Source organism: Oryza sativa, chromosome 2 (assembly GCF_034140825.1).
Source record: "Oryza sativa Japonica Group chromosome 2, ASM3414082v1".
Lineage (NCBI taxonomy): Eukaryota > Viridiplantae > Streptophyta > Magnoliopsida > Poales > Poaceae > Oryza > Oryza sativa.
This window is the reverse complement of record NC_089036.1, coordinates 12,601,977-12,719,117: the sequence shown is the minus strand read 5'-3', so window position 1 is coordinate 12,719,117 and position 117,141 is coordinate 12,601,977. Positions and strand designations below refer to the sequence as shown.

General features: G+C 41.3%; 12 protein-coding genes and 1 long non-coding RNA gene across 19 annotated transcripts; 6 read left to right on the top strand and 7 right to left on the bottom strand.

The window, feature by feature from the left end:
- The first annotated feature begins 3,107 nt into the window (after window positions 1–3,107).
- LOC136355022 (ABC transporter G family member 40) lies at window positions 3,108–20,054 on the top strand. 5 transcript variants are annotated; one of them, XM_066307091.1, is made up of 20 exons: window positions 3,108–3,570; window positions 4,063–4,183; window positions 7,648–7,730; window positions 13,814–13,898; window positions 13,995–14,285; window positions 14,362–14,452; window positions 14,530–15,430; window positions 15,531–15,691; window positions 15,816–15,919; window positions 16,033–16,065; window positions 16,250–16,404; window positions 16,562–16,668; window positions 16,866–17,198; window positions 17,301–17,591; window positions 17,738–17,821; window positions 17,979–18,112; window positions 18,258–18,485; window positions 18,571–18,742; window positions 19,289–19,543; window positions 19,639–20,054. In XM_066307091.1, the coding sequence occupies exons 9-20, from the start codon at window positions 15,876–15,878 to the stop codon at window positions 19,906–19,908; spliced, it is 2,106 nt and encodes a 701-aa protein (XP_066163188.1). In that variant the 5' UTR covers window positions 3,108–3,570; window positions 4,063–4,183; window positions 7,648–7,730; window positions 13,814–13,898; window positions 13,995–14,285; window positions 14,362–14,452; window positions 14,530–15,430; window positions 15,531–15,691; window positions 15,816–15,875; the 3' UTR covers window positions 19,909–20,054. The 5 variants fall into 5 exon arrangements, with proteins under 5 accessions (XP_066163188.1, XP_066163187.1, XP_066163185.1 ...); XM_066307090.1 differs by having other exon boundaries at window positions 16,559–16,668; XM_066307088.1 differs by having other exon boundaries at window positions 3,109–3,570; window positions 16,033–16,198; window positions 16,285–16,404.
- Window positions 20,055–26,451: 6,397 nt separating this feature from the next.
- On the top strand, window positions 26,452–27,475 carry LOC4329157 (predicted GPI-anchored protein 58). Its single transcript, XM_015769391.3, has one exon. It carries the CDS (start codon window positions 26,478–26,480, stop codon window positions 27,024–27,026), a length of 549 nt encoding a protein of 182 aa, XP_015624877.1. The 5' UTR covers window positions 26,452–26,477; the 3' UTR covers window positions 27,027–27,475.
- Window positions 27,476–32,249: 4,774 nt separating this feature from the next.
- LOC9268512 (uncharacterized) lies at window positions 32,250–33,865 on the top strand. Its single transcript, XM_015768916.3, has one exon. It carries the CDS (start codon window positions 32,345–32,347, stop codon window positions 33,635–33,637), a length of 1,293 nt encoding a protein of 430 aa, XP_015624402.2. The 5' UTR covers window positions 32,250–32,344; the 3' UTR covers window positions 33,638–33,865.
- Window positions 33,866–35,764: 1,899 nt separating this feature from the next.
- Window positions 35,765–38,283, bottom strand: LOC4329156 (ubiquinol oxidase 2, mitochondrial). The gene is made up of 4 exons (XM_015768313.3): window positions 37,779–38,283; window positions 37,541–37,669; window positions 36,250–36,738; window positions 35,765–36,121 (listed from the first exon to the last, which is right to left on the bottom strand). Exons 1-4 carry the CDS (start codon window positions 38,118–38,120, stop codon window positions 36,062–36,064), a joined length of 1,020 nt encoding a protein of 339 aa, XP_015623799.1. The 5' UTR covers window positions 38,121–38,283; the 3' UTR covers window positions 35,765–36,061.
- Window positions 38,284–50,213: 11,930 nt separating this feature from the next.
- Window positions 50,214–53,637, top strand: LOC4329155 (uncharacterized). Its single transcript, XM_015772260.3, has 2 exons — window positions 50,214–50,492; window positions 53,154–53,637. Exons 1-2 carry the CDS (start codon window positions 50,225–50,227, stop codon window positions 53,435–53,437), a joined length of 552 nt encoding a protein of 183 aa, XP_015627746.1. The 5' UTR covers window positions 50,214–50,224; the 3' UTR covers window positions 53,438–53,637.
- Window positions 53,638–58,261: 4,624 nt separating this feature from the next.
- On the bottom strand, window positions 58,262–63,383 carry LOC112937958 (uncharacterized). 2 transcript variants are annotated; one of them, XM_026023430.2, is made up of 5 exons: window positions 62,777–63,383; window positions 62,441–62,519; window positions 59,238–59,303; window positions 58,719–58,787; window positions 58,262–58,536 (listed from the first exon to the last, which is right to left on the bottom strand). In XM_026023430.2, the coding sequence occupies exons 1-5, from the start codon at window positions 63,295–63,297 to the stop codon at window positions 58,528–58,530; spliced, it is 744 nt and encodes a 247-aa protein (XP_025879215.1). In that variant the 5' UTR covers window positions 63,298–63,383; the 3' UTR covers window positions 58,262–58,527. The 2 variants fall into 2 exon arrangements, with proteins under 2 accessions (XP_025879215.1, XP_025879212.1); XM_026023427.2 differs by having other exon boundaries at window positions 58,719–58,768.
- A 1,840-nt stretch (window positions 63,384–65,223) lies between these two features.
- On the top strand, window positions 65,224–69,923 carry LOC4329153 (putative F-box/LRR-repeat protein 23). Its single transcript, NM_001416576.1, has 2 exons — window positions 65,224–65,671; window positions 68,799–69,923. Exons 1-2 carry the CDS (start codon window positions 65,364–65,366, stop codon window positions 69,481–69,483), a joined length of 993 nt encoding a protein of 330 aa, NP_001403505.1. The 5' UTR covers window positions 65,224–65,363; the 3' UTR covers window positions 69,484–69,923.
- Window positions 69,924–70,481: 558 nt separating this feature from the next.
- Window positions 70,482–74,681, bottom strand: LOC4329152 (coatomer subunit zeta-2-like). Of its 2 annotated transcripts, none has more exons than NM_001416577.1 (7): window positions 74,518–74,681; window positions 74,089–74,206; window positions 73,293–73,452; window positions 72,320–72,467; window positions 72,152–72,229; window positions 70,820–70,904; window positions 70,482–70,741 (listed from the first exon to the last, which is right to left on the bottom strand). In NM_001416577.1, the coding sequence occupies exons 2-7, from the start codon at window positions 74,104–74,106 to the stop codon at window positions 70,682–70,684; spliced, it is 549 nt and encodes a 182-aa protein (NP_001403506.1). In that variant the 5' UTR covers window positions 74,107–74,206; window positions 74,518–74,681; the 3' UTR covers window positions 70,482–70,681. The 2 variants fall into 2 exon arrangements, with proteins under 2 accessions (NP_001403506.1, XP_015623149.1); XM_015767663.3 differs by having other exon boundaries at window positions 74,089–74,137.
- Window positions 74,682–79,591: 4,910 nt separating this feature from the next.
- On the top strand, window positions 79,592–83,242 carry LOC4329151 (F-box protein SKIP19). Its single transcript, XM_015772267.3, has 2 exons — window positions 79,592–79,960; window positions 82,312–83,242. Exons 1-2 carry the CDS (start codon window positions 79,614–79,616, stop codon window positions 82,949–82,951), a joined length of 987 nt encoding a protein of 328 aa, XP_015627753.1. The 5' UTR covers window positions 79,592–79,613; the 3' UTR covers window positions 82,952–83,242.
- Window positions 83,243–87,024: 3,782 nt separating this feature from the next.
- Window positions 87,025–89,054, bottom strand: LOC4329150 (uncharacterized). Its single transcript, XM_066307099.1, has one exon. The coding sequence runs from the start codon at window positions 88,939–88,941 to the stop codon at window positions 87,685–87,687; it is 1,257 nt and encodes a 418-aa protein (XP_066163196.1). The 5' UTR covers window positions 88,942–89,054; the 3' UTR covers window positions 87,025–87,684.
- A 1,494-nt stretch (window positions 89,055–90,548) lies between these two features.
- LOC9269770 (uncharacterized) lies at window positions 90,549–91,970 on the bottom strand. Its single transcript, XM_015768914.2, has one exon. It carries the CDS (start codon window positions 91,924–91,926, stop codon window positions 90,637–90,639), a length of 1,290 nt encoding a protein of 429 aa, XP_015624400.2. The 5' UTR covers window positions 91,927–91,970; the 3' UTR covers window positions 90,549–90,636.
- Window positions 91,971–94,381: 2,411 nt separating this feature from the next.
- LOC9266913 (uncharacterized) lies at window positions 94,382–113,862 on the bottom strand. Its single transcript, XM_026023420.2, is given in 19 exon segments — window positions 94,382–94,753; window positions 94,925–94,963; window positions 95,377–95,829; window positions 96,300–96,358; window positions 96,468–97,275; window positions 98,004–98,516; window positions 99,209–99,258; window positions 99,261–99,348; window positions 103,299–103,574; window positions 103,915–104,475; window positions 104,478–104,660; window positions 107,140–107,228; window positions 107,665–108,037; window positions 110,022–110,207; window positions 110,845–110,907; window positions 110,998–111,069; window positions 111,155–111,557; window positions 113,074–113,555; window positions 113,761–113,862. Coding segments are annotated over 18 exon segments (4,770 nt in total). The 5' UTR covers window positions 113,445–113,555; window positions 113,761–113,862; the 3' UTR covers window positions 94,382–94,570.
- Window positions 113,863–115,815: 1,953 nt separating this feature from the next.
- LOC136355021 (uncharacterized) lies at window positions 115,816–116,762 on the bottom strand. The gene is made up of 2 exons (XR_010739031.1): window positions 116,521–116,762; window positions 115,816–116,378 (listed from the first exon to the last, which is right to left on the bottom strand). It is a non-coding gene; the product is annotated as an uncharacterized lncRNA (long non-coding RNA).
- Between the last annotated feature and the right edge of the window lie 379 nt (window positions 116,763–117,141).

The following is a 117,141-nucleotide window of genomic DNA, read 5'->3' as shown; positions in this document are numbered from 1 at the left end:
GCACCCCACATGGGCCCCACCTGGGCCGGGTCCCAAATGAAGTTACAAGCCCATAGGCCCATTATAGGTGATGCAGCACCTTGTTCCTATGATTCCGGCCACACGAGATGGAATTCAGAGAAGAGGCTGGATCCGTTAGAAAGAGGGCTCCAAGAGCTTTCCATCAAGTACTCACAGGCCGAAAACGGAGGTCGTATGCAGATTCGGTGGCCGTTTGAAGTCAGTAGTGTAGTAGGTGGCCGAATCGGATTCCAGCACTTGGAGTACTTGATCTCGATATCTTCTTGTTCATCCATGATGTGAGCAATGGTTGCATCCGTGTTAGCCATGGTCACATCAGAAGGGTAGTGCGCGCGCGGGGGGGGGGGGGGTGGGGGGGACGGGAATAGGTGAGAACGTGAGAGAGGGAGAGGATAGGATAAAGATAACGAAGTGATAGGCTCAACTCCTACACTCACTAAGAAAAATATGTGGTATCGGACGGTTAAGAAAACTGACACATATATTTGTGTGTATGTGTAGCACTTTATAACGCAACAACCTCATAGACACCAGTTTTATTTTATATATATATATATATATATATATATATATATATATATATATATATATATATATATATATATATATATATATATATATATATATATATATATATATATATATATATATATATATATATATATATATATATATATATATATATATATATATATATATATATATATATATATATATATATATATTGACACACACAGACAAACTATAACGCACCCAATTTTAGTTTTTTTTTTTACAACCAAGTACTGTCTCCGTCCAAAAAAAATCCAATCCTAGCATCCCAAGGTGAAATTAGTGGCGAGTGATAATGACTAAAATGCCCTTAATAAATAAAAAACATAGTAAGAGTAATAGGTAGGGGGTGAAAACGGTACGAAAATTTTCCGTATTCCGGACCTATTTTCGGAAACGGAATCTGTCGGTCAGAATTTTTTCGGAATTTTTCGGAAACGGAAACGGATTCGGAAATACTTTCTCGGACACGGAATCGAAAATGATAAGGGCAGTTTCCGTCAGAACTCGCAATCCGTCGAAAACTTTCTGGAATTTTTTCTCGGAATTTCTAGAAATACCCTGGATTGTTTTTTTAAGCACTGAATAGTTTATACCATGGTGTTTGGCTATTATTTTTTAAATAATATTTGTTATGCAAATCTAAAATTACATAATAATATTTTTTTCATACATTGGGATTTATCAACAGCATTACTAATTTGTTCCATAGATTGTGTTTTGTGATGTACTGTTGATACTTAATAATTGGACTTATATGATTGTGTTTTACGATGAATTGTTGACCGTTGAGACTTGAGAATTAGATTTATCAGTTAGAGGGGTTATTTTTATTCCGATAAATTTTCGTTACCGTATTCGCGCCGGTTCGTTTTCGCTCCGTTTTCGGTTGCGATAATATTCGATTCCGTTTTCGTATCCGGGTTTCCGATTTCGATTTCGATTACGAAAAAAAATATGAAAATAAAAACGATAAAGATGATTTCCGTCAGTTTTCGTACCGTTTTCACCCCTAGATAGGTAAAGGGTATTAAAGAGATAAAACTTCTGCTGAGAGTAGGTAGGATGGTAGAAGTTAGTTTTTGGTGGGACAAAATTTAAACTATAGAAGTTCAGTTTTTTTTAGGGCGAAGGAAAAATATAACACGTACTATATATAAATATATATTTATAGATGTCGGTTCTCTATTTTCCAACATCTACACTTCATTTATTATTCTATTATATAATTATTTTATGTAGTAGTAGTACATGATCGTAGGCCGATCCCAAATTAAATATTAGAATCTATCTGATATATACATGTACGCAATCCATTTAATGTTACCAAGAAAAAAACGGTGTGTACCTCGTACTGTGCCACCGCCCACAACCGTGCCAAGCATACTGGTCCATATACTTATGTAGTACACGCACGTGTTGCTTTGTTTTGCATAACCGGTTGATCTAGCAAGAGGAGAGAGTACACTACAGTACTACACACCGTATCAGAATTTCCAAAATTTTGTGTTTACCAGTGGGTACCTGTGCAAGAGGTACTTCTCGATCGAAAATTTTATTTTTTAAAAAAATTAGCGGAATCTTTTTTAATTAAATTTAGCAAAATTTCTTCAAATTTTCATCCGGAATTTTGGAATTCTGGTCCCCTTCACGCATTCGAAACGGTGGCCCTGCACGGCTGTACCGCATGGCACTTGGGGTGTCTCTGTGCATATAGAATTCCTTATATGCCACTGAAAATTGGTTTGATCCCTTATATACTACTGAAAATTGGCTCTTTCCTTATATGCCATTGATCTAAATTTGCGCAACCTCTCATGCCACTCTCCGTCAGTTGACCGTGTGTTGACCATTAATTTTAAAGAAAAAAAGTCGTATTTACCCTTCTGAGTATAGAGCATGCCTAACAACTCAGACAGGCAAATATGTCTTTTTTACTTGAGAGTTAACGGTCAACACACGGTCAACTGACGGCAGTGGCATGAGAAGGTGCGCAAATTTAGACTTATGGCATATAAGGAAAGAACCAATTTTTAGTGGTATATAAGAGATCCGACCAATTTTTAGTGGCATATAAGGGATTATTGCGTATATCAACGTACTCCTATATAATGTACTGTATATAACAAATGGTACGACGATGGACAGCTGGTCAGCTAGCAGCCAAGCATTGGCTGCGGGGGAAATTATTAGCAGCTGCTAATCACTCACGTATAGTTCGTACTTCATTTCTTCTGTAGATGAAGATAGAGATAAGGAGTAAGTTTTTTAAACAAAACGAGATGGTATTAATGAATGATTGATTGAGTTTTAATTATTATAAACTTGAAAATTAGATTAAAATGATATTTTAGAGCAACTTTCATATAGAAAGTTTTCCATAAAACACACCGTTTAGCAGTTTGAAAAACGTGCCACAAAAATCTTAATCTTCATCCAACTTTTATTGGAGAAAAAAACGGAGCCATAGAGCGGGTGCCCGTGGGATGCTGGCATCTAGGCGTATATATACACATATAGCTTAGCGTATGCTTGAGTTAAGTTGCTGCATGCCAACTGAGTAATCAACCGATCGACCAAGAAAGCCAGCGAGATGAGCCACCGCCACCATGCGGCGCTGGTGGCGTCCGCGAGCGGACGGAGCCCGAGCTGGGGTTCCGCCATCTCGCAGTCGTTCCGGCAGGTGGAGGCGGAGGACCCGTTCCGGCGTGCGCAGTCGATGAGGGGCCACGACGAGGAGGAGGAGGACCTGCGGTGGGCGGCGCTCGAGAAGCTGCCCACCTACGACCGGATGCGACGCGGCGTCGTCCGCAGCGCGCTCCTGCGTGATGGTGATGACGACCACAAGGACGACGACGACGCGGGCACCGGCAAGGCGGTGGAGCTCGTCGACATCGGGAGGCTTGCCACCGGCGACGCCGCCCGCGCCCTCGTGGAACGCCTCTTGCAGGACGACAGCGAGCGGTTCTTGCGCCGGCTAAGGGACCGCATAGACATGTACGTACGTATAGTGGCGGAGCCAGAAAATTTCCACGTCTAGGACTGAGCTAATGAGATCTCAAATATTTTCATAAATTAGTATTTTTCAAGATTATAATGGGATTATGGAGCTAGTCATGTGGCTCAAGCCCTAGCTGCCCCATGCCTGATTCCGCCCCTGCGTACGTTGTTGTACCACATGTCACGCTGTCTTCTACTTAGCTTTTCAGCTCAACTGCTACCTCGTTTTCGGTTAACACATTTTTCTCAAACAGCTAAACGATATATTCTTGAAAAGAAAGTTCTATATAGATATTTCTTTTAAAATTTAAATAAATTTACTTTTTAAGTTTATAGTTAACAATAGTACTTACTTAATCATTCTATAATGGTTCTCTTTGTTTTATGTCTCGCCAAAAGTTTGAGTCCAACTAAGCCCAGTTAAGTCTTTATTTTCTTTGTTCAATTTCTCGCGTTTATTTACATGGTCCTGCTGCTGCATACACGCAGGGTTGGCATTGAACTTCCGAAGATCGAAATTCGGTACGAGGAGCTCTCCGTCCAGGCAGACGCCTTCGTCGCCAGCCGCGCCCTACCCACCCTTTCCAACTCTGCCATCAACTTTCTCCAGGCACGTACTACCTTAGATCAGTCCCAACTCAGTCCTAAAATAACGTCAATATACATAGACAGGAAGTATTATATATATTTGCTCTGATCTATTTTATAGAGAGAAAATATCACCAACAGTTAATGAATAAATTGATCCATTAACATCTAATGATAGAACGCAAAAATTTTAAGTGTATTTTATAATTAATATCATTCCTCAATATAGCAAATCTACACAGTGAGCGATATCGATGGCGTAGAAGTAGGACGATGGTAAAACAGAGAAGTTATGCAAAATACGATAGTATATTATATATAGAATCAAACGAAGTCAAATTATAGAACTAGGCCATAACATTTAACCGAAGCCACTAATGTTTCTTAGCCTGTAATGGTTAGAGATATATTATAGAACTAGTTCATTTCCAATGGTTCATAAAGATTTTAAATGGTTCTTGATTACAAACTATTTGGTCCGTTCAAACGTGGGTTTTTTGTTTGGAATGTTTGTGCTATGCAAAATAGGGCTAGTCTCTAAAATATAATTAATTGAGTATTAATTATAATAAATTTAAAAATTGGTTTATTTATTTTTTAAAAAATAAACTTATATATAAAAAGTTTTTTTGGTTTAGAACGGGTGCTATAGATAAATGAGTTGCAAAAGCTAAACGAGCTACTGAACTAAGCCTTTAGACGAGAGAGTTGCATGGTCCTTTGAGAAAGAACTAGCTAGGTGGCCCGCGCAATTACGCGGCTAGCACCTAAATAAAATTATCTATTTCTTACATATAATTTTACTTAAATTTTGTTTAATAGTTGCCTTGTAGTCTTAGGACTTTGAAACATCAAACCTTATCATCACCGTGTTTTTAATTTTATATTTTTAAAAGTCATGCCAGTCGTTACCCCTTACTTCTTTGTCACACCTTTATTTGCTTTTTTGATCTACCACCATTTCTATCCATAGTCCTTGGAACCTTTAAAAATTGGACATCGTAGTTTTTAGAGTTCATTCTCTTGTTGGGTTTCGTTTTTATAATTTTTAAAAGTGCTACCAAATATACTGCCACTATACTCCTCTAGGGTCCATTCACTGCCTCCTCTATTCATTGTCAATGGGATTTTAAAAATCAAGCATAATTACCGTTTGGGTTTATTTTTTTACATTCTAGAAATCCCGCCAAACCGTCAGCGGTTTCGCTATTATACTTATCTACTGCCCACCCGCTGTCTCCTCTCTTTATTGTGATTGGGATTTTAAAAATCAAACATAATTATCGGTTGGGTTTATTTTTTTACTTTTTAAAAGTTTCATTAAACCGTTAGCGGCTTCGCCACTGTACTCCTCTAGAGCTGCCCGCTGCATCTCCTCTTTATTTTCATTAAGATTTTAAAAACTGAACATGACTATCATTGGTGTTTATTTTTCCTCTACGGCCTACCAGCTGCTTCCCCTCTTTTTTTTTTTTGAGATTTTAAAAATCAAACATGATTAGCATTGGGTTTACATTTTTTACTTTTAGAAGTCTCGCTAACCACCGTGACCATGCTACTTAACTTAGCGATGGCCTGATCTCGGGATGTTCTTGATATTTTTTCACTTCAAAATCCGATTCCACATCTGTATATCAAAGCTGTCCGTTTGATTTTATTTTTCCTATTTGGAATCCATGTGGTATCCATTTTTTTCCCTTTCCCCCATTCGGACAATATCCTAGCCCAAATACAATCAGTACTCAAACATGCATGCCTGCGCGTGACGTAACGTGAGAGATAAGACTGACTCTCCTATTTGTATTAAGTAGAGTTTGTTTCATACTTGGAGAACTTTTTTTCTGATAAATCTACACCCTTTAATCTAATGCATTAAAATCTAATGGTTTAGATATTTCTTCTTTTCTTCGATTAATGTAGGAATTTCTAGCCTCCATAGCAAACATGATGTCTTCTTTTAAGGCTGATTTAATAATATAATAGATAAATTGATGCATAGGGATTGAATTTTCTAAATGAAATTCATTGGGATGGGTTGTGCATGTACAGTGTGGACATTAGTAATGGGTTCTTAGCCTTGTTTATTAGGAATATTTACTGATATACAGGAGGGAGAAGAGAGGATAGATAAACATCATTACTACGGTTACCAATGGCTCAATAACTATTATTAGCCTTTGTAAATGGAAACTTTGATGTATGAGAGGGGAAAAAAGAAAGACTAGTAATAAAATGTATATTTTTATAGATAAATGGTTAGAGTATTTATTGTCTTAACCGTAACGTCATAGTCTCTAAATAAACTAGATAAATACCCCGCTGCGTTGCTACGGAAAATTAAGTTACATAATATGTAAAAAAATATGTAATATGATTATCAAAACTAAAACAAATTGATATTATTTTAAACCTAAAAAATAATTAAGATTGCATGGTTTTATAAGAGAAGAAGAAGAGAAAATTTGAACCATAGATGTATCATCCAAAGGCTAGAAATAATTGATTTGATGTGACTTAATGAGAGTAGAGAGAAATAACATTAACTAAGTGGGGATGAACTATATAAGTATATAAGATGCGTATCACCTAGCCTAAGAGAAAAAAAAGTCACACTCCTATTCATGTCCTGCCATTGCTAACCACCTCTAACTTATAGTTACTCTTTAAAAAAATAAGTAACATAAGAAATTAGTGCTATTTAGTTATAGGTATAAATCTATATATACTACACCCGTAAATTATTGAGTTTGTGTAAAAAAAACACCAATTAACTATGAAACATAAAAGTTTACACCCCCTCTACTATCAAAACCGGCCAAAATACCCCTCTAAGTGCAATACAATCTGGTTTTAATATTAGTTCACAATTTTAAAATCAAAATTTTGATGTTTTACTTATGTACCACCTATACTTAGCAAGATATGGTCCATTATCTATGGAAACATTCATTACAGTTCCTCAAATCTCAAAGCCCCCTAGGTCCATAGTGTTTTTTCAATGATGTGATGCCTACATAGAGTCCACAACTCCACATGGACAAATAGTGATGACTTCAATATAAATAATAAACAAGAACAAAACAAACAAAAAAAAGAGAAGAAAATACTACAATGTGTACATGTCAAGCTCAGTTTCCTCCTTTTTCTTTCATATCCTATACATATATTTTTGAATTGCTAGAATTACTTGTGGCACCACATCATTATAAACCACCCTGGTTTAGGCCTAAGGACGAATCATGAACACTTTGAAGAGTTCAGAGACCAATAGTGATTGGTTTCCTATTTTTCACTTTTTACTTAAAGATTGATTTCATAGTCGAGAGACCAAAATCGAATCAAGACCATATATACATCAGGGACTAAATATGGAATGTTTCCCTTTTTCTAAGTTAAGCCTGATAGTTGAGGGGTATAATATGGGCTTATTTGTTATTTATATGTTCGTGATGAATAGAATGTGAAGTTGTTTTTATTAAATGGCAGGGGCTTATTGGACAATTTGGTTCTTCAAACAAGAAGACCATCAATATACTAAAGCAAGTCAATGGCATCCTCAAGTCATCCAGGTATAGACTCAAGGAAATAAATGTTGTTCAAAACAATAAGATCAAATTTCACATACCATGAGAATACAAGGAGTATACAACATTTGATACCCAAAGTCATTTGACCTAGCTAACACATTTATCGAGCATTAGTAGATCAGGGTGTGCAGTCACCGTCTTATAATTTATATGTATAGATAGCAAAATTACTTTTACTAAAGTTAACAAATAAGATGCGAACTAAAATTTTACCATACTTTCTCTAAAATACTAGTACACCATAGGTAGAGCTTACACAACCCTAAAGAAGTTGTGGACCAATGGTTAAATGGCTAGGTGTAGAATATGTTTTCATTACGAGTAAAGTGTACGGGCGGTTCTTAAACTTGTAGGGTGTGTCATTTAGGTCCCTATACTCTCAAAATGCATATCCAAGTCATAGAACTTGTCATAGTGTGTCATCTAGGTACCAAATCGCCACAACCCCTTCAGGATACTACATGGCGTTGATGTGGCATGCCACATGGACATGACATGGCATTATTTTGACTGACAAATGGGACCCATTTAATTTTTTCCCTTTTTCTGTTTTTCTTCTCTTTTTTCCCCTTTCTTCTCCTTTCTCTATGATCCGTGTTGAAGAAAGGAAAAAAAAGAAGAATGGGAAGAAAATGAAAAAGAAAAGGAAAGGAAGAAAAAAAGAAAAGGACACGTCACGTCCATGTGGCATTGTTACATCAGCGCCATGTAGGATCCTACAGGGGATGTGTCAATTTGGGACTTAGATGATACACTTTGACATGTTCTGGGACCTGAATATGCATTTTGAGAGTTTAGGAATCTATATGACACAACCCTACAAGTTTAAGGACCGCCAATGCATTTTACTCTTTCATTAAAGATCATAGCAAAACCGTCAGTGATATATCAAGAAGGTGACTCATTTTAGGGTGAAACGAGGCCAAACATAATATTTATTCAAGGGAAACCGAACTAAAACCATGGACACAACCAACTCATTAACAAGCTAATCCAAGCATGAAAACATGGGTAGCAATGTTAAAGGGCAATAATACTCTTGCATACAGACACCAACGAACTATCATCATCATCTCAACATCGTACCCATGATCAGACAACTCTGACTTCACTAAGAAGAACTAGGAAACAAAGCATGCCATGGAACCCAACCCACATTCCCAACTCCAGTGGACCTATGCCATCGTTGCAACATGTCACGCTCCGGCGATGCCACAACTCTGACTACATGACCACCAACTTCATTATGATAGGGTTGAGGCAGGACAAAAGAAGCCCAACAAACCATGAAAGCCAATCCCGTGTTCCATCAGATGGGGGAGAGGTTTCATCGTTGCTCCCAATATAATTGACATTGCTAGCAACTTGACAAACACCCAAGTATGATGTATGTGGTTAGGATCACCAAAGAAATGCCTCTAAGGAAGAGTTGTCGACAATATTGACATCACAACTCGATTTGATAAACTATATCTAGGATTTCAACTAGAGGGCCTTTGATAGTGGAGGAGATAGGACACCCACGAAAACGCCTTCAAGATGGAGAATGATGCTTTTTCACACCAATCCTTCACAACTCCATGTTGGAAAAGGCATGAAATAATTGCAAAAAACCTCCAATAGATCTGCTAGGATGCCACAAAGCTCCCCTCGAACTTGATTTGGAGACAGATTTGACATGGAGATGAGTTGCCACTACTGTTAGGGTCTAAGCAGCGTTGGCATTTGCTTCTTTGGATGCAACCTCCACGCAAGCCTCTACCAACACCACCTCCTCCGCGCTACAATGGATGACTACTGCTCCTCCTCTAACACACCTAGCATTTCCCTAGCTCACTCAGGCCATGTGGCAACCGAAGCAAGCTCCAACTCCAACAGGTGACCTCAGGTCCACCATGGGCACCATGTTGCTTGGTCAAAGCCGCATTAGGTCACACGTGCAGATGGCCACAACTCCACTTCCTAGCTGTTGCTCTACACAACTATCTGATCATTTGCCGACGTGCATTTGTGTGCCACAACACCGCGTGGGATGCCACTCGCACGTTACACCCAACATGTGGAGTTAGCTAAGAACGGCTGCAAACAAGGGCAAGGGTGATCCCACCACCACCTTGCTATGGAGTCAACCTAGGAAATCTAGCTCTGTTGGGAAAAGGCTAGATATGAAAGAAATGGAAAGGGCATATCAGGAGAATGGGGAAAGCAAAACCAAGGGGGAGAAGGAATAGGGGAGGTGATCCTAAGGCTACCGATGGCAGTTGTGATGGGTTGGCGATGAGGGCAAGAGGGACGTGAGCAAATCACCTCCCAGGTCACCAAAGGAGACAATGTAGCAGTAACGGGGGCTCAGTTGTCCAACCGCTATCCTCCCTGTTGCCTATGGTTGCGTGTACAATATACTAAAATTTGCACTCATCTATGCAATAGTAGTTGCATCTATATTATAACTATGACCACAAATCATTGTTATCAAACCAACATACCATTCATGCTCTTCCATACCAAGTTACCAACCATGACATACTGTTTTCTTTATAGAAAAATTAATTTCATCCAAGACATATTTACATACCTTTATACCACTGATAATTTATTTTGGATTATCACCTGAACTAGTTCTCTGTTCATTAGAATACCATGGCAGCTAGTTTCCATATTTTTTTTCTCGTTACCTCACTCAACTTTGCTCTCGCATATTCTCCTTTTTTTCGCTCCCTTCCATTTGTCCCTTTGATCCTCTCATCCCTTGTTGAGGAGCGCACCACCAAGTACCACGAAGAGGGGGAGGAGACCGAGGAACCAAGCTTGCCAACAACCTTATGTGCCGCACCTCCACAACACTGTATGGATCCTCCAATGTCCATGCTGCCCCTCCGTAGTACTGCTCGGCTCCTCTGCTCATCCCTACTCATCCACATCGTCTGATAGGCTACTCTTCTGCCCAATCCATCCCTCGTGTCCTATTTCCAACACTGGAATACCTCTGCACACCGCCGTGTTCCACATGCTCGACTCAATGCCTAACCGGACACCTCTGCACAGTTGATTTCAACTGCCTTGTTCACGCCATACCTGTTGTGGCATGGTCAACATTCAGTGAAGGCAATTAAGGAGCTGAGGAAGATATGGACCAATTAATGGCCAGTGGAGAGGGTTGATAGAGTTGAGCTGGACAACAAAGGGTGCTCACCTCGCAAACCAGCTGATGATCGAGATCCAAGATCCGACGTTGAGATGGAATGTGGTGAGTGATTTCTGGGCCTCTTCTTCCAAAGGCCACATGTTGAGAAATTAGAGATGAACAAATTTCTGTAGGGGAAAATTTGGTATTTCACCAAATGAAAATAAATGAAAATCCTTAAGCACAGGAAGAAAAGAACAATAGTGGTGAAATGGAAACCCAAGAAAATTTGAGAATGGAAATCGAAGAAAATTTGAATATCAACATGTACTACCAAATTTCGCTGCAGTAAAACTAAAATGTCCATATTTTGTGGTATTAAACGAATTTCCCATTCTTTTCTTCATATAAACACTTGCTCGCAGCAACATGGTCCTTTCCTTTTTGTTCTTTCCTCTTCTGGGCTGGTGATTAGTGTTAATACCAGAAAAATGTAACTGATTAGTTTTCATGCCAGGGAATCCTAAGCATAACCAATTTTTCTTCCCTAAGATAATGACTAATAATTGTTCTAATATGCCTAGCATTCTGGCAATACAACTACCTGTTTATTGGTACCGCTATTTGAAGCCCGAGGGCGGTACCAGCACCCCATTTCTTCTGAAATCCTAAACCACTACCTGTTTATAGTCACGAGCTATGAATTCCCATTGTGACTATAAATACCTCCCCTGAAGTTGTAAAATCATTAGTTTCCTCATAGTTGTTAATAAATAAAATGCCCATACATGAAGAAATCATGACCGTGAATCATTTCCAAAAGTAGTGACATATGCTTATCTTACTCTTGCATTCACAAACCATTCAGCTTATAGTATTTGCAACTAGAAATATAGAATTTACATACGGGGTCTACAGGCATTTAGCACCTAAATTTTGCAGCATTTACATTTGGTAACACAAAAAACTAAAAAAAAAGAAGGAGTGGTTTGAAGTAAACCATGATTTGGGGATGGGGAGGAGGAAGAGGCCAAGGCACCATCGTAGAAAGGTTCAAGGATTGCCTTTCAATTGACCGTGGTTGAGGCGGAATAGGACACTGATGCAACCATTGATTGAGCTTGAGATGGGGGGAGGGGAAGATTTACTGGATTACTTGTGGACAAATAGTACAAAGTGAAAGCTTTAGTAACAATGCCTAGTCAAAAGTAAAAAAATATGTGCTAATACCTAGTCCAATGTGTTTTGTGCATAACAATAATAAAATCTAGAAAAATGTGCAATCTGCTCGATAAAAGATAGTTGTTGGCTGCTATCGACAGTTCCGCTAGCTGATCTGGAGGGATGGATGACCGCAGCCGTTCAAGATCTTCTGGAGCCACCACCACAATAGACAAGCTAGATCCTCGAGAACTATTAGTGTGCTCCATGGATGGGACCTTCTTTTGTGGCTAGGGATTAGGTGGTGGGGTAGAAGGATGAGGTGAGAGGCGTGTGTGTAGGGGAGGGGAGAGGGGAGCAGTGCACGGGAGAATAAGGGATGAATTGTCATGGCAGGGAAATAGGAGTGCAGATTTAAGGTTTTATTATACTTGTGTGTAATTACAATGTGTTGTGAGGGTCTATCCATAGTTGAGGGTGGCCCATTTACAAATTAAAAGTTTAGGTCCACCTACAGTTGCAAGATCGATTTACCACCTCAATATATTTGTTTATAGATTTAGGGTGGTGGCTACATTCTGCCACCACCATGGGCACTGTATAGTATAATAAGCATATGAGAAAATCCCCTATGTACCCTTGAGAATTCATCCAATCCCTTATGTACCTCTGAATTTTGCCTTATCCCTTATATACCCCTGAGTTTTTATTTTGATCTTCTCTATGCCCATTCCGTTAGTTGACCGTGAGTTGACCATTAAATATTTTTGAAATTGACTATATTACCCCTCTCTTATACTTATGTGCTAGTTTAATGATAAAAACACAATTCTTATATGAAAAAAAATCTATTTGTAAATAAACAAAGGGAATATAATTATTTGACAACAATTTTAAAAATAAATCAAAATTTTTTAAATAAATTATAAATTAAATTTCATGATATTCGTACATTGTTTTCATCAAAATTTGAACCCAACAAATAAATAATTTTGGTTCACAATTTCTAGCTAAAACTCTTATATGGATTTTGTCCAAAAAAAATAAATTTGTTCAAAAGTTTAAATTTTCTTTTAAATAAATAATTATGTCCCATTTGATTTTATCATGAGTTACAATTTTTCATATTGTGAATTATGAAGTAGAGTAGATAGCATGTAACTGTAGCAATGGAAAATGGGCAATATGGTCATTTTAGAAAAATTTAACAGTCAACTCATGGTCAACTAACGGAATAAGGATAGAGGAGATCAACATAAAAGCTCAAGGGCATGTAGGGGATGAGGCAAAATTCAGGGGTATAGAGGAGATTGCGAAACATTTCAGATAGAAACCAATCTTCTTATCTATGCTTTCTATATAAGTGAGACCACAAACAGGCACCACATTTAGCCACATCATCAAAATAGTTTCAACCGTTGGATCGACAAGTCTTTCTAGTATTAGCCATTAGATAAAAGTCCCCTCCACTTCCTCACCAATTAAACAACGCCATGAATCACCACCCCATCTAAATGCTATATATTTAATCAGGTACTCAATTGGACAATAATACAATCAAGATATCATATCATATTTACTATTTCCAACCATCATTCAATCAATTTTACATACATATACTAATAGAAATATATGTATATACAAGAAAGTAGATATTTTCTTGAGAATTGCTTAGTAATTTCCGCAGCAAAGCGCGGGGAATCACCTAGTTGTAAGAAATTTTAATGCCATAATATGATAAGTAGAAAAAAGTGGTTAATCTGACTAGTATTATTTTCAGGATGACTCTCCTTCTTGGACCTCCATCATCAGGAAAAAGCACACTTATGCGAGCGCTCACTGGGAAACTTGATAAAAACCTCAAGGTTCTATTCAAATCCAGTCATCTCATGGAATATTACTATTTTATATTGCTTATGATGCATTACTGCTACCTGCTTATTCATTCTATCACAATCTAGGTATTTGGTAATATCACCTATTGTGGACATAAATTTTCCGAGTTCTATCCAGAGCGGACAAGTGCCTATGTTAGTCAATATGATCTCCATAATGCAGAGATGACCGTAAGAGAGACATTAGATTTCTCTAGGTGGTGCTTAGGTATTGGGTCAAGATACGACATGCTCACGGAAATCTCTAGAAGGGAACGCAATGCAGGCATTAAGCCAGACCCTGAGATCGATGCTTTCATGAAAGCTACTGCAATGCAAGGACAAGAGACTAATATCATAACAGATCTTATTCTCAAGGTGATATTATTGTTATGTTTTTGCATGTAATCTATTAGGGGTGAAATAACAAGAAATGATCATTGAACATTGTTAGGTGCTTGGGCTGGACATTTGCGCTGATACTATTGTTGGTGATGAGATGATTAGAGGAATTTCTGGTGGACAAATGAAGCGTGTGACAACAGGTAGAAACTTGACAGTTATATTAAAAATTAGTCATAGAATGTATATCGTTTACAATTATTACTTTTCTTGGTGGTAGGGGAAATGTTAACAGGACCGGCAAGGGCTTTGCTCATGGATGAGATATCCACTGGCTTGGATAGCTCTAGCACATTTCATATTGTAAAATTTATTAGGCATTTGGTCCATATAATGAATGAAACTGTGATGATCTCTCTCCTCCAACCACCGCCAGAGACATATAATCTCTTTGACGACATAGTTCTACTATCAGAAGGATACATAGTCTATCATGGGCCACGCGAGAATATATTGGAATTTTTTGAAGCTTCTGGCTTTCGATGCCCTCAAAGGAAAGCAGTGGCTGACTTCCTTCAAGAGGTCACTTCCAAGAAAGACCAGCAACAATATTGGTTCCTTGACAAGGAGCCTTATTGTTATGTGTCAGTCCCAGAGTTTGCAGAACGTTTCAAGTCATTTTATATTGGCCAACAAATGATGAAGGAGCAACATATTCCATTTGAAAAATCAAAAATCCATCCTGCTGCACTGACAACAATGAAAAATGCATTATCCAACTGGGAGTCATTGAAGGCTGTGCTTTGTAGAGAGAAGTTGTTGATGAAACGCAACTCTTTTCTTTACATATTCAAGGTCACCCAATTGATCATTCTTGCTTTCTTGTCTATGACCGTGTTTCTTAGAACAAAGATGCCCCATGGGCAATTTTCTGATGGCACTAAATTTCTTGGGGCATTGACATTCAATTTAATAACAGTCATGTTCAATGGCCTTTCTGAGCTAAACTTGACAGTAAAGAAGCTTCCTGTGTTCTACAAGCATAGAGATTTTTTATTCTTCCCTCCATGGACCTTTGGGGTTGCAAATATACTAATAAAGGTTCCTGTATCTCTTGTGGAGGCTACGGTCTGGGTTGTCATCACGTACTATGTGATGGGATTTGCACCAGCAGCAGGAAGGTACTAAAAATCCGTCGACATACCTGACATATTTATTTTGACTTTTAGTGCTATGAATCATTGCAGAATCTTACAAAAGTTATCTATTGATTAATTTTAGGTTCTTTCGTCAGTTTCTAGCTTTCTTCGTTACTCACCTAATGGCAATGGCTCTGTTTCGATTTCTTGGTGCTATCTTGCAAACAATGGTTATAGCAATTAGTTTTGGGATGCTTGTGTTGCTTATTGTCTTCGTCTTTGGAGGATTTGTGATACGTAAAAGTAAGTAAACATCTAGCATATTACATCTGTTTTTATTTCAGTTGTCATGAGAAATCACATAATTGCACTTACATTTAATTTGCAAGAGTGATATTAACCTCCTATTTGATTGCAATGTGGCCAGATGACATTAGACCATGGTGGATCTGGTGTTATTGGGCATCTCCTATGATGTATAGCCAAAATGCAATATCGATCAACGAATTTCTGGCCAGTAGGTGGGCCATTGTAAGTTTTTATCAGTAATTTTTCCTTACATCTATGAAATACATAGTGAGGTAACCACAAACCCTGAAATATGGCAACAATTCAACTAATGTATGAGCTTTTTTTTATTACAGCCAAACAATGACACAACCATTGATGCAAAAACGGTAGGTGAGGCTATTCTAAAGTCAAAAGGCTTGTTCACTGGAGAGTGGGGATTTTGGCTATCCATTGGAGCCCTAGTAGGATTCATTATTTTGTTCAACACCTTATACATCTTGGCACTTACATACTTAAGTCGTAAGCACCACTGTTTTTTCATCATGTTTATTACTTTGTTTATCTATTCAGTTGGGCACTTATACTTCAAAAATTGGCTCTCCTAGCTATTAGAAGTGCAAACGCACTAGTTATTGATGAACACAATGAAACTGAGTTGTACACGGAAACAAGAAATGAAGAGCATAGGTCCCGAACATCCACCACAACATCATCGATACCTACGAGTAAGATCATCTTTATCTATATTAAAATAATACAATTATGCAGAAAAAAATTTCAGTCCAAACTACGTTTGTTGGACCTTTCCCATAATGATGTAACATGCCAAGTTGTTGATAACAAACTTCCAACAATAGTAAATATCAATGTTTGTTTCAGCAGGTGCTAACGGAGAAGGAAATAGGCCAACTCAGTCACAATTTGTCTTACCTTTCCAACCATTGTCACTTTGTTTCAACCATCTAAATTATTATGTGGACATGCCCTCAGTAAGCATACCTTACCCATTTCATATTTCATGTTTGAAATAAATTCTGACTTGTATGACAATTTATAAGTACATATATATATATATATATATATATATATATATATATATATATATATATATATATATATATATATATATATATATATATATATAGTTATAGTTATATAGTTACATGTGCTATCTTTTGTCATTTAGGAAATGAAGCAACAAGGACTCATGGAAAGTCGTCTCCAACTGCTCTCTGATATTAGTGGTGCTTTTAGGCCAGGTCTTCTAACTGCATTAGTTGGTGTCAGTGGAGCTGGAAAGACCACTTTGATGGATGTCTTAGCAGGAAGGAAAACTAGTGGAACAATTGAAGGAAGCATAACCCTTTCTGGTTACTCCAAGAAACAAGAAACGTTTGCTCGCATTAGCGGCTACTGTGAACAAGCTGATATCCATTCACCAAATGTTACTGTATATGAATCCATTCTCTACTCTGCTTGGTTGCGCCTTCCCTCAGATGTTGATAGCAATACAAGAAAGGTTTTTTCTAAGCCACATTTTCACTTAATATGCATTTATATGCAGATTTAAAACTCCCAACATGGTTATTTCTGATCAAATAAACAATTTTAATAAATTTAGATGTTTGTGGAGGAGGTCATGGCCCTTGTAGAGCTTGATGTATTGTGCAATGCTATGGTTGGTCTCCCTGGAGTTAGCGGTTTATCGACTGAACAAAGAAAGCGATTAACAATTGCTGTGGAGCTGGTAGCAAATCCTTCAATCATCTTTATGGATGAGCCTACTTCTGGTCTTGATGCTAGAGCTGCAGCAATTGTCATGCGAACTGTGAGAAATACTGTCAACACTGGGCGTACTGTGGTCTGCACGATCCATCAGCCAAGCATTGATATTTTTGAGTCTTTTGATGAGGTCTCTCTCACATACACATGCAATTGTCTCTATGTTTGGCTACTATGTTAAGTTTGTGCAATTTATGCATGGATATGTGAACTATTCATACATAGCTTTTTGAGTACCACAAATGCTATTAACTTTCAATTGGTTATTTAATCCAGCTTTTGCTTTTGAAAAGAGGAGGTCGGGTTATTTATGCTGGTGAACTTGGTGACCACTCACATAAACTAGTTGAATATTTTGAGGTCAGTTATGTTTTGCTTCTTTCTGAAGTTGAATACACACTCTGATTAATAGTATGATATGTTAGCTATGAAAAGTCAATAAACATGGACATGGTTCAACTCCATTAAGGTGCAACAAATTTTTATATTTATCACAAAAGATACATTTGTTGTGCAGACAATTTTAGGTGTTCCAAGTATTACAGAAGGATATAATCCTGCAACATGGATGCTAGAAGTTAGCTCCACTCTAGAAGAAGCTCGCATGAACGTAGATTTTGCTGAAATTTATGCCAATTCCCTGCTTTATAGGTAAGCATTCTCAATTGTTGAAACTTTGTTTGACAATATTTTGTATTATTGGTTTTTGTTTACATAAAAATGATTATGAGTTCTAAAAAATTGAAGCGGTCATTTGTACGACTCATACTAAATTCACCTTTCCTAAATATGCCAGGAAAAACCAAGAACTTATTGAGGAGTTGAGCATTCCCCCACCAGGCTATCGAGATCTCTTATTTGCTACAAAATATTCTCAAAGTTTCTATATCCAATGTGTTGCGAACTTATGGAAGCAATATAAGTCTTATTGGAAGAATCCATCTTACAATAGCTTGCGTTATCTAACAACGTTTCTCTATGGCCTTTTCTTTGGCACAGTATTTTGGCAAAAAGGAACAAAGTTGTAAGTTCTCTACTTGGAAATATAGTTTGATACCATATTATAGTCTTCGGTGGGCTAAAGTGTGTTTTATATATGTAATGCACAGAGACTCACAGCAAGATTTGTACAATTTACTCGGAGCCACTTATGCTGCAATCTTCTTCATTGGGGCTACTAACTGCATGTCAGTTCAGCCTGTTGTATCAATTGAGAGAGCAGTTTACTATCGTGAAAGCGCAGCAGGAATGTACTCTCCATTGTCCTATGCATTTGCTCAGGTAACATCGCATGCTTGTTTATATTTATCAGCCATTTTGAATGAAATCTGACAATTTTGTTTATATTCAAAACATTCCAAATAAAAAGGGACATCAATGCTGTGGCACTCCAAGATATTGAAAAACTATTAAAATAAAAGGTGATTAGAGAACTAGATATGCTTGCAAATATAAGAGCACAAACGTAAGTTTAAAATAGTATTAGCAAAGAGTAGTCACTTGTGTACTTATTCTAGTTTCTTTTTTTAATCTTAGGTTGATGACATACCATTCTAATCTAGTAAACAATAGTTCTCTTAAATTTGAGGACAACAATCTATTTCACATTCTCTTGGAAAAGTTGTTAACTTTTAGAATGCAGAGAAACAATTGTATCATTTCTAAGTTGTCACTAAATCCATCCATTCTCAAGACTGTGAACGTTTTACTTTTTCCTCTTAATAGAATGCAAAATGCTGTGAATCACACAAACTCAAGAAAGAGTTGCAGCAGAATCAACCATTATTTTTGGTGTGGTGGTTGATTTTATATGGTTGATCTACGCAGGCAAGCGTGGAGTTCATTTACAATATCATACAAGGGATTTTGTACACGGTCATCATCTATGCAATGATCGGATACGATTGGAAAGCTAGCAAATTCTTTTATTTTCTATTCTTCATTGTTTCAAGCTTCAACTACTTCACATTTTTCGGAATGATGTTGGTGGCATGCACCCCATCTGCACTGCTTGCGAACATTCTCATAACCTTTGCACTCCCTCTTTGGAACTTGTTTGCTGGGTTCCTTATTTTTAGGAAGGTAAAGCAAGCAAAGTTTTCTTTTTCGTTGTTATTTTACTTATTTACTATTTAGTGTATCTAGGTTCCTTCATCAACTTGGTGTATGTGTTACAGGCAATACCAATTTGGTGGAGGTGGTACTATTGGGCAAACCCAGTATCCTGGACAATATATGGTGTCATTGCATCACAGTTTGGAGGGAACGGTGGATCGATTTCAGTTCCTGGTGGGAGCCATGTAGCAATGAGCCAAATTTTGGAAGATAATGTTGGCGTCCGACATGACTTCCTAGGATATGTTATACTTGCCCATTTTGGCTTTATGGCCGCCTTTGTTCTCATCTTTGGCTATTCCATAAAATTTCTCAACTTTCAGAAACGTTAGAAAGCAATGGCATAGCACAGACAGATATGGTCTTTTTTCCATCAAAGCCTCCTAGAGCTACGGATGTACTATATGCTACCAATGGGATGTACAAGTTGCTTCACAAACATTTAATATAGTAAGCATACCATCATTACATTGTTGCAGATTTTGATATCTAAATTTTGTTGTTTTATTGATCAGCACAAAAATATGCATCACATTTTGTAATTATTTGGTGAACTGGGACCACCTGCTTCATGGAAGGATCTGCTTTGAGGAAATATGATCCAGTTTTGATGGCAAATTCACCGTAGGCATGTTAGAGAAGACAATGTCTACATTCAGATGAAGTTGCCCTTTCATCTCATCTGCACAAATGACCAGCCACACTGTTAGCTTATAGCCCAATCTCATGATATAACTACATCACTGCACCTTTCTCATACATATAAACTAGATAATGGGAATGGTAACAGTCACCACATAGTAATTAATTTTACCAGATTAAAAGCATTACTCTCGTAGCTTTGATGGTCGTGGAAGCCAACGAATGTGACAATTTGGATGTAGAGTTGGATAGAAGAATAGAGAGGGATGCACATCAAGCCATTGCGATTTGATCTAATGGCTCTCCTAATTTGATCTGATTGTCTCAACTTCAATGCAGTAAATTAATATTAACTACAATACTAAGGATGAATTGTATAGGTTTATCGGATAAATTGTAGGTTTGTTTGATTGCAATAGGTCATTCAGTGTAGAGAGTACAGTTTCTGCATGTCTAGTTACAAACTTTAATACAGTTAGTATCACAATTTAGGTTGTGTTCCTTTGTGAAGGTTTGGAACCCCTATCACGCATAATAGAGTGGCAGATTAGCACATAACTAATTAATTATTAGCTAAAATATTTTGGAAACTAGATTAATATGATTTTTTAAGCAACTTTTGTACATATTTTTTTAAAAAAACACTGTCTAGCCCTTCGGGAAGCATGTGCGTGGAAAACGAAGATGTAAGGTTAGGAAAGTGTAACGTAAAACACATCTTTAGAGAAAATTGTTACGCCCAAAAATTAGCCAATTTTCAAACTATTTTATGTATTAAAATTTAAATCCCTTCCCATGAATCAAGCCAAGGTACACAAAACGACAAGCTAATATTGTTGGTATTTGTTACGATCATAGATAAATATGCAAATGCACGGATACCACTAGGAAGGCAGCGGTTTAAACAATGGGCCATTATATTCACGATCATAATATGATTATTAAAACCATAGTCCAAGTAGGGGTAAGTGATCACGCTTTTAAGGACCGATTCCTTTGGGATTACATCTAAGCATATAACAAGTGCGACCGCATAGGTGAAGTGGGACACCCCAGGCTGAGTAACTAACTAGGCCAGGGAAGCTTTGATGCCAAGGGACAAGTGGATTCGCCAGGGTGGTGTTGTGGAGGTCCCCTTGGCTTCCGGCACAACATGGTCTGGAAACTAAAATGTTGTTGGTTCGTTGGACCCCTCCCGTTGGCATAAGGTGACCCTGAGTCGGCTTTGGAAATGCCTTGTCGTGAAAGCCTCAAAGTCACCAGACGTGGTTATTCTGCATGGGCTAGGTGACCTAGGTTAGTGACATCGTGTAGGTAAAGTGTACCCCCTCTGCAGAGGTTAACAAACTGGTCAAATAGCCGTGCCCACGATCATGGGTGGATATGAGGTGATTCCTTAGCGTAGTTTTCGTTTTACCTTGCTTTGTGAAAAGGTGTTGTGTTTTGGGAAACCTGATGTTTGGAAAAGCAAGTGGCTATCAGGGAGACAACATGATAGGGAGTCCCTAGAAGTGAATGGTTATTTTGGACAACTAAACTCCAAAAGATTGGAAATTTGGTTTGGTTTTGGGAAAACCAACTTTGAGGCCAACTCTAGAAGTTGTGCAAACTTGAAAATCAATTTGTTTACATTTTACCCTGTTGGTTGTGGAAAAGCACACAATTAGATTGTTGAAAACTTGAAAACAAAACCGATTGCAACATAACAGCCTTCCCTTGAATCTTGCTCATACAAAGTACGGGGCATGATGAAAAAAAAAGAGAAGAAAAGAGATAGCCATGCACTCTCAAAATTCCAAAGAGAGAAAATTGGAGGAGGAGGTATACAAAGGAGTTGTTATCTTTTATTTTCCTTTTTCCATCCACAAAATTTTCTATACACATACCCATACACATATCACACACATGCACATTCTTAATCAGAGAGTATGACTTGCTATCTCCTTGGGTCCGGTATTTTGGCTTTGCAATATATGTGATGCAGGTATGCCCCGATTGATCCCTACCGAGCTCCACCTATACAGCCTTTTAGAATAGGGACAAATCGGCAACCATGCCTTGGTGAGGATCCACAAATCAAACCACGTGAGTGATTTGAGAGAGTTATTCGAGGAGTATAGCTACTTTGCAAAAATATATAAAAAACCCAAGAGATTGACAGGAGGATAAAGGAGGACTTGAGTCACGACCGTTCCATTCATCAATTGTCCAAGATGGTAAGTTAGACACTTCAAAAGTTCACACGTACAGGTATGGCTTAGAATAATTTGTATACTTGTATTATATCTTGGGAAATTTTATTCCACATTAATCCTTAACCTTTACTCGGGACGAGTAAAGAGCTAAGTGTGGGGGTTTATTGACGGCTGTTAAGTACCAAATTAACGCCGTCAATAACTGCATAAGACCATAATTGTAAACATCCAACATAGTGGTAGGGCTTATTTCTAACAATTTCCACGAGTGTTGGTGTATATTCATATGCAGGTGACAAACTACTAAGGTTGAGAGGAAATATACATGAAGGAGGATGAGAATCAAACTCGTATCCGAACTTAAGGAGTTTTGGACCCATAAACCCAATTAAACACCTCCAAATGGGCCAAACATTCATACCAATGAATTGAGGGGCCCAAAATGAGTGTCCAGGACGAAAATTGGAGCGAACAGAGCCGTCCCGGGTTCGGCCGAACCCTGGCAGAGGCCGTTCGCCCCAGCCCAAGTCCAGTTCGGTAGCAATCCACCTCCCAATGATGGTTATGGCCGTTTTCACCGGTAGAAACCGTCATAAGCTTGGACACTTGGCAACACAAGAGAGAAGATGCTCTTTGGATGCTTCGAGCATCTCCACACTCCCAAGGCACTTCTCCACCTATAAATACCCCTCTCATCCTCACTTGTAAACACACACCAAAGTATGAGCTGAATTACAAGAGGCTCTAGTGTACTTTATTATATATTATAATAGGGATATAGTAAGGTAGAAGGAATCGGAGAAATCCCGGAGTTGTCGGTAATCTCCTCTTACTTTTGTATCTTGTTAATTACTCTGCTTTAATAGAAATATCATTCTGAATAATTAAGATTTGCTTAGTGAGAATTACTTCTTAGTTAGTTCCTAATTAGCATACGGGATCATTGTTCACTATAGTCTATTTATTTATAGTGAATGCTTTATTGTTTGATCAGCACTAGTGTAGTTATTAATTGCGTAGACGCGGTGTCTGGGTAATTAATCTCCAGTGGTTGCTGCGTATCCCACAGTACGTTTGAGGTGGGTGTAGAGGTGGTGACAGCCCTCAAGAGCACTTAAGTCCTCCCTGTCCGGGTACATAGTAGAGCAACATCTGGGAACAGCGGGTTGCCAGTGCCTGAAGTATTGTGTTAGGATTAAAGTTAAGCTTTCCATAGACACTGTTTCTCATTAGGAAATCCTCTGTCCTCTGCCCACATTAGCTTTGTGTCCTTGAATGAACCGGAGAAAGAGATAATCACACACGTTCCCTTGGATTCGATACTCTTGGAATACTCCGTAGGGGAAGTGCTACATCGGTATATCCGTGCGCTTGCGGATCTTATCTGTGATCGTAAGAAATACCAATAGTGTCGTAGGAAAAACGGCGCGAACCGCTTCTTACGAGACCGTGATCTGAGTACCAGTCCAAGGACATAGCGCTGGTAACCATGCAGACAATTATGAATCATTGCAATCCTTAAATTATATAGAGGACTTATTTACTCAGGACAGCCCGAGAATGCAACCTACGACACGGACGAAACAACACCAACAACAACAGCAGCAGCAACATCAGCGGAACCAATGGACTAACACCCAATACCACAGGCAACGGCTGGGAACCAGGACGAAACCCTAATCTTCTCTTCACTTCATTTTCAGGGTGAAGGAACTATATATATATATATATATATATATATATATATATATATATATATATATACACACACACAGAGAGAGAGCAAGGGTGAGTACTTATGTACTCAGCAAGTCACGGGAACTTAGGTGTTTAATGCAAGCTTGAAAGAGAGGCAAGATTGTTTTGCAAATACTTGATTTGAAACCACTAAGTGATTTTATTCTTTAAGTTTAGGTCGAAAAGAGACTTGCATCTCGATTCGACTTAAGAGAGATGCTTTCAGCAACTCAAATGGCAATGCACCGACTTCTTAGGTCGGATCATTACTTCTCGGCTCACGGAGCCATTTCACTTGATTAAGCGGCTCCCTGAGCCTTTTTTATTTTCTCGGACTCCAGGAGTCCCGCTGCCCCGCAGCACAACAATCTGTTTCCACTCGGGAAGCCTAGTCTATGATGCCCGCATACATCTCGGATCACATCCGTTTCTGACCACGCAAGTCATCCATCTACCACATAGGCTGATTCTGGTAATGATTCCCAATCCACAACAACTTTTCACAAAGCACAGGCAATCAAAACTACGCAATAGGACTGCTACGAAAACCATCTTTCGTGGCGGCCATTTTGGGTCTTCGCTGGCAGAATTTAGAGCCGCCACAAAGCAAAGGCCAGTGAAGATCAACATCTTTGCTAGCGGTTATCAACTATAAGCGAAGAAATATTTTCGCTGGCGGCCGTCTTAAGACAGTCGCCAGCAAAAATATATTTTCATTGGCAGCTGAATAAAGACAGCCGCAGCGAAAATTGTCTTCGCTAGCGGCTGCCTTATGAGGGCAGCCAGTGAAAATAATTTTTGCTGGTGCTTGTGTTATACCAACAGCCAATGAAAATGATTTTCCAGAAAAAAAAATAAATCCCCAGCAGGAGAATGATTTTCTTGAAAATTATTATGCCAACCCAATTAAGAAAAAGCAGCAATGCTTAGGTGTTCTGCGACATTACCAGAAACTGAAACTCCGCTTCTCCCACTGACCATTGCATACCACTAATTAACTGAAGATATCTGTTCTCCTGCATCTTTCCCCTCAAAAAAAAAAAACCAGCTACATAAGAGCAAGTTTAATAGTATAATCAACTACTGGTTCTAATTTAACTATAGCCAATTTAATACTCTCTCCATTTCATAATAATCAGCGCATAACAAAAGTAGAGATATTCCGATTTGATCAGCGTATTAACACTGGTAGCATGTGCATGTTGGATGGATTAAGGGCCTGTTTAGATTTATTTGGAATAGCAAATGGCAAATGGCAAAAGCTTTGGCATTGCAAAAGTATTAGTTGGTGTTTAGATGCATATTAAAGTTTTGACATTCTAGCACTAAAGTGAGAGAGAGAAAGAGAGAGGGAGTGGTCCCAAAGCACTTTTTAGTACAAGTTGCTACTATATACTAGCAAATGCTAAATGACAAATTGTCAACTTTTACTACTAGTGTTTAGATCCAAAATAACAAAAAGTACTATAAAATGGCAAAACTAGAGGATCTAAACAGGGCCTAACTAGTTACTACCACGGAGATCGAGTAGGCCATGCGATTTTCGAGCTGCATGCAGCACGGAACATCCCTTGCATGTGTAATCATGCAGCGGCAGTAATGCCGTTTCGTTTCTCAAAGCCAATTAATATGGAGATTAATTACAAGGATTAAATAGAAAATAGGTAGTGGGCCTCTTCTTGGTCTCGATACCACAACGAAATGATCATTATAGAATAGAGGGAGTAGCTCATTCATACAATAATTATATACTTTCTCCATCTAATTTTGATAGTCATATTTCTAAATTTGAAAATTTTATTTTTGATAGGCATATTTCAATCCAACAACCTATTCTCTTAATGATTTTCTCGAATTTATTGCGTGACTCTCCATTTTTCCACACATGATTGGCTACATAGGTATTGAGAAATGTAAATATTAATGAATCGCTTGGTTACGAGGAATGACTAGTACCATGTTTAAATGGATGATAAGTAGAATTACTTATCCTTTGTCTGTGTGTCAAGATGAACTATGACTATCAAAAGTAGATGGAGGGAGTACTATACTATTAATATCTGGTCCCACCTGTCATTCACACTGCGTCTGGGAGTTCATACTACTGCTGGCTATAAATCTGTACCCCGCTTCTCCTTCTTATTTATCTTCTTAAAATATATTTACAGCTGGCTCTGTTATGTTATTGTACCTTCATGAAAAAAAACGTGTAACCATATCATTTTTTTTTGCTTTCTCGTATCCCGAACGAATCTCTCCGTTACTCTCTTCTTCTCCCCCCAAATCCCCACCAAAAAGTTTGCAGACTCAAAACTTCTCCTTCTCCCATGGCCTCATCAGCATCCTCCGCCACCTCCCTTGCATCCTCGATCACGCCATGTTCTCCGGTGTTTGCAAACCGTGGCGATCCATCGCGCAGCAGCAGCAGCAGCAGCACCCGCCGTGTAACCTCCCATGGCTGCTCATGCCGTCCACCGCCGCGACCTCATTGTTCTGCGTCGTCTCCGAGGACACCCACCGCCCCGGGCTCCTCGGCGACGCGCGCTGCGCGAGATTCTGCGGCTCCTTCCCGGGTGCCTGGCTCGCCGCGGAGCTCCCCGAGTCGCGCGGCCGCGGCCCCGTGCTGCTCGACCTATGCACCGGCGAGTGTGTCGCCCTCCCGAGAGGCTGTGAGGCCGGAGAATCTTCCTCCGCCGATTCTGCTTCGTCACCGTCGACGACATCAGGAAGAGGTCCCCCCTGCCCGCTATGCATGTACTTCCTGGTGCTCGCCCGCAACCTCGTGCTCATGGTCATCAGGTTCGTCTCAACGAGGGAGACGGCGTTTGATGCGCTTCAGGCTGGAGCACGGCGACGGGCAGCAGCCGCCTCACTAGAAGAAGCTCGCAATCGGCGCCCCTGAGCGGCCGGAGGATCTTCCTCAGACGAGGCTGCTACTTCTCCGTCGATTTGTGCAACCCCTGCCCGCTCCACATCTACTTCTGCGACGCCGCCGCGAGCTTCCATGGTGCTTGGTGCGGGGACCTGGCACCTGGCGATGGACTTGGGTTTTTTCCATCGGCTAGAACATGCATAGATGGTCTCTGATCCAAAGATTCCAAGTGATGAGAAAACTCACAGAGCTCTGATCCAAAGATTCCAAGTGATGAGAAAACTCACAGAGCTGCACCTGTATCAGGATATAATTTTGTGGACACGTTCAGTAATCTGTTAATTCAGGGATGGTAACGCTTTTAGATTTCCCAATTTGTTTTGAGTGAGAAATGAAGAATTAATGAATCGTTGTTACTATCTCATGAGATAAATGAAGTATTTGGTACTGATACTTTATCTCTGACAATATTTCAGACTTGCAGTTCGGAGTTATCCTGACCTGAATATGGTGTTTAACTGTTTATTACTGAGGTTGCGGCCTCTTTTACCATTGCTTCCATTGATTTTTGATGCATCTGTTTTGATGTTAATCATTTTAATGTTCTACATGAATTCTGATCTCTGCATTTGTTTAATGACTGAATGATGCAAGTTTTCCTAGTTCCATTTCTGACAACTGATTGAGCTTATGAGTTATGGCAGCTGCTCTCTTGTTGATATCCCCCCCCCCCCCCCCTCTCTTTTCTGAAAGATTATTTCGAATGTTCTCACGAAATTGAAGTATGAACCTGGTTGGAATTTTCAGTGGTAAAGCAAAATATAATTCAACTGTTTAGTTTTGTGCAGAACATCGATGGATTTGGTTCTCCATGGGCCATGGCAACTTCAGTTTCTTACATTTGTTTTCCCTAGTTTGTCAAGTAGTACAACTGTTACATGTCATTATGTTTTTGAATTCGGATGTTTGAAACTGACATTTGGCATGTCAGTGTACATGTGTATTAACCATGAATGGCATTTTTGAACACTTCTTTTAACTTTGACCTTGCAAATTCACAATGTGTTGTAAGTGACTCGATGTCTGGTTTCAAATGAGTGGCTGTTGCTGCATGATGAAGCACTGAGTTGCCTGAATTTGACGACGTGCTGCCATCAACAGGAAGAAGTTGATATCCTGTAATATTGCAGATTAGAATTCTACTGGCACGTTAACTTGTGTGACCCTTGATTGAGTTGCAACTGAAGACTGCTACAGGTTGACTGATTGATCAATTGTTGATGACTGGCTTTTAGTTGCTTGTCTGAACTGCTGTATATTTTCAGTGTTTTGTTCAGAATGACATAGGACTTATGAAAGTTGCCTCTTGCCTGCCATCCCTAAACTTAAGCAACTGAAGAAAGTTAATGGTTCAGTACTTCAATCACAAGGCTACGGAGTTACATTAATTTTAGCTGGCATTCTCTGGATAATACTGTGGCAAGTTTTTACTTACAATAGGAGTATGTGAGTTCATTAATCTCAGCTGAAATTGAAATAAGTACAGTATGCATTGCCCAGGAACGAATATCATATTCTTCAATTTTTGCACTGAAGTGGGAAATGAAACCAGTTTAGTTACTTGAATCAGCAGAATGGAAATGAAAATTGTGACAGTGATGTCTGCCTATAGAAATTAACTACGTATTAGATTGAAGGGGCATTCCCTGTTCTGAATCTTCCAAATCAGTAGGAATGTGGGGCAGCAACCCATCTTACAGCTGTGTAAATTTTGTGAAAGAACAGAACAAGTAGGAATGTGGGGCAGCATGTCATGTAACTGGGTCGGATTGGTATGCATATTGAGCTCAGGGCTGGCTAGGCCCAATCTGCTGCGATAAGCCGACCACTCCAGCCACTACAAAAGGAGCAGAGCCAACAAATGGGGAAGAAAACAGAATAGAACAGAACAGATAAAACTTGACTTCTTCCTTCTAATGCTCTCTCTTCTTCAACCTCTGTACCTCTCTTCTCTTCTCCAATCTCTAGCTATGTCTTCTTCTCCAACCTACTGCTGATTCTCAGTCTTGATTCCATTTCCTCCATTTGTATCCCCAAATACTTATGTATCACCCTGCAAAAAAAAAAATACTTATGTATCAAGTATTGGAGGAAGAATTGTTTGCTTGTGCAAAAATTCACTAAATCACATGGAGTGGGTTCGTAACAATAAGGTATCAGAGCCAACAATCCGTGGGATTCCATACCAGAAGGCAAGGTGGATGACACACAGTGGCAGCAGTGACGTCCAGAGGCTAGATCCAAGCATTGGAGGTGGTTTCACTGGAGGCGCCTGCCAGGTGTTCGGAGAAATGCCGAGCTGGCTGGGAGCTGGTGCTGGCGCTGTTCTTCGTGTCCAAGTGAGCCAAGTCCTTTACCCGATGACTAGCGAGGTACTACATCAAGTCTACAACGGCTATGGAGCAGTGGCGGTGCAAGTGCTCGCCACGAGTTGTTGGGGCATTGAGGCGCTAGTCTGGTTCCGGTCAAGCTATGACGCAGAAAGGGCTCGATCTGACACCAATGAACGCAACATTTACGATGGGTGTTGCCTGCTTGATGTCCAGCACACGCGTCTTTCCCTGGAAATGGTGCTAACGTGATGCCCACCAAGTGTTCGACGTTGGGACCAAGTTATGCCACCACCACGTCAGGGGCCAAGAGCATACCAGCTGCAACAGAACGCGTGTTCCCAGCCACTAAAGCTTCATTGGCATCCTCAACTTCATCAACAACCATGACGACTCCGGCACCTTCCACCGAGACCAAGGATGTTGGGGCTGGCATGGACAAGGAGGTGTTGAAATCAGAGAAAACCACTCAGGACTTGAACACTAAGATGATGGCCATGATCAATAAAATGTTGGAGACATGCCGTAACACCAAGGAGGATTATACCGTGAGTGTGGATTGCAATGGAGATGCCACGGCACTAAGCGTTAACATTGATCCAGTACCCATCTTATCAGAGGTCAGTAATGAGGCTAACTCAACTCATCTTGTCAACACTAACAAGCTTAGTATGGTGACAGTGAAACCAACCAAGGGTTTGACAAAAAGCAAAAAGGAAAAGGTTGATGGTGATGTCGGTGGTATGGTCACTGATAATTGTGTCAAGTTTACCAAGGTGGATACCAAGCTCATTTTTGTGTTCAGACCATTTACAGATGTGTGTTTGACTTTGTGCCGGAGCAATCACATTGTTGTCACCAACCTTCCTGTTGTCTCTTCTGAATGTGAGGTCTGCTGCGATGATTTTGTCTCAGGGGCAGATTTCACAGCTAGACCGCAAGTAGTACCTCCCTGGAGACTGGCAGTCCCACTGGATTTTCGATTCTTGCCATGGCCAGATATATTTAATCAAGGCAGCGGAGGCGTGGTGGTGAAGCTCTTACAGCCCTGGCCACCACCTATTCAAGCAGAAGTTAAAGCTAAAGTGGAAAAACTGAATCTACATGGTCAGAAACTAAAGATTCAGATTATCGTAACAGTCTATTCGGTCCCCAAGGCTACCATAGAAGGTCTACAATTGTTGGGTGAACGGATGTTACTGGAAGAGCAACTGAAGTGTGAGGTTGTCAAGTCCAGTTGGTACAGTTTTTCAAATCTTTTAGTTGGAGATATGATTGATACTGCTCTGCCTATGCAGTCATTGGGACAGCTAGTTTCAAGCTACAATCTAACTCGATTTGAGAATGAAAATTTACTGGTTCAACAAGTTATGAGTTGGTGTCGGTTCAAATTCTCAGCTAATTATTTCTTGAGCAAGCCTTATCAATGGAGAAAATATATGGTGGATGCTCCAGCTTACCAAGGGTTTCCTTTTCAAGGAATGATAAAGCAACAAATTGATGGTGTTGATAAGATGTTGCTATACTGTCATCAAATCAGCATTGTATATTGCAGTGTTTCTGAAAATATAGTGTATGATGTGACAGGGACTCCTGTCATGCCAAGCAAATGGATCCATGTTGTAGCAGTTGGGAGGACATGGCTATTATCTGCTTTTGCCCTGATAAATTTCCTAGATGCTGGGACTGTGCAATTGGCAGTGAAGCTTGTGCATGTCAAGATTGCTGAGATGACAAGAATAAGATCTTGGGATCCAGGTATTGTCAATTTAGTTACTATAATAGCTTGCCAAATTTCTACAGAAGTGAAGAAGGGAGGGAGTGATACTCTTGATCTCAGCTCAGTTTGCAAGTACAAGAATGCTCATGATAGTATCCAAGTGGGCACAGTATCTAGCATTTCTCTATCATTGACCATATTTGTTGTCCTTCCATATAGAAAGCTTGGGACTAGTATCAAGATCCCTAACTATAATTCTGGACAAATGGAGGTGCAATGCATCCACCAGAGTGCAAGTTTTGTCACTTCTATTGGCATGGAGTCGTCTCTTGTGGTTGCATTTTATGGATCAGCTGGTGCTTACGGATTAGCTCTTGATGATCACTTGCAGCTACCCTGGGATCCTGGAGGCACTGATCTTGAGCTTCAATTGCATCAGCTTGGGGACAAGCTGATTTTCAAGGCGGGGAGAATGTTATGTAATTGGGTCGGATTGGTATGCATATTGAGCTCAGGGCTGGCTAGGCCCAATCCGCTGCGCTAAGCCGACCACTCCAGCCACTACAAAAGGAGCAGAGCCAAAACAGTACAGAATAGAACAGATAAAACTTGACTTCTTCCTTCTAATGCTCTCTCTTCTTCAACCTCTGTACCTCTCTTCTCTTCTCCAATCTCTATCTATGTCTTCTTCTTCAACCTACAGCTGATTCCCAGTCTTGATTCCATTTCCTCTATTTGTATCCCCAAATACTCATGTATCAAGTGTTGGAGGAAGAATTGTTTGCTTGTGCATAAATTCACTAAATCACATGGAGTGGGTTCGTAACACAGCAACGCATCTTAGAGCTGTGTAAATTTTGTGAAAGATCAGAACAGAAGAATTTTTTTTACTTTGAATATAGAAAGCACTATAGTATAAACAAAGATAATCTTCTACAATAAACTGAAATTAATGCAGAACAAGCAGATACCGTAACAGAGTAATGCTTGGAGATCAGTGTAGAACAATGGAAATGCAGAACAATAGGAAAACTTGGCAAGCAAGAAGAAAATGATTAGCATTCGCGTGGCTTCAGACGAGGAGCCTATAAAATCACAGCAATTCCCTTCCCAACGAATCTTCCCACTTGCCCTCTTCTTCTTCTTCCCACCATTCCCAATCCCATCCAAAAGTTTCCAGAAACTCATCCTCCTCCTCCTCCTCCCCCTCCCATGGCCGACGCAAACATGGCGTGGGCGGAGCTCCCCGAAGAGTGCGTCGCCGGCATCCTCCACCACCTCCTTTGCCTCCCTGACCACTCCATGTTCTCCGGTGTCTGCACAAGGTGGCGCACCATCGCCATGCGGCATCTGCCGCCTATGCAACCGTGGTTGTTCATGCCGTCCACCAACGCGACCTCCTTCTTCTGCGTCGCCTGCGAGCGCACCCACCAGGGGCCCTGCCTGCCGGACAACGCCCGCGGCGCGCGCTTCTGCGGCGCCCACCTTGAAGGTTGGGTCGCCGCCGCCGAGATTCCGCATGATGACCGCTCTGTCCCGGGGAATCGTGCCCCCGCTCTGCTCAACCTCTGCACCGGCGAGCGCGTCCTCCTCCCGAGATCCCTCCGCAACAACAACCCTGATACCACCTTCATCAACCACATCCAAGCCGTCATCCTCTCCTATACCCCATGTCAGGCTCATCCGTACTACGCCGCCGCCATAGTTTCCGGCAAGCCCAATATCATGTTCTGGCGCCCCGGCATGAGCGATTGGGTGCCGCCGATGCTGAAGTGGGACTCGGGGTTCAAAATGTGGCAGAAGCAGCTATCCAAGGACCCAATCGAGGACGCCAACTACATCTTCTTCGGCCCGCTCGGTGGGGGATTCTATGTCCTCAACAACAAGGAGGACCTCCTGGTGTACACCCCCAAGGCCAACGACAGGCACGGCGAGCTCACGATGTCATCCGTGAACAAGTACCAGCTCCGCCGAAATCCCCGACCCACCATGCCAGGGCCAGGGGAGGTGCTCGGCCGCTACCTCGTGGAATCCCGCGGGCAGCTGCTCATGGTCGTCAGGTTCGTCTCCACGGAGAAGGCCACGGTGGCGTTCGACGTCTTCAAGCTGGAGCTGAAGCCACCGTCCTGGAAGAAACTCACCTTGGACACCCTCGCAGACCGGACGATCTTCCTCGTGCGAGGCTGCTCCTGCGCCGTCGAGATGAGGAAATCTAGCCAGTGCCCTCCCAACATCTACTTCCTGGATGACTCCGCGAGGTTCAACGGCGCAGGGAGCTCGACCTCGCAGGTGCAGCAGGTTGAGGGCCCGTTCCCCTGCGGCGACACCGGCAGATGCTGCGAGCAGGGCATAGTCCGCTGCCTGCCGCGAGAGCCGCCATCAGACTCCTCGCCGTGGACTTGGTTCTATCTGCCCCCATACGAGGCCCTTAGTCGTAAGTGGTTTATGGAGCAACTAATCAAACAAGGGGAACAGCTGAGACTGCAGGAACATCAGGATGGGTAGAATTTTGTGCAGGTTGGTTCGGTATTCTGGTAATTCAGATCTGGTAATCCTTCAAAAATTTGCAATGTGTTTTGAGTGAGGTTTGAGACATGAATGATTAGATACTGATGAGTGATGATGCAGTAAGGTTGTGATCTGTCTTGCTGTTTCTTCCATTGATATGATGCCTGATGCCTCAGCTGTGCTGTTAAATCATTTTATCATTCTACTGTGAGAAACTTTGATCTCTGCATTTTTCTAATTACTGAATGATGCCTTGCTACAATTTCCTAGTTCACTTCTGAAAATTGATTAGTAACTTAATACTGCTATTTTCATGTTGATTCTTTCATCATTTCTGCACGACTGTTTCACATGTTCTTATGACACAGCAATATTGTGCAGATTTTTCAGTACTCTGGTGAAATGAGACATGAATCATTGTTACTACATCATGACATGAATGAAAATTTTGGTACTGATGCTTATCTCTGGCAATATTTCAGACTCGCGGTTAGGAGGTTTTGGTAAAAGTTTTCCTGACCCATGGCAATCGTGCTGATTACTGAGTTTGTGACCTCTGTTACTATTTCTTCTATTGATGCATGATGCCTCTGTTTCAATGCTTGATTCCTTTGTTGTGACGTTAATCATTTTAACATTCTTTGAGAACGTCTGATCTCTGCGTAGCTTAGTTACTGAATGATGCACCCTGTAAGTTTTCTAGCTCACTTCTGACAGCTGATTAATAACTTAAGACTTCCATGTTCATTCTGATTTTTCTTCTTTTCTCAAAGATTGTTTCCAATGTTTTTATGAACTAGAAATGTGAAGCTGGTTCGTATTTGCAGTGCTAAAATGAAACATAAATCAGCAGTTCAGGTTGTTCTGGACAACGATGGATTTGTTTTGAACAGTTTGTTAGGTATAAACTGTGGATGTCATGGTCCTTCTGAATTCGGATGCTTTATACTGACATTTTCTGTGTGAAAAATTTGGAGCTTTCAACTCATAGTGTGAGTCATAAGTGTCAGGTTAGAAATGTCTAATTTGAGACATGAATGACCATTGAGTGATGAAACATTGAGATTGTCTAACATCGACGACGTGCTACCGTGCCCAGGAAGAAGTTGATTTCTCTTATTAAAGTTGGTATCTCTTATTAACTTGTGTAAACCTGAACCTTGTTGGACCGGACGCCTCTCTTGTCAGGCTACCTAAAACCGTCTGAATATGTCCATGTTATGCTTCTCATTGTTCCCATCGGTCTTTAAACTATTCTTAGATAGTTTCAGTATATGTCATCCATTTCTGGAGACAAAAATTTTCGTTCATCTGTTGCATGACAGCATAAGCCATTATTTGCATCTCAAATTCCTGTTTATACCATCAGAAGCAGTGACAGGGTGTACTGATATACCATGGAAATGTAGATGGAAGTATGGAACATTCCTTCTTGTTCGAAAAAAAAAAGATGGAACATTCCTTATTCGAAAAAAAAAAAGAAGATGGAACATTCCTGTTCTGAATCTTTCAAATCAGTGAACTGTACAAGTGTTGAGAAATGTGGGGCAGCAGTACATTGTAGAGCTGTATAATGTTGTAAAAGAATAAAACAGAAACCCGTATTGCGCCGCCGCCATAGTGTCTGGCAAGCCCAACATCGCGTTCTGGCGCCCATGCATGAACTACTGGACGCTGATGCTGAAGTGGGACGCGCCGAAAATACCTCATCCATTTGTTTTGATTTGAAAAAAAATATGCCGTTCATAGAAGGCATCATCTGTATCTCAAATCCCAATTTCTAAAATTTCTAAGGCTTCGTTCGTTCCTGGGCAATCTGGGGAATTGAGAGAGAAAATCATCTCGTTTTCCGCGCGCACGCTTCCCAAACTACTGAACAGTGCGTTTTTTTAAAAAAAATTTCTATAGAAAAGTTGCTTTAAAAAATCATATTAATCCATTTTTGAAGTTTAAAATAGTTAATACTCAATTAATCATGTGCTAATGGCTCACCTCGTTTTGCGTATCTTCCCAATCTCCCCAATCCCTTCTCCTCAAACACACCCTAAATATCCATTATACACGGATACCACCATAAGCGGGAAGAAATTCCGAAAAACGACCAGACTGCAATTGCATCAGTGCTAACGAAACCAACAAGAAGACATATAGTATCATATATGTAAAATAAATTGGTTCACAGTTCCAATCAATTTTCACATCCCTTAATTGAGACCGACACCACAGTAAACTAACAAACCAGCTGTATATACAACCACAACGAACACAGCACAAGGAGTAAAAAATTCTGAATTCTGAAATATCACAAAAGTGTTGAGAGGAACTGCAACGATCATTGCATGCGTCCAAATAATACTACAATTATTGTCTCCGGATATTTATTGATCCCTTAATGGCGATAGATCGTGTCCGTCCGTCCGATCAGTGGTAGCCGAGCGGCGCGGCCACCTCCCTCAGCGCGTGACCCTGGTAATGTATGTCCTGCACATCCACAGCCATGGACAAAGTTAGCAAAATTCGTTCAAATTTCTTCTCCTTTTTGTTTTGCTTCGAAATTGCGAGACATGATGCATCGTCCAACACAAGGTGAGGGAGTGAGGGAAGCGTACGGAGGCGTAGTGGTTGACGTCGCGGTGGTGGGCCTCGTCGGCGCGGACGACCATGACGACGTCCCTGAGGGTGGCGTCGGCGGGGAGGCGCCAGTAGTCGATGGCGATGGCGGGGGCGGGGACGTCGTCGATCTTGCCGGCGTCGAGGTCGCGGAGGAACTCGGTGTAGGAGTGGACGGCCTCCTCCTCGAGGTAGCCGACGATGCGGTGGGCGAAGCGAGGGGAGAGGAGGTAGGAGGCGAGGTAGGCGTTGAAGAAGGCGCCCTGGACGGCGACCACCAGCGCCCGCTCGTACCACCGCGGCTGCGACACCTCCATGAACGTCATCAGGTGCATCCGCTCGTTCTCGGCCTCCTCCAGCAGCGCCCGGATCCACCCGCCGCTGTGCTCGAACCGCCGCAGCGAACGCAGATGCAGCACCGCGCCGGCCACCATCCCCGGCACCGCCGCCACCGTCTCCAGCATCATCGCCCGGCACCCGTACCTCCTCTGACAACCAAATTGACCATCAGAATTCATTCATCATTGCTGCTACTAGTTGATTAGCAATCTGATCAATTATCAACTCTCGATACGAATTAATCGCTTCGTCACGATAAAATCTCATTAGAGTAATCGTTCGTTCCATTTACAATCTCACCCGGGTCATGACGATAGCAGTTAGTACTAGCTCGAAAGAACAGGGGAAAACAGAGTATGGTTACCTGTCTGTCAGTCAGTCAAGCATGTTCTTTCTTGCAGGTTGAAAAATATCAAATGGAACCCGAAGCCCAGTCCAAGACTACCAAGCCCGGCCCGGCCCGGCCATTGTTTCGTGCCAGGGCCCATAGAACCCAACAACAGGATTACCCAAAAGAGTTCACCGGTATTCACGGTTCGGCCCAAGTCCAACAGGACCGTATTTGAGCTTGGGCTTGTAGTGGATCAATGGGCCCGGAGATCACTGTTCCGAAGATCGAGTGTATGAGAGTTCATTCAAATTCAATTCTTTCGAAGCTGCTCAGCCGTATGGTCCGAACTCATCCAGCTGAACTGAATTCACTGGACGGTCCAGATCTTCGGCTGTAAAGTTCGCCGATTCGAAAATGATCCTTGATTAATTTTTCAGTTAAACAAATCAATGATCTCTATGCTAAGAAAAAAAATTCCAAGCATATGTAGACGACTCGCAAGCATGTAGAGTAGGCAGCAGCATAGTTAAAGATTCAGGAATTGCATGTGATTTGTATTAGATTGTACTACATCATTTCATTTCAGAAACGATACAGAAATGAGGAAAGCGAAGGGTTACCTGGAAGAAGAGGTCAACCGGCCAGCGCAACGATTTGACCGTCCACCTGGCAACCTTGTCACCGAGCGTCGCCGGGTTGTGGTGTTTCGTCAGATCGATCGCCACGTCAGCTTCGTACGTGTCCCACGGCTGTTCAACAGTAGAGTGAGTTAACCAGCGAGCTTTAACGACGGTGATTAACGGAGCTTTGTTAACTGATTAATTAATTAATCAACGTGCTGTGCCAGTGCATGCGTACCCGGAAGCAGGACCACTTCCACACCGTGCCGTCTTCCTTGACGAGCCTCGTCGGCGCCACGCCCCAGTAGCTCGCCGCCTCCTTCTCCGATTCCTCTTTCTTCGCCGGCGGTGGCGTCGCCGTCGGCGCGGTCACGTCGACACCGCCCACCGCCGCCGTGCCGGCAAAGCGGCGGGGCGGAGCGGCGGCGCCGACCATCCACAGCGACGATATGGCCGGCCGCGGCAGCGCCTTCGGCAGGCCAGCCACGGGGGAGCGCCCGGCCGCCGCCACCGACGCCGTCGAGAAGAGCCGGCTCGCCGCCGGCCCCGCGGCACGCCGCGCCGACTGCACCAGGGCCATTGATCGATCGATCGATCACCTGCTAGCGAGCTAGGATCTCGAAATCCTTGATATTTTTTCCCCGAAACTGGTGGAGTGATTAGCTAGCTGGCGTGCACTGTCAGTATCCTTCTTAAGAGGATTTCTTGGTTAATTTGTTTCTCTCTCTAGCACTGCTATGCATGTGTGGGGGAGAGATGGAAGGGTTTATATATAGGTGGAGACAGACGTTGTGTAGTTAGAGGGCAAGTTGCATCTTTCCGTGCTTCGCTCTGTCTGTGTAATTTGCCAACAAGTTGGCAACTGGGAATTGGAAAGTGGAAGGACCCTAACCTTATTGTGAATTGTGATCACGAATTCACAGTAGTGTCTATACTTTTGTTTCCTCACAGCACAGTAGTTGAAGCTATGCCAGATAATCTCATGAACATTTCCACTAAGATTTTCTCACCAGCTAAGGATTAGTTTCTTTTCAGATTATTTACCTCGTCAAATGAACATTTCCACTACATGTCTACTAAAATATAAAATATTTTTTAGGATTCTTTTTGCGCCTACAAAATTAAACTGAAAATTTATTTTTATGGCCAGTTCCTTAAGGGAGTCAGCGGTTGTGGAATCCGCCCGCACAAATCCTTGATTTATATACGGGCACTTTTATAGGGCAGCTTGGAAAAAATACCTGTGTAAATGGATTATGGACTGCATATATAAATGTTTATTTTATGTGTTAAGTAAAAAATGTTTATCTGATGCTATATTAACTATAGAAGTGGTCTTCATATATACAGGTAGCGTACATCAACGTACACTTAGTTGATTGAGAGATGCATGTAGATATTATCGAATTTCTCGTATTTCAACTGTCAAGAATTACTGTGTTATTCCGGTCGGGAACATTGCGCCCATAGGAATGACAGTGTTGCATTCCTTACGAACGATGAGTTAATTACCAGCACGAATCCTTGTTGGAAAAGAAAGCTTTCCGTTTCCGGATGGACCCAGAGAATTCAAATCATGTGTAATATTAATTATTATGGTCTATACCTAGCTACTGTGTGTACACATTTTCCTATGAAATATAAATAGTCAGAGAAATTTAAAATGGATGAATATCATAGAAATTCAACGCGGGTCATCTCACAATTTTATTTTTTGAACGAACAAGTCGTCTTCACAATTAGTTATTATTTTTTGAGCCATCTCCATTTCTATATCGAAAGCACGAAACTATGCACCGATCGAGAAAATGTATTATTTTCAAAATTAAGACAATTTGTCTACAAGTGTACATACATGTATTCTCGATGCGATTGTTCTGAACGATATGTTTTATGATGTGGTTTTTCTCTGTGGCCATAAATAGAAAAAAATGTTCAGATATACTAATATCGGATACATGCATGCATGTAGTACGTAGCACGTGTGTAACTACACAACATGCTCCATAAGCTTGGATATATCGAAACTCTTGAATATATTGCTGACGTCAGTGATGACAATTCTAAGCACAACGTCGGAACACTTGGAACGTCCTCAACAAGGTGAAAAGATTCGGAACACTTGGAGTATTCCTTTTCGATGACAAGGAAGCAGGCACCAGCAGCTCCGCACGCAAGTAGGCAACCCTGCCTGGGTGGTCACCCGCCACTGGTGGAGAAACCATCTTTGGTCGGTCGGTCCAATTCCACAATAGTCCCGGTTCCAATAAAATCCGGGACTAAAAAGCATCTTTAGTCCCGGTTTAAAAACTTAGGGGTATTTTTTGATCTTTAGTCCCGGTTGGTGGTAACACCGACCGGGACTAAAGATCATTTTTACTCCCGGTTGAAGAGGTTGTCAGGTCGTGCCAGGCCCCAATTATTTTTAGTCCCGGTTGGTATAAACAACCGGGACTAAAGATCCATCTTTAGTCCCGGTTGTTTAGAACAACCGGGACTAAAAATCACCCCAAGCCGAGCGCGATGTTTATCTCTTCGCGTGTCCATTGTCTGACCCTGCTCCTCAGTCTTATCCTTAGCTTTTCTTCCCCTCCACTCGTTCTCCTCCTCACTCCTTCTCCTCTTCCTCCTTCTCCTCCTCCTCTTCCTCTCTCCCCTGTCTTCCTGGCGGCAGCGGGCGGCGGCCGGCGTGGAGGGCCGGCGGCGGCAAGCGCCGGCCGGCGCGGAGGCAGGTGGTGGAGGCGCTGGCGGCCGGCAGCGGCGGCTGCCCCGCGCGGAGGGCCCGGCGGCGGCGGCTGCCCGTCCGGAGGGCCGCGCGGAGGCGGCCTGCGCGGCGGCGGCGGCGGCCGGCCGGCGCGGCGGCGCGGGAGGCCGCGTGGCGGCGGCGGCGCGGGGGGCCGCGCGGCGGCAGCGGTGCGCGGCCGGCGCGGCGGCGCCGGGGGCCGTGCGGAGGCGGCAGCTGCGGTGGGCGGCCGCTCAGCGGCGACCGGCACGGCGCCGGCCGGCCGGCGCGGAGGGGAGGCGGCAGTGGCCGCCGGCCGGATTTTTTTTCTTTTTTTTTGAGATGTGAATCTGTGATGTATTTTTGTGTGAGATGTGAATCTGTGATGAATTTTTTAGAATCTTGTGATGTAATTTTTTTAAGAGTTTGTGATATATTTAGAGATGGTTTGTTTGAGGATTTGGAGATGTTCTGTAATATGTGATGATTTGGATATGGGATGGGATTGTGTGAAATCAATATTCAATATTAAAAGCAGAAAAAAAAGAAAAAATATCTTTCGTCCCGGTTGGTGTTATCAACCGGGACTAAAGATGCTCTCATCTTTAGTCCCGGTTGGTAACACCAACCGGGACTAAAGATTGATTTTTTGTCCCGGTTATTTGAACCGGGACTAATGATAGCGATCTTTAGTCCCGGATTCGTAGTCTCGGTTGGAAAACCGGGACTACAGGGGGGTTATGAACCGGGACTAGAAAGCATTTCTCCACCAGTGCGCGCCGTGCTCGACAAGGGTATAATATTTTTTTCTGTTAATTAAGGAACTGGATTTTTTTTCCAACATAGATACTTAGGCTCAGTTCGTTTGTCCAGGTTCCCAACCTCTCCTTCTCGATTTCCGCACGCACGTTTTTCAAACTGCTATTTCAGTGTGTTTTTTCAAAAAAAAATTTATACGAAAGTTATTTAAAAAAATCATATTGTTCCATTTTTGAAAAAAAAAATTCAACTAATACTTGATTAATCACGTGCTAATGGATCGCTCCGTTTTTTGTGCAAGAGGCAAGCGTTCCGAACATGCTCTCTCGAACGCAACCTTATACGGATTTGCTATAAATGTGTCATCATATTTTTCATGAAAAATAGTCAGCATGTATATTTGAAAAATAGTCAGCATGTATATTTATATTGTAAATCCCTAAATTATATATGTAATTTTAGTGTATTTACAATATAAATCACTATATATATGTAAGTTCGAAAATTATATATGTAAGTTTCATAATTACACTACTACACATATCGTTTTCCCGTGCGGTCGATTTAGATTTTCGCGTGCAGAGCTTCGGCCCGTCTAGAGCAATTTGTCTGCGAAAATCGCTATTTTTGCGTGCGGGTGGCGCAACCGCACGCGAAAATCCGATTTTCGCGTGCGGGTGCTTATGTCGCCCACATGCAAAAACAAAAAATCGAAAAAAAAAACGAAATTGAAAAAACGAAACCCTAACCCTACCCGTCGCCTCCTTCCCGTCGTCGTCGCCGTTGCCGTGGCCGGATCCACCGCCCGCTCCCGTCGCCGCCGCCGGATCTGTGCGGCGGAGGGCCGCTGCCGCCGGATCTGCGCGGGGGGCGGCCGCCGCCACCGTTGTGCCTCCGAATCCGCGCGTGGGGCGGCCGCCGCCGCCGTAGCACCGCTGGATACACATGGGGGGTGCCCGCCGCCGCCGGATCCGCGCGTGGGGCGGCCGCCGTCGCCGGATCCGTGGGGCCGAGGGCCGCCGCCACTGTCGCGTCGCCAGATCCGTGCGGGGGGCGGCCGCTGCCGCCATCACGCAGCCGGATCCGCGCGGGGGTGGCCGCCGCTGCCGGATCCGCGCGTGGGGTGGCCGCCGCTGGATCCGGCGCAATCGTCGCGCGCCACCTCGTCGTCGCCGCCGCCCACCATATCCCGTGCTTCCACGGCCGCCGTGCACTGCCGACGCTGTCGCCGTGGGCCGTCGTCGTCGCCTACACCCGCCGCACGCTGCCGTCGCTGTCACCGAGGGAGGAGAGGATAGGAGGCGTGACGCGTGAGAGAATAAAGGAGAGGGAGGGTACCGAGGAAATTTCGAAGTGGATAGGAGGGAAAAGAGGATAGAACCGAACGGGAAATCAGTTTATTTTCCCGTGCGGGCGATAGCCTGGCGCCGGTTTTCTATTTTTCCATACGGTTTCACTTACGAACCGTATAGAACCAAAAGGGGGCAGCGTCCAGGAAAATCAATCGTGTACTAGTGTTACATATGTAAATACTTACACTAGGTTTATATTATAATTACATTTGATATACTTTTACCTAAAAATATGTCGCTATATTTTTAGATTAACCCGTACTTATATACTAATCGTGAATACGCCTCCTAATATAACTCAAAAAGGTAAAGTTCAGGTATGATCATGATATACAAGTGACCTAATATTTCGTAGATACCATGATATAAACCCATAAATCCTTTCGACTATGAAAACCAACATAAATAGTTAACCGGTACTAATTCAACAATAGCTTACTTATTAGTGATGTTCCTATTATTATGGCTTGGAGCGTTTGGCTCATAAATTAACAAATCATATGGCTTGAAGCATTTCTCAATAGAAGGATTTAGAACTGAGTTTTGCCTTTTTTATGCATAGAGCAAAAGATTTTTATAAACTGCATATCCAACAATGGCTAGAAAACATTACACAAGCAATTTTGCTATATATTTGTTAACATTTTTTCTCCTAAAAAGTTGATATACATGGATTGTACCGCAGTATAATTATACTATAATTTGCATGTAACTTTCATGTAATTTTGAATCGTTAGATTTGTTTCAAAATTTGTGCAAGTGAGGAAGGAAAAGATTCACAGCGCGCGCACATGTGAGATGATTCATTCCCACGACCTCAGCTTCACCGAAATAGCATCTTATGGAGATATTTTTGAAAGTTACATTATAGTTACAGTATAATCATATCACGATTGTACTATAATTGTATCTGTCAAATTTTTGAAAAAAAAAATTATCGACAAATGTATAAGTGATCCCTTACACAAGTATATACTTTACAGTTATTATATTGAATCTAGAATGAGTTTGGAGGGAGTTCTTTCTCTTCAAACCCTCTACTATTAATTCTTCCTCTTCGTACGTCTTATTCCCCCTCCCCTCTGTTTCTTTTCATGGGGATCCAAGGAGGATGCTCGAGCCCCCGATACAAACGTTGGATCCGCCTCTGCTGTTCGATTCTTTCATACTACCATGCATAATTTTCTAAAAGAACAACTTCGTGCAACGGTGCACTTAATCAAATTAAGTAATTAGTACCCTTGGTGACTAACAGTTTAATTAGTACTACCGCGCTATATAAAATAGAGATTACACTCTCATACGTGCACTACACGTCGGTCACGTACGAACCCATAGAGTTCGCTGGCCTTAGTACCAACGCATGCCCCGCGCATGACGTCGGCGATGACGATTGCGAAACGAGCGCCGCGCGCGTACCCCCGACGTGAAGATCCCGAACAATTCCTATTCTAATATCCAAGCTATCTCCTCTACCCCCTGGTGGTATATTCGGCGCGATATGTCTCGTGCCGCCAGCCGAGAAAGGAAAACGGGATCACGCATTCAACGGCTCGCGTTCACATTACGTATGTGCAAATCCGGCCAAGTGGAACGGACGCGCGTCGCGCATATGCACATGCAACAGGTTCAGCGTATCTCGCGTTTTCGCGTGGTTTGCACACGCCATGCCTGCCTGCCCCTCCACCGAGGCGTATCATATATGGATGTGTTGAACAAACTACAAATTTCAAATTCTTATCTTGTCGGTCAAGTATTAATTCAAGGAAGACATTGCTTTCTCTAACTAGCTAGGTCAAGAGAGGTGCAGAGCACATGGCCATGTATAGTTTCCAATGGCGCAGTCAACCTAGCTTGTTGTTATAGATATAAATATAGTCAATATAGGAGTATATGCTGGTGTTACAACGGTATATATGAATAACCATTGGCAGTGATGTCAAAGGGGTTGATGTGGCCACCACTCTTCCCGCCTTGAACTGCTAAATTTGTTTCCAAGAGCTAGCATGCTTTACATGCACGTTAGTTTTAATATGTCAATTAGCTTGTGGAGGTGTTTGTATGGGACTATTTTTTTAGATCCGGCAAAATTTTTTACTATGTCACATTAAATGTTTGAATACATGTATGAATTATTAAATATAAATAAAAAAATAACTAATTACACAGATTGTGTGTAAATTGCGAGATGAATCTTTTAAGCCTAACTGCTCCATGATTTGACAATGTGGTGCTATAGTAAATATTTGCTAATGACAGATTAATTGGGCTTAATAAATTCGTCTCGCAGTTTACATACGGAATATGTAATTTGTTTTATTATTAGTCTACGTTTAATACTTCAAATGTGTGTCCGTATATCCGATGTGACACGCCAAAACCTTTCACCCCTCGATCTAAACACAACCTATGTTTTCAAAGACACACAATCTCGCTTGTTCGGTCCATCCATACTTTATGTTTTCTCATCCTTATCGAACATTCTTCCTTTTTATCTAGAGCATGTACTCTATTTTATATGCGCACAATTGCTCTGTAATATGGTATTTCGTGATGAGAATGGAATAGCTAGACCAATTCTATCTCGGCCACTACTTTGTTGACTTGGCAGTAACTGAGTAATCTATGGGCGTAAGCTCTTGGTCTCCCTTAATGCTTTTTTGTCACTTTTTTGCGAGTTGTATGAAGTAGTTTATCAATTCTAAGTTTTTGTTAGGTCAGTTAGTTTGGTCTCAAAATCTTTGAGCAAGTTATATAATTCTTGCAACATTTAATACTCCCAACGTCATATAATATTGTCCAGAGGCCGGAGTACCTACTTAATTAAACCCCATCGAACAACACATACAGTGAATTACTACCAAGAAAACCTTGATTTGTAATAACATATATTGTGATTTACTTTATATCTGTTTATAATAATCAATTCAAATTCAATTATGTTCAACAAAAAAATTCAAAGACAATTGTTCAGAGAGACTTCAATAAAATTTTTAATTGCTTTTATCAACATGACATAGCATGTATTTTAAGGCTAAAAATTCTTTTGAATTTAAATATGTAAATGACTTAAAAAATATCATTTATCCCATATGGTATGTAAAACATCTAATACATTTTGTAAGCAATAAAAACAATATTTGGTGCACGGAAAATAGTATTATAATTTGTATGAATACATTTTTTTTTCTTGGAACATCCTCCGTTTTACAATGGCTCCAATTGATTTAGGTTAAATAATGCTAATATGCAACTGAAAGTTTTTTATAGATTCTTTTGAAGTAAAATATAAATTTGGAAAATACAAATTAAATTGCATCCATGGTTTATGTACTTGAATTTTAAAAATTAGTAACATAATTAGAAAATTCATAAAGAAATACTTGTTACAAATTGGAAAAAAATAATTTACATAAATTTGATCCAACCAAAATAATGTTTAATTCTCTCTTAAATTTTGATTTTATTCAGATTCAAGCACTATTTTTAAGTAGTCAAATTATATTTTATGTTCCTTTCAAAAAAAAATTTGTTTTTAATGATCCATAAGAGAGGTGATAAGTTTTTGATTATTTTTTATGGGGACATGTACTAATATTTGTTGAAATAATATATGTACTCGGGACTAAATAACATTGCCACATCAGCACCTTGTCATTAATACTACTTCAAATTTAGTCAAAAGATGAAAAATAAACATTATAGAAAGTTTAGGAATATACATAGCATCCAATTAAAGTTTATGGGTGGATTTTTTACCTTAAGGGATACAAAATGGACCATTTGCTTAAAACAATATGTTACTGATCAGAAAGTTCTTTCCTCGTGTCCTAGATGCACATGAACATGTAGGGAAATGGAAACAGTCCACTCTGCCTTCATTAACCATAAGCATAGTTTGATTCACGTACTTCAACCATAAAACCAGGTATAAAGACCCCCTCAATTGTTAAACCGAATCAATTTACCTCGCTGGATAGTTTTAATGATGATTGGTCTTATATCGCATTTACATGGCGCTTATATTGATATTTCTTAACGACATTAGTATAAATATAAATTTCCAGCAATGGCGCTAGAAATGGTCCTGGTATATATATGGTTACAAAAGAAATCCGCAAGCACACGGATATACCATTAATTATACCATTTCACTCGAGAGTATTCCAAGATATCGTATTTATTTAATCCCAAGGAAGATTGTAAGAGAGAACTGTGCTAATAATATATACATGCCACTTGTATAATCAAAGTCTAAGCATGGGTTAAAATAGTTATACCGGTAGGGTGACACAAAGCTAAGCACTCATATATCTCATTTAATCATTCCTAAACTAAGTGAAAGAAGAAATAGAAAAGCAATCAATTTATATAATTCTAATATACGCTCAACTTTAGTCCACATCTGGTAGTATACAACCATATAACCAATACCCCGTAACAATGCCCTCCTGGTGCTTCGAGAGACCACTCCGGGTTACCGAGTTTCTTACGAAAACCTGTCATGGCCGTCCAACCGGGGGCTAAATATGGAGGAGTACCCTCCCTAGGAAAGTTTCTTAGGAATATATACTATCATAGAGGAATACCCGTACTGAGCTGTCACTATCAGCGGCCCACCTCGACTGACCCGTAGCATATATGCCCAGATAATGCTACTTAATAATCTAGACACCATGTCCACATTATTAAATACTACTCTACATCCCTCGAGATGACATAGAGTAACCGAGTAATCGGACATTAAACCCACACCACTGCACTGGTAGGCTAACTATACGACTGTACCGATACAGATATAAAACAAAGTTAATACTTAGATATACTAAAGTACCGAGAGCATATAGAGAATAGTATTTCATTAATTCCGAAAGTCTTACAAAAGAAAGAAGGAAAACTACTGTCATACCGAAATTCCTCCGAAGATTCCGAGGACTCCGAGAGCTATTCTATTCTACTTCACTTAGCACTAGAATACTAAACTAAAGTGTAGAAGAGATATTTGAGCTTGCTTGAGTGTGTTGTGAAGTGAAATGAGCTCCTCCTTTTATAGGGTCGGTATGACGGTTGTAGAAAAGGCGAAATGACCATTCTACCCCGCAACCATCATTGAGAGTGCATCCGGAGTGTACATGTGGAGGTCCAGGCTGATTGGGCGCCGCTAGGGTTCGGCCGAACCTAGGCTGGCCCAACAGGCCTCCAGCTTCGGCAGGGTCACTGATAGGTTGGTCCTTATAACGGTTGTGGCAATTAATGCAGTTTCCAGGACGGTTACACCTGTCTTGTGGGCCTATCTTATCCATATGCTTGCTTAGGAGTGACTTTTCCTCATTTCTCTTTATTTTATTTGCTCAATTCCTGCAACAAATTATTCTCCAAGCACAAGTGGAACTATATTATTCTAAAACAAATATGCATTATAAGCATAGCTAATTCTCCTTTATTGGTCTATAACGACCGTCAACAGCTTACACTAGGTTTTTTTTATGTGACATGGTGACGGAGTCCCTTCAACATTTCCCGAGTGGGCCTCTACGCTTGCTCGATGTGCACTGTTGCCACATGCTTGATCCATCGGACCAGACCACTCATGGGGGAAGCGAGGACGGTGCCAATCTCTCTTTCTCGCTCCTTCCTCCTCCACCTCCTTGCTAGGCCACCTCCTCCCTCTTGCTTCCTCAACTTAGTGGCTAGCACAAGCTCGAGCACGCAGAAGAGCTCAAAACTCTCCCGCTTGATGACCTCGCCGACCACCATGAGCATTGCATGTGCCCCTCCCTTCATCCCCTCCCAGGCTTGATTGTCTGATAGGAGAGAGGAGATTGAGCTCGAGCTCTCCTACACCTAGCTGCAGTGGTCAGTATTGGCGGCACGGTGTTTAGGGGAATAGTGGAGCCCAATGGCACTAGGGTTGGGTTGCAAAAGGTGCATGTACCTTCTTCACTGCGACCGATACTGAGTTCTTTGATAGCGAGCCCTCGAGCTTTTTCATCGCGACCCTCCAAGTCCTCCCAGTTCAGTTAATCTCTCCCAGTACCTCCGCTTCCACTGGTGGCGAGGTTGCCGCTGCCTCTGGCTCTTCTTCCATCGAGCATCGCCCTTGAAGGTCGCCAAGAGAGAGGGGAGAAGTGTAGAGAGATGGGGAAGAGATGAGAGAGAAGGGAGGGCAGAAGAAAAATATAGCGGTCACTTACTGACATCTGGGTCCACTATTATATTTATTTATTTGCTAATCAACTTTAGGTCAACTTGTCACGTAGGATAAAACCAACGTCCAAACTGTTTGGAAAAGTAAAGGGGCAATTATGTTTCTACCCTTGCTTTACAATTCAATTGTGATTTTACCCCTACTTTTTAGGGTTTATGATTTTGCCCCTGCTTTTTAAAAATGAAGCAGCCGTCTACCTCTGATTTTGACAGAAGTTTGGTGGGCCCATAATTTCCTAATTAAATGAAGAAAGATAATATTATTATCATTTGTGAATGACCATTCTACCCTTGGTTCAATGAGCAAAATCCCCAATCCCTTTTACTGTCCCGGTTGCAAGTGGCGGCGGCGGCGCACGCGACAAGCGGCGGCGGCGACGCGCGGCCAGCACGCGGCAGGGAGGAGCGGTGGCGCGGGCCAGCACACGGCGGAGTCGGGCGCGGGCAGGGAGGCGCGGCGGGCGCTCGCGCAGGGAGGCACGGCGGCCCCGCGGCTGCATGCGAAGGGACGGCCTCTGGAGGCGCCGCGACGAGGATGACGGTGAGGAAGACGACTTTGCCGTCGACGAGAGGGACTCGCTCGGGCTGCCGTCGCCAGTGGTGAGCAGCTGCTCCTCGTCGGAGTATGAGTACATGGCCGAGTCAGAGGCTGAGCTGGCGAAGACGGAGGAGGAGAAGTGCGCGTTGGCGTCGTCAGCGTCGGTGTACGAAAAGACGTCGCAGTCGAGCACCGCATCGCCTTCCATGGCGCTGCCGACGCCGGAGGAGACGGGAGTATTATTGTGCATTTAGTTAGTTGGGATGGCATAAATACCATGCAACTGTTCGGTTATCAAGTCTAAATCTCTATCACGAGCAAAAATGCAAATATCTGTCACTTTTTACCTCCTTTTTTCTAATCATCAGACATTAGTGTTCGTTTTGCTCTAGAAATTATCATTGAATGGCAAAACATGTCCAGGGGTATATTTGTCCATTCACCACAAATTTAACACCGTTACCATTAGTTAACAGAGTAGGGGCACGTGGCTGCTTCGTTTTTAAAAAGCAGGGGCAAAATCACAAACCCTAAAAAGTAGGAGTAAAATCACAATTGAATCGTAAAGCAAGAGTAGAAACACAATTACTCCAAAAATAAAACGAACCTTTTTATAGTTAAGAGTTACTCCCTCCTTCTCAAATTGTTTATCATATAACAAAAACCAAAATTTCTCAACTTGATCATCATATAACCGCATGGACACGGATTTTATCAGAGTACAATTAATGCAGCACAGGAGAATTTTTGCATGTCAAGAGTGCAATTGTGCATTATGTTTTAATAGATGCATGCATTGTGGGAGAATGTGTGCATAATATTGTGCATGACGTCTTGATCCATGCAGTTTAAATTATCCTTGGTCTTGGTATATAAATATTATATGATGATTAATTTGAGATGGAGGGAGTATTTGGTTTTGTGGTTGAGTGCACAAAATGAGACTGGGGTCGTAGTTGAGGGAAGACAAAAGAACATCTCCTAGGGAAATTGTGTTTCTTGTGAAAATTTTGGGCCCAAGGCCTCATTTTGCAGGAAGGGGTGGAACCGTAAAATCATCTCATTTCTTCTGCTGGTTCCCTACTCTAGCTCGCTAGTGTCAATCAATGAATCAAGCGGCCACCAACCTACCTACCCCGACCATCTCCCACCATCGGAGGAGACGCTCAAACTACCGAGCTGCCCAATCCATGGCGGCGGCGGAGGCGGAGGCGGCCGGTCCTCTCCGGCGGGCTCTCTTCGTCCTCGCCGTGCTCGCCTTGCTGCTGGTAGCGGCCCCGGCGGCCGAGGCGTGGACGGGGGAGATCCGCGGCCACGTCGTCTGCGACGTCTGCGGGGACGCCGCCATCGGCCCCGAGGACCACGTCCTCGAAGGTATCCTTCCTTATCCGACAGCCTTGCGTGCTCGTAGCTCGGTCCTTGATGTCGATTTCGTGCGTGCGGTTCCTAGAGTGGATCTCGAGTTAAGAGTCGGCTGCCCCGCTTCCCCTGTTCTGGATCTTGCCTTGCGTTGGCGCTCATGATTGACCTAGTGGAGGAATTGGAGCCGTTCGGTAGAGCTGGAGGTTGCGTTGCATTTGAGAGGGGCGGGGCGCGGTTCGTCGATGGAGAGCGTAGTTGCTTGCTGCCGTTCTAACGAATTCGAAGTTTTACTTTGAACTGGTAGAAGGAACTGTAATTTGTATTCCCAGTATTAGAAGGACATAGGTTGGGGATGGATTTGATATCTGATCACGTGAAGCACGGTGAATCGACCCTTTTCATTTGTCTTGAAATGAAATGAATTGCTGCCTTGATGGTGAAATTTGCAATCTTGGCCTTTTGCCCAATTCACCAATTTGTGTTCCCATTTCCCAAATTTGTTTATGTACTCTACCCACGTCCTGTTCTGGGAATTTGGAAAAGTTTAACCATATTGCCAGATTCACCCATACATGACAGTTGATTCAGAGAAATAAAAACTGAAAAACGGTTGTCAATGTTTTATTTCCCTGTTATATATTCTTCTTTGAGGGGTCAAATAGGGGTTATGTCCTACTCGACCTTGCAACTTGCAGGAACTTGTTTTTACTAAGATGGAAGAACTGAAGTCGAATTGGCCGATCATATGTTCAAGGAGTTTACCCTGTAAAATTGTTGGGTCCATTTTTGGTGTCCAGTACTTCCATTCTCTTGCTTTTGACTTTCGCTCCCCAGTAATAATCACATAAGCATGGTACTATAGTATTTGGCTCCTGAGCTAATCAAAGTAGCAAAAATATTGAGTATTGCTCGTGATGATGCCTGTGGTTTGATATAATTAGATAATACCAAATGCTAACTGCAAAGAAATGCAGTGAAGCCATAGATCCTTCATTTGGATGGTAGGATTAAATGTTGAAACATCAATATCAATAAGGTTAAAAAGTCCATGGATATTGTTAGTGGTCTGCAGGTCGATAGCTTTCAGATCAAGTCAGGTGTGTGTTCTGCTCGTTGTCTGGACCTAGCCTTTTCTTTATACCTGGTCACTATTAAGTATTAAGTAGCCGGTTTCTATCCTTTGCCTACAATATTACCCTTGGCACTAGAGTCTGGCAAGTGGCAAGGCGGTAGTCTGGCGCTTAGTACCTAACCACAGACAAGGAAGGCTAAGGTTTGGTGCGTTGAGGCTTGCACTGAGTACCTATGCACTCCTAGGAGGACTTGGTGATTGCCAAGGAGTGTACTGCTTGCACATTGTAAACTCTCGAAATTATCTTCTGTTTGTTAGCCGATTCATTCTGCTATGGTTTGAATTGTTCATTGAAAAAAGAAACTCTCAGCAATGTTGGGATGCTAAATGAAAACCTATAGATCATTAATGTTGTTGTGCTTGTGGGTTGCTAAAAACTTATTAGGTCTGGCAGAACCATTGGTAGCAATGACAAAAACAAAGCGTTGGCAAAGGGCAAGCAAAATGGTCGAAGCATGATGTGGCGACAACCCATTTAGCCATTTCTTTCTTTAGGTCTGAATATCCAGAATCGGTCTGATGGGTTTTCACAATTCGTTCATTCATATTTCAATAAAAGAGGGTTATCAGTTTGTTTATACTCATATATTCCAGTTTTCAATGAACAATGGAATCTTATCCCTTGATCTATTTTTAGAGTACATTCACAAATGACAACTGTAAAAGTCTATAATGAAACCATACTTTTAAGTTATAGTTTCAGCAAAGCAAACTTCCATTTGCACTACGAATCTACACTTTTACACATTGCCATCATCTTCGGCAGGCCTAGTAGGTTAGGGTGACTTCTTGGTCTCAGGATATGTTTCTGTTTCCATTTATGTCATATGGAGGTTGTTGCAATACCAAATTAACTCATAGGCGCTCTATTGCTTGGTGGGGTGGGATTGGGACTACAACTACTAAAAATCCCTCCTATTCAACCCCAGATGCCAAGCAATCATGATGACATGCTAGCACTTATCCAGTGTTGCAAGAACCTCCATGTTAGCAAAATTTTTGATGAGTTTGTGAAACCGACGAGTGGAGCCAGCCAGTAGGATATTACGGCAATAGAAAGGCTCATGTGGTTCAGAGATTTTGTGTAAAAGTGTGATTTTGTGATTCTTTTTTCCCCAATGGTAGTGCAGTTTTGTGAAATTTACTTCTTCAATAATAAAAGCTCTAATGGAGGGGCAAGTGCAATGGGGCTTGCTTTTGGCGATAGCTAGAAACCTGTTGGTTTGAGTATAAAGTCTGCCGGTTGAACAGATAGACCTGCTAGGGTTTTTCCTTGTTTCCACTTTCCACCTAGTCAGCAAACACTAGTACAAGTACAATGGTAGACTGGTAGCTGCCTTACCACAAGCTAGCTTTGTTTTTTTTTGGGGGGTGCGCAGGCATATACATGTGGTCCTATTGTTTAGTACTTCCACTTTGTGCATTTCATTTTGTTTTCCTCACTTTTCATTCCTCACTTATGTTTACCTGTACACTGTAATCAAAGTACTAAAAGCTTATTACTCTCCCATTCCTCTTGCTTGTCTTTGTACCTTGTATAGGTGCCGAGGTTGCCGTCCTCTGCATCACGAGATCTGGTGAAGTTATCAACTACCAGGCCTTCACAAACTCCAAGGGTGTCTACATTGTTGCGGAGACGATGCCAGAGAGTGACCGTTGGGAGTCATGCTTGGCAAGGCCCATCAGCAGCTTTCACCAGCATTGCACTAAGAGGGGTGATACACACTCTGGGGTCAAGTTCACATACAGCAAGCCTTCAGGAAACTCTCACACCGTCAAGACGTTCCTCTACAAGCCTGCCAACGCCCCTTTGTACTGTAGCTAAACGTGTTTTCATTTGTTTGCGAAAGAAAGAAAAGAAATATATAGAATTGATATGGCTTCCTGCCTGGACATGGTACAAACAAACTGTAAACAAGGTGTAACCGTGTAAAGTATGGATAGCTGGGGTGCTTGTAATTCTCATATGGAGCTCTTACCGAACATCAGTAACTGGAAGAAAGGGGATTTTGCATGTTTTTGTAACTATGGATCTATAAGTATGTTTATACTTTATAATCTTGGACCATGTTGCGTCCGTTCAAATCATTTCGAGCAAAGACTTGAATTCTGTTAATACAAATGAGCCACAAGGCCCAAGGGACCAGGCCTTGCCTTGACCAAGTAGCTGATGTTAATAAAAATGTCCAGTTGACCCCTAGCTGATGTTCTGGTAATAATAATACCTTCTATGTTTGGCCGCAAAATGAGAAGGCAAACATTACTGAGTCTACTATATGTGCATATAATTGTTTTTTAATAATAAAAATATATTATATCCTTGGCCTCTGTTTGTAGCGCATTTCGTTTAAGAAAACAACCCCCGCTCAGATGCGTCTATTTCGCAGGTGTGAGGTAGTCGCTTTATGATTCTACCTTACTTTTAAACAGGGTCGTAGTGTCTTCTATCGAGCGATATAACAGCGGTAACCTGTTTTAGAACACACAAATTGTGCTACCCTTAAGAGTTTATCAGTAAAATCAAGAACTTTATTTATGCCCTGCAAGTTGCCTCATAAAAAGTAGATGTTAGTACCCGACTAAAAGGAGGGAATCAAATAAAAGGTAAAGCTCTCGTTTTAAAAAGTAAAGCTATCGATTAAAAGGTAAAGCTATCATTTAATTTGTTAAAGGTATATTGCCCGTAGCGAGGTTAAGGTAAACCTTTGACCGAGTGAAGACGAGCTCGATAAAAGCACGGCACAACCAATAATGGAAATGTGCATATAACTGTTAAGGGCTTGCGTGGATTAATGCCCAAATAAACCTTAGCTAAATCCTAAACGATAGCAATACTATTGGATTTCAGCCATCATTTAAGTTCGTTACCAAAATATTTTATCGCGTACTTGAGAAAAGGCGCCCAAAACACAGTCAATTCAGAGTTTTGGCAGTACCTGAGTACTCTCTGTCCCATAATAAAAGAGATTTTGGATGGATGTGACACATCTTATTAATCATTACTACATACCGTTCTTTCAATTTGATCCTTACCTAGGTATTTGCGTGTTGCAACGTGCATTTTTGGGTTCATTATGGCACACTTTGCAGACCGATTTCTGTCAGTTTTGGGTGTCAAGCTGGAGTTATGAATTATCTTGATTATATGGTATGCTGCCATTTGGATCATTCATGTTCTTACATCTGCGTCGGTTTCTGTAGATTAACGAAGTACCGCGTGATGCATTCTGCCAATGTTTTGTTTCAAACTATTTCTATTATCTCTAAGGCCTTGTTCATTTAATCCCTGTGAAAGAGATATTGGAGGGGATTTATTGCACACCTATTATGGTGTGGAATTATTCCCCCTCAATACCCTCCAATCATCTTCAATCCCCTCTAAACCAAATAAGGCCTAATATGATTATTTGCTTCGCAGTTGATTTTCTGTGAAGCACAGTAGAGTAGTTAATAAACATGGTTAATGGTACTATTTTTCCGTCGTGTAATTTGTGTTACATTACGTTTGAGTTCAATGGTAGGAGCTAGGAAATGTTAGTCGGCTGCAAGGGAGCTCTGCAGTTTCCTAGTATATTCGACGGGTGGAGTTCTCCCCTAGAGTTAATTTGAAATCCACTACTGGCAGGATCAAACCACGTACCCATCAACGGTAGAAGCGTAGAAGGAATCGCTCCTTGGTTGGCTTTGTCCAGTTGTTTCCCCCTAATGTACTCCTCCTATGGTCCTACCACTTGGTTATTCAAATAAAGTCAGTTTACTTACGATGCTCGATGATGCTCTTCTTGTGTCTAGCATATTGTGTCATCACCTTGATTTAGCACATTTGGCCCAGAAGCCAGATTGCGGTCCACCATCTACATTCTAGTAGCTCCATAAAATCCATCTTGCAGCCTCCGAGCTGCATTGTATAGAACAACAGGCGAGTAATCAAAATGGCCTCTCCTTGTATCGAATTAGAGATGCAAAGCTTTTACCTGTCCAGATATTTGCTATACCGATTGTGTTGTGCTCCGACTCGGGCTAGCCATTGCCCCGCCGCTGCCAAACCTCTTTCTTCAACCCAGTCGCCGAACCTCGCTCAGCCTCACCGCACCATGTCTACACCTCCCTGCAACCTCGTTGACTCGTTGTAATGGTGCTGCAACCCTAGTCGCGACACCTCGCTGCGATTTGGGAGAAAAGAGGGCGACGGAAGCGAGCGGTGGAGGAAGAGAGCAAATGAGAAAGAAGATAGGGGCCTAAAAGAAAAGGTTCACAATGCAGGTGGTGTCACACATGACACATGGTGCACGCGAGCGAGACCGCCAGTCTGGATGTCCACATGTCGTGTTGCGGTCAAATGGTGCTTTGGACCGGGGATTGTACATTTAGCAAGTTCAGTAGTCTAAATGTGTGATTTACAAGTTTGTGAACTTAGAAACACTTGTTTACAAGTTTAAGCGTTGCTAGTATATTTTACTCTTAACCAACACACATCCAATCTGTATTATTATAAAAATTGAAAGTGTCTTCACCAGTGGTTTGCTATGTCGAGTGTCATGATTACATCGGGGTCCGATTCACATTTCAGTCGCGCGGGGTAATCGTGTTCAATTCAGCAGCCATGCGGGGTGATTACGCCTGCGACGACTGTGGCACACGTTTTCTGTTGTCCGACTCTCTTCCATCATGCGCGTTGTGCATCCATGTCCCGTGTCATAAGTGAAGTCCAAATCGGTCGCTCCCACGTGCGTGTTTACTGCATGAAGATCCACACCCAGATCGCTAAGACATGCAGTCCCACGCGCGGTGAAGTCCTTCTCCCGACTCCTCTTCCACGTGCGCGAGACGGTCTCATGATTGACTTCTAATAATATGTTCGTTGAGTAATTTGCGATGGCCCTGGCAACCTCTTTCCAATTTGTTTCCGTCCTGTTACTTCATCTTTGTTATGGTAATCCTCGTGTGCAGTCATGCATGACAATAGCAACTAGTAAGCATAACACTGGTTGATGCGATTGCCGCTATGGGTAAGTAAGGTCAGCTTGGAAGGATCAATTATCACTAGTTAAGGGGAGAGCTTGTGATGCCTAAAGTGGTGGTGCAGGCATGGAAGAGGTTAGCAGCAACGTGACCGTAGACAATATGATTTAGCAAGACCATCACTGTGTCTCCACGCTCCAGCCTCACTGTCTAAACTTAGGTTCTTTATTTTGTTCCATGATCTTATTGGTGTCAGTTTAGCAAGATAATTCACATATCCTTGCAAATAATGGAAGGATATGTGAATTGTTTGCTTGGTAGAATCAAACAATTCGAGCAACTAAAATAGAACTATAGTTTAATTTTGCTATCTTAACATCCAATATGCTAGACAACACGAGATATTGATCCCTGAAGTCAAATGACCACCCTCTCTCTTCTTCTAAGTGCCACCTCTCTATCTACCGACTATGATGTTTTAGTTTTTTTTCTTGTAATGTATTAGCATCTTGCTAGTAATGTTCTATTAAAATTTGTAACGTGAAAATAAAAAAAATAGTAATATTGTAAAGTTGTGGTGTATACAATGTTTTAAATAGCGGGCTAAGACATTTAGCGTTAGCTTCTCAAACAGCTATAGTGATAGTTATAGCGGGCTAAATAGAGTTATAGCGGTTAATCGTATATGAGAGCAAATAGTAAGAACCCTTCTCAAACAGCTATAGCGGGAGATAGTGCAGCTATAGTGGGAGATTTAAAACCTTGGGTGTATATGCTCGCATATTCCAATAGTGTCATATACCGAGACCCGGTAGGATTCCTTCGGATAGACAGGGTTGTGTTCTTTTGGAGGGGTTAGGAACCTCTCCCCTCCGCACGTAAAACGGAGCGGTAAATTAACTCATGATTAATTACTACACTGTAAAAAAAAAACCAACTCTAGCTATGAACCTCATTGGTAGGATTAGGTTTTTTATAGGACGGAGGGGTAAGCATTACCTAAAATAAACTTGAAAAATAGATTAATATGGTTTTTTAAAACAATTTTCATATGTGCGTGTGTGTGTGTGTGTGTGTATATATATATATATATATATCTTTATTTTTATCTTTATCTTTATCTTTACCTATATCTTTACCTATTATAAAAGTTTAAGATGTTTTTGCCCAAAGTTCCGTACGTCACCCACATATGGAAATAGCACCCGGTTTTTTTCACACGGTTTTTTTAACGCCCGTTTTTTTTGTCTGAGCGGTTTTTTTATCCGACTCCCAAAAAATCCGCTCATCACCGGTTTTTTTAAAGCCCGGTTTTTTTGTCCGAATACCAAAAAAAATCGCCCGGTTTTTTCACACGGTTTTTTTAACGCCCGGTTTTTTTGTCTGAGCGGTTTTTTTATCCAACTCCCAGAAAATCCGCTCGTCACCGGTTTTTTTTAAGCCCGGTTTGTTTTGTCCGACTACCAAAAAAAATCGCTCGTCGCAACAATTGGAAATAGGACGCACAGTTTTTTTTTCGCATGTTTTTTTTTCCGACTCCCAATAGCATACGGTTTTTTTAGCGCAGGTTTTTTTCTCGCAAAGTTTTTTTTTCTCAGATCGCATCCGTAGCGATTTTGTTTTCCAACTCCGATTCCCACCCAGATCGCTCTTCCCCGCACGGTTTTTTTCTCTTTCTCAGATCGCATCCGTAGCAATTTTTTTTCCGACTCCGATTCCCACCCAAATCGCTCTCCGAACACCAAAAGAACCCCCAATTTTACATCCGAACACCACAAGAACGCTGCATACATCCTATCCTCCTATATATACAAACAAAACTGGTACCACAAATAAAATTCGTTCTTGTGGTGTGATCAAAAGACATTCTAAGAGCTCTGCTCCATCACCAAAGAAGCCATCGTGCCAAGAGCAGCTCCGTGAACAACTTCAATTGTATTGAGGATCACAAATTCACAATGCCTGAACATACAAAATGCATTTGTAAGTATTCTCAGGGCCATAAGTTCATCAGCAACCATCAACAAAGACACAACATATTTTGATGCATTTGTGTAATGATTTGGAAGGACAATATCAAATATTCTAAGCAGTTTTCATAAACTCCCAACAAAAAATATTTAGAGGAATGCGGCATTACTAACCATTCTAGACATCTTGATCTCCTGTCTTGGTAGTTGAAGTTTCTGAGTTCCTATCACAATATAAATGCACTACAACAGAATAAGATATTTTCAGTGTTCAAAACAATGTTAGCGATTCAGTGCTAAAGACCGACTCAATCAAGAAAAAAAAATGCAATAATTCAGTGGCTGATGTCATAATTTCGTTTTCAGTTTGAAAAATAAATATGGAAGCAGGTTGAAAACTTTCTGTTCCTAGCATTTTTCATCCTAATCTCTACAGAAACTTCAGCAACCTAAAGCAAAACAGTAATAAGTATAAAGTATGTGATAAGAGAAGATTTGCTATATGTTTTCTTATGAAAATAATATAACACAGACAAGTCTTTACCAAACAATAGCAGATTCTCAGATCTATATTTCTCCCAACTCATGCATGTTATGTGATAGACAAATTTTGCTATGCCCTACCTTTTATAGCAGTCAATGTCAGATTCTCATACCAATATTTTGTAATTCTTATACACTTTTTATTCTTACCAGCTCCATCACACATGCTTGATGCTGGTACCACGCCATCTGCATCACCATCCCCACTCTTGGATCCTAATGTAAGAAGAAGACAGAGATAAGGAGCGGTATGCGCGGATGACAGACAAAGAAAAGCAGGAAACTCTAGCAAAGCGTCGTGAAGCCTATAAGCTCAAAAAGGAGTCAATGGCCCGTGCAAATGCTGATGAACTACATTGCATCACTTTTCGGGGTGATCAACCAGGGTCATTGCATACTGCACATTCCGAACAAGAAGACCCAGCAGTAGACCCAAAAGTTATCCAAGAAAAACACACACGTGAAAGGATGAGATATAGAAATATGGAACTGAACAAAAAACAAGTTGTGATAGAACGGATCAAAGATAAGCGTGCATCACGGCGCAACAATCCAAGTAAATATTCCATAGCAATGGAGAACCCTGGGTATATCACGACGGATATGTCACCCCCTGTCCCAACAAGATCACCAAAAAAAATGTGTAACGCATGGAGAAAGACATGCATTGATGGCACGTCGCAACGAAAGCTTCATGGTTAGACGAGACAAAAGTACTTCTGCCTTGTTAGAATTAGAAGATCCTTCCATAAGCGCCCAACCAGTCAGTGGCGTAGACCCTTCTAATCAACCAAGCGTAATGAACATTGGTGAGGATCCTAGCTATATACACTTACTTTATGTTGTACTGCAATGTATCCTGGTGTACTACTAACCATCTTCTTTCAATAGACAATAACATGTCTACAATATCTAAAGGAACCAATGGTGTAGAGCCTCCATCACAGTCACATCAATGATGATGGTAACATTGTCATCTCTATTTGATTTTATTTTGATTTGATACAGTTAGGGCCTTAATCTACATATGCACGTACTGATTTTTTATGCAGCCGATGGTGAGGTCATATTTGACGATGATACTGATGAGGAAAGCGACATGCTTGATGATCAAGGTAATTTTGTCGCTGTTCGCCACCATCATGTCAAACGTAAACTTATATCTTGGCACTAAAACTTTCCAGGTTGGGAGGAAGATCAGGACATACAAATCATAGATGTTGTCGATGCCATCACTGAGAGCCCTAGCATCCCTGATCTAGACAAGATCGTGTACAGCAACTTACCACAAAGCACTCATATGCTGAAACCCGTAGAAAATTGTGGATTTTGTGGTGCAAAAAGAAGTTTGAGTATGAGTCAAAGGGCTTCTGTTGCCGAAGTGGACAAATCAAACTAGCCAATCAAGACACACCTCCTGAACTCACGAGACTGTGGACGAGCGAAGATTCAGATGCCCAACATTTCCGCAACAACATAAGATTTTTCAATGGACATTTCTCATTCACATCTCTTTACTGTCACCTTGACAGAGAGATAACTGACATCAGGAATAGTGGTATTTACACGTTTTGAGCTCATGGCCAGATGTATCACAATATACGTTCATTCGGTACTGATGGTTCAAACCCTAAGCGTCTGGAATTGTACTTTTACGATGATGATCCTACCCTAGAGCATCGGTACCGTCATTGTCGGCCAGATCTATACGAACAAGATCAAAAAGTAATCAGCACTATAACTAACATTCTACGTGGTAATCCATACTCTGAGCAGTTTAGGAGTTTGGGGCAAGCCGAGAATCTCGAGGACTACCGTGTGATATTGAACCTTGACCAATGGTTGGATCAGAGGACGTATAACGCGCCAATAACTTCAGAGGTGGCTGCAGTTTGGGTCGAGGGAAATGAGCGACGAAAGACATTTGACAAGAGTGTAATCCTACAAGGGAACAACAATGAAACAATGAAATAGAAGGCATCCGGTCGTACTATGGATGCTATGATCCATTGTCTTATCCACTATTCTTTCCTAGAGGTGAATTGGGTTGGCATACCGATATACCAAAGTTTGGTGTTAACCTGGAAGATGTGCTGAAGGCTCGTCGTAATCGCAAAAACAACGACAACAATGACAATAACCCAGGTTAGTATTTCATATATTTTTGCCTTCAACATCATGTTTTGTTACCATACATGTTTACATATGTCGCTCTCTTCTAATGTGATGTTATTCACAGATTCATGTATACGACGACATCCAAATGGTGAAAAAGATAAAGGGAACAATATCAAAACACTATCTAGACATGCAATTTTGGGTATGTTTTTACAATCACGTGTATTATTCCGTTTTGCAATTTTGAGTATGCCTTTATAATCACATGTATTATCCCCTTTGTCTCATGTTGTATATCATTTTTGCACAATTATATACAAAGATGACTACCAATTTTGGACAACACCCAAACTTTCGTCAAAAGCTCGACACTGAACGGCTAGCAAAGTCAGTTTGTAATTGGCCTGGGATTGACTACAATATTTCAAAATGCAGATTGGTAAGTTCTCTTCCATTTGCTCATCATGGCCATGATTTTTTTCTATCCTAACAGTTAGCTTTTACAGATTCTTATGCCAATAGAATTCTATAAATTTTTCATTTTGATCGTATTGGACCAAGATACCAGAATCGTCTATATATTAGACCCGACTCCGCTTGAACCAATTTATGAGAACAACCCAAATGCAAGATATGTCAAAAAACTACTATGGATTGCCAAACACTTGCCAAAAGCAATGGCAAAAGCATGCCTTGGGTCAAGATGGAACGAGGATATCAACCTATGGCGTCAAATAATTCTACCAAATGTTCCAATTAACAACGGGTAAACTTTCTTTTAAACTCCATTGTACAACCAGTTAATTTATTTCCCTAAAACAAAATTAATTAACAATTAAATTTTTCTTAGCGAACTATCTGGTTATCTTGTGTCCCTCTTCATGCGCAAATGGAATGATGAAGAATTGCAGTTACCAATTATAAAGGCAAGTATCGTGACACTTAGCATTGACTATTTAAATGCTACTACCTTTTTACACATACAGTGCTAACCTTGTTCGCTTACATAAATAAATGCATATACAGGATGGATATGAGCTAAGGAAGCATTTCTTAGTAGAACTATTGGCGTACCAAGAGAATGAATGTGAGAGCAGTATGCCTCAAGGTGTAAGAGACATGCTTCTATGTATCACCTCAAAGAAATAGATAATTGACTACCTGATTAATCAGACATGTATCTTTTCATGATTATCTAAATAACTTATAGTAGTTCAAGAGTCCGTAGAGCTTACCAATTTCGCGCGGTGAAAACACATAATCAGCTTCTGGTCCACGCCCACTATCCACAACACAAAGCACCCCACAGCAGGCCTACAAAAGGATGTGGTTCAGTACCTTGACAGAATACATTGTGTCAATTCAAAAGTCTACAGGGAAAAACAAGTTGCTTCTTCTGCTCACAAAAAGTTCCATCGCTGTGCATGCTTTACATGAGCTTAATTAGTTAATGTGTTTTATAAGCAGAATAAGAATTGAGTTCAAGTATTCTCAATTAAGTAGTGGAAAGGACGACCTTAATTAGTTCGAACTTAATTTGACAAGATTACTAATAGTTAGTACAAACTTACAACGAACACCACGAAGCTGCCGTAGCTGAACCCCAACACTGTGCACCCTCCATGCCGAGACGCCGCGATGCATGTTGCCTGGAACCCCGTGGACCGGTCGGGCGATGGGGACGAGTCAGCAGACGAGGGGTGATTATTCTCAAACACACCTCCATCCTCGCTCCAAAACTCCCATCAACCGAATCCAGGCGCAGAGGCCCCAGATCTGGTGATTGCCACCGCAACGACGAAGCAGGAGAGGGCATCCAGCCGCGGAGACCCCAGATCCAGTGATTACCGCTGCAAGGCCCTAGATCCGGACGAGAGGCTTGTCGGAAGTAGATCCGGACGAGAGACTGACCGGAAGTATACCACCGTCGCCGAGTCCAATCCGTGCCGCTGCCGAGGCCACTCCACCCCGTCGACTGCTCGAGCTGCGCTGTGGCCGAGGTGCATGACCAGATGCCGCCACGAGGTGAAGATGGGGAGCCAGCAGGGAGAGAAAGAGCTTGGAGATGGGGGGTTGGGGGACCAGCAGGCATGGCATGGAAGGACCAGGCGATACGCTAGAGGTGGCCGGTGGTGGGAAGGAATTGGGGGAAACAGGAGTACATGAGTACAGGACATTGGGGGAGAGGTGGTGGGGAAAGTGAAGGAGAAAGTGCTTTTGGGACTTATCTGGTGGTGCCGTGGTGCTCTGGTTTTCTTTCTCTTTCTTTTTTCCTCTCGGTACTCTCTGCCTTGTCTGTTTTTTTTTCTCACTCAATTTGAGATGAAAAGTAGTACTATTTGTAGAACGGTGTGTTCGCCGATTCCACTTGGGAACCATGTGTCATGCATGACGGAACAGTCTATTAGAATGTGAATAATTAAATATTATTAAAAAATAAAAAATAGATTAATTTGATTTTTAAATCAACTTTCATATATTTTTTTTTGCAAAAAAACGCACCGTTTAGCAGTTTAAAATGTGTGCACGTGGAAAACGAGAAAGGGGAGTAGAGAACATGGGGAAATAACACAGCCTAACTAATAGTAGATTTAACTTATATACTTATTGGAAGTGATGAATCGATGAGAACATTTTTGAAGGTTTCACTTAAAAACCCATTTACCTGTCTAAATTTATATACTTCTTTGTCTTCTTCCTTCTCTCTTTGCATCATCTTGCTTTGCTATGGCGGTGATAGCAGTCAGAGCACCGCTGGTGCTGCAGAGGAGGTCAGGGTGCGATGATGTCGACGGTGGGCGGTCCTGCTAGCCACCCCCTCCTTCCCTGTGCCCTACCTTGCGATGCGGTTGTGTCGGTGTAATCAATGACACTCTCCACGAACCGTCGAGACCTCGGCAATGCACGCGAGCGTCTCCATTGCATCCACTCCGACGCTCCATTGGAGCTGGTGCGACGCAGGCTAGCGGCTTGATGCGATGCTCTACTATCCTTTTTAATTATTTATTTTAAAAATTCTCTAGTTCAAATATGCTACCATCATCAAATGGCCGATATTCAACTATTTTTTCTCAACAACAAAAATTTTAAATAATCAGAAAAATATCAACAAAATTTTTTTTCTCAATAACAAATATTTAAATTAACGGTGTCACTCTTAGATGGTGTCAGGACAAGGCGTGTGACAAGTTAGCCCTCAACCGCTATGGTGATGTGCAGTTTACCATCATCCCACAAAGGATAAAAAAATATGTACTGTTGAGGACAAATGCATTTTCCCTTTTTCCCATTACAAGAATTAAAATTGTGTTCACCCGTTGTAACACACGGGTATTTTTGCTAGTATACATATACATATACATATACATATATATATATATATATATATATATATATATATATATATATATATATATATATATATATATATATATATATATATATATATATATTACAAAATACGTAACGTTTAGTAGATTGGGAAGTGTACGTGTGGAAAAAATACGGAAAGGCTAAAAAACTGTCGACGCATTTTTCTTTAGAAATATGTCGATTTCTGATCCATTAGATCAACTGTAAGATTCGTGCTATTTTGGTTGACGAAAATAAAATTGTACTGCAAAGAATCGAACCTATGATCTCCGGTGGCTTATCCAGCGGTCCTAACCAACTGATCGAGCAAAGATGTTGGCTTAAATTGAAATTACATACTAATTACACTTAAATTATATACTATTTACATATGTAATTTAAAGACTTACATTGTAAATACACTAAAATTACATATGTAATTTATAAACTTACAATATAAATACATGCTGTAGCTCCTCCTAAAAATTATGAGTCGGGAAAGGTGGTGTAAGATTGTAAGAACACTAGCAGTCATCAAACGGACGAAAACCATCGGACGTCGTCATCGGACGGGTCTTGACTCTTGACCCTTCACATTTCGGTCAGCTCGTGTCCCAACAACGTTCAACGCGTTCTGCCACAACCCACAAAGCCACAAGTGAAGCGGCCGCACCGATCTCTCCGTGAGAGGGACGCGTAGCACCCTCCGCCTCCGCGCCTAAACGGCTTCGCTCTCTCTCTCTCTCTCTCTCGGCGTCCCCGCCTTTACGCGAGAATAACCCTCCCGAAACCCTCCTTCCCCGATCGATGCCGCCGCCGCCGCCTCCTCCGCCGGAGTGGGCCGACCTCCCGGTGGACGCGGTCCTGGCGGTGTTCGAGCGGCTGGGCGCGGCGGAAGTGCTGATGGGCGCCGGGGTGGTGTGCCGCAGCTGGCTCCGCGCGGCCACCCGCGAGCCGCGGCTCTGGCGCCGGGTGGACCTCACCGCCTGCTTCGACCCCACCGTCGACATGGAGGCCATGGCGCGCGCGGCCGTCGACCGCGCCGGCGGACGCCTCGAGCACTTCGCCGCCGAGCGCTTCGTCACCGATGAGCTCCTCCTCTACGTCGCCAAGAGGTTATGGTCTTTCATTTTTTACCCCTTCTTTTTCTTTTTGTTTCTATAAAGCCTGGGGTTTGGAATCTGGACGATATTGGGTTGTGAAAATTCGGGAGATTTAGGGTTTAATCTACAGTGTTATTTGGTCGCTCTGATTGTGTTTTTCTTATTAGAGATTAGCGGGGTTTTGTATGATTTTACGGTATGATGATTTAAGTAGAGCAAGGAGTATATATAGATTGGAGTTTTTATGCATACTGCATCATTATAAAGTTGCAGCAAAACGCTGCAATGTGCCACAACGACACAAACAAAGCATAAGAAAATATACTGTAGTGGATTAGTGGCTCTAAGTACACATGTTGTTGATGCCTTATGGGTTGGCCATGTTAAGGGTTAGCAGGGATTTGAGCATACATAACACCTTGCAGACTTTTTTGAAGCACGGTTCTGTCTCCCCAGGTATTGATGCTGGGTTGATTTGTTTTTGTTTTCGGCGTCACCAGTCCATTTTATTAAATTTGGATCTTGTGTTGCATTCATGCTCGACAACTGCATTGTCGTCTTCTCCATTGATACTACATATACCAGTTAGGTTTCTGTTTCACTAGTTCTGGACTGAACCGAGGCCATCATATTGCTATCAAATTTATTCCAGGCACAAAAGAATAATCAAACATTGTTATATGATCAATTAATAGTAATAATAAAAGAAGTTTTATGCCTTTATGCAAATCATTAGATGTCTCGATGCTAATTCTTTTAACCTTTCGATAGCTTGATTGTTTGGTTATTTCTTCTTTTCTTTTTGGGTTTCATTTCCTTAATGAACATTTTTTGTCACCTTATTATCAATACTTCTGGCTAACTTTTTTTAGAATGCCTGAACTATTGCATTATATGCCTCAGATCTCTATATTGTACTCAGTCAAACAAAGTAAAGTATAATTGAAAAGCAAATACCAGTTTCTTAGATGATTATATTGATATGACATGACTTAGATTTGGTAGTTGTCTTGTAAAGATTACAGATATGGAGCTGTGGAGTCTTTTATTGGTATAGAGCCAGAAAATTTCCGGAATGCACACTCCTGTCTCACAAAAGTGACCACTAATAATCCCATGGTGTATATGATACTTGCTACGAAAATTCTCTCTTGAGATCTCTAGTATAATTCCATGGCTAACCCTAACTTTGAGCTAACATCTCTGGCAAATATTATGGGTGATGAAACTTGAGATTGATCCTGATATCTATAATTTATAATTTACCCCACTGAACAGAAAATATTATTTAACTATGCTAGCTTTTTATATGACCTGATATTATGTTGTCTGTAATCATTTCCAATGGACCCCAATTTGTAGGGTCCTGCTTGATATCATCAGTTGTTTTTATATTTCATTTGTTTATTTTTAAATCATTTTTTTATGAACTTCCTTTCTTCCAAGGTGCCATGGCATCAAGGTTTTCACTTTCGGTTTGAACCGGAATTTCAGTGCAACCAAAATTTTCGGATGATTTGGAACTTCTTTTCCCGAAATTATTTGAAGATTTAACAAAATGACTGAACTTGAAGAAATTTTGACCAAATTCACAAAAATTTGGAAAAAGAAAAACAATTTGGGTGAGATATTTGCTTGCCGGAGGGAAGTGAAATTACCAAAATTTAGGAAATTTCGAACAGAAATTGGAATCCCTGCATGGCATATGCATAAGATGAGAATTGATGGCGAAATTCCTCCTAGGCCATTGAATGCTATCTAGTTCCCTTGTTTGCCATAAAAAGTTTGTAATTCTTCCGTTTCTCAATTAGTTCATTTTTATCTTTCCTTTCTTGCCTATATCTTGGTTTTAACCTAGGTCAGATGGCAAGACATCTTTTCTCTTCTCCTTTCTCCACTCCTTTCTCCTCTCTTCCTCTTTCTGTTCAATGCACAGTAGACTATTTCTGTTCGTTCGCAGCCTGTCAAGTCAGTTAAGGCCAACCCTGGCAGGGAAGCTGACAATCCTGCTGCTTCTGTGCCAGCACTGGTACCTTGATGACCGACTTCAAGTCCATCAGAGCTGGACAATGCGGACGAAGCAGTATTTGGAGTTAGCTGTGGCTGTCCTTGCATCCTCATCTTCTGGCGACATGATGATTCCAATGTGAAAAGGTTGGGCATGACACGGGATGTCTTCTAATGGTACCTAGAGCTAATGGTGTTGACTTGAGTGGCAAATAAGGGAACAACGTTGGAAATGTTTAGCATAGGATGGGCACAATTTTTGTAGTGCCATATAAGGGAAGCTAATTCAATGGGATAGGAGGAATTCTCTTTCAGATAAAGACTTTTATGCAAATTTGACTATATTGTTTCAGTGGAAAACATAAGTGGAATTTATTTCTTCTAGTAAGACTCAGCTAGGCTGTCATAGAGTGTAAGGCCAAAGGAAGAATCTAAACTATTCAGCATAGGTGTGTGCAATCCTTCAGATAAAATGTATGTACTTTAACCTTATGGGGGTTAGAGGTGATATCGTATATGTAAGCAGGTCTTTAACATGAGTTTTGTGTAACTAGGCTTTTTTGGTGTCAAAGAAGAGAGGTTAGTCTGCATATATTCAGACTTAACGACCAGCTTAGTGTACTGATCAAAGTGTGCATTGGGAATCTGTAGAATCAACTAGATTGTTTTTCTCCAACCCAGCCCTTATGTTTCTAAATATTCTCTAGGAGCCTTGCTTGCTGTTTTTCTTCCAAAAAAAAACTTAATACTTGGTTTCAGATGTTGTTTACAATTTTCAACACTGATTTACTATTATTTATTGGATCTAACCTGCCAATTGCGTTGCTCATAGATAGATGCCAATCGTTTCATGATCATACATGGATTTAGGATAGAGGGAACTCGAGCATTATATTGAACTAATGAACATGCTTGAGTTCATGAGTTCTGTTAGCAATTTAGCATTACTGAATGCTTCTATATTTGACATAGGATCACTTTGTTCTGTGATTTTATTTCACAACCACAAATATTGACAGTCTCTACTTACAAGTTGTGCCTTTATTTTTTTGTTAGGGAACTAGCCTATTGTTCTTACTGTCAGGTTGTTGATTAATGTCGATTTCTCTAACTTATGTTTTAATATGTGCAGAACTAGCTGCTTGAAAAGTCTTCGGCTACGTGATTGCATAAAAATCTCAGAGAAAGGCTTGGTTGCTGTTGGCAAGACATCTCCCTGTCTTGAGGAACTTGAGCTCACTACCTGCACCATCAGTATTTTGCTGAAGGCTGTTGGCGAAGCATTTCCGAACCTGAAGTGTCTGCGACTGAACCATCGTTGGTTTGATGTTCAGTTTGATGAGTTCAGAGATAACTTCCATGCCCTTGGAATAGCCTGCAGCATGCACAGGCTACGCCATCTTCAGATCTTTGCCAATCGGCTCCGCAACAATGCACTTGCTGCCATCCTTGACAACTGCCCGCACCTTGAGTCCCTTGACTTGCGTCAGTGCTTCAACGTCGATGTGGATGCAGAAGTGAGAGCAAAGTGTGCAAGGCTGAAGGATGTGAGGTTCCCAAACGACTCAACCAAGGACTATGAGTATGAGACTTTTATTGAGACACCATCACTAGATTCGCTCCCACTTCCATTTCCCGCAGCAGTTCCTCAATGGCCCTTCCATGGGAATGACGAGGATGACGACAATGATGGTGATCAGGACGATGACGATGATGGTGATCAGGACGATGATGACTTGGGCGGTCACAGGGTGACAGAGTATGGTTTTATCATCGGTGACTACCATGTCCGCGGTCGGATCATCCACCATGAGTAACTCGACATCTACATGCCGTAATTAGCAGGTTTTGATGTCCCAGCGTCTGAGTCTCAGGAAATGGAAGGTAGGTGTTCAGAAGTAAGGTAATTCGCTGAGCGCTGTAAGTTATTTCTGTTGTAGTAGCTTACTACAACAGAAGGGCGCATTTAGAACGGTTCTGTATCCAACTGCAAGTCTGCAACCGGTCTAGTGACCTCATGTGTAGTGGTAAAACCTTTGTTCCTATTCTGCGTGTTGCCATAGCGCTTGTGGAAGTTTCTTGGTTTGTGTACGATTGTGATGGTGAAATATGTTTATGTCAGCGGAAAGGCTCCCGCGAACTGGTTTCCAGCCCACGTGCGTGGTGCGTCGGGCTCATCGCTTGCTTTCTTTCCTTTATTATCCGGCGTCCAGCGACAAGCTTAATTGCAAGTTGCAAACCTTCCGGCGTTTTGCGCACTTGTGGACTTGCGATGAATGAATTACATCGTATGTCAGATTTTCGTTGTGAAAACTTTGTACAATTAAACTTCCTTTGTAGAGATCTTCAACATTGGAACCCTTGAAACTTTGTACAATTAAACTTCCTTTGTAGAGATCTTCAACATTGGAACCCTTTCAATATAGGTACTTTCCGCACTGAAAATTTTGGTGGAAACTCAAAACGAGTTCAAAAAATAAGTTGAAAAAGGAAATGGTATCCTAAATACTCTCTGTTAGTGAATTTTAAGGAACACAAATGTTAGCCTATTTTTCTGTGAACTTTGTTAAAGTCAGAAATTTGACATACGACAGAACTAAAACACCAGACAATATAAATATAGAACGGAGGGAATACAAACCATTCTACTCTTCATTTTCTACTCCCTCCGTCCCGAAAAAAAACGAATCTAAGACAGGATGTGACACATTCTAGTATAATGAATCTGGACAAAGGTATATCTAGATTCGTAATAGTAAGATGTGTTACATCTAGTACTAGGACGGAGGGAGGGAGTATAACACTTGGGGAGAAATTGCAACGCAGAAGCAATCATGGAAACTATCATTAGCACTTGATGAGATAAATCTGAGTACAAGTATTATATCATATTCAACTATTTTTTCCGTCACAATTACACTTTATTATGAGTAAAAGGTAACAATTACATGCTTCAACGTACACTCGCCCAATCCTCAACGCAGAGAAGTTTTAAGGAGTCAAAAGATAAATGATTTACTTGAGCAGAGATCTTGCAAGGTGCTCCCTAGCAGTGGCTAAAGCCTGAGATATCGTCTGCAGAGAATAGGCCATGAAAATTAATGAGATTATGGAACTAGAAAAGCAAATTTTCTCCGAATGATAAAGAAATACCTGCTCAGAGAAGGGGGCAGAACCATCAACAGCATTGGTTGCAACCTTCCCGGCAATGGTATTTGCATCTGTTTCCAGAATTATGCTGCAGGAGGACTAATGGTTTCAGTTTATATTTACAAACAGGATGGCATGTGAAACTACAGCTTCACAAGAGAGCTGCGGCCTTAATACATGAAATTGGCAGCGATCATGCTTTTTCCCAACACCCCATGTATGCTTTTAAACGGTTTTGTCCACAAGAGTAAGTTGTGAAAGAACTTCAGGGAATGTACAGCAGTACAAGGATGAGAAAGTAGTTGTTTCTACTGTCCTCCACATCAGAAGACAATTTATGAGAGATGAGAGACTACTCATACAAAGAGTTCTGTCTATAAGCAATAGGTACAAAATAAATACTACGGCGTCCTCTCATTCGTGGATGGAGGTAGTACTCAGTGCTCAAAATTTTACATGTTTTTGGCACTAGTTTCCTCGAAGCAATACAAGCTCTCGCTCTGATATCATATCTTTTGCCCCAAGTCGTTTGTTTAGTAAATAGATGATCTTAATCTCTCTCCTCCACATCAGCAAAAAATCTATGTGGCAGTGCTAATCATTTACTACTCCTATTAAATATCCAACTTTCTTATATGCATTTATTGAATATAATGCAATATTTTTTTATCTCTCCTTAGTCTAGAAGTATGTTCTTGGAAGACAAAAGGATTATACTGCAACGATGCTCACAGAACATTTAAAGTTATCACCATGAACTAGTTAAGCATAAAATGGTTTTTCGGGCAGAAACTTCCCAATAGCTTCAGACATCAGCGTTTGTCATTATGCAAAAGGTTGTCAACTTGACATCAAATGACAACACCTATCTAAAATATTATGCTTCTCTTGTATCTGCCCACATTTGTCAAGAGTTACAGTTCCATCGGTTATTCTGACCTAATAGCTACAACCATAGTACATTCATGTGCAATTTAGGCTTACTAATGGCATGTCAAACTAAGTCTCTACAGACAATCTGTTGTGCTGTTTTTATGCATCAAAAGAACACAATGAACAGTTTCTTCCTTCTTTTCCATCTTAAAAAAATTGATATTACACAACAGATATTGATGTTTGCCTTTATGAGCATAACATATTTTATGACAGTATATTTACATGTTTAAAAAAAGTTCAAACAAATAAATAAAATGGAATATCAGATACTACTTAATTAAAAAACATGCAACAGCGTGTGTACGAAAAAAAAAAGTATAATAGTCAGGAATGCTTGCATGTGATTTTTTAGAAGAAACAGGTGGTACAAATGTAGCATAGATCACAAGAAACCATTACCCGCCATCTACAATTTCATCGATGCAGAGAAGTATCAAGTCCAGATTCTCGAGTGCAGTCCTCTTCTCAACATCACCCCTAAAGCACAGTAAGCTGACTTTAAAGAAACAGCCTTACCAACATTAACAAAATACAAGTTCATGTGGAATACTGGAAGAAGTACAATACCTGAGTAAAAGACCAACAGAATCAGAGAAGCCCTGTAGTACATTTGCTATAATGAGCTCATTCTCATCATCACCAGCGGTGACAAAAAAATGAAGGTCTTGTACAAACTTATAAACGACAATATAGCCATCAAACAATGTTATCTCAGCTGGAGAGAACCAAAAACAGGTATCAAAGGAAAATTCCAAATTCAACTAAAGAATAAAGATCAGAAAAGTGGATATATCGAGACATAATTATAACATTGAGCATAAATATGAAGATTTTTGTTCATAAAAATGAGTTGCTAGCAACAGCAAACTAACATAATCATAACAGACTGCTGGATGATTTCAAACCATTGAAACAGTATCATTTTATATGAAGGATATCTTTCCTTGAAAGCTTGGAAAGGGAATCCAAGGTATTTTGCTTTAGTTATCCTTGGGAGTAAATGCTAGGTGTGTTTTTTTTTTAACAAGCATGGCTGAGTAGTCTATATTTTGCTCTTTGTATATTCTTTCTTCTCCCTTGTACATACATCCTTTTATTAATATATTTTCAGTAGGGAAGGGATCTTCCCTCCTGTTTATGTCGAAAGACAGAAAACTGACATGTATCTTGTACTACATTTGGTTAACCTGACCGATCCATTACATTCAACGGATAAAACAATTTGAGTTTCCTACTAAAATGTTTTGGAGTGAGACTTAAAGCACATCCAGTTCTAATGAACATCCAAGGAGATGCAAGCGTCTTACAGAGTAATATAAGCAGTATAATGATTGATGGGCTCAACTTAAGACTGGATCTAGATGTGTGTGAAATTTCAGTTAAAGGTGTCAAATATGAATCCACTCTATATAATGACAGTACGACATATTAGGCTATATTCATGAAGCAGAATGTGTGATGTGCCAAATTGTCAAAGTGGCAAAAGCATGTGCCATGGTATGGAGGGATAACACATGCAACAAAGCTAAGAATGAAATACCTTCTGAGCGTGCATTTGTCTTCAGAGTTTTAGTAAAGACAGACTTTTCAAAGGCCAACTTTGACGCATTACTAGACCAATCATCCGAGAAGTATTTCACGGCAACACGTTTCCCTTCAGAATCCAGAAGCAAAATGTTCTTCACAGAAGGGCAAGATTCCTGTGTAACGAAAATGGACAATCATGAATCATTACATGAGCTTGTGCAAAGGACAGAAAAAGTTACTTAATGCTGCATTTCATGTTCATCAACAAAAGCATCATTGCATGGAAAAACAAAGTTAAACATTGATAGAATGAATCAAATAAGAATGCTGATTCAGTAAAGAGTACAAAAATAAAAATAAATGATATGTATTTTTTTTTTAAAAAAAACAATAAACTGGATCGATAAGGGCCACTTGAACACCCAAGCAAATGGATTGAATATATCATATCTAATAGCAATCCTACTGGGTTCCATTTCTCATATAATAGTGTTTCTTAACAAAAAGCTTCGATTACCACATTTTAGTTTCGACATGTAAATATGTAATACAGGATTAACGAGCATTCTAACATGTACTCAAGCTCCTTAGCTCCATACAAGAGAGATTTAACATTGCCATTCAATATTAAGGTTGATCTTCACACAAAACATTACAACCATACTCTGGCATGTTTGGCATTGCCGCAGTAATAATAGTTTCACTCATTCATGATGACCAGATCTCCACCGCTAGTAATTAACACCCAGTACATTTTGCAAAAACCGGTTACCAAGCAACTACATATTAACAAATGATAATCCACTTACCTTGGAGAATTCTCCCATGGCCTCCTCTAGATCCCCGGTGCCTTCCTTCCTGTGGAGGAGACACGGCCACCGAAAGCAGTAAGATCAACCACTTGTTTGGCAAGATCCAGGCTCAAAACTGCAACCAGCAAAATATTTTTTTTAATTTCTTGGAAACAAACTGCTGCTGCTAGTCAGGGTCGGATCTAGAGAAGGTTAAGGCGAATTAAGAGAAAAACTGCCAGATCCAGGGGAGAAGACAAGGTGAAGGCAAAGAGAAAATGGTATGGGCAGAGAGGGTTGAGAGAGGATGCGTGTCGGGGGCTGATCCAACATTTGGGTTGAACAAACAGACTGTTACTTGTATTAAGGTTAACACAAGCAAATTCGAGACAAAAGTACTTCCGGTTGGGGAGAGCGATGGATCAGAAAGAGGATGTGGATGCTCACCAGGATGCAGCGGGACGATGGCGCACCTCCTCCGCTCTGCTCTGCTCGCCGGATGGAGATGGGCGCCCCTACCAACCCTGCTCTGCTCGCGAGTCGCGAGATGGAGATCGGCGCAGGCGCTGGAGCGGAACGGGACGGGAGATTTTCAATGACGCAGAGGGGACGGGGGAAATACTCCAGTACTCCAGATTTATGTGTTTTTCAATTTTTATCATTTGAAACATATTTTTCAAATATACCTCAATAAAACTTATTTTAAAAATGGATCCCCTAGCCTCCTGGGATATTTAACCTTTTACCTTTTTAAGATGTAGCAATTAATTATTTGCTACTCACTATCTATGATATGTGGGGCCTCATGTGTTTATGATATGTGGGTCCAGTGGTAAAATCTTTTATCACCACTCATAAGATTAGCAAATAATTAATTATTCCTTGGGTAGATCTTATTTTGCACATCTTCGTGATAAAACTTATTTCAAAAATGGATCCCATGGCATCCCCTAGCCTCCCATGAAAGCCAAGATCTTGTTTGGCACGGCTTCGGATCTCATATCCACGATAGATTTGAAGTTTATATATTAAATTACAATGGTTTAAAATTTTAAACTTCATCTGAAATGTGCGCAAAATAATTTATCTAAATATTATCAACATAATTGTAGATCTTTTGTGGAGCTAGAAATACCCAGCTCTAAGAAATCTTGGATCCAGAATTGTCCCAAAGAGAGCCTAAGCCACGCCAATATCATTAGCGCTGATGACCTATTTGTAAAAAAAAAATACTTATTTGTGATAAAAAATATATTTATAAATAGGTCATCGATGTAAGTGTCAGTGACACTGATAAAAGAACCTATTTGTAATAAAAGTATTAACAAATAGGTCATCGGTACTAATGTCCAACGATATTGGCAAAGTCCCCCTCCATATAAGTGACTTAGCATCCATGGGGAAGCCGGGGGATTGCGCCAATGTCATTGGCGTTGTCATGTTGGACCACGACGCCAATGATGTTGGTGCTATAAAAATGATCTATTGTTGGAATAAATTTTTTTAGTTTGTTTGTAAAATAAGTTTTTAAAGATCTAAAATGTACGGCCTAAGATTTCCCTTCTCTCTCGCTTAATTAACCAAGTGTTACTTTGAACCGCCTTGTTCACTTAAAGCCAACTATATTATACATTATTTACGATGACGGCTGACCCACATGTCAATAGTACTTGGGAAGAAAAATATAAGGAACTAAGTTAGGGATGTTGGCAACAACGGGACATTTAACTCCTTGCCACTTTTAAGATGTGGCAATTAATTATTTGCCACTCGTTGTCTATGACATGTGGGCCCTCATATGTCTATGACATGTGGGTCCAGTGGCAAATAATTTAGCACCATTCGTAAGAGTGGCAAATAGTTAATTATTCCCAACAACAAACTCAAGCCATCGGCAACCACTAACTTAACATTGTTTAGGAACAGCGTTAAAAGTGATAGCTCCCCGGAGATGGTCCGCTTTATGATTCTCATGTCGCCGAACCATGCCACCATGCTGGATGTCAGATCCACGTCGATCTGCGCCAGCTTGACGGCGTTGTTGGGCCGCAACAATGAGATGCAGTCGTCATACCAGTACAGAAGACATAAGACATGAAGAATTAAAATGCAAAGCCACCAAGCATTATTATGCATGCTGGAATTAAAGGAAATAACTCAATATTCCATGTCAAAGTGTCATATACTTGAGCATCTCCATTGCGGGACTACAACACGTCACCACCTCTTACTCTGTCGTCTCCGTGGACCATAGAGCGGATGCGCTGTGCCAAAATGGGGGCGAATTGGGTAAAGGCAGAAGGGGAAAGTGAAAAAGAGAGGGGTCGCTACAGGTGGAAAAGTGAAAAAGAGGGAGCTTGAGGTGGACAATACATATGGCTACAGGTAGGTCTCATTGTATTCTAGGTGATCGTCTAGAAATAGACAATACATTCGATATTCGTTGATATACTTTTGGGCTAATTACTTGTAGGCATGAATCTTGGAGTGATCTAAACTTTTCTAAACCTAGGTGTGCCTGCACCTAGGTTTAGAAAAGACTTTCTCAGCTGCCCATCCTCGTAGGCCTCGAGAGAACCAGTGGATCTTCATGCTCTACCCCGATGACGACGATGAACTGGTCAGCCTCTACAGCTTGGTCATCCTCTCTCTCATAGTCTCATCGCTTGCAAAGTTTCACGATGTTCTTCTGGGATGCCATGGCCGACACGTACTCCTATTGCGTCAGCTATGGTGGTAGCAAGTATTGTTGCTCACAAATTAAGTGTGCATAGGTTTTACTCCTAGGTCGATGGTTTTAGTTTGTTAAGTTGTTAGGAAGGATTATCCATTAAATCTAGGGAGTCATTTATCTAGAGAAGTAGTTAATCCCCCTTTGAGTTATAAAGGGGGCACTCGATTGTATTCTTCGGCAAGCAAGATTAATCCAGTCAAGTTATTCGCACGTTATTAAGAGCCTCTCACTGGCCAGGAAGAGCCCTGCTTTCGGCCATAGGGTGATTGTGAGCATTGTCGCTATCCCCTCTGAAACCGTCCACTCGAGCACTTGTTGCTTCGGCAGCCGCTACAATATGATCTTCACCGTGCGCGTATCACTTTTATTCAGACCTAGGCAACATCTAAATAGAAAACATACCTACTAGATTTTGTAAAATGATATCTGGACACCACATTCAGAGGCCACATATTAATTCTTGTAGAATACAAGACCATATCTAATCCTTTATATTGGGTTAAACATACCATAACTGATGTCTTACACACCGAAATTTTTAGAAGATGAGTGGAAACAAAAAGGAATAAAGCAGCAACATATTGTCCTGTCATTCCTCCTGCATCCTGAGATACTGAGCAATATACCTGACCTCTGCATCTTCCACATGTGCGTTTTGTTGACCTCTACATGGTGATACATGTGTAAACAGAGGGCGATGACGGAACCATAGAGGCAGAGTGACCATAGCAAGCCATCAAAGAGGCATTCGGAGGGACATGGAAACAACATGGTAGTGAATAGCCCCTGCCAGACAGCAAACATCTGTTAGAAATTTTCGATTAGAGAAACAACATAATTCACTGAAATGTCCAAATGTAAATTCATTTTGATGATCCAATAGTTTTTATAACCTAAGATGGTCCAATATTATTGGATTGAAGCCGTAACACAATGGATCTGAATTACCTATCCTCATTCATGTTTTTTTGCTCAGAGATCCATCTCTCTAGTTCATCACCTAGGGCGAAGACATGTTTGCCAACTTGTTTAGTCAGCCTAAGGGTGTTGCCACAAATTTGGCTCTGCTTGGTGCTAAGATCAATATAGAGGGCGTGGTCTCCCAGGCTTGCTTCTAGCCTGATGCCTTTATACACTCCGCCTAGCTCCATAAGCTCGACCGCTTCGTCGTTGCTCTGTCACAAATGGTGTTGCACCCGGATCTAGAGAAGATATGAGAGAAGGAGAAGGAGAAAAAACATGTGCAGATTGCACTAAATCTATCAAACTCACAAATTGATATATGACCATATAAATGGGTAAAAAAAATCACATCAAATACGGAGTACTGCAAGGGAAACGAGAACCAATTACCATCATCCTCCATGGCCATGCGGGGTGCTTGATGAGCACTCCACGTTTGCCATCACCACCTCTCCTGAGAAGGTCCCTAACTAACTCGATGGTGCTCTCCCTCTCGCTGCGGTTGCGACTACCTTCTCGACAAGGCTGAACCCTGGGCGGAGGACAACACAGTCCATCTCCCTGTTCTCGACGGGTTGCTAGGTCTAGTCACAGGTGTGATAGAGGCCATGAGTTCCATGGTCTCACCGTCGATATAGTAGACATGACAAAGCCAAGATTCCAAGCACAAGTCGGTGATGAGACAGGCACATGGATTGATGGTGATTTGGTAGGAGAGGTTCCGCGAGGCAACACGGCACGTGGTGGGGGCGATGGTTAGGGTTTGATTGGGTAGGGGGCACGAGCGAAGCTGTTGGCGGGTTGAGGGGCCGATGGCAGGGAGAAGCCGATGGTAGGGTGCGGTGGAGGGAGAGCCAATGTAGGGGAGATCTCGACGACAGGTTGGGAAGGGAGAGCAGCTGGTAGCACTCTGCTGTTTTGTGGGAGCAGAAGAGGAACACAAGGATTTACGCATGTCTTTTCACGGTGGTGAGACATGGGGCACTCAAGAGAGATGGGGTGGATCATGGGATGAATCTCAGTTGCTGGATCTAAGATCCTGAGAAGGATGTCAGTGTTTGAAGGGAGAATCACCATCATTATTACGGTCTTTTTAGAGCAAGGTCGATAAGAGAGCCAACTGATAGCTGCACTGGCTTGCTACGTCATCTATAGTAAGCACTATAGCAAGTCTATTCAATAGAGGTTCTGTATCACAAATATTATTTTTACTATTTTCATGGGATCCACTATCTTCTCTCATTCTTTCTCTTTCTTCCTCCCACCTCTTCTCTTTCGTTCTTCCTTGTCTTCTTTGCCTTCGGTGGGTGCTAGTTCAAAAGACGGTGATGTCGCCGACGGTTGCGTCACGGTGTATGATGACGGGGGCGGCAGGACATGATGGACAAGTGCAACGATGGTAGTGTATGGAGGTGACAAGAGCAGTTGAAGCGGACGAGAACAAGGATGACGGCGACGCGGCAAACAAGGGCGATGGCCTGTGGAACACAATGGTGATGACTAGGGGCGGCCCCTCGTCCTTGAGCCAAGAGTGCAGCTCGTCCGGTTATCTCTATCATAGATATCATTTATTATTATACCTACTTTTATAATAATAAAGATTGTTTTTATTTTAGAAACCTGAAATAAGTGGCAATATTTGGGTGACTACCAAACGGGATTTCTGCACGTGACCTGTGATGTTTTTTTTTCCCGAAACTGTTGATCATTGCCAGAATGTCACCGCGCGAGATAGGTGTGAGTGTGACCGTGTGCGGGTCTGACGAGAGTGAACGAATGATTTCTTCCACCACCTAACCCCCACCGTCTCTCCCCCTCCCCCCCAATCTCACAAACCCTAGCCCCCATGTCATCGCCGCCGCCGCCGCCGCCGACGGAAATGGCGGAGGGCGAGGTCGAGAGCCGCGACTGGGCGGAGATGCCGTCGGACGCGCTCGCGGCGGTGTTCGGGAAGCTGGACGTGACCGACCTCCTGGTCGGGGCCGGGGTGGTGTGCCGCGCGTGGCGCCGGCTCGCGGCGATCGACCCCACGCTGTGGCGCCGCGTGGATATGAGCCACCAGGGAGACATCATGGAGGTCGACGAGGCGGTGGCCATGGCGCGCGCCGCGGTGGACCGAGCCGCCGGCACCATGGAAGCTTTCTGGGCCGACTCCTTCGTCACCGATGGCCTCCTCCTCTACATCTCCGAGAGGTGGCAGCAGCATTTCCCCCTTCCTATTGCATTTCTGCTTCTTGCATGTTGAATAGGACGCATTGGACGCATTAGTTTACCTCTCATGCTGTGTTGTACTGTTTTGTGCGATCTTAGCCAATCTGGATGAACTCTGTACAATGTTTTATTTAACGGCTCTGTTTGTGAAAATTAAGATCTCAGTAAGTTGGATTGGTAGGAGAAAGTTAACCTGTTATTTACATTTACTAAAGTTAACCCTTCTCTTATTAATTTCAACCATGGAACCACTGTTCTTTAAATTATCTGTGTTTGTTTGGAATTTTCAATAATGTTTCTCTATTTGAATGTGAACTTTTGTTCATGTCGCCTTTAATTTGTTTGTTCTAAGTAATTCCTGATGGAAATGAGCAAGTTGTACTAACCTTCCCAAAAACTCTAGAAATGGCTGGTAGTTATTCATATAGAAGAAGGATCAAATAAACATGCTGAGGCTTGGGAGTCTGAAGTCTGAACTGATCCAGTAGTACTGCAGGTCATCTAAATTTTTTTTTTCACATATGAAATAAATCAATCAGAGCTTAATGTTATTTTAGTGATAATCCAGTTTTTGTACCAGAAAATTGCTTATGTCTGTAGTCCTACTCCTGCATCTATCTTGCCTCCATAGAGCAAGATATTGTTTAGTTCCTAACTTTGGACAAACTTATAGGCAACTGCATTCAACTCCTTATGAATTCCTAAATCATACTGACATGATGCACTTTCATTTGTACCAAACATGTTCCCTTATACAGTTAGACATCCCTATAACATAGCATCGACACGTATGCGGGGTGGCATTGTAGAGATTTGTTATAATTGAAGAAAGTCTCTTGACAGCACAGTATGCAATACACAGCTTTGGTACTACTTTTTATGGTTATATATGCGTTAATGCTAGTTTTACAAATATAATGATTTTGGTGTACTTTGGATGACAAATTTAATATTATGTTAAAGGTTTCACTGCCTATATGGTTAAATGACATCTGTTTTTGAACGGAGGTACCATAGCATGTCCTGGAAAGTTCAATCCATTCATTGATAGAAAATCACATGCTAGATGCTGGCTCTCTCCTTATGTACTACCTATTGTGCAAGACCCTTGTAAACTTTGTTAGTTGTGGTTTAATTAAGTAACACTTATTTGCCTTTTCCTGTTTATGTTCTTCACCTAAAGGCAGGTGGTCTGACAGACAAGAACTCCAGATCATATCTCTCTTGTTCCACAGTAATATGTAGAGCGTATATAACTTGGTAACCTCCAAAACACACATCCTGTTATCGATTCACTTTAGAATTTGTAAGGACATTTCCAAAACAACCGTATGCATTTAAGGAAGAACATTAGAGTGAGGTTGCTCATTTTTTTTATCATGTTAGGATTGTTTGTAACAAGAGCCTGATGTAAATTGTTGAACTTTACGAAATGCCTAAGCCAGGCCTGCCAAAGTGTTGGTGATACCCCCCATGTTTTTGGCTACTGCTTGGATGCATACCAAATTTTAGCATGCCCACCGATAGGTCTTGCCCTTGTCCTTCCTGTAAATATTGGCTGAGATGTGTGTAGTGGAATCTTCGCCAAAATTTTGGATAAATCGAATCACTTCTCACACTTTTACAATATCCTTTGTTCTTTACTGCATGGTGTGATTATTTGATTAGTTTTCAAAATAAATACAATCAATGAAGGACAAACAATCAGAAAAGCACTAGCATGGTTATTAAACTGCCAATATATTTCATTGATCCAGCTCCCACCCTAGCGATTTTACTAAATAAAAGGGCAAACAGTATGGTTGCAATCCAAATGAACTTGTATTCCCACTATTTTGGTTATGCCTTGGTTTAAGTCATGACCAATATTAACATAGCATAGTGTAGGTTTGTTATCACTGAAGAAATTGGCCTTTTGACAGCACAGCAACCAATACACAGTTTATCATCCAGCTTAGTATGCATGGATTATTTTGTTTCATCTGGTCATCTAGACTACTAGCTCTAGAGACATAGAATTGTTAGTTAGTAGCTGAGATTATGTTGTCTCTATGATATGGATAGTTCGTTCATTCTTCTATGTATTGTTCCTAACTTTCTATGGTTTGACATTGTGATATAATGACATCCGCAGGTGATGTTAATTTTTATAACTGTGTGTTGAAGCTAGTTAGGCATCCAGCAGGTTGTGTATACTGCTCTGATTATTATCAATGTTTCTGCACCCAGTACTTTACTTAATGGACCATTTTACTTATTTCTACCATGAATGTTCTATAAGTTACCTTTCTTATTTTGTCCACTTACATGAATATATCTATCTTTCCATGTAGAGCCTCCTCATTGAAGAGCCTTCAACTCAGCATGTGCCTTAATGTCAGTAATGAAGGGATGGCAGAGGCAATGAAGGGCTTTCCTCGGCTTGAGGAGCTGGATATTACATTCTGTTCTTTGTATGGTGATGTGTGTGCATCCGTTGGCAAAGCTTGCCCAGAGCTCAAATGCTTCAGGCTGAACGAACGTTATACTTTACAAATGGATTATGCAGCCCCTGATATCATGGATGATGACACTGAAGCATTAGGGATTGCAAGCAATATGCCCAAGCTCAGAGAGCTTCAGCTGATTGGCAACAAGCTAACTAATGATGGGCTGATGTCAATCCTTGACCACTGCCAGCACCTTGAATCCCTGGACATACGCCAGTGCTACAGCATTCAAATGGATGATGCTCTGAAATCAAAGTGTTCTAGAATAAGTGATCTTAAGCTTCCTCATGACTCGATCTCTGATTTCAAGTACCGGGCTTACATTTTCAGCAGCAGTGCCTTTTCTGGTTCTGATTTAGAGCTTGATATGTATGATGATCTGCTGGATGTGGTCACTGATGATGATGATGCTGACTTTGATGATATGGATGATTATGATGATGGGGGCTCAGATGGTGGCATGTACGATGAATTTGATATCTGATGAGAATTACACTGTGCATGTGAAAATCGAGAGCTAGAACAGTTTGGTGCTTCTGTGTGTTGAGAATATGGAATTAGGTCTTCATATCAGCGGCAATGTTTATCACTTAGCTACAGCAGATCTGCTGGTGTTTATATTCAGTGTTCTTTTCTGGCCTCATTTTCCAAGAATCTGTAATTGATTATATGTTGACTTTGCTACGAGTAGTAGTTTTGCAGACATGTTCTGAGTAGGATGCTTGCAAATGTGATAATATTGCATTCCTGAGAAGCAAACTTTGCGATGTGTTCATCGGGTTCCTGAATCGTTTTGATTTAAAGTTTGTTATGGTGAGTACCACTAAAAGATAACTCGTCAGAAAATGCTGATTCCATTTCCATTACAATGTTTGGTTATGGTGAGTACCACTAAGCGATAACACCTTCACGGCCTAGAAGGCTTCCTTGACGGTACTTGGTCGATGAGGCAATTGTAACAATGAAAAAGGAGTTTGGTTTTAGACTTTCAGTGGGGAATGTTATCTGATTCCATTTCAATGTTTGGTTTGGAAGAGTCTTGTTTCACTGTGCAGCCCTGTAATTCTAATCACGGCGAGCAGATAAGAAATACTATAACAAAAGAACACTAATACTACCTCCATTTCACACCGGATAGATGAGAAAATGGAGAGCTTTGCATGCGCCACAACTGAATTGCGTCGCATTCATGATTGGTAAGCAGGTCATCGATTTCAGATCCTATGTCATCTTTGTGCTCTAGCTTCTTCCCGCTCCTCGTATCATCGGGTAAGAGCAGGTATAATAGTAGGCTATAAGCTAGCTATAATCATATATCGAGAAGAAAAGATGAGAGAGAGAAGAAAACGGGCTACAGATTTATAGCCAGCTGTAACATGGACTCCAGGACATTATGTGTGTATGAGAGGTAGGACCGGTATTAATGTTGTAGTATATTTTTGTAGTTAACTATTGTATGAATGGACTATTAGATTAGCTATAGATGATTTGGAGCCGGTAGTTGGCTATATTATTAAACTTGCTCTAATGGACACCATGCAACAAGGGAAAGGTTACCTCCAGCCCTGTTATAGTAGACTAATCTTTTAGAACATTTATTTAGTTCAACAATAGAGTGCTGCTTAATATTCTATCACCAATATTTGGTATTTCTTGAAAGGTTCAGAACACGAGTGTCCCATCATTCTACAGTTAATTCAATAGTCAGAATGCCACCTGGTCATTTTTATTTCCTCTATGTGACCCAAGTAAGGCCCTAGTTGGCAAAAAAAATTGTTTTAGGGTGTCACATCGGATATATGGACACACATTTGAAGTATTAAACATTGTCTAATAACAAAACAAATTATAGATTCCGGCAGAAAATTGCGAGATGAATTTATTAAGCCTAATTAATCCGTCATTAGCAAATATTTACTGTAGCACCATATTATCGAATCATGACGCAATTAGGCTTAAAAGATCCGTCTCGCAATTTACACGTGTCTGTGTAATTGGTTTTTTTTTCTTACATTTAAACATTTGATGTGACAGCGTGAAAATTTTTATTTTGGGAACTAAAAATGGCCTAAGTAAACAGCCTGCATTCCCTCTTCTTCAGCTTAAATATTGAAGGAAATGCCACACAGAACATGCTAATTGACATTGCATATTATCCTCATTTCAGCTGAAATGAACTCATATTATGTACCGTGAGACTTATCACAGTGATATCTAGAGAATAGTTATGTGGCATTGCAAAGCACCCAATGACCGTAGCTCATCTGATATTTTTTCTCAGGGTGAATTGTACTTTTCCCTGTAGATATTCAGTCAAAAAATATCCCAAATGTCCAGTGTTTCAATAAGATTCAGGAATCAGACGCTCTTATTGTAACACTAGTACAATGCATTCTTACAACTGAGCAATTAATTTTCTTCAGTTTCTTGAAGAAAGATAGTCCAGGACATTCTGAACAAGAACACACGAAATGTAAATAGGTGCAGACAAGTAATCAAAAGACTCTACATATGATCAATACATCCAACTTTCCAACACCCAATAAATGCTAGAGCAGCAGATGCCAGATAATCTACCATCCTAATTCTGCAGTATTAATAAAAGGTCATTCATTTCTAAAAGCAGTCATTTGCAACCAGACACAAATTATGGCTCACATTGTAATTTGTCAAATGGAACTCCAAACATTAAAGAAGTGCTACAAATGCCATTCATGATTACATCACAACTACACTGAAATGGCAAATATTCAGTTCCAAACATCTGAATTCAAAAGGATGATCACATGTATTGGACAAACTCTTCGAAACAAATATAACAAAAAAAAACAACGGATATTCCATGGCTAAAGGAGAATATCCAATTCATCAAGTACCACCTGATATCCAGCACAACCTGAACTTCTTTGCCAGAATGGCCTAAGAAGAGGCCATCGAATGGTACTAAGATTGAGGAAAAAAATGTTGTGAAAATTTTTACAATGATAGAGGCTGTCAAGGTTGGCCGTGCACCAGAGCGCACGCCTAGGAACCATGCACCAACAACACAAACACAAGCCCTTGAGAGGGGGAGCCTAGCACCGAACCTACCGCCGCTATGCGTGGCCAATCGTTGCTAAGCCAACAACCACACCACATGATAGAATCTCCAAAAAAGACGCCTCCACGAAGGTTACGATATCAAATACGCCGCCATCGCCGGTCCAGGAACCTAGACATGGTTTTCATCTAGAGATTCCCGTCAAGAGAGGCGGGAGGGAAGTACCTCTACAGTGCCCCAAGGAGGTTACGGTGCTCCGCAGGCGTTGCCACTACTGGCCCAATGAAACACTGGGCTAGATTTACGCCTGGACCCCCTCAACTCTCTCGCTGTGCTCTGTCACCCACCATCTTAGTTACCACTATCCAACTCCACCACATCGAACCGATGCCGCTTCGTCAACCGACTTCCAATCCTGCCCCTGGTAGGACCATCGCAACATCTCGTCGCTAGCGCCTTCTACAATGCACCACCCCCTGCGCGCCGGCTCATGCCTCCTCCGCCCCACCACCCACCTGCCTCATCGCCGGATCCAGCTAAGGGGAGCACGGAATGGGTGGCTTCGCCTCGGCAGCCTAAGCTTCTGGATTATGTTTCGTTTTAGCACTGCTAATACCAGCTTGCTTTCCATTTGAAATTCAGAAAAAAAAATTGAAATAATATCTGAGGAAGGAGGGGAATAATCAACAGGAACATGAAAATCATAAGTTATTAATCAGCTGCCAGAAGTGAATCATCACAGAACAGAGGCATCAGACATGCAGGCAAGAAACAGGAACAGATAAAGGTCACAACCACAGGCTGATGCTTGATTCCTCGGTACGGAGCACAAGTGCACAACCTTCATGGGTACCCGAAATCAAGTCCCATCTAAAAAAACTTAATAACAACTTAAAAACTATACCAACTTCTTACTGTGAGCACGTCGTCGATTTCAGACAATCTCAAATTTTCATCACACTGCCATTCATGTCTTAAATTAGACAATTAAAACCAGACACTTAAGAGACATTGTGAATAGAAAGCTCCAAATGAAATTTCAGGTCCAAGTGCACAAAATGCAATTCCTGCAGAATTTCAGATGTACACTGACATGCCAAATTTCAGTTCCATCCTAGTTTTAATTCAAAAGGAACATCACTTGTCCTTGACAAAAGGTTCAAAACAAATGCAAAGACTGCAGGTATGCCATGGCCATCTTACTTTCAGCACAACCTGAACTTCAAAAGTATGTTTCCTTTTAGCACTCCAAATGTCAACTAGCTCCACATTTCAAATTCGTAATAACATTTGAAAGAATCTCTGAGATAATACTGGAAAAGAATCAGTAGGAATGTAGCAATCATAAGTTATTAATCAACGACTCAACTGTCACAAGTATATTCACTACAACATCAGCTGTCAGAAGTAGGAAAACCTGTCCGTTGCATCATTCAGTCATTAAACAAATGCAGAGATCAGGATTTCTCTTTGTAGAATGTTAAAATGATTAGCATCACAGCAGAGGGCCAGAGCCATTCATGTCCCAAGTTAGACTTATGATTCACATTATGAATTGAAATCTCAAAACTTCAATGAAGTACTCAAAAATGCCATTCCTGATAGTGCACATGTACACAGACATGCCAAATATCAATTACAACCATCTGAATTAAAAATGACCATCTCTTGTATCTGACAAACTGTTAAAAAAAGTAAGAAACCACATCCATCCCTGTTAAGCACACCATAACTGCTGAACTATGTTTCATTTTAGCACTGCAAATCTGCAATTATACCAATCAGGTTCACATTTGAAATTCGTAAGAACATTTGAAAGAACCTATAAGAAAAGAGGAAAACACCAACATGACCGTAGCAGCCCAAATTTATTAATCAACTGCATGAGGTGAATTAGGAGAATTGTAGCCTGCATCATTCAGTCATTAGGCAAATGCAGAGATGAAACTTTCTCACAGTAGAATGTTAAAACTTCCCCGCAAAAAAAGTAGAATGTTAAAACGATTAGAAGCCCACCAGAGGCATCAGGCATCATAGCAATGGAAAAAATAGCAACAAGGATTCATGGTACTCAAACGTATTGCGCCAAATTGAGAAGGATTACCAGAGCTGAATTAACAGAATGCTGAACCAATCTGCACAAAATTCTACCCATCCTGATGCACATGCAGTCTCTGCTATTCCTGTTGTTTGAATACGTGCATCTCATACCATTCACGAAGGCCATCGTTTTGGGGCAGGTAGAACCAAGTCCACGGCGAGGAGTCCGATGGCGGCTCTCGCGGTAGGCAGCGGACGATTCCCTGCTCGCAGCATCTGCCGGTGTCGCCGCAGGGGAACGGCCCCTGGACCTGCTGCGCCTGCGAGGTCGAGGCCCCCGCTCCGTCAATCCTCGCGGAGTCATCCAGGAAGTAGATGCTGGGAAGGCAGGGGTTCCTCATCTCGACGACCATGGAGAAGCCTCGCACGAGGAAGATCCTCCGATCTGTGAAGGCGTCCAAGGTGATTTTCTTCCAGGACAGCGGCTCCAGCTCCAGCTTGAAGACGTCAAACGCCACCGTGGCCTTCTCCGTGGAGACGAACCTGACGACCATGGCCAGATCCCCTTGGGATTCCACGAGGTAGCGGCCGAGCACCTCCCCTGGCCCCGGCATGGTCGATCGGGGATTCCTCCGGACCTCGAACTTCTTCACGGACGACATCGTGAGCTCGCCGTGTTCGTCGTCGGCCTTGGGCGTGTACACCAGCAGGTCCTCCTTATTGTTGAGAACATAGAACCCCCCTCCGAGCGGGCCGCCATAGAAGTATTTCACGTCCTCGATCGGGTCCTTGGGTAGCATCTTCTGCCAAATCTTGAACCCCGAGTCCCACTTCAGCATCGGCGGCGCCCATTCGTTCATGTTGTTGCTCCAGAACATGAGGTTGGGTTTGCCGGACACTATGGCGGCGACCCAGTACCGGTAAGTCTGGGATGGGGAATCGGAGAGGACGAAGGTTTGGATGCGGTTGATGGCGGTGGAACCAGGGTTGTTGGTGCGGAGGTGTCTCGGGAGGAGGACGCGCTCGCCGGTGCGGAGGTTGAGCAGAGCGGGGAAACGATTCCACGGCAGAGGCTCATCATACGGGATCTCGGCGGCGGCGACCCAGCACTCGAGGAAGGTGCCGCAGAAGCGCGCGCCGCGGGCATCGTCCGGCAGGCGGGGGCTCTGGTGGTGGTGGGTGCGCTCGCAGGCGACGCAGAAGAAGGAGATCGCGGTGGCGGACGGCATGAACAGCCACGGTTGCATAGGCGTCAGGTGCGCCGAAGCGACGCTGCGCCACCGTCTGCAGACACCGGAGAACATGGCTTTGTCAGGGAGGCAAGGGAGGTAGCGGAGGATGCCGGCGAGGCATTCCTTGGGGAGCTCCGCCCACGCCATGTTCGCGTTGGCCATGGGAGGGGGAGGGGGAGGAGGAGGAGTTTCTGGAAACTTTTGGATGGGATTGGGAATGGTGGGAAGAAGAAGAAGAGGGCAAGTGGGAAGATTCGTTGAGGAGATGGATTGCTGCGGTTACAAAGAGAGCAGCTCATATTTATAGGCTTCTCGTTTGAAGCGGGCGCCCTTTAATCCTTCTCTTCTTGGTTTCAAAGTTTTCCTGTAGTTCTGCATTTCCATCGTTCCACACTGATCTCTACAGTATCTGTTTGTTTTGCATTTCAGTTTGTTAGAAGATTATCTTTGTTTATACTGCAGTGCTTTGACTGCTTTCCTTAATTATTCAAAGTAAACAATTCTTCTGTTTTGTTCTTTCACAAAATTTACAATGCTCTACGATGGACTGTTGCCCCACATTCCTTTCACTGGTTTGGAAGATTCAGAACAGGAATGGTCCTTCAATCTATAGTTAATTTCAATAGGCACATGTCACTGCCACCATTTTCATTTCCTTTCTGTAGATTCAAGTAACTAAACTGCTTTCGTTTCCCACTTCTTCAGTGCAAAACTTGAAGAATAAGATATTTTTTAACGGTCAAAAAAACTTGCCACATACTCCAATTATACTTATTTCATTTCAGCTGAAATTAATGAGCTCACATAAACTTGCCACAGTATTATCCAGAGAATGTCAGGACACCCTGTCAATGTAGCTCACCGAATAAATATTTCTCCGAACCGGTTTTACTTTTCCCTATCGATATATTTTTTTTCGCAACCTATCGATATTGAGAATTTGGTCAGATATGTAGCCGGAGTGCCCAATGTTATGTGCAGTCATAGAAAACACCTGTTTTGTGCAGTCATAAAAAACATCATAAAGACCTTTTGTATGAGTGTTCTGAGGTCATACAATACTGAAATGATCACAGATTTAATCTTAAGCAGGCTGTAATTCTTAAGCATAGTTGAAAAGCTGATAGGGAAAGTGATAAGCAAATAATTCAACGTGTAGCAGTCTTCAGTTGTTACTCAATCAAGGGTTATACAAGCTAACGTGCCAGTATAATTCTAATTTGCAACCATAGAGGATATCAACTTCTTCCTGTTGATGGTGGCATGTCCTCAAATTCAGGCAACTCAGTGCTTCACCAAGCAGCAACAGCCACTCATATACCAAATTAGACATTTGCAACCAGGTTCTCATATATCCCTGTTCAGATCAGAACTGCTGAATCATGTTTCATTTTAGCACAGCAATTTCCAATCAGGTTCACATTTGAAATTCGTAAGAACTTTGAAAGAACCTATAAGAAAATAGGAAAACACCAACATGACTGTAGCAGCCCAAATTTAATAATCAACTGTATGAAGTGAATTAGGAGAATTGCAGCCTGCATCATTCAGTCATTAGACAATTGCGGAGATCAAAATTTCACACAGCAGACTGTTAAAATGATTAACAGCACAGCACAGCAGAGGCATCAGGCATCATATCAATCGAAGATATAGTAACAGAGATCACAACCTTCATGGGTTAGGAAAATCAGAACTGCAAGTCTAAAATATTGGCATCATCAGTATCAAATCTTCATTGCATCTCATGTTATGGTAACAAGGATTCATGGCTCAATCCTTACTCAAACGTGTTGCCAAATTTAGAAGGATTACCGGAGCAGAATTAACAGAATGCTGAACAATATGCACAAAATTCTACCCATCCCGATGCACATGCAGTCTCACCTGTTCCAGTTGTTTGATTGCTTGCGTCTTAAACCATTCAAGAAAGGCGACGTATGGGGGCAGATAGAACCAAGTCCACGGCGAGGAGTCTGATGGCGGCTCTCGCGGCGGGCAGCGGACGATGCCCTGCTCGCAGCATCTGCCCGTGTCGCCGCAGGGGAACGGCCCCTGGACCTGCTGCGCCTGCGAGGTCGAGCTCCCTGCGCCGCTGAAACTCACGGAGTCATCCAGGAAGTAGATGTTGGGAGGGCACTGGCTGGATTTCCTCATCTCGACGGCGAAGGAGCAGCCTCGCCCGAGGAAGATCGTCTGGTCTGCGAGGGTGTCCAAGGTGAGTTTCTTCCAGGACGGCGGCTTCAGCTCCAGCTTGAAGACGTCGAACGCCACCGTGGCCTTCTCCGTGGAGACGAACCTGACGACCATGAGCAGATGCCCGCGGGATTCCACGAGGTAGCGGGCGAGCACCTCCCCTGGCTCCGGCATGGTGGGTCGGGGATTTCTGCGGAGCTGGTACTTGTTCACGGATGACATCGTGAGCTCGCCGTGCCTGTCGTTGGCCTTGGGGGCGTACACCAGGAGGTCCTCCTTGTTGTTGAGGACATAGAATCCCCCGCCGAGCGGGCCGAAGAAGATGTAGTTGGCGTCCTCGATTGGGTCCTTGGATAGCTGCTTCTGCCACATTTTGAACCCCGAGTCCCACTTGAGCATCTGCGGCACCCAATCGCTCATGCCGGGACGCCAGAACATGATGTTGGGCTTGCCGGAAACTATGGCGGCGGCGTAGTACGGGTGAGCCTGACATGGGGTATAGGAGAGGATGACGGCTTGGATGTGGTTGATGAAGGTGGTATCAGGGTTGTTGTTGCGGAGGGATCTCGGGAGGAGGACGCACTCGCCGGTGCAGAGGTTGAGCAGAGCGGGGGCACGATTCCCCGGGACAGAGCGGTCATCATGCGGAATCTCGGCGGCGGCGACCCAACCTTCAAGGTGGGCGCCGCAGAAGCGCGCGCCGCGGGCGTTGTCCGGCAGGCAGGGCCCCTGGTGGGTGCGCTCGCAGGCGACGCAGAAGAAGGAGGTCGCGTTGGTGGACGGCATGAACAACCACGGTTGCATAGGCGGCAGATGCCGCATGGCGATGGTGCGCCACCTTGTGCAGACACCGGAGAACATGGAGTGGTCAGGGAGGCAAAGGAGGTGGTGGAGGATGCCGGCGACGCACTCTTCGGGGAGCTCCGCCCACGCCATGTTTGCGTCGGCCATGGGAGGGGGAGGAGGAGGAGGAGGATGAGTTTCTGGAAACTTTTGGATGGGATTGGGAATGGTGGGAAGAAGAAGAGGGCAAGTGGGAAGATTCGTTGAGGAGGAGATTGCTGCGGTTTTATAGGCTTCTCGTCTGAAGCCACGCGGCTGCTAATCCTTTTCTTCTTGCTTGCCAAGTTTTCCTATTGTTCTGCATTTCCATTGTTCTACAGTGATCTCCAGACATTACTCTGCTATAGTATCTGCTTGTTCTGCATTAATGTCAGTTTATTGTAGAAGATTATCTTTGTTTATACTGCAGTGCTTTCCTTATTCAAAGTAAAAAAATTCTTCTGTTCTGTTCTTTCACAAAATTTACATAGCTCTAACAGCTCTAAGGCTCTACCCAACCCTCACTCCCCGGCACACAAAATGAAGCAGCGTTTTAGTGCGTGATTAATTAAGTTTTAGCTATTTTTTTTTAAAAAATAAATTAATATGATTTTTAAGCAACTTTTGTATAGAAACTTTTTTTAAAAAACGCACCGTTTAGCAGTTTGAAAAGCGTGCGCGCGGAAAACGAGAAAGAGGAGTTGGGATACTACCGAATGGAGCCTAAGATGGGTTGTTGCCCCACATTCCTACTGATTTGGAAGATTAAGAACAGGAAATGTCCCTTCAATCTATGGTTAATTTCAATAGGCAGACATCACTGTCACCATTTTTCATTTCCTACTTATTTCAATTTCAGCTGAGATTAATGAACTCACATAGTCACATACTCCTATTGTAAGTAAAAACTTGCCACAGTATTATCCAGAGAATGCCAGCCAATTAATAATACATACATTGCTCCGTGAATAATACGCAATTTTAGGTTTATTTTACACTAGACAAACCGACAACAATCTTCATCTTGACCAAACAGACTATTAAAAAGACCTAAGATGTTTTATTCTTCATTAGTAAAATACCCATACTAACGCTATGGTTATATTAAATTTCACTAATGCTAATTAGATGAAAGGGTTACTCATAAATTGCATCATATAAACATGCCACACAGCACTGTTCCAAGGACCAAAATGTCATAATGGTAAGCAAATGCCTCATTCAAGATTAAAATGCCATAACGCCACACACCGGAATGTAGAAGTAAACAAAAAAAAAAGATATGTTTATTACAAGACTGGTTCATGTTTGTATTACGAAATGCAAATTCATCTTTGTTGCCAGATCACTCATACATCTTAGGCGTTACGGTGTTGATGACCAGCTCTTTTGTAGCATCCCTAGCTCTGAGGATAACCTTGACTAAGTCATGAGTAGATATGTCGTGTCGTAGCTCCTGCCGAACAACTGGATGCCAGATTAAGTGTAAGAACCAACTGTTACCACCACAAGAAATTGGTGAGAATTCATTTGGCCTATTGATATGTCTGAAGAATATAAGTTTTGGTAGATGTGTTAAGAATATTTTAGGCTATGTTTGTGCAAGTGATTGATTATTTCAATATTCAGGCCCTGATCGTTTGGCCTAAATGGTCAATATGCAGAATACGCATATTCGCAATGAAAAAAATAATTTGTGTAAAAATTTTGTAGATGTGTTATTTATTGTTAAAAAACAAAGTTAGAAAAAACTACGATGAAAAGTCTTTAAAAGAAATTATAAATTACGTTTAAAGATTTAAATTTTGATTTTGGCTTATAATCCGAATGCGAAACGACGGGAGCTTCAATCTTGAGTCTAACTAATGTGAAGATAGAGAGAGAGCGCCTTCAGTATTTATCTCTTACTTGCAAGTTCTTGCTTAGCACATTTTTAAAAAGATTATAAGCCTCTCTTGAAAATATCTTGGTTGTACGGCTAGGTGAGCAAGTTAATCATGGTGAATGGTCTTCGTTAGTCATCAATGCCGGTGCTTGTTTTAAAGATTAGCCATTGTCATTTTGTTTTAGTTTTCTAATTCTGCAGAACTTTGTATGTTCTTTGCATAATGCCTGGCAAGATGATTTATGCGTTCCAGCCACCAAACCGAATAACCGATCCGAACGAACCAGTTGGGAAATTGATCCAATCCCCTCGTGGAATTTTTCTCCCGTGTGAAGCGTTCCCTAGTAGCCAAACATAGCCTAAAATATTGAAATAATCAATCACTCGCACAATGCCGCTTACAGTTGCAAAATCACAGGCATAAGAAAATACTCCCTCCATTTTTTAATATTTAACACTTCTTTTTTACCAATTTACTGCAGGGGAATATTTAACACGACTTTTAATCACATGTATGACCATTCTTATTAAAAAAATTATGCAAATATATAAACATATAAGATAGGTTTAAAATATTTTTAATGATAAACCAACTTATAACAAAATAAATAATATTTACATAATTTTTTTAATAAGACAATTAATCAAATATATATTTAAAAATCAACAGCGTCAAATATCAAAAATCGGAGGGAGTAAAAATACTTAATGAATCCAACAATATAATTTTTTATAACAAAAACCATGTTATTCGATTAATCATTAGTCGAGGGTTAAAATTAGACGGTCTTTCGGGTGTGAAAGAAAGAATACAAGTTACATTACACAATCTTAAATTAATTACACTACTCCCTAATAACTAAAGAACAAGCCATCATCTGCATCGCCCTACAGCATAAATGTACTCATTGGATTAGCGAAGTACCGCCTTCCACACTTGGAGGGTTCTCTATTGTGGCCTTGCCTCAAAATATTCTGCAGCGTGGTCGGAGCAGTAGGCACAGGTTCATCAAACACCCGAACATAAAGGTGTTTATCAATTGTCAGCTTTCCCAGCAAGGTCCGGCATGTCTGCCAACGGAGAAGGAAAACAAATTAGCGGGGGAAAGCTGCCGTCTCAAAAATATAAGAACTACTCCGAGTTGTAGTAGTACACGATAGATTAGACGCAAACTAGTACCACTAAATCTTATATTAAGATTGAGAGAGTATTATTATTATTTAAACTACCAGCCAACATACCTGAGGATTCAGTACATCCAACCAATTGATAACGTCCTCCTGAGAGAGGTAGAGCAGAGCAAACGATCAAAACCTTTAATTCAAGAATTTAATTAACCACATGAGAGTTTTAAGTAACTAGAACACTAAGAAATGAAGATAATCAGAATACACATTATACTAATATATGGGAAACGAGCACAGTCGAAGCACAAACAAAACAGAACATGTTTAAACCATCAATTAAACCATTAAGTGTGAGGAAATTTCGTTGTACGAAAAGATAATAACCTTGGATCTATCAGTGAGTTTCCCATTTTTGTCTAATCTATTTTGTACATCAAAAACAAGTAAACTTTCTTTATAAAAATATAATATGAGTGAACCAAGAACTCATGAATTCGATTGCATATATCTTTGGAAATTTATCATCACAAAGCAAGCAGGTCTAATTAATAAAATGAAACACACACCTCCATAATTCCAGGATACTGCATGACATATCCAATAATCCGATGACTTAAACATTCATAGACAGTGCTATTAATGCTTCCATCACTATTTAGCCATGGTAATATTGGATGATAAATATGGCTCTTGCAAACATGAGAGCAACCACTGCCCCAGTGCCAAGTAGATGTGCCTTCATCATCTCCAGGACTTTGACTGTGCAAATGTGAGCTTGACTTACTTTGAACATTGAGAACTGAAACAATGTGTCCATCACCAAGCTTTTTTACAGTTTCCTGCAAATTAATAGGCACAGCATACTTCTCTTTCATTATATTTCTGGTGTCCCCAGTTGATTCTGTCTCAGAAACCGGAGCTCACAAACAGTTGCATTGACTGTATTCAGCAAGTGTGGTTATATGATATTTTGGCTTATGTAATGAATCAACAATCTGCACACCATCATATGCATTGACCTGTGAAGCCATTGACAAAATTCAGACTCGTATATGTTAATTAATGTGGTTGAATAACAACCAAAGAAAGCGCGGCCAAGAAGGCAGAATGAAGTCGTATGTTAGTACATTATTAATCAGTGTCATATACTCCCTCCAGTTCAAATACCTGTGGTTTTTACCTCTTTCACAATCTTCAAAATACGATGTTCTACAACTTCTAGCGAATTTTGGACAATTTTTTAAATCTCATAACCTTGCAATTATTGATCCTACTAAATAGAAAGAGAGAATGCCAGTAGAAAGATCTGTCAGTTGAAATTTGTGGAGAAGTGGGAATAAGCCAAAAGAGGAAGAAAGAAAAGCAAACAATAGATTCCACAACCAAGTACTACTACATATGAAGTGAATTTTATTAAATCCATCAATAGAGAGTAATGATACATAAAAACAGATACACCAATCTACTTCACACATATTCACCTCTCTACCTTAATGGCCAGCTGAAATCTTTCAAGGGTATCAACAACCAATTCGATATATTGCATTCCTGCAGGGGTAAAAACAAACAAAATGAATTCTAGCAAAAAAAGATGTAGCTTTATGCAACAACTTCTACAAAAACTACACCTATTTATATTCATGAGAATAAAGAGTACCTAGTGGATGCAATGCCTGCGAAATTTCCCTCAAATTAATTCCTTGTTCACCACTTTGGTGAATAATACAAAATGCATTTCTGAACAGATCAGAAGAAAGAATACTACAAGATAATGATGGTAACTGCTCGGCATATATTTTCATAGCATCCCAAGGCCATCCGGTATAAGAATTCTCCAAATGAGATGCAGATAATAAACAGCGAAATGAACTTGAGTTGTTTAAATCTGTTAACATTTCAGACCTTTCTACCTGAGAATCAACATCCTTGCTGCCCATTTCCCTGGCTAAAGTAAACATGAGGCATTCTTTATGATGTAACACTTGCATGAGATTGCTTGTTTGAATCCTCTCTTGATTCAAAGCCACTTGGATACCAGGGAAACCTTTCTCTCGACGATAGCAGAAGTCAGTATCTATCTTGGGCAAAGGTTTGCGTTTCTTACTCTTGCTGCTTATTAACTCCACAGCCTTGCGTTTGTGAGTACAGTCATCCAATTCACTGGAATCTTTGATGAAAGGTCTGAAGCTGCTAGGCTCATCAGTTTCACCAACTCCTTCACTTGGCAAGGAAGGTGAAATGAGCAGCTCTCCTGAAAACACCAAAGAAAAGAGGTGAACAATTTCCCCACATTGTAGATCTGGATACAAATAAACTGTACTGTCTGTAGTATTCTTTTGCTGCCCTATAAGCCATTTCAAAAACTCAGAAGCCTTTTTTCCTGAACCAAATGGGAAGGGTGAACGAGAAGCGTCAATAAAAAATTTTCCAGAAAGGGTTGCAGGTTTCATTCCATTTCCAGTAACCTGCAAAACAAGAGGAATATGTGACTGCTCCATCCGTTTCAAAGTATAAGCATTTATATATGTAACTTATTCCCACCGTTCCAAAATATAAAGCATTTATAGGTTGTTGAGCAAAGATAAAGGATGAGGGGGAAGATTCCCTTTGTCAACCTTAGGTCAACTTTTGAATTTTGAATTGCTTAGATACCCCTACGAACCACCTGATTGGTTGAAAATGCATGGATTTCCGTGCATTGGAATCAGTGCCCTAGAAATGCTTATATTGTGGAACAAATTTCAAATCCTAGAAATGCTTGTGTTTTGGAATGGAAGGAGTAATCACATTTATACTTGGCTTACAACATATTTCCAACCATCAGCAGGAGAGCAAAAACATCGACATCCACTAAAGGCAAACCTATTTAGTGCATCTAGGTTCTGTATGAAGTTAACTCCCTAATGGTGGGTGGTTTGTGAACAGACCACAATCCAATTTAATCCTATGAAACTGCTATATGTACAAATAGTTTTCTCACGGCAAGAAGTTAGGGAAAAAACCTTTATAGTTAATAAAGCTGCACATTACATGCAAGATTTTAAATCTAACATGATATTGTCAATATATTTGTTTTACTTGTGCAGGTCCCAACAAGGGGGCTACTACAGATTAAAACGTCTGAGGTCGTGTGTGAGTGAAGAAATAAACAAATGAGACTTGATATATTGATGAATAAGTTAAGCGTACTAACCAAGAAATTCTTCTCTCTCAAAAAGGAAACAGCAGTTAAAATTTCGCGCTCTGAATAAAGCTGGAACGTTGCTGTTAATGTAGCTTGCACTTCTGACCCCGATGATGAGCTAAGAAAAAACACCTTCAGGAGCTCCAATGCATTGGAAATAGCCAAGGACTTGCATACACCTCTTTTAGTAATCTCAGCTTCATTGAATTTAATGACATTTTCATGAGATCTGAAGAGAATTGGCATGCTTTTACTTTCATGGATTGAACTGGAATGTCTAGACAATTTCGCATGCTCCGGGAATCCCCTTTCAGTGGATGTTGAAGAGATTATATCTGTTATTTCTTTCCTCTGTTCAGCTGATCCACTAGCTTCAGCCTTTTGCTTTATAAACTTCATGCTAATCTCAATAGCAGATCGCTTCCTTTTCTGAGAGGTTGATCGAGAACTAAATTTTCGCTGATTCTGTGTACCAGACATACTTGCCTGTCCATGAAGCTGCCTGGAGGAAGCACATAGCACCTATATAAGCAGAAATCAATCCGGTCCAGTCAGTGATATTGGAGGGGAACCATAGATAGTGACAGTACAAAATTAAAAATACTACTCAGAAACAGACTAAAAACAAATCAGCCATAAAAGATTGCAATTGGAAATTTGGGATAGTAAAACGATTGTTAGCAATGTAAAAATTCTTAATTAGAAAAGAATGATGTAAGCAAATGTTATTATAAATGGCACTTGCATTCATCATGAGGGCTCTAAGTCCATACAAATTTTCACAAATATGCATGAAACCCTTATACAACGCGGAAAAAAAAGGTTATTTATACATATGTTATATGTGAAAGCATTTGTCATCTAGCGCATATGCAACCTAAATTTGTCATTTTCATGAGAACTTTGAATCAACTTTTGCGTGGATGTATATCATAGTTGAGGCATAGATTTCCCAATTTTTTTAAAATGTACAAGTATGTTTTTGGATGAATTTTCATAGTTCCCAATGTTTTTGATGTTTTCTCTAGATATATACCCTTAGTTAATATGTTAAATCCCTTATATTTGGGGACGGATCCATGAAGGTAGTATCTAATAGGTCAAGTGGCCTACTACAAGAATTAGCACAAAAGAAGAATAGAAAAGGTAAACTAAATAAACAAAGTAATCCTTATGAATCTCCAACTGGAAAATGGGGGATTTCAAACACATACCTGCTGCAAAGAGAGATTCAACTCCTTTGCAATCGTGTGGCAAACTTCGTCTCACTTTCATTCATGAGACGCTGTTGTAATTCCAGATGTTGGTCAGTAGTCATTACTCTTACTGAGCTCCATGAACGTGGATGAGAAACCTATATGGACAGTATCATATTATTATGTACAGATGAAAATAAAAGGTTGACAGTTAAGGCCTGACAGACCTAAATAAGCTAGCAAAATAGCCAATGCCAGCCAATATTGTTTACAGTGGGCATAACAGTTGAACCCATAAAAAAGCAGGATTAACTACCGGAAAATTTTCACCAACTAATAACATGCTTGCAGCTACAATATATATATAGTTAAAGGACATTACAAACATGAAATAGTGTCAAGATACATGGAACTAGCCAACTTGGGTTGCAAAGCCACATTGGAGGCAGCAGAACTGCAGCAGACGATCATTGAAGATAACAGTGAAATAGTTGATAGCAACAGTCAAGATTGTGCATTGAGGTCAATTATTAACATTTGAATGAGGAGTGCTAGCTTGCAGGCTTATATCTCCTCCCTCCCTTGCTTCCTCTCCCTCTTGCATCTATCTCCGCCGCCGAATTTGGGGTTTAGGGTTAACACTTGAACCGACTGACTCATAATCTCTTCTCCTTGCTCTCTAGTTTGTGAGCAAGCATACAACATGGAACAGAACCTTGACCCCAGCAGCGATGGCCAAGGAGTTTATCAGTTCAAGACAGGTTTAGCTTCTGTAATCAAGGTATGCTTCTAACCATCACGGACTATATGTCTCTCTCTACTTAGTTCCAACAGAATGACATGCAAGTCCTCTGGAACTTCTATCAAGAGTATAACAGTCGGCACCGGGTTGCTGATATGCAACGTGAGCAGGAGAGGCTCCTGGAGTCGAGAACTTTCAGTACAGAATATGCCCTCTCTTTAATTGCTGTTAACGACCAAATTTGGTAAGATATGAACCAGGTCCAGCATTGGAATCAAAGCGGATTCAGCAAAGAGTTGGATTCGAAGAACAGAGTCTGCATCGGCTGCGAAGGCATCGGCTGGAGTATGCATCGGCTGAGATGGATCGGACAGAGGACAGCCGATACAAACGATTCTGTTGAAGACAGTTGTAAAATTGCTTCTAGAATCGATCAACGTGCTACACAAGGATTGCCACGATGGAGATAGCCACGATGGAGATAGGCTCTCAGATAGGCAATTGTACCTATTAATTAGGATATTTTATGTAATTTCCTTAGAGATATGTTTTGGGCAAAGGTCTGCCGTAAAGACTTATGTGTATCTTAGAGTTTGTTAGAGATAAGAGTCGTGTCAAGCGAGGACATATTATGTATCTCGGCTACTCCTTCCATCCACAAAAGTTACACATATTACTTTTAACACCAAGACCAAGGAAAAATTAAATCACCTTGGATGTTACAAAATCAATGAGTGAATGCAAGCATTCAACCAATGAGTATTTAGATGACTCCTTGGGTTCTAATAAAACATTTAATTTATCTCTTCATTTAAGTATTGAATGCATAGACTACAAATAGGAAACTTATTTAGAAAAACTCAAATGTGAAATAGGTGTAACTTTTGGTGGATGGAGGGAGTATAAATATGACCCGAACCCCTGTAATTAAACAACAACAGTTCAGTAACACTTTCGGCGCATCGCCACCCTTTTTACTTTCGTTCTATTTCGACGAGTTCTTGCTTTCGGGTTGAGCTGCATCGATTCGATCTTCAACTAGAGGTAAACTTGTCATGGCGGTTTGCGTTCTCGGGATTAGTGCTTCCATCTTTATGACACTCTAATCTTGTTTATGTAATTCGTCGAGTTATCATATATACTTTATAATCTTTATCAGTTGCGCTATATAACTTGCAATTGGCTAGTTTTTATTACTAGAAAGTAGCCGATAGAGTTAAATCTCGTTATTGATCTAGATTATATCATGTATCAACCATCTCTTAGAGGTTTTCATTATCTTGTTTAGATCTTACAGTTATCTTTATGCTTAATGCTGCATCTGTTGAGTTCGATCTATGAAGTTCTATATATAATTGTGGTATCTAGCCTGTTTCATGATCATTGATAGAGATAGTGTCGGAGTTTCAGCCGATCTTACCTGATTTAGCTATTTTTATCTTATATGCTTGATTGTTATGCTAAATCTCCCTTTTTATTAAGACTTATTACATTAAAGTATATTAGGCTTCTTGTTTAATGTATTTTGCTTGTTTTGATATCTTAGTATAAAGTGGTATCGGAGTATTAGCCGATACATGCTAGATCTATCTGATCGGCTATGCTATAAACACCTATATAATCATTATTTTAATATATATTTCGACTTAAGTGATTTATACTGTCTCGGCATGACGACCGATCTATCCCAATCATTTAGTTTAAGTATGTATTGAAGTAAAGATTATATGTTGTTAATATCTACAGCCGATCGAGTAGATTTAGTTTTATCTTATTCATTCATTGCTGCTGATCGATTCCAATATGACATCGGCTCGAAAATAAATGATATGTTATCGGCAACTAGCCGATCGGCTATCGTTTATGGAATAAACCGCGGTTTTCTTGTCTTTATTCTTGTTGATTGCAGGATCAAATCAACTGGCACGCTCATGAACCTAAAAGCAAGATTTTGGACCTGCACAGGAGTTAAGCAGATCTTCTAGGCCAGTGTGTGTTTTTCGCATCAACAATTGCACAGACAAGCTTTAATGTGCATAAAAGCAGTGGATGTGCCTTGCTGGCCTAACAACTAGTTCTGCAGTGGGGATTATTTGTGCCACTTGCTATTTCTTTCAGGAACCTTGTTTGATGAAAACGATATTGCATCATTGTATTGCTCTTGTGCTAACATTCTATTAGTATTATGATAAGCATAGAAAAATCATCTTGTGCACACTAATATTTCTAATGGCCATTTTATTTTGATCAGGATGGGATCTAGAGCAGTTGAAATGAGAAAGTTCTATGCTACTTTGAGGGCTTTGCTTGATGTTTTGGAAATTTTTGTTGGAAAATCACCATCTGATAAACTTGGTAGGCAAATTCTAGACTGAGGTAATTTTTCAATCACACGTACCTGCTAAACCCTTTTGTTGTTGTTGCTGCTGATGCTCAGCAACACTTTCGAGGAATTTTCTCTACGAGTGTTCAATTAGTGTTTTTTTTTCTCGTATTCGTTTTGAAGATTAAGAGTAAAAAGATCCGATGTGGCCTTGGGAGGTTAACTTATGCCATACAATGTTGCACCTCTTGATGCACCATCATCAGTGCCAAATAGTATTGGTATTGAGGTCAATTATGATATGATATGCATGCAAGCTGCACTCCTCATTCAAATGGAACTTGCACGTTTTAGTAGAAAGGTTCGAATATGCAGTATATTTTGCAACAGCCAAACAAAAGAAAGGATATAATGTATGAAATGGAGGGGTACATAGAGAATGATACAAAGGTTCTTGTAAAAATCACTCTACCAGTTAGCAAATGATAATACCCCGTACAGGAGCCCAAATTTGAGAAAACAAGCATTCTCCAAGTGCATGAAGGGATAACAAAGAATGTGTTCAGTAAATTTAGATAAGCAATTGTAAGATATCATTATTATTAGGTAACAAGCATCATGCCCATGAATTGCCAATGAACAAGTTTAAACTGTGAAGAAAAAAACTCAAATCTAAAAACAAATCACATGCATGGACACATTGGATCAATCAATCTCCTATATATGCTCATTACAGAATGCAATTTTCTGCATATATACACATATAAAGTCAAATTAAGGTGAGTATTTCTTACAAGAAAAATTGATAACACATATCATAAAAAACATTTGTTGTAGCAAATATTAATATATATTTTATCTGTAGCAAAGCATGGGCATTTAACTAGTGATATTGCAAAAGGCACAAACATGTCTATAAATGTGCATCCAGAAAATTGCTTCAGGTGTAGGGGGTGTGGCTGGACACAGCATCACCTCCAACTAAAACTTTCAAGAAGGAAAAGATAAAGATAGTGCAACAATATGTAGCATTGATGACAAACCTCAGGGATGCAGCAGCCAGGGAAGGCACTTGTCTCAGCCAAGCCTGCTGTTACATAACTGTACTTTAATGTTTCCCAGTAAGTATCGACAGATTCCAGCTTTGAAAGCTGAAAATCATGTCGAAATTTTGGACAATGGTTTCCATTAACGTGTGATGACAGAATGATCCTTGGAGTAGGTTCTTCGATGTAAGGCCTGAGCTCCAGCGAATGAGTAGGCAAATCATCTGGTTGCACATTAGAATCCTCTATGTATCCATTTAGAAGTCCGATCAACTAGCATATATAGCCCAAAAAAATGGTCATTTTAAGTTTGTTGTGCTAGATAAGTCAAGATAGCATGCAAACTGAATTGCATTAAACATGAAGAGGAATTGGTATAACAAGATAAATGCAGCAGGAAAATATCAACCTAAAGAAATCCAGTCCTGCAATCTCAGTTTTAAGAACACGCCTAATGATTGAGATTTTCGTTGCACAAATGGAAATGTATAAATGTGCAGACAACACCCTCTAGAACAGAAGAAATACACAGCTAGCTATACAATACATTTAATTTAACAATTCTCAAAATAATAATTGCAAACAGCCAAACACCAAAGACAAAGAATATTACCTTGAGTTTATCTAAAATATTTATTAGGCGCGAGAGTCGGCCCTTGGCATGAGTATCCATGAGCTGATTGTATATGTCGGTAGGAATCTCTGAAAGTGTTTTTCCAAGAGAACACTTTTTTATCAAGGTATGAACCTTTGCTGATCCCACAACTTGTAGAAAGAGTTCAAGAGGCATTTTCTTTATAGCTGCTGTGATTGAAAATAACAGACATGATTGATCAAGGTTCTTGTCATAATGCTACCCTTCTTTGACACAGTCGTTGGACCCGTTTGGCAAACCACTAACATATACCCACAGAAATTTATGTAACAATATTGCCCGAATCATCTTTGCACCTATGAATCCGTTGTCATGAATAGCTTCTGATATTGATATTTTTTTAACTTTGACTCTGCGTTGAACCCTCAAGCCATGTATGGCAGCTGTATCTTGCTTTTGCTTCAGTTTAGCTGCTGCACCTGAACGACTTTGAGAATCAAAATTTCTTAGTCTGTTCCTAATTTGATCCATGAGTTCCGGTGACATGACTTTAACAGAAGAATTCAGTATTACATCAATATGGAACGGCTGCCAGCGTAGTTTGTAACCACAGGGACATTAACTTTAATACACTTACAAGTACCCTCTTGCTGAAGCTTATCCAAAGTGTGAATCAATGTCTTCCTGTCAAATATTTTCCGATTTTCCTTTTCAACTCTCTCTAACCATTTATGCAACTCCACCATCAGTACAAAACTATGTTTCTGCAAACGGAAACTAAAAGTTGTTATAAAAGATGAAGACAGACATGCAAGGGAGTATATACACCATGCATGCACATGAAAGTGAAGCGCACGCGCGCACAGAGAATGCTTCTCACAACTCTCTTTAGGATATTATTGTCTTGTAACCACACTAGTATGCCCTCCTTTATCCATCCTTGTTTGAACGAACAAAATGATATAAAACAGTTAATCTAGTTTTGTATAAATGAAAAACATGAAACAGTTAACTAATCATTAGCTGCCACATCAGAAAAGTAGGGTCAAACATGCCAGAGATAGAGGCCACAACCTGGAGATTTTAAATAAAAAAAAAATACTTCAAGCATGTAACTGGCTCTCCTATACATTTTGGATAACTAACATCCCCACAAATCATGATATAGTAAATCCACATACAGTGTTCTTATCATTTTATTGCAAATTCCTTGTGTCTATCATCACATCTTGACAGATTAGCAGCCATAAAATTGTCTCTCATATCACATAATGCATGGTCCTACCACAGGTATAGCTACTTGCACCAATGTTATTAAATCATCCAATAAGTCATGATGAATCGGGTTATTGGTCTCTGGATCTTGATTTGGCACTCCGAGGCAACTAGCTCGACTAGAAACCTGGTCGTTTGACTAATCAGGGACCAATTACAACTAGTCATCTGACTAAGTGATGGACGACTAGTTGTCAACTAGTACTGAAGAGGAGATGATTGAGACTTGAGAGCATTGTCCTTTTCATGCCGTTTTGGACTTTAGTGGAATATTGTATGAGCTAAACAGCCAGTTCTCATTTCCTGGGGACAGAATATGGTGATGAGACACCAGCAGCTCCTGACATCATGCCAGCCATGGATATTGCGAAGAGATCCATCAAGCATTCTTTGACAGACAATAGAAATTTACTCAAAGAGGAACTGTGCTACTTTGGCAAGAGATGGGACAACCAAATGGAGCAAAAGGCTGCATGGGGCAACCCTATACTTGAATCCAGCCGAGTTGTTTGCCATAAAGGAAGATATGAGGCTAAGGTCCATATTCAATAAACGTTCTATGGAAGACGGTGACTGGTGATGAGCAAAGCCAAGCTGATAATCTACGAGAGGTCCGAAGGTGATTGCTTCTCAAAGCCTAATAATAAGAGATAGAGATAAAAGGAATCCTAGTAAGTAATATGTCCTTCAGCAATTTCTTTTATTTGCTGCTCTGGAGTCTATCGAGTCTGAATCTGGACTCTGGACAACTAGGTGGCCATGCCTGATGCTTTGCTTTGCTTTCCAATTTACTGTGTTTTCTGTGTCTGTGCACTTGGTGCAGTCTAGTAGCAGTAGTCAACTACTTATACAACTATGCTATATGCATCCTGGATTAGGCAAGTAAGCAGAACGACTATCCTGCTCGACTAGCCAACCAGCCACCGCAACTAATTGGACTTAATCGATGACTAATCAAGATTAACTGGCTGATAGGTACCCATACAACTAGGTTCGACTAGCACTCTAGCAGACTTAACAACATTGACTTGCACTACTACCAACTGTGGTGACAGTGAAAAGGGAGGCTGCAGATGAGTAAAGCAAAGAGGGCAGAACAAACTGCCTGGTGGGAACCCATGTGTTCATAGCTGCTAATGTACCACAATTTCATGAGATTCAAGAGACATAGCAAGTGAGAAAAAAAAAGGAACAATGTTTGAACGGTAAAGTAACTTGTAAGGGTGTCAACGAAGCATAAAGTAACTTGTAAGGGTGTCAACGAAGCATGAAGAACTTATCCAAAAAAAATCAGTTTCAAATGATTGGGCCGGAAGGTTATTTGACTAAAGTCCTCTAAAAGGGATACAAGTTGCACAAAGTACTTGTAGATAAACAGCACCACCTCTTAACTAATTAAAAGGAGGAGCTGCTGATGGTGTGTAACAGTTCTATGGCAACCACTCGGTTGAGATCTTTTGTGGATAGATTTGTGTAGAAATGAATGTTGTTTGCAAGATGTTTTTTTGTAAAATATTGTATTCATATAACATGTGTACGTGTAATTGTAAGTTGATTCTATTAATTATATATGTTTCAAGGATAATTATGTTGGATTTGCTACATCAAATTTCATGGTATATTTATTTGAGATCTATAGCAATACACAGGCACCGTACTAGTATGAATAGAGAATGCAATTGGAAGTATGTAAGGTGCTCCTATAAAGTGGAGGGTTAATGCACAGATACCACTTGCAGATATCTGCATACCTAACGTATGCACTAACAATGCAATTAGAAGTATAAACAAGCCACAGACAATCCTATGATCCTATAAAATCTCAAGACAAAAGCAACTTCTGACTAAATTTCATGCTGCAAATGAAGCTCGTAGAAAGTCAAAGGGAAAAGAACAGCGATTTCCAGCACATCGGTATTTTGGCAGATAGTTCATACAAGAATATTGATTGACAGGTAAGCAAGCAACCTTTAATATGTGAATAATCCTTTTCTGTCTTCGATCATCAGAAATTGACGTGGGCCAGCAATGCCTCTTCCTCTGAAAGGCAACTTTATCTGAAAGAAAAAAAAAGGATCACCTTAATTGAGCAAAACTGTACTCTGTCCTACTCTGTTGATTTCAATAAGGTGCTCATGCATCAAAGATTGAAACTCTAGGTTTTCTATGGGCCTTTTGGATCTATGGGCACAGAGACCACAAGCTCTTACAGCAGCACAGTAGTTTCCAAAGAAACACTAAGCACAATTTCTTACTATAAAAAGGGGAATCATCCGTCCAACCCTCCCCTCATGTTGTACCAACACCTCTTCAGATAAACAAGATAGAAAACCAAGTGGTTGGTTAACAGAAAAACAAAAGTTGGATCATGTGTTTTATCCTACATGCACACCCCCAGCCTATTCCCAGTCATATGGGCCCATTGTAATGCATGATCGTGTCACTATTTTAGAGAGAGAAAAAAAGAACTGACAGGAATTTAGAATGATGTACCTTGTTCAACTGGTTGAGAAACTCCAACACAAGCTTCATGGCTATTCAGGAGACGATGTACGGGTGGTTCATCATGACAATCTTCTTCAAACAAGAGTTTGTTATTAACCACAAAACCATATGGGCTAACAGAAGTCGGTTCTTCAGAAGGAATGAGAGGCCATACTGAACAATAGTCATGATCATCTGGCACATCACAATTTCGCAGAGTAGCATTGTACAGCGAAAAATTTTTTGAAGTCCAAACTCTGCCCTGTTTACTTTTGCCAACGACTTCAACCTCCACAGTCAGATTGAATCTATCATGCATAGATGATACTCGATCATGGAGCTCTTTCGAATTGTTGTACTTTCCCCCAAGACGTTTGCCAAGCTGATTGGAAATTAATGAGAACAAGAGTTGCTGATTTCAATAAACAACAACAATAATATAAAAATAATAAAGGCAAATAAATATACAGCTGTGATGGATCTCAAATAAATATACTTAGGTTCTAAAAGCTCAAATATGAACAAAGAAATTTCCTCAACAGAAAAAATGTATTCATACTAGAGAAAAGAAAACAACACTCAACCAACTTTATGTGCCCATATATTATTGTCTTCATGACAGGGAGTTTTGCCTATTTTCATTAGGGATTACACCAAGAAGGATAATGTCATTGCAAGAATTTTATATCTATCTCATTTAAGTTCGGGACGAAATAAATTAGTTAATGCCATTGTAGCTCAAACAAAAACAAAGAAATGCTTGTGATGCTAGAAATGCAGCTCAAACAAAAAAAAAGTTATGATGCTAGAAATGAGCCAAATACAACACAGAATCAGCGCAGGACTAAAACTGGCTAACATCTCATGATAAGCTGCACCGGATAGTCATAGGCTTGCATTTGCTTGCCCATAAGATATAAGATAGAGAGATTACTGATAGCTCAGATGTATAGACTCTATCAAAGGTCATATTTCTACAATTCTACTACATAAAGAGTGTTTTTTCCCTCTTTTGAGTCTCTACTCCATCATTTGGAAGCACACTATACATATCACAAGTTTCTGAGGCGGCGACAGTCATGTCACCAGGACCATTGTGGTTCATAGCGGCTAGGCTTGAAATCTATTTTGGAGATTTAACCCCTGGTGAGACACAGACAGCAAGTCATCCCTGGTGCTGGTGCGCTGTATGCTGACCTTGTGTGGATGGATTTATGTAGACATGTGTGCGACTTCTAGAATGGTAAAAAAACAATTACATCATAAACAACTGTGGACAGGTGTACATGTGGACGATATGTTTTATATAGTTTGAAGATAGCAAGATCACAATTTTGGCTCTTTTCAAGACATAGAGTATATGATCATTATTTGGAAACTGTACGCACAGGCCCTAGCCTAGACCAGAGTGAATTTACCACCCCCCCTCTCCCAACCCCAAATAACAACAACAACAACTAGCTTGAAATGATAAGGGCCCATTAGGGAAACAATAGTTTCAAAATGTGTGAATTGTTATATTGCTTATGAAACTCCCATATTGAGGGATAACAACGCTGAGTCGCTGACCACAAAGGTCTTCAGAATGATATTGAAGTCTTCTATCAAATTTGTTTGAGCGCATACAATTTTAGCTCACTAGATTCATGCACAAGCATCAACACGGATAAGAAAAAGTCATATCACAATAACATGTCAAGCTGCTATCATTGCCTACGACCTGCACAATCTCCTCCGTTCTGCTCAATCACTACCCATGCTCCATCATGCCCTCTTGCCTTCACCATTATTCTTGACCAACACCACAAAGATGCTCCATGGCAGCAGTTCCACCATGCCCTCTTGCCTTCGCCATTATTCTTGGTGCCGACACCACAGATGCTCCACAGCAGCAGCCCATTTGATGCCTCAACCACTATGCTCAACTAATGTTGCAGCCTTAACCCTCGACCTACCGCCACACCCAGTCCCAGTCGTTGTTGCAATTGTGTCCAACCTCTCAGTCACAACCTAGAGAAAAAAATACCAAACTTGCAACGACAAAAACGAACTATAAAAGTGGTGGCAAGGTCTATTCCAACCTTCATTGGGCAGTGGGGCAGCTTGGAGCCACAGACCTTCTGTAAATGTTAATTTGTTTTTTGGGAGGTATTATTTCTTTTTTTGTTCGATAATATTTTCAATATGTTCGCAAATAGCTCAGAGGAAGTTAGATGAAGAATATTTTCAATCATTAAATTATGCTGAATAGCACTCTGGAAACAAGGAATATGAAGGCACTCTTGTTGCTGTGAAGAAATTTAGCATATATAATTAAAAAAGAATATTACACCAAAGTTCCCCCGCTGAAAGGTCCAGAGAGGTACCTCAATAAGGGTTATGCCTTTTGGCCCTTGAGCATCGATCATATCATATATACAGTTGTCTAATGGAAGCTCCATGACTTGATCAGTTTCCAGGCCTTTCTTGCCAAGTTTGTAGTTTGAGATTGTACCTTTTGGCTTAAACTCATCTGGATTAAATCTCTTCAGAAGACGTAAGCAGTGAACAATCTGGAAAAGGGAATGATTTATACAGCTTGTAGGTGCATGAAGTATGCAACAGCATAAAATGGTTGCAGCTCACAAAGGGTACTGCATAGTAATTAACACCTTTCATGCCTAACAGATTGTATTATCGCTTTTCATTGCAGTTTCAAAATAAAATATTGCATAGGTTGTTGCAGTGGTAAAAAAGATCACATTATTGAATGCAACTGATACAATCATAGAGATTTGTTGACATAGTTTTATCTTGAATAGCAGTTTTTTTCCCTTCAGTATGAGTTATTAATTGTCAATTCATAGTTTTATATCTCAGGGAAGTCTCTAGTCCAGCTTTTATTGTCTTTCAAATAAGACCGTTTTATTTGGATTCAGGGTCTCAGTTCTGTCACCTTGTGCACTCCGTTTCAGATTAGTATAGTGGAAAACATAACTGTGGATGCAGCTTTGTTGGACAAAAGAAAAGGTTCCATCGCCATCTGAACAAGGGAATGGATCATGCTGGTGTGTAATTAAAATTATGAAGGACCAGATTTTTAAAGCCTGAACTTTTTTAAAAGATACAAAGTCAATTTCTTGAATTTCCTTAACAAGAAGCAAATATGTTAGGAAAGGTAAAACGATAAATGTAAATAATTAAATTCACCTTATCATCAAGGTTGGCAGCGATTTTTTCAACGAGTTGTGCACCTAAAAGCCTATGCAGTACCTAAAGAAAAGGGTATCTCAATAGCATCCCATAAGGAGAGCAACAAGTAAATAGAGAACATATGTGCAAAGTGATTCCAAGCAAACCTACATTTCTCCATGCTCTGTGCCCAGGTTGCATCCTGTAACTGAGATCCTTTTTTATATCTGATACAGCAAGAACCTACATATAGAGAAAATAGTTGCACAAAGTTAGCACAGTGAAAAATGAAAAGCAACGCACAAACAAAAGGAAGAGAACGGTTGACCTTTCCACTAGCTTCTTCAAGTTTGTCGCATATGGCTTTCATTGCTGGAAGATAATCATGAATGGACACATCGTTCTTGTAATCAACACTAAGAGTCTCATCTTCTTGTAAGGCATCTATGTTAGTTTCTTCATTGCACTCAAGTTTGGGCTTTGTAATCTCAATTCTTTGGTATGAGTTCATATTCAAGTTTTTCGCATATCTTGAGAGATATAATGAGTTTGTGCTGATGACATGTTTATCCTGTGAAACAGCTTTCCTTTTAGCTTGGGTATTAATCTTTGCAATTGCTTGTTTTCCAACAATTAACCCTTGCGACTTAAGTGTCTTCACAACATAATGGAAGTTGTTTCCTTTTATCTCGGCCTCTTTGCTTAGACTGCGTTGTGTGAGACCAGAAGTCCTATGACAAATATAAGAAGTTACGCACATTATTATCAAACAAAGGCATTATTGTTGAAAAAAGGAATATCAAAGGCATTATACTTCTTTCCTATACACGTATTTTGGAATGAAGCACATACGGCCAACCAAGAAAGGATAACAAATATTCCTTCGAAAAAGTTAATTATGCTAATGAGCAGAAAACTGGAATGCATGCTGATGTTCACAAAAATACATAGGGTGTAAATAAGTCCACACTTTAGCGCGCCACATTCCCATAGATATGCATGGTTAAACTTAAGAAATGAACTTGAAGCTTCCTAAGCCAATGAGGACCTGAAACATCAAGATCACTTTTTACCTTGGCAGCAACTAGCTAGCAGGTTGCTAAATATGTTTTGCCATGAATCTCCATGTGCAATGGACTACTACTGTTGTCGTTTTAGTTCTATTAGAATAACTAGAAAAGGCACATGCAATGAGATAACATACCACCCCAGTCAATTTCAAGAATCTAGACAAAGGATAAGCATCATCACCTGTGTGTATTCTTTGTTTCAGTATATACTAGTACCTGGAATACTTTTCTTAAAGCGGTAATTTTATTTCACTTCTAAGCTCTAGCTGGCATGAAAATTTACCATCATGACAACCAGTAGGGACGTTTTTTTCACCTGTGCATGCAGATGGACAAAAGGATGCTTGAGGAGATTGGATTTTATGGGCTCCAAACATGTATCATGGACCTTGATGGGAGTACCAAGTCCAGTTGCAGCAACACAGATGTTCCTGATGATCTTTGGGATAGCTTGGCAGATCTTCCCAGCTTAGAACTAACTACACTATGCTTATTTAGAGGGCTTAGTTACTGACATGGTGATAGACTGGTGGCAGCAAGCAGTGGGAGGGTGAGATGGTATGTAAGCAAGTGAGCTGTACTAGGAGTCTGGCAGCGAGCACACGTGGCTTAAGGAAATTTAGATGAATGCATACCTAACAACCAAAATGTGCGGCAAACTGATGGTGTAGCACTTTGATCAGGCAGACAGTGAACTATTGTGGGCGTCTGATGCCAAAAAAAAAAAAATGGTGTGGGAGTCCCTCAGCCAGGGCATTCTGTATCAGCGATTAGCACTGCACTGAGCATTTTTCTTATCGAAGTCCTCGTTTTGCTTTTTTTTTCTTATCAAACTCATCACTACTTATACAATTTTGATTTCCAACAGTTGAGGTTCTAGCTTCTAGGAACTTCAATGTGCTTATAAGAAGAATAGTAGACAAAATCAACATGAGAATATTTTAAGACATTAGAAATTAATCATTGTTAATTATGTTGACATCGGATTACATTGCAGCACCATATTTTGAGTTAAATGTCCATACCGGCTATCCGAAATTCCTATGTACTGGTTGCAGAAAGACATCATCCTAGGAACTCAACAACAATAATATGCAACAGTAGGAAGTAAAAAACAAATAAGACGTACTAGGAATCATTATGATTTGCTCAAATTATGCTAAACAAGAGAGCGCACCTGCTTGCCCCGATCAATTCTAACGTCTTCCTCTGGATGTCACTCAGCTTGGAAGCAGAGCACCTGTGGTCATAAATCCCAAGGAAGTTGTCCCTGAGAGGACGGCTCGCAAGCAGTCGTGCGCCATATCGCTCAGCCTCCTCCATGTCCATCCGTGGCGGGTGGGCGAGCACCCCCTCAACCACGAGGCTGATGACAGGGAGTGCAATGAGACGGGCAAAGAGGACACGCTTGACGGCCAGGTCCATTGGGAGGCCGGCCATGTTGAACACGCTGGAGAGTGCTGTCCACATCTCAGTTACTGGGAGACCAAGCGAAAGGCGGGCGCACACCTCCTCCAATGCTGCCGAGACAAGCATGTCCATGCCCATATCAACCAAAACAAAGCAGCAGCAGTTGCTGCTGCTCAAATGGAAATCGATCCGTTTCACATACTAGAGCACTGCAAACTTCTCGTCGGCGTTGGGTTAGCGAGGACGGATCTAACCTGACATAACAGAAATTTAACTTTTTTTAGAACAAAAAAAACTGTTATTAGTCCCCCTCCCTCACTTATAAGATTGGTTATTAAGCAAATTAAGCCAGAACTTTAAGAGAACCTAGCTAGGGTTATGCAAATTCCAGAAGAAAAAAGAAAAAGATCGTCACTTTGGAGAAATAGTTTGCGGCTGAGTAACGGATGCTCACCGGTGAGGGCGGATGCAACGGCTCGCCTCGATCGCCACGCCCACGCCGCCTCGGGAGGAGACGAGATCGATCGGTGCCCACTACGCCGAGAAGCAACGACCCGAGACTTGTATCTCTCCGACTCTCCCCTTATCCATGGGGCCACTAAGGGCAAGTGTTATGCCCTTATCCATGGGCCACTGAGGGCAAGTGTTATGGTAGATGTGACTATCACCTCTAAATTTATCCATATTATTACTTATAAACTAAGAGGCAACCCATACAATATGTCACCTCTAATACACAAAAACCAATATCTCTACTACTCTCACATCCTTCTTGAAAGTTGTGTGGAGGTTGTCTCTTGATTTAGGGGTAGCTTATCATCTCTTACTCACTTCTCTCCTCCACCTTGTCACTCAATCCAATGTGACACTCTTAGAGGCAACATATGGAGTATTATAGTACTTGCCCTGATGCTGATCAGGGCCATTTTCCTCCTGTATTGTACGGACGGAGGTATAGAGTTCCTTTCGAATCCGGAATTAAAAATGGCTCAAACTTCGTATCTTTGCAGAAAGTTCCCTGCATTTTCTCTATTCATTTCTCCCTTTTTCTATTTCCCTTTCACCCCCTCTTTCTTCTCCCTTTTTTATTTCTTTCACCTATCGTCTCCTTCGCAGCTCGGCGCACCGTGCACCTGGTCCAGGAGGCCGATAGAGCAGCTAGCGTCTTCGCTGATCCGCTGCCGAGACCAAGTCCAGCTCCACCCCAGCTCACGCTGCACACGCAGGGTCACACGTCTTCCATGGGCACAAAGGGCAATAACCCTGTAACATATTTTCTTTTTTCTTTCTTCCTTTTTCTCTGTATATATCTTTCCCTTATTTAATATATTACCATAGTAGGAGCCTCTCCTGCTGTTTCCTGACAAAAAAAAAATGCGCGCAAAGGAAAGGGAGTCCACCTTTTTTCACATTATAATTCTTTTTGAAAATTTATTTTACAAATAGACCTCTCAAAAAACTTATTCCGGAAATAGACATTTTCATGACGTCAACGTCGTTGGCGCCGTAACCCATGCCATCATGGTCACGAAAAATCACAAATGTTAAGTACCACTGTGCCAACGTCATTGGCGTCGATGACCTATATGCAAATATAATATTTATAGATAAGTCCTCGGAGGACCTATCCATAAAAAAATATTTTACAAATAGGTCCTCAGAGGACCTACCTATTTGTAACTAAAATTTTTACAAATAGGTCCTCGACGTCAATGATGATGGCGTCATAGTTCTTAGCATTTGCGATTTTCGCAATCACAGTGGCAAGGGTTACGGAAGCCAACTTCATTGGCGCCTTGCCGTAGTAACACGACGCCAATGACGTTGGCGTCGTGAAAAGGTCCATACCTGGAATAAGTTTTTTGAGGGATCTATTTATAAAATAAGTGTTCTAAAAGGATCCTAATGTAAAAAAAACTGGAAGGGAGTCGATCAGTGACGCGGATGCCACACACATGCACAGGAGCGAGGCCGGACGGAAACACGAAGCGATGACGATGTGTCCTCATCAAAGACGTCGGTCCCATCCAATTCCAATATTGCAAGAGCATGAGCGATTAGGCGAGGCGCCAATGCCAACTTGTCCTACCGAAACATTTTCAATTTTTATAATAGATAGACATATATATATAGCAAAACTATTGTGTTCCCCTACAAAATAACTATTTTATACCCCTCCCCTCCCTTACCAAGGCCCAAACCTACCTCCCACCTCCACCGAGCCGCCCCATGCCCCAGCTGTGTCGCACCCCATGCCAATCCCGTCCGCTGCACCACACCAACCTCCTCCCATGCTCCGCGCTGTGCGCCGCGTTGCTCCACGCCAACAGGCCGAGCCGAGCCGTGCGCCGCTTTGCACCGGGTAAGGGTGCAGGTGGGGCGGGTTGCGGGCACCCGCAACCTGTCCGCAGCATCCGCAAGATGTATTGTGGCAACCCACCAACCCACATCATGTCCGCTGGGCTATTTGCGGCCAGACCACAACCCGCAAACAAACCGCAAACACAAATTGCTGCTAAACAGCATACAGAAGATCATTGAATACATGAACCCATTTTGTTTTCTTAAAAAGAAAACAGCAAGCCTAGTTTTGTTATGACATATATGGGCTTTATGCCCATTTTGTTCTCTCAAAAGAGCACAGGAAGACAACATGGCTTACTGCCCGATTACAGTACCAGTACATTAAAAAGGCCATCAAGAAGAGCACACCATCATAAAAAAGAGAGAAAAAAAAGCTCAATCAACTAAGTCAATTGGGGCTTAACAAATGAGCCTAGACAATGTCAAATCTACATGCACATGCAAGCACCGCAACTCGCGACCAAAATCTCGTTTAAAAACTCTTCCAGTTTGTATTGAATTTGAAAATATTTTGGTGTGAGGGTATGGAATTTGGGAGAATTTGGTTGGCGGGATTTGGGTGATTTTACTGTCGAAGAACCACTCCTCGCAGTCCTTGTTGTTGCCGGAGCCGATCATGTACTGCGGCCGGAACGACGCCCAGCTGCCGAACTGCTCCGCGATGTACTTCTCCACGCTGACATGCCCGGCGTTCTCCTTCACCGCGTCCTGCATTGCATGTCGCCACCGCCGCCGCCGCCGGCGAGCCGACATGGCCGGAGTCAGTCAGCCAGTCAGTCAACTCATCGAGCCAATCATCCGGCGATCGACAGACTCTGCATTTTGTGCTGTAATTAGTTTCTTTTCTTACCCCCTCGATGTGCGGCGGCTCGTCGCTGGGCGTGTAGATGCCGGCGCTGCTGACGAATTGCCCCACGCCGGCCGCCTTCGCCCAGTCCACCACCGGCCTGCGGCAACACGTCGAACACCTTGGTCAGGACGCATACGCCTGCTCGGAGCGAGGCGAGAGAAGGGGGGAATAATCGAGGGCAGGGGCGATGGCGCCGGCTAGGGTTGGCGATCTAGCGGATGAGAGGTTGGTGGACTTCTTGCGGACGGGTTGGCGGTGCCGCTGGGCTCATTTTGTCCGCGACATCAACCTGTTTTCATCTATGTGGGCTCGCGGACATAGCTGGTGGGCTTTGCGGCGCGGGCTGGCCCAGCAGGCTAGCGGCAGAAACCGCGCCCCTCCCGGCCACAGAAGGACGAGAGGACAAGCGCCACATCGCCATTAATGGCGGCCCCTGCCGCTCCTGTCCTCCCCCCTGCCACTCTCGTCCCGCCTCCTTTTTCTTCTTCTCGAAGATTTAGACAGGTTCAGGCCCTCTTAATGAGAGGTAATACTCTACTCCTGTTTGGAGATTTGAATCCACCGGGTGTAGTATAGATCTGATGATTTTATGTGTCCATGCCCCTAGAAGGCCTCCTGCCC

Bases quoted from the DNA above. Each gene is read 5' to 3' on its own strand.
- LOC136355022 (XM_066307087.1), top strand. From the start codon at position 3,167: ATGAGCCACCGCCACCATGCGGCGCTGGTGGCGTCCGCGAGCGGACGG. The intron at 3,571-4,062 runs GTACGTACGTAT...GCATACACGCAG, and splicing joins CTAAGGGACCGCATAGACAT to GGTTGGCATTGAACTTCCGA. The intron at 15,431-15,530 runs GTACTAAAAATC...GATTAATTTTAG, and splicing joins TTTGCACCAGCAGCAGGAAG to GTTCTTTCGTCAGTTTCTAG.
- LOC4329157 (XM_015769391.3), top strand. From the start codon at position 26,478: ATGGCCTCATCAGCATCCTCCGCCACCTCCCTTGCATCCTCGATCACG.
- LOC9268512 (XM_015768916.3), top strand. From the start codon at position 32,345: ATGGCCGACGCAAACATGGCGTGGGCGGAGCTCCCCGAAGAGTGCGTC.
- LOC4329156 (XM_015768313.3), bottom strand. From the start codon at position 38,120: ATGGCCCTGGTGCAGTCGGCGCGGCGTGCCGCGGGGCCGGCGGCGAGC. The intron at 37,670-37,778 runs GTACGCATGCAC...ACTGTTGAACAG, and splicing joins GGAAGTGGTCCTGCTTCCGG to CCGTGGGACACGTACGAAGC. The intron at 36,739-37,540 runs GTAACCCTTCGC...TTTGGTTGTCAG, and splicing joins CGGTTGACCTCTTCTTCCAG to AGGAGGTACGGGTGCCGGGC.
- LOC4329155 (XM_015772260.3), top strand. From the start codon at position 50,225: ATGAATCAAGCGGCCACCAACCTACCTACCCCGACCATCTCCCACCAT. The intron at 50,493-53,153 runs GTATCCTTCCTT...TACCTTGTATAG, and splicing joins CGAGGACCACGTCCTCGAAG to GTGCCGAGGTTGCCGTCCTC.
- LOC112937958 (XM_026023427.2), bottom strand. From the start codon at position 63,297: ATGCCTGCTGGTCCCCCAACCCCCCATCTCCAAGCTCTTTCTCTCCCT. The intron at 62,520-62,776 runs GTAAGTTTGTAC...ATCCTTTTGTAG, and splicing joins GCAGCTTCGTGGTGTTCGTT to GCCTGCTGTGGGGTGCTTTG. The intron at 58,769-59,237 runs GTAAGAATAAAA...ATATTGTGATAG, and splicing joins AAGCATGTGTGATGGAGCTG to GAACTCAGAAACTTCAACTA.
- LOC4329153 (NM_001416576.1), top strand. From the start codon at position 65,364: ATGCCGCCGCCGCCGCCTCCTCCGCCGGAGTGGGCCGACCTCCCGGTG. The intron at 65,672-68,798 runs GTTATGGTCTTT...TAATATGTGCAG, and splicing joins CTCCTCTACGTCGCCAAGAG to AACTAGCTGCTTGAAAAGTC.
- LOC4329152 (NM_001416577.1), bottom strand. The intron at 72,230-72,319 runs GTATTGTACTTC...ACTGTGCTTTAG, and splicing joins TCTGTTGGTCTTTTACTCAG to GGGTGATGTTGAGAAGAGGA. The intron at 70,905-72,151 runs GTAATGGTTTCT...GTCCTCCTGCAG, and splicing joins GATGAAATTGTAGATGGCGG to CATAATTCTGGAAACAGATG.
- LOC4329151 (XM_015772267.3), top strand. From the start codon at position 79,614: ATGTCATCGCCGCCGCCGCCGCCGCCGACGGAAATGGCGGAGGGCGAG. The intron at 79,961-82,311 runs GTGGCAGCAGCA...CTTTCCATGTAG, and splicing joins CTCCTCTACATCTCCGAGAG to AGCCTCCTCATTGAAGAGCC.
- LOC4329150 (XM_066307099.1), bottom strand. From the start codon at position 88,941: ATGGCCAACGCGAACATGGCGTGGGCGGAGCTCCCCAAGGAATGCCTC.
- LOC9269770 (XM_015768914.2), bottom strand. From the start codon at position 91,926: ATGGCCGACGCAAACATGGCGTGGGCGGAGCTCCCCGAAGAGTGCGTC.